Source organism: Rattus norvegicus, chromosome 3 (assembly GCF_036323735.1).
Source record: "Rattus norvegicus strain BN/NHsdMcwi chromosome 3, GRCr8, whole genome shotgun sequence".
NCBI classification, from domain to species: domain Eukaryota; kingdom Metazoa; phylum Chordata; class Mammalia; order Rodentia; family Muridae; genus Rattus; species Rattus norvegicus.
The window spans coordinates 158942327-159086505 of record NC_086021.1 but is presented as its reverse complement, the minus strand read 5'-3'; the positions used below and the strand labels follow the sequence as shown (position 1 = coordinate 159086505).

General features: G+C 41.4%; 3 protein-coding genes, 1 long non-coding RNA gene and 3 pseudogenes across 29 annotated transcripts; 4 read left to right on the top strand and 3 right to left on the bottom strand.

Annotated features, from left to right (window-relative positions):
• Positions 1-437: 437 nt before the first annotated feature.
• LOC102555217 (zinc finger protein 120-like) lies at positions 438-30356 on the bottom strand. 11 transcript variants are annotated; one of them, XM_063282982.1, is made up of 6 exons: positions 30116-30322; positions 29058-29374; positions 4583-4709; positions 4315-4375; positions 2893-3014; positions 438-1916 (listed from the first exon to the last, which is right to left on the bottom strand). In XM_063282982.1, the coding sequence occupies exons 2-6, from the start codon at positions 29058-29060 to the stop codon at positions 1756-1758; spliced, it is 474 nt and encodes a 157-aa protein (XP_063139052.1). In that variant the 5' UTR covers positions 29061-29374; positions 30116-30322; the 3' UTR covers positions 438-1755. The 11 variants fall into 11 exon arrangements, with proteins under 11 accessions (XP_063139052.1, XP_063139053.1, XP_063139049.1 ...); XM_063282983.1 differs by having other exon boundaries at positions 29058-29253; positions 30116-30310; XM_063282979.1 differs by having other exon boundaries at positions 438-3014; positions 29058-29253; positions 30116-30356.
• Rnaset2-ps1 (ribonuclease T2, pseudogene 1) lies at positions 25043-25814 on the top strand (annotated as a pseudogene).
• A 10564-nt stretch (positions 30357-40920) lies between the features above and the next one.
• Tead2-ps1 (TEA domain transcription factor 2, pseudogene 1) lies at positions 40921-42436 on the bottom strand (annotated as a pseudogene).
• Positions 42437-68089: 25653 nt separating this feature from the next.
• ZNF69l (zinc finger protein 69 like) lies at positions 68090-76848 on the top strand. Its single transcript, XM_039106633.2, has 3 exons — positions 68090-68185; positions 76452-76578; positions 76784-76848. The coding sequence occupies exons 1-3, from the start codon at positions 68183-68185 to the stop codon at positions 76846-76848; spliced, it is 195 nt and encodes a 64-aa protein (XP_038962561.1). The 5' UTR covers positions 68090-68182.
• Positions 76849-77276: 428 nt separating this feature from the next.
• On the top strand, positions 77277-80468 carry LOC134486327 (zinc finger protein 239-like; annotated as a pseudogene).
• An 820-nt stretch (positions 80469-81288) lies between these two features.
• On the bottom strand, positions 81289-134562 carry LOC120101738 (uncharacterized). Of its 16 annotated transcripts, none has more exons than XR_010064964.1 (8): positions 134494-134562; positions 131308-131505; positions 130418-130493; positions 126867-129169; positions 125867-125918; positions 91995-92163; positions 82838-82968; positions 81289-81633 (listed from the first exon to the last, which is right to left on the bottom strand). It is a non-coding gene; the product is annotated as an uncharacterized LOC120101738 (long non-coding RNA). The 16 variants fall into 16 exon arrangements; XR_010064971.1 differs by having other exon boundaries at positions 134391-134503; XR_010064976.1 differs by lacking the exon at positions 91995-92163.
• LOC100362296 (protein S100-A11-like) lies at positions 85642-88107 on the top strand. The gene has a single exon (XM_039106634.2). It carries the CDS (start codon positions 87661-87663, stop codon positions 87955-87957), a length of 297 nt encoding a protein of 98 aa, XP_038962562.1. The 5' UTR covers positions 85642-87660; the 3' UTR covers positions 87958-88107.
• Positions 134563-144179: the final 9617 nt, after the last annotated feature.

The following is a 144179-nucleotide window of genomic DNA, read 5'->3' as shown; positions in this document are numbered from 1 at the left end:
AGAATAGAAACTAGTTATAAAGCATCATATATAAGACTAAGACAGTGACTGCAGAACAAGATCTAAACACAAGCAAATAAACACAGACACACAAGGGCACACACGCTAGCACACTCCACAACTCCCATCACAGAACACAACCCCCAAACACTCCCACACACCAAGAGTAGGGAGCCAGGCAAATAGTTCTCTAATGTATTTGAGAAAAGAAAAAAATATTGAGAATAAAATTTCTGAGACATTTGATACAGCTTGGGTATACAGTCTCTAATACCTGATTATGAACAATTCTGAAAGATACCTGGAGAATTTTACAACTATTTTACTTCATCTAAGAGTTTTATAACTGATTCAAAGTTTTAACAACACACTGTATTTAAAGTTGAAAACACAACTTTCAATAATTGCCAAATGTGTCAAAAGAGAATGTACCACTATTGTCATGCAAATTTTTATTTTTTCATAACAATGCAATACTCTCCTGGAAACTCTGGGTGGTAACAGTAATATAGACATCATGTCCTGATTGGATTGGAGGCACTATAGGCAAATAGACCCATCTACCTACAATGTGTACAAGTTAGGTATTACCAAATATAAGTTACTTTCAAGCCAATCTAACACGCTGTGAAGTTCAGGTACATATAAAACTCAAAGAGCCATGCAATGACTACGTGTATTAAAAATAAACAATTGAGTATTTTAGATTTTGATGTATTTAAATCTTTCTCACCTCAGGCATCAATAATGCCTCAGTGCCCACTTGCCAAGTTCAACTCACTGGCACAGGAAACAACTTCCTGAGCACAACATCAGTATCTCAGGAACTTGGATGAACAATTAGTAAATGGGACCTTAGGAAACTGAAAAGTAAGGTGAACGACACCATCGATAAGACAAAGTGGAAGCCCACAGAATGGGAAAACACATGCAAAAGAGGACTCATACCTGAAATACACAGAGAACCCAAGTTAGAGAACAACAAAACAAACAACCCAATTAAAAAGGGAGTACAGAGCTAAACAGATTTTTCTCAAAAGAAGATTCTCTAATGGCTGAGAAGCTATAAATGTTCAACATCCTTCGTCCTCAGGAAAATGCAAATAAAAATGATGGTAAGATTTCACCTTACGCCGTTCAGAATGGTTTAGATGAAAAATTCTAGGGACAGCACATGCAGGCAGGGATGTGGAGCAAATGGAACACTCCTCCATTGCTGGTGGGCGTGCAAGCCTGTGCAATGGCTCTGGAAATTAATTTGGTTATCAGGTTTCTCAGAAAACTTGGAATTCTACTCATGGCACAACCATACAACTCGTGGGTATATACCCAACATATGTTCCAGCATACCACAAGATACCTGTTCCATTCTGTTTATAGGAGCTTTATTTGTAATAGTCAGAAACTGGAAAACTGTCTGGATGTTCCTCAACAGAATGGATAAAGAAAATGTGGTTCATTTATACAAGGGAGACTACTCCGTCATTAAAAACAAGGACAGCAAATGAATGGAACCATAAATTATCATCCCGGGTAAACTAATCCAGACTCTAAAAGGTATGCATGGTATGAACTCTGTTTAAGAGGATTTTAGCCACAATGTACAATGGTACAATCCACAGACCCAAACAGGCTAAATTACAAGGAGGACACAAGGCAGGATGCTTGAAATCCCACTCAGAGGGGGAAGTAAGTCTTCAGAGGCAGATGGAGGGAGGCAACTGTGTTTCTTACCAGTTTGTATCCTTTTATGTCTTAGGCGTTGACTATTCCACACAAAGGTGTTACCACATTGGTCACATTCACAGGGTCCTTCTCCAGTATGTGTTCTTCAATGTATTTGGAGACTATGGTGATGTGGAAAGGCTTTACCACATTGTCTACATTCATAGGGTTAGTCTCCTGTATGTGTTCTTCTATGATACAAGAAAACAGTTAGGCATGAAAAGGCTTTGCCATATTGATTACATTAATAAGGTTTCTCACCAGTAAGTGTTCTCTTATGCACTTGTAGACTACTGTGACTTGCCAAGGGTTTACCACCTTTCTTTCGTTCATAGAGTTTCTCTCTAGTGTGTATTCTTCTATGTGTTAGAAGATGATTGTTCCGTGCAAAGGCTTTACCACATTGGTCACATTCAAAGGGCTTCTCTCCAGTATGTGTTCTTTTATGTGTTTGAAAATGACTGTGATGTATGAAGGCTTTACCGCATTCATTACATTCATATGGTCTCTCTCCAGTATGTGTTCTTTTATGATACAGGAGACCACTTTGACATGCAAAGGCTTTATCACATTGATTGCATTCATAGGGTTTCTCTCCTGTATGAGTTCTTTTATGTATATAGAGACCACTTTGACATGCAAAGCCTTTACCACATTGTTTACATTCATACGGTTTCTCTCCTGTATGAATTCTTTTATGCCTTTGAAGAGAACTGTGTTGTGAAAAGTCTTTACCACATTGGTTACACTCATAGGGTTTCTCACCAGTATGTATTCTTTTATGTCTTAGGAGATGACGATTTCCTGAAAAGGCTTTACCACATTGGCTACATTTAAAGGATTTCTGTCCAGTATGTGTTCTTTTATGTTTTTGAAGATCACTGTGATATACAAAGGCTTCACCACACTGATTGCATTTATAAGGTTTTTCTCCTGTATGTGTTCTTTTATGATATTGTAGACCACTTTGACATCCAAGGGCTTTACCACTTTGACTACACTCATGAGATTTCTCTCCTTTATGAACTCTTTTATGCCTTTGAAGACAACTGTGAGATGCAAAGTCTTTACCACACTGGTTACACTCATAGGGTTTCTCTCTACCAAGTTTTGTTTTATGTATGTGGAGACTACTACGATATGCAAAGGCTTCACAATGTTGGACACCTTCATAGGGTTTCTCTCCAGTATGAATTCTTTCTTGTCTTTGGTTATGACTCTGAAATGTAGAGGTTTTACCACATTGAATAAACTCAGAGAGTTGCTCTTTAGTAAGACTTCTTGTGTGCCTGCAAACACAAATTTGAAAACTTTCATACATTCATTACACACATGAATATTTTCATTTGTATGAATAAGTTACAATTTGGTCTAATTGTAAAGAACAACCTGACTTTAATGTGTTATCCCTTTGTTTACAAGGGGACTTCGTTGTGGGTTCTCTTGCATTTTTGAAGATGCATGGACTGGGAAGAGCACTGATCCATGGCTCATATTTACAATGTCCTTTTTTCTATATGAGTTTGTTCACATATCTGAAGAGAACAGGAAAAACTCGGAGCTTTACCACTGATTGCACTTATAACTTTTGCTATGGTAAGAATAATACTACATTTGCAAAGTGAACCAAGGCAAATAGAATTTCCACATCACTAATACTCATATAGTAATAGTCCACAGTGTGAGTTTGTAGATGTCCCAAATAAGGCTGGAAAACTATTTGTAAACTTGTAGCATATTTAGAAAGTCTACACAAACTAGGGTATACTACATGTGTCTTCTAATTGTGCTGGAAGACAAAGAGGTTTGTTGTTTCTTTCAATATTCCTATTTTCACATGGCTTGTATCCATTGTGACATATGACATCCCTAATAAAAAGGATTAATTCAAAGAAGAGTAGCAAGTAAAAGCATTCCACACTGAATTCACACAGTTTCACTTTCTTTACTCATACAGCTGTGTTACAGGAATTAAGGTTTCTCCACTAGAACATTCTGGACTCTCTAAACTACCCATCTCACTAAATTAGCAATGATTGACACCAGCTTTAGTATGGACTATTTGCTTATTAGAAGGCTTTGGAAATAAACTTATCACCTACTCAGTGTGTGTACCGTGCAATGTGTAAGTGGTAGTAGACTGAGCATTTAGTTCTTCAGTACTTCTATTGGGCTGTGATTCAAATGGTGAGATCTGTTAAAGCACTGTTTCCTTGTCTTTGTACTTAGAGGAATTGCCTGGTAAACACAAATTAGATACTTGACATTGACGTACATGGTTATGTGAGAATTTAATAATCATCCATAACTTAAGTTAAAGTAGTACTTTTTTTTACTAGAGATTGCTCAATTGTTAAGAACCCTGACTGCTCTTCCAGAGGTCCTGAGTTCAATTCCCAGCAACCACATGGTGGCTCACAACCATCTGTAATGGGATCTGATGCCCTCTTCTGGTGTGTCTGAGTACAGCAACAATATATTCAGATATATTAAATAAATAAATAAATAAATAATATTAAAAAAAAACCTGTAGGACCTATTAAAAATTCTTCCAAGGCATATTTTTATCAGTTTGCATGTAAAAATTACCTTCCATATCTTCTAGAACTTTGAAAACGTTCTTCAATATTATGGTCTTCCCAAACGTAGCCTAAAATATAGTATCAGAGACCATATGTTATACTATTGGAAATTAGGCAAAATTTAAGTTACTAAAACTTCAGTGAACTTTAGAACCATGCCTGATTTATTCACCATATTTTACTATTCTCAGCTGAAATTATAAGAACAAATAACAATTAAGAAAGAAACAGTCATCCCTACATGTTAAAAAGTGAAAGGAAATTCACTGTCTTACCTATAGCAGTGAGATTCCTGTAGGTCTCCAGCATCACATCTTTGTAGAGACTCTTCTGAGAAGGATCCAGCAAAGCCCACTCTTCCTGAGTGAAGTGCACATGTACATCATCATAGGTCACTATACCCTAAAAAAATCCCATACATGTGTACATAAGAAAACAGGTAATTACTCACAACATTGTAAATGTATACTTCCTTGAGAATATAGCCATACAATTCTGGTAATTCCTGCACTTAATTTCTGACACAAACACTCTAATGGTATCAAGAAGGAAACTGAATGATTGAGAGTCACCTCTGTCACTTCTGCAGCCCTTGGATAGGATAATGAGTTCAAGAGAAATGATAATTAACAGACATAAAGGCACAGAAGCAAACACATCAATGGTACTGAGCCCACATCAGATAAATTGTATGAACAATTACTAACTAAAAAAAGACGTGCAGGGTGTGTTCACTCCTGTCTTTACTCCCACTAGTGAGGAGGCAGACTCAGGTGTGTGACACTAAATTGGATGGCACCTGCTCTACGCCTTGAATTCCAGGAGTTCAGAAGTTACGTATTAAGACTCTAATTTCCCTGCAAAAATCAAGCAAACAAAAAAGATAGAAAAAACTCAAAGGTCTTCATTGAAGTCTCTACAAAGAATTATACATTCACTCCAAGTCTGTATTCATTTTTCAAAAAAGCTCAAATGACACAGTTTCAACGGTAAAATTAATAAGATCTTAATAAAAGGGAATGCATATTTAAATGTTTATAGAGGGACAAATGAAAACAAGAGCAATATAAATCTTGATCATGAATTAGAAACAAAGGGCAGGAGAGGTGGATCACCAGAGATATTGCCTGTATTGGAGTAAACTGCCAATATTTACATTGTACCGAGTTCAGAAGTTCTGAGAGTATCTTCTGCCTAATGTGAGCATCAGGCACACATGATCTACATATTCCTACATACAGGAAAAATACTCTTAGTCATTAAAAAATTCATAACACACCCGACAGGTAGTAATGATGCCACATACCTGCAATCCAATGGAACATCCATGTAGTATCAATGACATGAATACATGACATTATGAGAAATATAATACACTCTCTGGCAAGTTTCAAAATTCAAGTGTGGATGAATTTCAGCATACCAACATACACTTGCATATGCAAACTCTACATTCCAAGCCCAACAGCTAATACTATAAAAACAGAACAAACCAGGATTTTGCCCCACATCCAATCATAGCATTCTGGACTCACTTCACTAAATAGTGCTGCCTGGTCCGGAAACCTACTTTCAGGCCAGCCAGAGACACACAGGGATACTTTGTCTTCAAGATCAAAAAAGAGAGATGGCTCAGTGGTTAAGAGCACTAACTGCTCTTTCAGAGGTCCTGAGTCCAAACCACAGCAATCACATGGTGGCTCATAACCATCTGTAATGAGATCTGATGCCCTCTTCTGGTGTGTCTGAAGACTACGGTGTACTCATATATAATAAATATATCTTTTAAAAAAGATCAAAAACAAAAAAAAAAAAAAAACAAAACAAAAAATATAAAAATGTCAGTGAAATGCCTTAGCATCGAATCCTCTCATGAAAATATATTTAGGGCATAAAGGTCAGTGTGGGCTCTCCAGACACCGCCCAGACCTGAAGGGACCGGATCAACAGTTCTCTGCACCCAAATCCCGTGGGAGGGAGAGCTAAGCCTTCAGAGGGGCAGACACGCCAGGGAAGCCAGAAGAGCCAAAAACTGCCCACATTTCTGACTCCAGAGGAAAACACGTAATGCCATCTGGGACCCCGATGCTCGGGGGCCCCGGGGAAAAGGCAGCGCAGGCCCTCCTGGTTGCCACCCTCACGGAGAGCTCAACAGCAGCCCCCCACAAGCATCTTGAGCTGCAGGACCACAGGTAAGAACAACTTTTCTGCTCCAAGCGACCTGCCTGGTGGACTCAGGATACAGGCCCACAGGAACAGCTGAAGACCAGTAGACAGGAAAGACGACATGCCCGAAAGCAGGACACTCTGACCACATAACTGGCTGAAAGAAAACAGGAAAACAGGTCTACAGCAGTCCTGACACACAGGCCTATAGGACGGTCTAGTCACTGTCAGAAATAGCAGAACAAGGTAACACCAGAGACAACCTGATGGCGAGAGGCAAGCGCAGGAACCCAAGCAACATGGTTCTTGGAACCCAAACCAAGACTACATGGCATCATCACAGCCCAATACTACCATCAAGCAAAGGCTGAATATCAAAACACACCAGAAAAGTAAGATCTAGATTTAAAATCACATTTGATCATGATTCTGGAGGACTTCAAGAAAGACATGAAGAATTCCCTTAGAGAAACGCAGGAAAACATAAACAAACAAGTAGAAGCCTATAGAGAGGAATCACAAAAATCCCTGAAAGAATTACAGGAAAACACAATCGAACAGTTGAAGGAATTAAAAATGGAAATAGAAGCAATGAAGAAAGAACACAGGGAAACAACCCTGGACATAGAAAACCAAAGGAAGAGACAAGGAGCCACAGATACAAGTATCACCAACAGAATACAAGAGATAGAAGAGAGAATCTCAGGAGCAGAAGATTCCATAGAAATCATCGACACAACTGTCAAAGATAATGTATAACGGAAAAAGCTACAGGTCCAAAACATACAGGAAATCCAGGACTCAATGAAAAGATCAAACCTAAGGATAATAGGTATAGAAGAGAGTGAAGACTCCCAGTTCAAAGGACCACTAAATATCTTCAACAAAATCATAGAAGAAAACTTCCTGGGGTTGGGGATTTAGCTCAGTGGTAGAGCGCTTGCCTAGCAAGCACAAGGCCCTGGGTTTGGTACCCAGCTCTGAGGAAAAAAAAAAAAGGAAGCTTCCCTAACCTAAAGAAAGAGATGCCCATAAATATACAAGAAGCCTACAGAACTCCAAATAGATTGGACCAGAAAAGAAACTCCTCCCGTCACATAATAGTCAAAACACCAAATGCACAAAACAAAGAAAGAATATTGAAAGCAGTAAGGGAAAAAGGTCAAGTAACATATAAAGGCAGACCTATCAGAAATCACACCTGACTTCTCACCAGAGACTATGAAAGCCAGCAGATCCTGGACAGATGTCACACAGACCCTAAGAGAACAAAAACGCCAGCCCAGGTCACTGTATCCACCAAAACTCTCAATTAACATAGATGGAGAAACCAAGATATTCCATGACAAAACCAAATTTACACAATATCTTTCTACAAATCCAGCACTACAAAGGATAATAAATGGTAAAGCCCAACATAAGGAGGCAAGCTACACCCTAGAAAAAGCAAGAAACTAATCGTCTTGGCAAGAAAACAAAGAGAAGAAAAGCACACAAAGATAACCTCACATCCAAATATGAATATAACCGGAAGAAATAATCACTATTCCTTAATATCTCTCAACATCAATGGTCTCAACTCCCCAATAAAAAGACAGATTAACAAACTGGATACGCAATGAGGACCCTGCATTCTGCTGCCTACAGGAAACACACCTCAGAGACAAAGACAGACCCTACTCCGAGTGAATGTCTGGAAAACAACTTTCCAAGCAAATGGTCTGAAGAAGCAAGCTGGAGTAGACATTCTAATATCGAATAAAATCGATTTTCAACTAAAAGTCATCAAAAAACATAAGGAAGGACACTTCATACTCATCAAAGGAAAAATTCACCAAGATGAACTCTCAATCCTAAATATCTATGCTCCAAATACAAGGGCACCTACATACATAAAAGAAAAAAGCTCTAGAACAAAAAGAAGCAAATACACCCAGGAGGAAATAATCAAACTCAGAGCTGAAGTCAACCAAGTAGAAAGAAAAAGGACCATGCAAAGAATGAACAGAACCAAAAGTTGGTTCTTTGAGAAAATCAACAAGATAGATAAACCCTTAGCCAGACTAACGAGAGGACACAGAGAGTGTGTCCAAGTTAACAAAATCAGAAATGAAAAGGGAGACATAACTACAGAGGAAATTCAAAAAAATCATGAGATCCTACTACAAAAGCCTATATTCAACAAAACTTGAAAATCTGCAGGAAATGGACAATTTCCTAGACAGATACCAGGTACCGAAGTTAAATCAGGAACAGATAAACCATTAAAAAAACCCCATAATTCCTAAAGAAATAGATGCAGTCATTAAAGGTCTCCAAACCAAAAAGAGCCCAGGTCCAGATGGGTTCAGTACAGAATTCTATCAGACCATCATAGAAGACCTCATACCAATACTATCCAAACTATTCCACAAAATTGAAACAGATGGAGCACTACCGAATTCCTTCTATGACACCACAATTACGCTTATACCTAAACCACACAAGGACCCAACAAAGAAAGAGAACTTCAGACCAATTTCCCTTATGAATATCGACGCAAAAATACTCAATAAAATTCTTGCAAACCGAATCCAAGAGCACATCAAAGCAATCACGCACCATGATCAAGTAGGCTTCATCCCAGGCATGCAGGGATGGTTTAATATACAGAAAACCATCAACGTGATCCATTATATAAACAAACTGAAAGAACAAAACCACATGATCATTTCATTGGACGCTGAGAAAGCATTTGACAAAATTCAACACCCCTTCATGATAAAAGTCCTGGAAAGAATAGGAATTCAAGGACCATACCTAAACATAGTAAAAGCCATATACAGCAAACCAGTAGCTAACATTAACCTAAATGGAAAGGAACTTGAAGCAATCCCACTAAAATCAGGGACTAGACAACGCTGCCCACTCTCTCCCTACTTATTCAATATAGTTCTTGAAGTTCTAGCCAGAGCAATCAGACAACAAAAGGAGATCAAAGGGATACAGATCGGAAAAGAAGAAGTCAAAATATCACCATTTGCAGATGATATGATAGTATATTTAAGTGATCCCAAAAGTTCCACCAGAGAACTACTAAACCTGATAAACACCTTCAGCAAAGTGGCTGGGTATAAAATTAATTCAAATAAATCAGTAGCCTTCCTCTACACAAAAGAGCAACAAGCCATGAAAGAAATTAGGGAAATGAAACCCTTCATAATAATCCCAAATAATATAAACTACCTCGGTGTGACTTTAACCAAGCAACTGAAAGATCTATATGATGAGAACTTCAAGCCTCTGAAGAAAGAAATTGAAGAAGACCTCAGAAGATGGAAAGATCTCTCATGCTCATGGATTGGCAGGATTAATATAGTAAAAATGGCCATTTTACCAAAATCGATCTACAGATTCAATGCAATCCCCATCAAAATACAAATCCAATTCTTCAGAGAGTTAGACAGAACAATTTGCAAATTCATCTGGAATAACAAAAAACCCAGGATAGCTAAAAATATCCTCAACAATAAAAGGACTTCTTCAGGGATCACTATCCCTGAACTCAAGCAGTATTACAGAGCAATAATGATAAAAACTGCATGGTATTGGTACAGAGAAAGACAGATAGACCAGTGGAAGAGAATTGAAGACCCAGAAATGAACCCACACACCCATGGTCACTGGATTTTTGACAAGGGGCCAAAATCATCCAATGGAAAAAAGTTAGCATTTTCAGCCAATGGTGCTGGTTCAACTGGAGGTCAACATGTAGAAGAATGCAGATCGATCCATCCTTATCATCCTGTACAAAGCTTAAGTCCAAGTGGATCAAGGACCTCCACATCAAACCAGGTACACTCAAACTAATAGAAGAAAAAGTGGGGAAGCATCTCGAACACATGGGCACTGGAGAAAATTTCCTGAACAAAACACCAAGGGCTTATGCTCTAAGATCAAGAATCAACAAATGGGATCTCATAAAACTGCAAAGCTTCTGTAAGGCAAAGGACACTGTGGTTAGGACAAAACAGCAACCAACAAATTGGGAAAAGATCTCTACCAATCCTACAACAGATAGAGGGCTTATATCCAAAATATACAAAGAACTCAAGAAGTCAGACTGCAGGGAGACAAATAACCCTATTAAAAGATGGGGTTCTGTAGAGGGCCGCAATAACATTCGCCACCACTAGATGGCGCTGGCTCCCACTGCGCCCCACGTGGAAGGCCAGGATAGCCTCTGCCATTACAAGATGGCGCTAGCCTTCACCGCGCCAGCCGACTCCCTTTCAGGAAGTTAACTGTGTGTGCATGTGCAAGAGTACCTTCGTGCCAGGTCTTTGCCCACTCCGGGGCATGCCTAATGAGATCATGAGTAAGCAACCAATCAGGCGTGGACACACCACATTAGGGTGTATATAAGCAGCGCCATTCTGGGGCTCGGTCTCTCCTCTTCAAGATGCAATAAACGCTTTGCTGCAGAAGGATCCTTGTGTCCGCACGTCGTTCCTGCTGGAGAGACGTTGGGCGCGCGACATTTGGTGCCGAAACCCGGAACAAATGCCACACCATCGCTGGCGCCGAGGAGAGCCTCCGTTTGCGGAGAGGATCCAGAACTGCAGGTTGAAAGGTAAGCTCTGAGAGGCATGTTTGATCTCTCTCATCTCTCTCCCCCATTAGAAGATACGGTGGAAGCTTTTGTTATTGTTTTGGCAGCGCTCATTCTTTTTCTTTTGGTTTTCGATTTTGCGGCTGCCGCTAGGCACAGTCAGAAGTCGTGCCTAGAAGATGGGAAATGCCGCCCAACAGTAAGAGCAGGACAGGGAGCGCTAGGGGAGTTACAGGACAGCATGTCAGAAACAGAGCGGAATGAAAGATTAAAGAGCTCAAAGAGAAAAGGTGCACCTAAGAAAAGAGGCCCTTCCAAGGACCTTGGATCCGAGGAAGCGAGAGATAAGGGAAAGGACGCCCTGGGAGAGAAAAAGGGAGGAGATAAAAGGAACACAGTATTTTGGGAGAAAAATTTTGTCTTTGTGCTTGTAAAAGGTGTGATTAGGCTCTGGAAACTTCACAGAGTCATACTGATCAGATTTGATAGAGGTAGACTGCCTGAAACATTTATTCAGGAGAATCAAGCAAAAAGATATCTCAATTCTAAACTTTTGTCTTCAGAGTTGTATTTTACAGAGTGTGCGAACTTGTGAGAACATTACAGCCAGTTTACTTACTCCAACTGCCATTTCAAGATAGATTTAGAGGATTGATTTTGAGTTTTCATTCTGTGAGCTTGCTTATAGTTTTGGAGAGCCCATAAAGTGATGTCATTAGGAATGGCTAATGGCCTTGTGTTGTGTAATTTTGTTGCTTCTTCAATGTGAGAGGTTGGAACTTTGAATCTTTCAGTGTATATGTAAATTTTTACTACAAACCTTTGCTCTCAAAATGAGCTTTAATATTTGGGGAGCAGCTGTTGCACTACTCCAGAAAAGGATATTTGAAACTAATTTCAAGCTTCTAAGGATATGTTAATTGGCTAAGTACCTCACCCTACCAGAGGACTTAGGTCTTTGTTATGCACATTGGAGATAAAGCTTCAGCTGTGTTAATACAGAGTTGTGGACTAGAGTCATGGAAGTATTTTAAAAAGAAACCTGATAAAACATATCTTATTCCAAACAACAGTTAATTGGTTATTACAAAATACTGATATTTGGCCTATTACATATACAAATTTTTCAGGCAAAAATTGATAATTTTACTCTTTCCATGCTTTTGTACTTCCTGTATATTTGTGCATACAACCCATAGGAAATGCGCTTACTGTATTTATAGGTGGTTCATCTAATGAAAAGGCTACACGTATGATTAGATCACTTGTTTATTCTCTTGAGTTTCTATTGCTTCAACACAGATTATTAAATTATGTGCTATAGCCACTGTTTTTAAAATGTTAAAAAAATCAAGCTTTCAATTCACATACTAATAGCCAATGTGTGGCTTGTGGTTTACAATTGATTTCAATTACTTAATGCTTTACTAGAGACAGGTTTTCTACTTAAAATCAATGAGTGATTTCAGTGTGAATGTCTGACAACTCACTGTCCTTTCAGTGCTCTGGCTCAGACAACTAAATTAAACCTTAGACTCATACCTAACTTTGAAAATGGTAATAGAGTTGATATGAAAAGAGGAAGACTCCATTTGCTTACTTTAAATTCTCAGCCTCGCCCTGCCAGCTCAGGGATTTCTAGTAAGACTGAAATTGGACAATATTTACAGGATTTGACATTTCTAATTAATGCTTATGTTTAGGTAAATAAAGTTTGTGAGGTGCTAGAGAAATGGCTTAGTGGTTAAGAGCACTAAGTACTGTTCCTTAATAGACCATTTAAGAACTCAAACTGGATTGCCTGGGCTCCTTAACAAGGGAGGACAATGATACCAGACAGATTATAGGCCTTACATAGGAACAATTAGTCAAAAAATCTCATTCTTTATATATCCAAAACAATAATGCTGGAGACAATAATTTGGTATATAAGTCAATTTATAAATACAAGTGCTCAGTGTCCTCAATTTAATCGAGGACTTACCTTAATAAATAATATCGTTACTATATCTTAATAAATAAAAAGAGGGAGTTAAATAATGCTCCTTTTATTTCAATTTTAAAATTTGGATGCCAAAGTTTATGGCACCCTACAACTAGGCATACTTCTGCCTAGGTGAAATAGAAAGATCCACATATTGACATGATCCTGTCCAGATATTTTATATGGGGAAGAGGGAATGTTTGTGTTTTTTCTACAGGATGCTACGAGAGTGTGCCAGCTGCCTGAGTGGTTGCTGAGACTTTGCTGATCCTGGTTGCATGAAGATTCAGCTTTCGTGGTTCGGGTCCCTGGAGTCATTCCTCTGCCCTGAGAGGAAGATGAAAGATTCCCCTTCATCCTTTGTCATCACAGAGATTTTGCCGTTGCTGCAGTCAGTGTTACTGCTGCGTGTGTCCTGTCCCACTATGGCCCGCTCTCTGACCTCCTATGCACTGCTGCTTGCTAGAGAAGACTGGACTCCAGCCGTTGCTGCCCCCTCATTTCCCTGGTGACTCTTGCTGCCTTAACTGGTCATTTTACAGACTGTAGCTTCACAGGAATGCCACCTGCGTAAAGCTGCTGTGGACTGGGGAACTCTGCCCTGGTTGTACAGATTTCAGAAATGGTTCCATTGTCTGCTGGTTGTTCCAGAGAAAAATGACTGATCCTGAACTGTCCTGGAAAAGACCTTGACACTTTCGCTGCTATTGTAGCAGCCATTACTGCTGCAGACATTGTGTCTGCAGTGTCTGGAGTTATCCTCCCCCAATCTATTGTTAGACAAGCACAGTGGGTGAACTTTTTGGAGTAGTTGCTAACAATTGGGAGTTCAAAATTTTATTATAGGAGCGGCTTGACTATGGCCCTTGGTGGTAACAGCTGAAGAGAACCAAATGAGGTGCCCACTACTTATCGGGAGTGGCTCTGTTTGGTGCAGCCCTATGCTGTGGATTAGTGTTCATACTATGGTTGGTTTGCAAACTCAGATCTCAACAGAAACGTGACAAGGCCATTATCACTCAAACACTTGTGGCCATTGAACAAGGGGCCTCCCCTGGAATTTGGTTATCTATGCTCAGGAATTAGTCGGTATCTGAGTTCTCTGCTCTTGCACCCCATGGATCTGTGGATCCATTGCACTGGGATGAGAGAGACTCATTGATCCTTTGATCAGCCCTTCCACATCGCTGAGGTTTCCTCATTGCACGCGATGGTGATCATGACTATTATAAAATAATATAAATTATAAGGGTGAGATGTAGAGGGCTGCAATAACATTCGCCACCACTAGATGGCGCTGGCTTCCACTGCGCCCCATGTGGAAGGCCAGGATAGCCTCTGCCATTACAAGATGGCGCTAGCCTTCGTCGCGCCAGCCGACTCCCTTTCAGGAAGTTAACTGTGTGCGCATGTGCAAGAGTGCCTTTGTGCCAGGTCTTTGCCCACTCCAGGGCGTGCCTTATGAAATCATGGGTAAGCAACCAACCAGGTGTGGATGCGCCACGCTAGGGTGTATATAAGCGCACCATGTTGGCGCGCCGAGGCTTCTCCTTAAGATTAAAATAAAAGTTTGGTCACAGCAAGGATTTCTATGTACCCGCATGTTTGCCAGCGAGAGGTCCAGCGTGGGACAGGGTTCAGAGCTAAACAAAGAATTCAAAGCTGAGGAATATCGAATGGCTGAGAAACACCTAAAGGAATGTTCAACATCTTTAGTCATAAGGGAAATGCAAATCAAAACAACCCTGAGATTTCACCTCACACCAGTGAGAAGGGCTAAGATAAAAAACTCAGGTGACAGCAAATGCTGGCGAGGACGTGGAGAAAGAGGAACACTCCTCCATTGTTGGTGGGATTGCAGACTGGTACAACCATTCTGGAAATCAGTCTGGAGGTTCCTCAGAAAATTGGACATTGAACTACCTGAGGACCCAGCTATACCTCTCTTGGGCATTACCCAAAAGATGCTCCAACATATAACAAAGACACATGCTCCACTATGTTCATAGCAGCCTTATTTATAATAGCCAGAAACTGGAAAGAACCCAGATGCCCTTCAACAGAGGAATGGATACAGAAAATGTGGTACATATACACAATAGGATATTACTCAGCTATCAAAAACAATGCCTTTATGAAATTCATAGGCAAATGGATGGAACTGGAAAATATCATCCTGAGTGAGGTAACCCAATGGTATGCACTCATTGATAAGTGGATATTAGCCTGAATGCTTGAATTACCCTAGATGCACAGAACACATGAAACTCAAGAAGGATCACCAAAATGCGAATGCTTCACTCCTTCTTTAAAAGGGGAACAAGAACACCCTTGGCAGGGGATAGGGAGGCAAAATTTAGAACAGAGGCAGAAGGAACACCCATTCAGAGCCTGCCCCACATGTGGCCCATACATATACAGCTACCCAATTAGATAAGATGGATGAAGCAAAGAAGTGCAGGCTGACAGGAACCGCATGTAGATCTGTCCTGAGAGACACACCTAGAATACAGCAAATAGATAGGCAAATGTCAGCAGCAAACCACTGAACTGAGGAGACAGGACCCCTGTTGAAGGAATCTTAGAAAGGACTGAAAGAGCTTGAAGGGGCTTGAGACCACAAATGAACAACAATGCCAACCAACCAGAGCTTCCAGGGACTAAGCCACTATCCAAAGACTACATGGACTGACCCTGGACTATAACCTCATAGGTAGCAATGAATATCCTAGTAAGAGCACCAGTGGAAGGGGAACCCCTTGGTCCTGCCAAGACTGAACCCCCAGTGAACGTGACTGTTGGGGGGAGGGTGGTAATGGGGGGAGGATTGGGAGGGGTACACCCCCCAGTGAATGTGACTGTTGGGGGGAGGGTGGTAATGGGGGGAGGATTGGGAGGGGTACACCCATAAATTAGGGAAGGGGGAGGGGTTAGGGAGATGTTGGCCTGGAAATTGGGAAGGGGAATAACAATCGAAATGTAAATAAGAAATACTCAAGTTAATAAAGATGAAAAAAATATATTTAGTCTAAATTCAATGATCCTTATTGTCTACAACAGCCCTTTGCAGTGTCCAAAACATCCAAAGACTCCTTGGACACTTAAAGCAATCTTTTGAATGCCACACCTTGCAAAATCAGAAAACAAATTATTTTTTGAATATATAATGGCCAGAAAGAAAGTCAAAACAAAAACTTTCCATTCCAATACAGAAGAATGTGTCCAATGGACCAAGGTAAGAAACCCAGGAGGGCAAACAGGAAATCCTGTAGCTCTGTCTCAGACACTTGGGGCTTCAGGTTCAAAGGCTTACCTGGCTCCGTCCCTGCAACTTCTCATTATCTCTCAGTTCCAGTTCTTCCACTCCCTATGTGCATCTCTCCACGGCAGACTCTCATACCACAGGTCTCTCAACATCTTGTGGTCTCAAAATGCAACTGGGCATCATCCATAGACCTTCATCCAATGAACTCTCACAGAGTCCTCACTGGGGCTCTGACTCTGACAAACACAGAAAGCTACAATACTGCTGAACTGAAACCAAAATGGGAGAATCCATGATGATAATTTCACAACTTCCTTGTTTCCAGAACCAGCACAATTTGGGCGAGTCTGTGAAGTTTGGCTCCTAAATTGTGATGGACCCTACCACACATGGATTACAGCTGCAGTAGGTTTTATATGAAGTTCCTACCTGGGACTAGGATCACCTTGCCCACTTCTTCCATTAATTGAAGGCCTAGCAGGAAGGAGTCTTGCTTATGATACCACCTTAGGCTTCCAATCCAGAGCAATGGCCTCTTTAATGGTGATCATCTCCTTGAAAACTCCTGCCTCTGTGTCAGCACTGACTGCCATCTGAAACTATGTAGTCTCTTTTTCTCTGCAAACCACAGGCTTTGCATTTTTTTTCTACCCCATTTGTTGCTCTTTTTGCCACTATCCTCCTCAATGAGTCAAGGAAATAACCATCCAACAGATCTAATATTACAACTAAGAAATTAGACAATCATCTTTCAATTCTGCCCTACTCAGTTTCCCAGGGCATGGGCAGAGTAAGAAACATTTGTGGCCAAAATACAACACATGACTTCTAGCTATAATTTTCATAGCATCTATTTCCCACTGGATTTCTATGCCATCATGTTCCTCTGTCTGCATTAGTCTCAATACCCCAATCTTCCTAAGTCCTACGTTACAGCAGATGAAGGTACATGTACAGCTTCCTATGCTTTTGGCCATCTCTAACCTTATATTTTCCATATAATGCTAAAAGAAAACATTCATAGGTTTTGTCGAGCATCAAAATCACTTAGTGTATGCCATTCTTTGTTCTGACTTGCTACTCAGGTAATGAACACTTTTTTCTGCATGCTTCTGTCAGATCACACTTCATCATGTTGAGAGCTTAAGACAGAAACTGAAGCTAGAAAATGATGGCAAAAAGTGTGGACCAAATTGTTTCTTCACTTGCTCTCCTGCTTGGTCATTGTCCCATGCTCAGCTAGCTCTCTTATCCAGCCCCGTCCCCCTTTCTCAGGGATATTGCTACCCTCAGTGGAAGTCCCTCCCCATATAAATCATGAATCAACACAATTTCTCAAAGACAAAGCAACCAGCCATTACAATGGGGCACACCCTCAATTGAGCCTTCCTCAGGTGGAGTGAATGCTCTAAGATGTTGAGATCTGAAGCTAATTAGAACAGACTTAATAATAATATATGACAATGTTTTAATAATCCCAAACAAATGTGTTAGCCAACCACTTAAGTAGTAAAAACACAAACATTGATTGCTACAAAAACAGAAAAACATAGATTTGGCAATAAATTAGAAGAGGCGAGTCATTAGAATCAAGAGAAAACTAAAATTTTTTCCAAAGAAAGTCCCCAAACAAAAACTCAAGGAGATTACAATAAATTTTCAACAGACAAAAATGGTGAATGCCAATTATTATGAGATTATATTTAATAAAATCATACAACATATAAGGCACCACTGATTAGAGTAGACACAAAGACCTATCAACACAACCCAGCTCTTTACACAAGAACTATGATACTATGCCATGGGCCACCCCAGGCAGATATGGGGGGCCTTGGGCTGAGAGTCCTTGAAGGCTAGGTAGGTAAGGATTAGGTGGTGACAAACAGAAACAAACACAGAGGCAGTTTGAATCTGAGTGTATTTTTGCAGCTCTCAAGCAAGGATTTTTATACGTAATGAAACAGGTATTAAAATTCTTAGAAGATGTGTTTAGTGAAGCAATCTCTGATAGGACAGATAACGTCATTGTCATTTGGCACAGTAAAGTATAAAGTCATCCAAGGCTAGTGGCATATCTCCAAGAACAGGTTAATACATTTTTATGGTCAGTTATTGTTTAACATCTAATACCTAATTTCTGTGAATCTCCAAGGTGTAAATTTAAACTATTTCAATTCTTTTTTTTTTTTTTTAATTTAAGGCTCTCTTTACCATACACCAAAGCCCACTTCTGATGACACATGGATAGCCATGTGAAATTTTATGGTTGGGAAATTTTTGTCATAATATTATTTTGTAATTTTACAAATGATTTATGAAGTAAAACACTGGTTTTCCCAGAGTTAAGGCCATGGTTAGTGATCCCCCTCTCTCAAGGATGGTTTCTTATCCATTTTTCTCACTTAAAATCTCAGCCTAGGCCATCAGGAACATCTTGTAAATACGGAAAGGGAAGAGAAGATGATAGAACAGATAAATTGCCATGAAGAGTCCACAGCCGGTCCCAGGAGGTCTCCTTCCTTTGAAGTTTCCGCCTCAATCTGTGGAACTTGTCACACCGATTCTACTGGGGTTGTTGTGGCAATACTACAATCAAAATCAAATTCAAAGAAATCAGTGGCCATTACTAACCCTGTGGACTCTGGTACTCTATTCTGCCAATAATAAAACAGATTGGGGAGAAACATAGACTCAGGAAAAAGCATATTCCCAGTGGAGAGATTTGCTTAAAGCATACAAATGTTTCAATATTGGAGAAAATATTGACTACTAAAAGTATCTCCTCAACTTATGATAAAGAAAAGCATGTCTTTTCTTTAAAGTGTCGCCTGGAAATCATTTGTTTCCTATGATTAAATGACTGGATACAAGTCTGCACCAGAGCAAGAAAATGCAATTGAAAGAAGACTTTTTAAAAACAGTGTATGCTTTGTACTGTAAACTTAAACAACCTGTTGTAAGCTAACTGCTTTTATAGGTCATAAGCACTTTTGAAAACATACGCAATCCCATTCATGTGAATGTTTGTGTGTGAGAGAGACAAAATGTCTTCCATGTGTGTACAGGTGACAGATCAGGGAAGATGGCGTTACTCCCTTGGTTCTGGAGTAACGGGTAGGTAAGAGCCTCCCAACTTGGGTTGGGTGTTGGTATCTGAACTCAGGTCAACCCCAGCATGAATAGTAGCTGATTGACCTGCCTACTCACATAGTACTTTTTATCAAAAATAACCAGTCTTTCACAGATGAACACAACGAAAAAACTAAGTAAATATAGAAGCAAATAAATGACCCCCGGGGACCTGATGCCTGTTTATTAAGATGTTGGGTGAGGAACTTGGTAGGATACTGCCAGACCATCCCTACTTTCTACTACCTGAGACCCAATCCTCAAGGATGCCCTTAGGACTGCAGCTTTCTTTCACCTGTCCATGCCTCCTGTAGATACAAAAGGGCATTTCCATCGTCCCTTCTCTTCCTGACTCATCTCTGTGTCTGAAACCCCAACTATGGGCAGACACACTCGTTCAAACAAAGGCCAGGGACTATGCTATCCAAAGACCTATCCCACTATCTGTTACCCTAGACCCAATTCTCATAGTTGCCAAAAGCTCTGCCAGACAGTGTTGGATAAAGCTTCCTCTACCAGTTTCCATGGTTCCGGTAAATACCACAGACCATTCCCAAGTGCTGTGCTTTTCCTGCCACATCTCTGTGTCCCAGCCCCTACTCTGGAAGAAACCCCTTCTCAACCACATGATCAACCGCACTATCTCTCGCCCTAGATGCAATTTTCAGAGTTTTCCCGAGCATTAGACTAGAACACAAGAGGCAGCTTCACCTCTCTTCTGTCAAGTGTCCCGTGGATTAGTAAAATCACCTTTCCCTCGATTCCTTTTCCTCCATCTTCCAAAACCAGCAAACATTCCCTCTTGAACACACCCATCAAACAGATCAGTAGAAGAGGCAACAGTCAGAAAAAACACTCTCTGAAAATCCAGAAAACATAAACCAAGGATCAAAACACCCACCAGAAGAAGACAAACCTAGAAATCAGCACCTAGACCTGAAATCACACTAAATATACAAGCCTGGACAACATCTTAGGAACATAGTAACAGCTAGGAAAATATGTCAGCAAAAGAAGAAAGTTATCCTCCCATAGCAAGGCCTGAATATTACAACATAACTGAAAGCGCAAGAAAAAGACCTTAAAAGCAACTGTATGAAGGTGATAGAGGTCCTTAAAGAGGAGAAAGGTAGGAAAACACAAACAACTGGACAAGAATAAGAAATTCAATAAATAAAGCAAACACTTGAGGAAAACACAACTGTTCATGACAGTAAAATGAAAATAGAAAAGGAAATCGCAAATTAGAGGTTCTCCTGCCCACCCCCCACCCCCACAGCTCCGTGTTTCCATTCGTTCTCCTGGCCCTCTTGGCTTCTCTCCTGTCTTCCTTCACACAGGATCCTGCTCCTCTCCCCCCTCTTCCTCTGCACTCCCCTCTAGGTCCCTCCTTCTCTCCCTCTAACTCTTGTGATTATTGTGTTCCCCTAAGTGGAGTTTAAGTTCCCTTACTTGGGCCTTCCTTCTTAAACTTCCTATTGTCTGTGCATTGTATTGTGGGCATTCTGTAATTTTTGGCTACTATCCACTTATCAGTGAGAACATAACCTGCATGTCCTCCTGGGTCTCTATTAATTTGCTCAGGATTTTTGAATTCCAAGCATTTGCCTGCAAAATTCATGATGTCCTTGTTTTTAATAGCTTAAAGTCCCAGAGACCTGGGATATGAACGGCTCCCAGGACTCAGAGGGGATGACTGTAGCCGAAATGCTCAAAAGTCAAGAGACGGAACCTGAAGGGACCATCTCCAGTAGATAGGGCCCACAGTGGAGAGATGGGGCCACCCACTACCTTCAAAATTTTTGACCCAGAATTATTACTGTCTATAACAAATGCAGGACAAAAATGGAGCAGAGGCTGAAGGAAAGGCCGTTCAGTGAGTGGCCCAACTTGTGATCAAGCCCATAGCCTAGCACAAAACCCTGACACTATTACTGATGCCATGTTGTACTTACAGACATAAGTCTAGCATGGCTGTCCTCTGAGAGGATCTACCAGCAATTTACTGAGACAGATGCCAATACTTACAGCCAACCACTTGGCTCAGGTCAGGAACCACAATGGAAAAGTTAGGGGAAGGACAGAAGCTGAAGGGGATGACAACACCATAGGAAGAACAACCTCATCTACTAACCTCAACCCCTCAAAGCTCCCAGAGACCAAGCCAGCAACCAAAGAGCATACATGGGTTAGTCCATGACCCCAGGCACATATGTAGCAAAGGACTGCCTTGTCTGGCTTCAGTGGGAGAGTATGGGTCTAATCTTGTAGACTTGATGCTCCAGGGAGGGTGGATGCTGGGGAGGATTAGTTGGGGGGTAGGAGGGTGGGCAATAGGGGGGATAGATAGGGGGAGCACCTTTTCAGAGGCAAAGGGGGAGGATGTGAAGAACTCTGGTAGGGGTTACAAGAAAGGAGGCAACATTTGGAATTTAAATAAAATACTTTAATATAAAAAAAAGAAAAAGAAAACACAATCCTGTAAATCAAAATTTTTAGACTGAAAATAGGAACTACAGGGCCAAGGTTCACCCACAGACTAGAGATGGAAGAGAGAATGTCAATCAATAAAAGGAAATGACACAGGCCAAAGAAAATTTAAATCTCAAAATTCTAAAACTTTATAAGAGGATCGTTGGCTCCAATGCTCTATGTTATGTAAGGAAATTCAGAATTCTCAATAGTATTTTGAAGAAATAGTATACACATTGGCACAGTGACTTCTGTACTTACAACAAAGATACAAGGATCAAGAATAGGTACAATACTTGTGAAAAGGTGTGGGGATGGAGAAAAAAAGCCAAAAACAGAAGCCTAAAAATATACTCCAGTTTTCATCAAAGTACCTAAGGAAACTACACTAGGAAAAGTGTGAACTTGATCAATGTTACCTGTGATTGTATGGGTATATGAATTAAATTAACACGGACTTCATGAAGCTTATACAAATTACTCAAAGTGACCCCTAAACTGTTAGGTTTCTGATCCTTCAGCTACTACTGATCCGTCTTCCAAACAGAGGCCTCATGTTCTAAAGCTCTCTGCAAATGGAAGTGATTACAATGGTGGGCTCTGACTGCAGCCTCTCATGACCCCTTGTGATTTCTGGCAAAACTAGCCTCACTGAAGCTCCCACACAAAACGATGTTGAAGAATAATTTAATGTCTGCTTCCTGCTACATGGATTATGTCACAAGATTGGAGATGTATCCTATCCACTTACCTAGTGCCATTGCACATCTGAGAAACTTCAATATTTTAGAAACTCCTTTTACACCCTGTAATTGAATTTCTGTGAATCATGCCATTGTGACTGGAGGTAGTGGAAAGGTGAAGGTTGATCCCCTATTGCCACCTTCCTACTATTTCTAAATGATTTATAATTGCTTTAAATTTATTTTATTTATACTAGTACACTGTAGCTGTCTTCATACACACCAGAAAAGAGTATTAGATCACATTACAGATGGTTGTGAGCCACCATGTGGTTGCTGGGAATTGAACTCAGGACCTCTGGAAGAGCAGTCAGTGCTCTTAACCGCTGAGCCATCTCTCCAGCACCACGACTTATAAAATTTGTCACATAAAATTGAAAGCGGAAGGTTCAGAAATTCTAGGAACCAGACATTCAGTTTCCTACTGCACACCAAAAGCGACGCCTATGTGTGGATAGTGACATTATGAGCAACACAGATTTCCACTAATAGGGCTCACAGAGGGCCTCTGCTCAGATTACTATATGGACTAACAGAACCACGGTCTGACCAATTGCCCATCTCAGTCTCAGCAGATCAGACTTTGATAACTCAGCACACATGCTCCTCCTGGCCTGGGGATGCTGACTCCCACCCTCACCATGGCATGGCCTGTGGTCGTCTTATAGCTTGCCACAGAAGCATCTGAGGAGAGTCCTGGAAAGAACCTACAAGCTAGCTTCCACTGGTGATCCTGACTGCTAGGCCTGCCCAGCGAGGCCTCAGGACAGTAGCAGTCCCTTTACTGAGGGATCAGAGAGCAAATGCCTCAGACAGCTGACGTCTTCCTAGCTCTGCCCTTCCATTCTGGGTACAGAAAGAGCCCTAGTCTGGGAAATTTGTATTGAGTAGACTGTTTTAGTTACCCACAGCATTTCTTTTCCTTTTTCAAGGCACAGGGTTCTTGTTTGCATCTTCCATTACACATGCAATGTTCGGTGCAACCATTTCTACTTCATAATTAGGAAGTCGTGCAGCCAAAGTGCAGTCAAATTCAAACAGTAACGTAGTTAAAAAGAAAAAGTGACTAAGAATTTAAAAGTAAGGAGTGGTTAATGAGAAGTGAATGGGGGGAAAAAAGAAATAAGAAAGGAAAGAACAAGACTGCTCTGGGGTTTCTTATGCATAAAAGTGAGAATATATAGTCAGAGCCAGGAGCGACTGGGAAAGTACAAAGTGGAACCCTGAGCCATGTGGAGAAGCAAGATCCAGACAAAGAGATGAGGATGATTACTGACAGATGAAGACGACCAAGTAACCGTGATGGTTGGGTTACATAAGGAGTGGCAGCCCGGCCCCTGGGCTAAATAAATGGTGAGGTACTCCAGCCATGACATGTAACAGGGAGGTTCTGAGGTCTGCTGAGAGAACCTGACTGGAAGGTTGGCTCTGATTTGTTAAATAGGCCACTCAACACTTTGTCCCAGGGTTTCAGACTTAATATTAGGAAAAAAGAAGAATGAAATGTTTAGTTATACTCTGAAAAATTCTTTTTAAAAGTTTAAGCGGGCTTTAATGGTCCAATATTCTTCAGGGACTAAACGTATGTACTAGAACACACTAAGTACTATTCATGTCTTTTCTCTCACATTGTGTATTTTCTAACATTCCTTTTAGGAACACAACACCACTTTGTCTGAATCTTGTGTTGCTTGAACTAGTATAAATATAGAAATTTGGTTTCTAGAAATAAGTTCAGTTCCTCATCCAGATTCATGATTGCCCTGCTCTGGGAGCCCCCTTAGATCGCCAGTTTGGACTTATACTGATTGTAAATTTAATTACCTGACTACTCATTGCTATTGCCAACGACTGTCAAAGCAGAGAGGCCCTCACCTTCCTTCTGCCCTCTTCTTTTCTGTGCTGTGATTACACTAAATTCAAAGTTGGTCAGAAAACTAAATTCTTACTCATGTACCTCTTTATCTCTAATCCCCTCACCCTGATCCAAGGAAGTTGGAGGACACTCATTCACTGGTCTCTTTTTCTTCTCACTGACCAATCAAAGCCCAGCCTGAAAGAACTTGCAGGACTGCCTTCCAAGTACTGGACAACAGAGGCAGGATTAGGTGTTCATAGCATGTCGTAAGCAGAAGGAAAGGCTGAGCTATAGGAGATGTTGCTCTAAACAGACACAAATACAAAACACCTTTAGAAAAAGGAATGATATTCTTAATGAATAGGAAACAGTGGAGAATAAAAACAAGATCAGAACAGCATTGCATAAAGAGAATGACATTTTAAAAGTAACACCAGGAGGTGAAGAGTCGCTGGTGGTCAGTCTGGTTGCAGAGCAAGCATGTGCAAAGGCCGCTGGGAAGCTGCGGTGCCCGGGAGAGTGCGATGGCGGAGGCTCGCAGCACGTTCCAGGGCTGGGTCTCGGTGCTGGGCTGGGGCCTGGCGCTGCGCTGTCTGTGCGGGGCGGGCCCGCTGTGGAGTGGCAGCCATGATTGGAAAAAACTAATTTTGACCCAGCACTGGCCCCCCACAGTATGCAAGGAAGTTAACAGATGCCGGGACTCTCTGGATTACTGGACAATACATGGACTATGGCCCGACAGAGCAGAAGATTGCAACCAGTCCTGGCACTTTAACTTAGATGAGATTAAGGACCTTTTGAGAGACATGAAGATCTACTGGCCTGATGTGATTCACCCGTCTTCTAATCGCAGCCAATTCTGGAAACATGAATGGGATAAACACGGCACCTGTGCTGCCCAGGTGGACGCCCTCAATTCCGAGAGGAAGTACTTTGGGAAGAGCCTGGATCTATACAAGCAGATTGACCTCAACAGTGTACTACAAAAATTTGAGATCAAGCCATCTATCAACTACTACCAGCTTGCAGATTTCAAAGATGCACTTACAAGAATCTATGGTGTGGTGCCTAAAATCCAGTGCCTTATGCCAGAACAGGGAGAGAATGTACAGACCATTGGGCAGATAGAGCTGTGCTTCACCAAGGAGGACTTCCATTTGCGGAACTGAGCCAGAGGAGCAGCCGTCCTCCGGGCAGGAAGCCTGGCTGGCCAGAGAGGCTTCGACGCATGGGATGATGGTCTGTGAAGACGGCCCGATCTTCTATCCTCCACCCAAGTGATATTCACTTGGGGAATATTTTATGTTCCACAAAGTAAGAGAAGTTCCCAAATCATTGTGCTTTCTAAAAATTCACTAAAAAAGTTTCTGTAAAAAAAAAAAAAGTAACACCAACAATTGACTTTGTAAAAAGATCAATATAATTGGAAGGACACATAGGTATAATGACTTGAAAAAAGAGCACAGTCTTTTCTGGTAGAGGGAATAGCATTAATGTGATAGTGTTTGACCTTGCCCCTGTGTGCAATGTTAGCTGCTAAGATCTCTAACCTGACACACAGGCAATGGCATGTGCTTCAAATCTCTGAGCTGACTTAACTGTGTCAACAAGAATTTTGCATGTGTGTGCATGCGCACATATCCCTGAAATGGAAATTCAATATTCACTCCTTCCAGCTACTGTACCCAAATTGTACCCTCACAAATCTATTCTGTTTTCATTCACATGAGTATTAATGAGGGTTCTCCAGAGTCTCAGAACTTAGGGAATGTCTCTTATACTATAGCAAATTTTTAGAATGATCTACGGTCTGCATTGCAACTAACCAAATGATGGGCAATTTTCAATGGGAAGTTCAAGAATCTAGTAGTTACTCAGTCCCACGACAGTAAATGGTTCAGCTTGTATTTTGTATAAGTTGGAGTGTTGAAGAAGTAGGTTCCAACAGATGGGCTGGCAAGCAAGTGCCAGGAAGTGAAGAAGAATGCCTACCTTTCCCCCTAGTCTTCACGTAGGCCTCCAGCAGAAAGTGTGACCTAGATTAAAGGTATACACCACCAAGCCTGGAAGTGAAACTTCCTTTATCCCAGGCTGGCCTGGAACTCAGAGGCTTATCCCAGGCTTGCCTGTCTGCTGGGATTAAAGGTGTGTAACACCTTGTCTGGGAATAAACTTTACATGGCCACTATGCCTCAATAACTGGATCAATAGCGGCTGTCATCCCTATCAAGATCTGGGTCAGAAACCCATGTCTTCCAGTCTGAAGACCTGGATCACAGGTGTGACCTCCATTTCTGGATTGTAGTTGCTTCCAGATGTAGTTAAGCTGACACCATGCAAAAATTAATACATGCTAGAAAATTATAAAGTCATTCACCCTGTCTGAAGTTGGTCCTTCTTCATAATGGTGACGCCTGCAGCTGACTCTTTTCAGCTTTACTCTGCGGTCTAGCTACTGCCTATCCTGTTTCATCTGACAGTGTACACAGTAAACTGTTCCTCCTGAAGGCAGAAGGCATGCTCCACAGGCAAAATACTTTTCCTCTTACTGAAATGGACAGTTCATTACGTAACTCAAATGAGGAATTTTAAAACACTGTCATGGTACAGTCAGTCCTTTAACTCGAGAATTTAGGAATTTTATCAATAGGAAAGAAAGGTCATTGCCTGGGAAGCCTGAGGCTGGGATCAAAGATATCTGAGTCAATACAGCTTGTCTTAGAAACATTTCTGTAAAAGGGAAAAAAGATGTAGCTATTTTAGAATTCATATACCTTCCCTGGGGAGGAATCACTCCACAAACGATTACATTAGTGAAGAAAAATCTTTTTAATGACACAATCTACTCAGCTCTGGCTAATGCTCAAAGAAAAGACAGCCAAGAACAGATTTTACATTCCAGATATGCTATCAATCCATGTCTCTTTTAGGTTCAGACCCAGGGTTATGTTTTAAATAACAAGTATAGACTGGAGACCGCAAGTCCCACAGTTGGGAGACTTACACAGCAACAATATAACCAGAATTATTTCTTAAGTACACTGGTACCCTGACACGGCAGGTCACTCTTCAGTGACAGGGTCCTGAGATGGAGCCAGGAGATGAGAGACAGGAAAAGTAGGAGGTAGACAGTGTGGGGGCTGGGGTGGGGATGTCTTGGACAACCGCTGTCTTATGCCGAGTAGGCTTCTGAAGAATAGCATCTGGTGTACTTCTTACAGGAGGGGAAAGAAGAAGTGAGAGACTTCTATGAAGTTAGCACAAACTACCATGAAATGGGAAAACACAGGAAGGATCTAATAAAAGAATTTTGTACAAGAGGAACCCTGAACATCTCAAAAACATTACTGACCAAGCCCCCCTGAGAACCATAGCCTCATGTGGTAGAAAGGGCTGGGATCTCAGGATCTGATGCAACCCAAACCCAAAGGCCCTGGTCCGACCACTACCTGATTTCCCAAGCACCTTCCTTGCTTTAGAGAAGGAGCTCTATTTTACTCTCACTACATCAGAACCTTAGGGAAGCTCCTAAGGCCTAAGCCCCAGGCTGTTACTGGCTCTGGAGCGTGAGAAGAGCTATGCCATTCTCCACCCATGAAGGCCTCATAAAAAGCCTTGCTTGGGTTGGGGATTTAGCTCAGCGGTAGAGCTCTTGCCTAGCAAGCGCAAGGCCCTGGGTTCGGTCCCCAGCTCAAAAAAAAAAAAAAAAAAAAAAAAAAAAAAAAGCCTTGCTTGATCAGGCCAGTCCTCAACACAACAGTGTTTTTCCTTTTCAAAGACCTGTCACTCAGTGTAGTCTTGCCCGTGTAGCAAAACTATGCTTTTCTCAAGAAGAAAACTGGTCCTTTAAGGAACTCCAGGCCTTAATGTTGTCTGTTACCCTATATTGCCCCCTTGAGCCACTTGTTAGAGTCCTGTTTTTTGATTGGGCCTTGTTCGTGATTGTAAACCAGAGTTGTCTCCTTAGTTATGGTTTGTAGACAAATGTCTAATCCTGGTAAAGAAACACATGTATTCTAACATTCTATTCTCTAACAGACCTGGTTAGCATACCGTGTATCTGTGGGGCGTTTTAGAGACAGTCCTCCCTCAGCGGCATTATAAGTTTTGATAAATCCTTTACATGATCAATTTTACTCTTCTACACCACAGCTAAATATTGGAGTGCTACCTACTCAACACACGAGATGCTTTTTGCAGCTTCCACAGAATTAACTCAAACAGATCTTACACCTACATATTAAAGAGCTAACTGCTAAGGCCAGAACTTACTGAAGATACCAGAGAAACTAGGGCTCTCCGAGTTTGGCATCCTGAAGCCGGTTCCTCAAAAGCTTTGTGAAAATGCAGCCATCCTACTAAAATTATTCAGAGCCCATCTTCGGTTCCAGGAAGAGAAACATTACCACAAGGAACCTCACAAGTCTCTGCTTCTGTCTGGCTGCTGTTTACCACGGAGCTCCAGAGACTACCCACCACACCAGGTCCCTCTGCTGGTCGCCTGCTCTTCCCTTTTGTGGGAAATGGTCCTGCACTTACCATGTTGGGACTTCAGAGCTTGCCTGAGCTCTCCTCACAGCATCCAGCAGCAGGACACAGAACACGTCAAACGGAATTCTCCTGACTGTTTAGTTTCAGAGAGGAACTTGCAGGAAAGCTCACGAAAAGCTCCCGGAAAGGCCCGGCTTCTCCTCTGATTGGCAGGAACGCGAGATGTTCTGATTGGCTAATGATTCTTGAGTGACATAAGAACCAACCATAGAGCTAAAGTGAGTTGAAGGGATACCGGGGAATAGTTCCCCTGCACAGGCTGCCAATCCTTTTTCCCAGCTGCAGAGCTCTGCATTTCAGTACAACTGAAAGATAAAAGTTTTAAAGTTGCCCCCCCCAGACACAAAGTTTAGAGAAGAAGGAAAAAACAGGTTAGTCCCCAGAGTTGTATGTTCCAGGAAGCCCCTCCTAGGGCTATAGAATAGGTAATTACATTGACCGGTTCTACAGCTTTCTCCCAGGAACTAGCTGACCATGAAGTTAGATTAAAATCTTAGAGAGCAACCTTGAGAAGCAGGAAGCTTCTCCCAGGAGCTAGAGGACCATAAAGTTAAATAATGTTGAGAAACCGGAAGCTCCTCCTTGTGATTTTTCACTGGTATTCTCGACATTTTCCAATGACGCCCTCCCTACCCCCTAGGGTTGTGGTTTCTTCCTTTAAATTCCCCACCTCTTAGCTACTGCCCCTGCGTGGCATATGAGTCTCGACCCCAGTGCACTGGTTCCTATGGATAAACCTCGTGTGATTACAGCAAGGATGTTCTTGTGTGAGTTCTTGGGGGGTCTCCCCGCTCCTGCGGTCTTTCACAACTTGTTTCTGTTTTCCCACACAGGTCTGTGGAGGATCCACAACTCCAGGGAGGATCCACAACTTCTGAATGTTCAGCTACCTGCTTTTTCCCCTGTTGCAGTTTCCTCTCCAACCCGAATCGGCCCGTACAAAGAAAACGCAACTCAATTAATGTGAAAACAATCCAGTGTCTAGATTGGGCAGATCCACCCTACACTGTCCTATTCCTAGCTCCCAAATCCCTCATCCCTTGCACCTTTTATTTGCCAAGTCTCCAGCTTCTTCCTCTCCCAGGATGACTCTCTCCTTGCTTCTTTCCTTTCTCCTCCCCTGACTCCTCTAACTTTTTTCAGTTCCCCATCGTGTGTCTAAACTGTCCCTTTCCCACCTATCTTCATTACTCCTCTCCCCACTCTCTCAACTGTTCAATCCTCTCCCCCCTCCTCAGGTTCTACTGGCTCAACTGTCGCCAACTGTCTTCTCTCACCCTATTCTCTGAATCTAATCCCCCTCTCGCTCCCGACTCCTCCCTCTGCCCAAATCTTGCGCTCTTGCCTTTATTTTACAAATTCAGAGAGAACTCCAAGGCAAACCACAACATTCCCCTTTGTGCTACCTTGTTGCAACTTTGGAGCTGGCCTGAGCTCCAATTGTAGCACTCAGTAGGCTTCTTCCTATTTCCCTTCTTCCTCCTGCAGTCAAGGTGCATAACTTGCATAGCCCACTAATAGTGCAGTTATCAGTCTGTCTCGCAAGTGGAAAGGTGCCCAGAATATTAACAATTAAAGAGATTTTTAGGAAACAAGATTTGTCTTGTGTCTTCTTCAGGGTTCAGGTAAACTTCAAGTACTTTTCACCTAAAAGTTATGAGTCAACCCTCAGAGCCAAGCAGGAACCACATGACAAACACTGTGTGAGTTGTTGCCTGAGACCCCAACATTGAGCTAATTAGGACAGACAAAGAACACATGAAAGTTCATCTAAAGGACAAGCTCAGTGGAAAAAACCCAAAGTTCTAGCTAAGCTTACAGAAGTGTTGATACAAATCTAATGGTCAGCATTGCTTAGTAACAGGCTTGCCAAGTAGAGGCTCCTGACCTTTCGCAAAGAGCTAGTTACAGACCCAGGGCTCGTGACCTTTGCAAAGAGCCAGTTTCCTACAGACTCAGGGCTTGTGACCTTTGCTACAAGCCAACTTCCTACAAGACCTAGGTCAACATCCTGCAGGTGTGAGCCAACTACCTTATTGGCTAGTACATCAAGGTCTCCTGGCCCCCTGAAGATTTCCTACTCCCCCAGCCTTGCGATAGTATACAACTAGAGCTTGCAAGAATTAAAATTGTCGCCTTGATCAGACTCTTGTCTTGGCATCCTTCTTGTCCCCATTCTCTTCCAGGTACCCTCTGGACCCTCGTTGACTGTCCTGCTGGACGGGACAAGCGTGGAGCACTATTGTTAACCAGCGTATCTTCCTCAGTGTGTTGGTAAAAAAAAAAAACAAATAAACAAAGAACAGCAAAACCCACAGCTGTGTTAGTAAAGGCTCTGTAATGGACAGAACGGATAGAATCAATCTCTCTCTCATGTTGGAAATATGTCCTGACCAGAGGGAACGACAGCGGAGACCCTGGAGAAGGGAGTGGAAATGGATGGGACAAGAGGCGGGAGAAATGGACTCAAGACATCAGTCTGATTAAGTCTCATTTAATAAAGCAAAAAGCACTTGCTTATAAGCAGAAAAATCACACACCACAAACTGATTGTCAAGATAACAATAACATATGTCACATCAGAAACCAACGGCATAATTTTCAATTTCTCAAAAACTTCTAACAATAAATTTCAATTTCCCTAACAATAAAGTGAAACTCATTCTAGTGCAGAAGCAAGCTACCAGGAAGTCCCCAGTATTCCTGACTGGTGGTAACCTCCACGTAAGTTAGTTGGAAACAAGGACCCATGAAGTGGAAAACACCTAGGTCAGGCAAAGAAAGGCATAAGCAGGCCAGGCGGCTCTGGACAGAAATAGATCTACTCTTGGTAGCCGCCCGTACCGCGCCCAAAGATGGCGCCGAGTTCCTGTAAGTGAGTCAACAGGGCACAGCTGTTGTCCACCCCGAAGGACGCAGTGCGCATGAGCCAAGCACGTCACAGCCCGCTCTCGGGGCATGCAAATTGGGCATTGGGGCTTGCACCAATCGGGTAGCAACACGAGTCTCCTAAGCATATATAAGCAGTGCCTTTTCCTCCCTCGGGGTACCTGTTCAACAATAAAGGCTTGTTCGCAGAAGAATCCTGTTGCCATGCGTCGTTCTTGCTGGCGAGACATTGGGCGTGCGACAGATCTACTAGAATGGCTCAAGAGCTTTGTTGTCCTAGTAGCCCGACAGTGGTTGTCTACCAGTTATAAGCTGAAAAATCCAGTAGTGGTTTATTCCATGTGGCTGCATGCTTCAGCTGGTCTTCAGTATATATCAGAATTCTGAAAAAAAATGAGCTCTAATTCCAGTTTTTAAAAAATGAATTTGCTAGCCAGAGGCAGGGCAAACAAAGAGAAAGAGATGTATCTATCATCTTTAGTCATATAAATATATATGTGTGTGTGTGTGTGTGTGTGTGTGTGTGTGTGTGTGTGTGTGTGTGTGTAATCTGTGGCTGAGATTAAAGATGGATCTTGTCAACTCAAAATCCAGATTATAAAAGGGTTCTTTCATTTCAAAAGCTGTGATAAAGAAAAATCCCCCACAATATCCAACTATTTGGGTTTTAGCTAATTCCAGATATAGTCCTTTTGACTTCCAAGGTTAGCCAGTACAACTATCTAGACAGGAGAGGTAAGAATGACCCCCCATTGGCAGGCAAGGAGAACATGGGAGCCATCTCCAAAGCAATGATTTTCTTCTAAAAAGGAAGCATTGAGACTTTATTAGGGAATGTGGATACGCTCACACAGAGGTTTGCCTACTCCTCAGCATGCTAAGTTAAGTCTTCTTCTGAACTTGGTCACAAGGTAAAAGCGGAGATTTTTAATGGCATTCTTAGGTCAAAGTCAGGCAGAAACATGTAAAATATTAAAATGATGGACAGAAATGCCTCTGGGATGTTCATCTTGTGCTACAAGGTCTTAGCTGAAAATCAGGGAGATGACACTGTAAAGGTAGATTTCTCAGGTGCCAATGCTACCTGCTAACCATTATCTATGTTCTAACCAATAAATAGTCAATGCTACAAGTCTCACATACAGAAAGAACTGAGTAAACAAATGTCAAGGACCAACCTCCAATAGGTCTGGGTTCCTAAGAGAAGGGGTGTTTGAGAGCAGCAGGGAAACCAGCAACTTGAAGTCAAATCATGGGTCCAAGACTAACAGCTTTGTGGCCTATGTTCTGCTGAGATGACTTTCCAGATGAAATGGCTTCCCAGACTCTCCCACCCTACCCCACCCCCACCCCCAGCCTGCCTTTGAGTATTCTGCTCTGCTCTAGAGAGATTTTACTTGCTAATCTAAAAACTCTCGGGTTCAGACAGGTAGCTTTCTGGTCAAGACTGATCACTCTGCTAGTAAACATTCTAAAAGCTCTTTAGATTTCTCATGCATTTTCTTGGGTGATCAAAATCAGAAAGCAAATTACAAAACAAAAACATTCTAAAAGAACTGTGTTTTCTTCTCTGACAGCCTTCTCTGGATAGCAGCTAGAAAACATTTTTTTAAAAAGATTTATTTATTATATTTGAGTACACTGTCACTGTCCTCAGACACACCAGAAGAGGGCATCAGATCTCATTACAGATGACTGTGAGCCACCATGTGGTTGCTGGGATTTGAACTCAGGACCTCTGGAAGAGCAGTCAGTGCTCTTAACCACTGAGCCATCTCTCCAGCCCCTGGCTAGAAAACATTTTAACAGAACTGTCTCACCTCTTTAAGTAATTCTTGAGGTTTCTGACTAAAGAACCCTTGGGGCTTTTGCCAGCCTTATACCCACCTGCCTCTGGTCAAGGCTAAACCTAGTTCCATTCTTCACCCACAGTTCTCAGAAGGAGCAGGAACATTCTTGAAAAGCAAAATGTACTGATTGATAGTCACCTGACCCTTTGGTCCCAGATAGAGTTTGAATGCATGTCATATGCTTGCTAGCCAATAGTTTCAAAGGTCAATATGCTTAGTCAATAAGCTTAAACTGTAACCTTGATGATGTAACCTGTACCCCTAAAAAGTATAAAAACTGCTTGTTAGAGCCACTCGGGGTTGCCTTCTAGTCACTCGCCATGAGGTTCTGATTGAGGGTTGACCCCGATGCACCAGAAAACTTGCGTTTAAATCGAACTCCATTCTCTAGTCTCACTTGGGGAAGTCTCCTAATAGTTTAGACTCACTTTGAGCCTTACATGGCCTCAGAAATCCCGTAGAAAAGAATACTTGAAGAGCTGTGTTTGCTCTCCAGAAATCTACAGATAACGCAGCTCTTGTTACAGAATTTTTTTTTGTAAAAGTACTGCTATCGTTTATTGCTAGCTCATCTCGTGCAGGCCAAAAATACAGTGTTTTTTTTTTAATTACATAAGAATTTGGTCATTTATTCAAGAGTCCCTTTCGATTATGCTATGAATCAGTAGGCCAAGAGTCCAACCCCTTGATACTTAGGAGGCAGCCTGTATATATATATATATTTTTCTTTTTAACATTGCAAAGAATTCAGAAATCTTGCCTCTTTTGATAAGCACAGATAATAACGTAGCTGGGTGGGAGTGTGCTGGAGAGACACAGCATAACTGAAGGCAGTGGAATGCTTCAACTGGAGCTTGATGGGCTACACTAGTAGCAGTATTGAAGACTTTGTTGTTGATGGTTATTTTAACTATACAGACCTGCTCCAAAAAGTGGAGAACATCCTTATGTGGACTAGAGAATGTTTTGTGGTATTTTGGTGAAGAACATGGCTGGTTTTTGCCCTTGTCTGAAAAGTCTATCAAGGTGACAATTTTATTTTTCTCCAAGGCTGAATTTATACCATAACAGGGGTAACAGAGAGAGGGGGGAAGTGGGAAACATTTACACAGGCCAAGGACACAGTACTCATGTGGTCAGCTGATGACAACAGGATGTTGGTTTTTCAGAAAGATGACAGGTTTGTCATATCACTGGGTGACCTGACCGCCAGATTTGTATTAGTCTTCTGCAGCTGGCTGGGGATTTTCCATGAACCCAGTCATTCTTAACTCTAACTATATTATTAACATCAATAATGTAGGGTTTTAAGGGCATTGTCCCCAACAATGAACTATTATGTCTGCTGAAGATATGGGTTTATGGGTCCAAATTTATGTCTTCAAGATAAAATTGCAAGAACTTTAAACATAGGATTGGTTCCCATCTGAAGTAACCTATAATTTACAATATTTTTCACTCTGTAAGACAATGTGAAATGCATAGAGTATGCTAGTGAATAAAAATATGAATTCTCTTATACCAGGAAGACAAGACTCTTATATCCTGGTAGGAAGTGCTGCTGGTAAGTTCCAGAAGTTACTGAAATTATTTACAAAGAAACATTTGAATGTCATTCTTAGTCTTTTTGTTACAGTGTCTTCATTGAAGAAAGATAGTCAATCATTTACCTCTAATATCAACTCATCTCTCAGCTCAAGATTTGGTTGTGCTTGCAAACTCAAAGTCTACCAAGCTTCATCACTTGAGTAATTCCCCAGGGACTTCACGTGGTAGAAGGAGATGGCTGTTTCCCATACTGTGTCTGAAATAAAATCTCAAACCAATGGGTTTTTTTTAGTTAGCTAACAGGGTTAAGGTTCTATTACATGCTTTAATATTTTTCTCTTAATGCCTCAAGTAGATTGAGTAATGAATGTGGCACTTGTGGTTGTTTGACTAAGATTATCCACTGTAGGTCCATAAATTTAAATGCTTAGTCATTAGAGAGGGGCAGTACTTGAACAGATTAGAAGGATAAGAACTTCTGGCCCGTTGGAATAAGTCAGTCAAAGTGACTGATGGATGGATGCAAAGTGTGAAAGTCCCACAGCAGATCCACGATCTCTCTCTCTCTCTCTTTCTGTCTCTTTGTCTCTTTCTCCCTCCCTCTTTCCCTCCCTCCCTTCCTCCATATAGTTAAAAATGTAGTTTCCTCAGATAATTAATCAGCACTGTCTGTTTCAGCACCACCAGGCTCCACACCATGTTGGTAATGAACTATTTTCTGTAATTGTAAGCATCCACAGTTAAATCCTTTCTTCAATAAGAATTACTTTGGTCGTGGTGTCTATTCACAGCAATAGAGCATTGACTAAGACATCATTTTAAAGTTGGTTTGTGTTTGAGTGTGTATGTATGTGGGTGTATTAAATTTTAACCAAGATCAGTATTAAAATTCATATGTGAAATTCTAATTGGTAGCATATACTTTCCTAGGAAGAGCTACAGCAAAGAAAAGAGGTATCAGATTTATCAGATTTACTTCCCACTTTCCAACATTACTAGAAGCCCCCCGCCTCCCCGCCTCTCTCTCTCTCTCTCTCTCTCTCTCTCTCTCTCTCTCTCTCTCTCTCTGTGTGTGTGTGTGTGTGTGTGTGTGTGTGTGTGTTTTCATTTGATCGTGAAGTCATTAGTTTTCTTTCTAAGTGAATCAAGGAAGATTTTTTAAAAAGTATTTGCTATCAGCAGCATTGAAATAGCATGTGCGAGGTCTGGAGAGGGAAGGCCAGTATCCACAGGATATCCATGTGTGACTCCAGTTTCGTGGGGATTTATTCCCACTTTTCTGGTTTCTACAAGCATCAGGCATGCATTGGATACATACATGAACACGCAGTCAAAACTGCCACATGCCTTCTTATTAAAGCAAGGGGGTTTTATGGGTTTGGGGAATGGGGTGATGGTCTGTGAACTAGGAACTGTGATTATGCCCATATAAGGCTAAAAAAATGAGCCCTTTGGTGGGCACTCCTGGGTGAGTAATGGGAAGGCAGAGACAGGGGGAGATGAAGTGGTAGCCCAGGATATCCTCCTTGAAGGTGGGCTTCGGGAAAGAAAAACAAACAAGGTTTCTTAGCTTGTGCACTGGATAAACAGTGTTTCCAAGCAAAAAAGAACACCGAAGTCCTTTGTAGTCCCGGCAATTGCATCATGATCTCAAGATGCTGGTGAAGAAGCAACAGCTTTGATATTTGCCCTGCTAGAATTTTGGACTTGCTGTGGTCTGATTCCTTGCTATGCTCTGATTCTTCTTTGCGTGATAGAAATGTTTTCCCCTTATGGCATTTTATGAAGAATATAATGTAGATTATAGAATGTAAAACAATAGAATGTAACTACATTGTAATGAAAGACCCTCAGAGAGAATCTTCCTTCAGGAAGTAGATCCCCAAGCCCAATGACCAGGCCGAGACCACCGGATGCAATCAGCAAGAGGGTTTATTGTCCGGATACACAGGTACCTGTAGGCGTCTCAGTCAGCTCGGAAGGACTGGTGCGCCCAGCAAGACCAGGGACGGGTTTTTATATTGTTCTGGGGAGCAGAAGCAGGAGAAGATGCATGGTTACAGGGACTTGATTGGTGGAATTAAATGAGGTGCGGATGCATGGTTATGCAGCAAAAGAGTACGTGCAGGCTGGGGCGTCCGGAATGTCAGGGGCTAGGGGCTTATCCCTTCCTGCCAGATGGCCTATGAGTCAGCACTGATAACTCGGGCTGGTTCCTGCATTCCTTTTTCCTTATCTTTATGGTCTGTTAGTCTTAACGTGCCTGGGCTCACCCGGGCCTGTTTTAGCTCTGAGTCTGTGAATCTTAAGACTTACTTTTTACTTTTATAGTTGTGGACCTTAAGCTCATATAATTTTCCTTTTAAGGGGGGGGGTCTTTCAGTAATTTTTGTACTGCTTGAGAGATTTTCTGGGGGATGTTATGAGAGAAAAAATTTGTTACAGCTTGGCTTTATTCAGTGTGTGTGTGGTGTGTGGTGTGTGCGTGTGTGTGTGTGTGTGTGTGTGTGTGTGTGTGTGTGTGTGTGATTTTTGTTGTTGTTGTTGTCGTTGTTTTAGTTGAGCCCAGAGAACATTTTTCTGGCCCCAGAGAATTGAGTTTTTCTCCCTCAGAGAAAAGTCAGCTGAGTGATTAATTGATGATTCTATGCCTATTCTCATGTGTTGAAGCTGGCTTTTATAGTAGGAATTATTCCAATATTGACTAGTCAAGACTGCTTAGAAGAAGCCACCCAGCTAAAACCATTCTCTTGTACTTCTAACCAGACCAATCTCAAGCACTTGGACGTTCCCTCTTCTGTAGAAGATTATCATGCTAGGAACGATGGCCCAAGGGCACAGGATTAAATATATACCAGTACTTAAAGATTCAATGTGTGTTATCCATTATAGTGCACTTAGTGAACTAAGTCAGCTGGGGTACTAGATGTGAACCTGCCTTAAATAGAGGAAATCAATATCCAATCCTATATTCACTATTTTTTCCTTTTATATTTTTTCTTTCTTCTTCATTTTAACTTTCAGGACTTTTTGAGTTGGGTCTTACTGTGGAAATGACTAGGTAGAAAAAGGTATTCTCAAAATCAAGGGTATTAGCTTACCTTTGCCTCCTACTTTCTAGTCCTCCTATTGATGCCAGACAATGCCATCCACTGTTACATATGTAGGTGGAGCCATGGGTCTCTTCATGTGTAGTCTTTGGTTGGTGGTTTAGTTCCTGAGAGCTCTGGGGATGGGGATCTGGTTGGTTGACATTGTTGTTCTTCCTATGGGGTTGCAAACCCCTTCTGATCCTTCAGTCCTTTCTCTAACCCCTCCACTGGGATCCTCGTACTCAGTCTGAAGGTTAGTTGCAAGGATCCTCATCTGTATCAGTAAGACTCTGGTAGAGCCTCTCAGGAGACATCCATATTAGGCTCCTGTCAGCAAGCACTTCTTTTTATTAGTTTGACTGTTTGTTTGATATATGTGAGTTCACCGTTGCTGCCTTCAGACACACCAGAAGAAGGCATCAGATACCCATTAAAGATGTTTGTGAACCATCATGTGGTTGCTGGGACCTGAACGCAATACCTCTGGAAGGGCCTTCAGTGTTCTTAAGCACTGAGCCATCTCTCCAGCCCCAGCAAGCACTTCTTGGTATCAGCAATAGTGACTGGGTTTGGTGGCTATATATGGGGTGGATCCCCAGGTGGGGCAGTCTCTGGATGACCTTTTCTTCGGTCCCTGCTCCACTCTTTGTTCCTGTATTTCCTCCTATGAGTATTTTGTTCTGCCTTCTAAGAAGGAATGAAGCTTCCACATTTTGGTCTTCCTTCTTGAACTTCATAAGATTTGTGAATTTTTTCTTAGTTATTCCGAGCCTTTGGGTTAATATCCACTTATCAGTGAATGCATACCATGTGTGTTCTTTTGAATTTCATGTACTCATTGTTTTTACTAGCTGAGTAGTATTCCTTTTTCTTTTTTCTTTTTTTTTTTTTTTTTCAGAGCTGGGGACCGAACCCAGGGCCTTGTGCTTTCTAGGCAAGCGCTCTACCACTGAGCTAAATCCCCAACCCCGCTGAGTAGTATTCCATTGTGTAGATATACCACATTATCTGTATCCATTCCTCTGTTGAAGGAACACCTGATTTCTTTTCAGCTCATGGCTATTGTAAACAAGGCTGCTATGAACAAAGTGCAGCATGTTTCCTTGTTACATGATCTCAGTCCTGAGTTTGATTATTTCCTGCCATCCACTCCTTTTGGGTGTATTTGCTTCTTTTTGTTTTAGAGCTTTTAGGTGTGCTGTCAAGCTGCTAGAATATGCTCTCTCCAGTTTCTTTTTGGAGGCACTCAGAGCTATGAGTTTCCCTCTTAGCACTGCTTTCATTGTGCCCATAAGTTTGGGTATGTTGTGCCTTCATTTTCATTAAATTCTAAAAAGTCTTTAATTTCTTTCTTGACCAATTTATCATTGAATTGAGTGTTGCCATTCAGCTTCTATGCGTATGTGGGTTTTTTTTTTTTTATTTTTGTTCTTAATGAAGACCAGCCTTAGTTCATGATGATCTGATAAGATTCATGGGATTGTTTCCATCTTCTTGTATTTGTTGAGGTTTGTTTTGTGACTGATTATATTATCAGTTTTGGAGAAGGTACCATGAGGGGCTGTGAAGAAGGTACATTCTTTTGTTTTAGATTGAAATGTTCTTTAGATATCTCATAATCCATTTGGTTCATAACTTCTGTGAGTTTCACTGTGTCTCTGTTTAGTTTCTGTTTCCCTGATCTGTCCTTTGGAGAGAGTGGGTTGTTGAAACATTCCATTATTATTTTGTGAGGGTCAGTGCATGCTTTAGTAACATTTCTTTTACAAATGTGGGTGTCCTTGCATTTGGGGCATAGATGATCAGAATTAAGAGTTCATCTTGGTAGACTTTTCCTTTGAGTGTGAAGTGTTCATCCTCATCTTTTTTGATAGTGTTTGGTTGGAAGTCAATTTTATTAGATATTAGAATTACTACTCCAGCTTTCTTCTTGGGACCATTCGCTTGCAAAAATTTTCCAGCCTTTTACTCTGATGTAGTGTCTGGGATTTTTTTTTTTTTTGTAAAAATAGTTTTATTCTCCTTCAAACATAAACCATCACTCTTGGGGAAAGGAAGAAGGAAGGTGGCAGGGTGGTCCTCTGCTCACTTGAATGGGGTGGGGAGTGATTAAGAAGTCCCACCCCACTGCCTAGCTGAGATAAGATTACATCCCTTACACTGTGTGTAAATATCTCCTTATATTAAAACAATTTTTCAGGTCCTACTTCATTCTACCCCAAGCTGGGAAAACATTATCTTTGGTTTGTGACGTTACAGATCCCAGAAAAAGGGTGTGGGGGAGAGGCAGACATGAGACCACTGGAAAACAGGAAGGGTATAAGGCAATGATTAACAGGCCCCACATAGCAGAGGGGCCCCTGTAAAGCGGAGAGGCCGTGAACCTGTGCACACGCACTCCTATCCTCAATCCCTGATGCTCAGGAGTGGTGTGTCCTGTCAAAGGTTCTCTGTGAGGTCCTCGGGGATCTAAACTCAAACCCAGCTCACTTCACTGCCAAGCTTCGGGTGCCTTTCTAATAGGAGCCAGCCCCCACTGCTTCTGAGATGAGGCCTTTTTAAAAATCATGGGCCCCTCTCCAAATCTCTCTTACAGGGAGAGCAGAAGGGCCCTTCCTAGGAAGGGGGTATTGGGATAAACAGCTGCAATGGGGCCCCATCACTCTCTGACCAGGTGGTAGATGTGGTGCTGAGTTCTGGTGGAGACTTCAAAGACGTAGGCAGTACACAGCAGTAGTTCCGGAGTGTCCCTGTTTGTCACGACCTGGAGGACAGTGAAGTTCTCCAGGACACTGTTCATCATGTAGCGTTCAGGCAGCAGATGGAGCTTGTGCAGGAAGTTAACCAGGTATTTACACATGGGAGAGCGCAGCAGGCGGTACACAAAGCACCTGCCCTCCAGCTAGGCCCGCTCAGTCTCCACCTTCTCCACCACTTGCTTGCCAAAGGAGCAGACCTTGGAGGAGCAGGTAAGTGTCATGAGCTCCTGGCTCTCCTACTGACTGCTCACTCCATAGAAGCCACCAGCGCCTCCACTGCTCCCTGCCTCCTCGGCACTTGGGGTCCCAGTTCAGGTCTGCCCAGAGCTTGACCAGGAAAAATGCATGTGGTGGCCCCCGGTCATACAGCTCCGGGAGACCGCCCTTTTTCTCAGGGAATTTGTCATAGATCTGCCGCACGTCCACACTCTCCAGAGGTGGGGCTCCAGGGCTGGGGCACTGCTGACTGATGTGGACAAACAGATGACTCTGGAACGAGTCAACTGCATCTGGTGGCTCCACAAACGCTGAGAACTCTACCAGCTGCAGGTGCACAGTGCCCAGGGCCGGAACCTGCCAGACTGGGGGAGAGGAGCAGGTGGGGGCAGGAGTGAGAGGGCTGGGGGCGGCTTGTACCTTGGTAGGTCAGTGGCTGGGGGCGTCAGTGACATGGAGAATGGTGCTTGTGAGAAGGGCTTCATGTCTGGAACATTCCATGTTGGCCCAGAGCTCCCTGACCAGAACTGGAAAAGCTCGGTGGCCTGAGGGCTAGAAGGACCCAGCTTGGCCTGGAGGGAAGGTGCAGAGATGAGTTGTGCCGAAGACATGGTGGCCATCGTCTGGAAGGCCTTGTCCTTGGAGACTTGGTCCTTCAGCTTGGACTGAATTTCTCTCGATTTCCTTCGAGCCAAAACCTGGATGTGACTAGAGACCTGCTTTTGAGTTCTGGTCTTCCCTTCCTCAGCTTGTTGTAATGGGCAATGGGTTCGTTCCAGTCATACATCTTGCCCTCATCTGACAAGATGATCTTGCGACGGCCACAGGGAGGGTAGATTGTCAGGGCCTCCTGAAAACTCTGCTCGATGTCAGGGCTCCACACACCTTCTTCATGGGGGCTCCCATCACCTCCAACACCCTCACTGCCTCCGGTGCCCTCCTCACTGCCTTCCTTACTACCTGTCCAGCCCCCCGCCATCATCCAGGGGGGCCCCAGTCCGGGGATCCTCCATCTGGGCCTCCCGGCCTGAGCTGGAGAGCTGCGCCTTGTTTTGTTTTGTTTTGTTTTGTTTTGTTTTTGTTTTGTTTTGTTTTTTACTGAGGTACATTTCCTGTATGCAGCAAAATGCTGGGCCTGTTTTCATATCCAGTGTGTTAGTCTAAGTCTTTTTATTGAGGAATTGCGTGCATTGATGTTGAAAGATATTAGGGATCAATGATAGTGCTTCCTGTTATTTTTGTTGTTAGGGGTGGAAATATGTTTGTGTGGTTATCTTCTTGTGAAAGAAGATTAACTTCTTGCTTTTTCTTGGGTGTAGCTTCCCTCCTTGTGTTGGAGTTTTCCATACATTATCCTTTGTAAGGCTGGATTTGTGGAAAGATATTTTTTAAATTTGATTTTGTCATGGAAAATCTTTCTTCCTCTGTCTATGGTAATTGATAGTTTTGCTGAGTATACTAGCCTGGGCTGGCATTTGTGTTCTCTTAGGGTCTGTATGACATTTGCCCAGGATCTTCTGGCATTCATAGTCTCTGGTGAGAGGTCTGGTGTAATTCTGATAAGTCTGCCTTTATATGTTACTTGAACTTTTTTCCTTACTGCTTGTAATTAATAGTTTTTCTTTGTTTTGTGCATTTGGTGTTTTGACTATTATATGATGGGAGTAATTTCTTTTCTGGTCCAATCTGTTTGGAGTTCTGTAGGCTTCTTATATGTTTGTGTTCATCTCTTTCTTTAGGTTAGGTGAGTTTTATTCTATAATTTTGTTGATAATGTGAACTGGCCCTTTGAGTTAGGAATGTTTACTCTCTTCTCTACTTATTATTCTTTGTCTTGGTCTTTTTTTCACCATGTACTGGATTTCCTGCATGTTTTGGGTTAGGAGCTTTTTACAGTTTGCATTTTCTTTGACTGTTATGTCAATGTTTTCTATGGTGTCTTCTGCATCTGAGATTCTCTCTTCTATATCTTGTATTCTGTTGGTGATGCTTGTATCTATGTCTCCTGATCTCTTTCTTACATTTTCTATCTCCAGAAGTGTTTTTCTATTTCCATTTTTATATCCTAGATTATTTTGTTTATGTTTTCCTGTATTTCTTTTAGGGATTTATGCATTTTCTCTTTAAGGGCTTCTACCTGTTTACCAGTGTTCTCCTGTATTTCTTTAAGAGAGTTATTTATGTCCTTACTAAAGACCTCTATCATCATCACATGATGTGATTTTATATCAGAATCTTGCTCTTCCGGTATTGGGCTGTCCAGGGCCTGCAGTGGTAAGAGTACTGGGTTCTGATGATGCTAAGTCACCTTGTTTTTGCTGCTTATGCTCTTCCGATTGTCTCTTGGCATCTGGTTATCTCTGGTGTTAGCTGGTCTTGCTGTCTCTGACTGGATCTTATCTCTCCTCTGTGCCTATAAGCCTATATGCCATCCATTTCAGAATCATGAACACAGAGCCAGGCTGCTCACCCTGAGTTCAAGGACAGATTGATCTAAATATTCAATTCTACAGCAAGACACCTCAAAAAACAAACATTAAAGATAAAAATAATCTTACTTTTTGTTTTACACTCTGTCCTCTTGCTGTACAGAGGGCCCATGAACATATAAAATCTTATAAAAAAAGAATCACTATTTTATACTTTTCTGCAGTGTCAGAGTATTTGTCCATTATCATCATGTCAGGGAGCATTGCAACTTGCAAGCAGACATGGTGCTATAGAGTAAGGGACTTCTGATCTAGATCCATAGGCACTAGACAAACAGAGATACTTCATTTATGAAATCTCAAAGCCCATCGCCAGTGACATACATTCTCCAAGAAGGCCATAACTACTAATTCTTTCATATATTGCTACTACTTAAGCATTCAAATATATGAGCCTATGGGGCCCATTCTTATTCAAACTACTATATTCCATTTCCTGGTCCCAGAGACTTGTAGCCATGTTATATGCAAAAATGCATTCAGTCCAACTTCCGAAGTCCCCATGGTCTATAACAATCTCAACATTGTTTAAATCTCTGACTTTCAAAATCTCTCCTGAGGTTAAGCACTATCTTTTATTAGTGACCCCTGTAAAATAAAAAATGTAAAAGCAGATCACATACATCCAACACACAATGGTACAGCATATATATATATATATATAATTTATATATACAAACAGAGATACTTTTGTATATATGTGCAAAATGGTAGTATGTGAGCATAGTCAGGAACCACTCCAAGACCTGAAATCAGCAGGGCAAACTCCAAACTTTGCATCTTCATGTCTGATGTCAAGGGCTCTTTAGATCTACAAATATTTTCAGCTTTCTTGTCTGCAATATACTTCTCTTTCTTGGGTGGATTCCATACTTAGTCTTTAGCTTTCCATGGCAGATATCATATGACTCTGGCATTTCCAACATCTGCAATCTCCCAGGCAATCCAGGCTTTACCTTCACAGCTTCATACAAAAAGTCTCTCTTGGTCTCTATTCGGTGACATTCTTGATAAACAACTGATCTAACGACTTTAGTCACACTGGAAAAATTCCATACCCCTTTCTTGTATCCTTGATTCTAAAGTCAGATCCACATGGTCAAAGCTGCCAAGTTCTATTTTGTGCTGGGGTTACAACATGGCCACCCAGTTCAATAAAAGCTATACCAGATTTCTGTTTCCAATGGTTTCTTCCACTGTGTTAGCTTTTCTTTAATTCCTTTACACAAGTTGGAAAGACCTGCGTGGGGGTCTTTCCCCAAGATCACCACTCTCTTTATTCCATTTAGAATCAGGCTTTTCTTTCATCTGTTTATCAGCTTGAGAATAGTACTTAGCTCCATTATACTACCTGGTGCTCCTCTTCTCCTCAAACTGTACATGTCTTATTTTTCCAAACTTAGCTTGCTCCTTTTCATTGTAGTTCTCCACATATCTGACCATTAACAACCATACAACACAGTCAATTTCAATGGTGGAATTTGCTGGGATCCAGAGAACTTAGGTATTCCTGCTCCTCCAGCTCTGTCATCTGTAACACATAACTTCTCTTTTGGTCAACTACATTCCATGCCTGTGTCTTTCCTCAAAGAATGACCCATGGTCCACCTATCCTTGATCTCTGATCTCCTGTGTATGGTATTCTATTTTACCTTATTAAAACTGTGTTAGAGTGGCTGGAAAGATTGCTTAGTGGTTAAGTACACTGCCTCCTCTTCCAGAGGATTCAGGATTGGTTCCCAGGACCCACATGGGAGCTCACGGTATCTATAACTACAGGTCCATTTGAAGGATAAGGCAAAATGATTGGGTATAAACTAGTATCTGGCATCAATTTGCACTAGTGAGAGACTTCAATTAAATTTGAAAATTAGTCATATAAAACTATACTTCTTTTCCCAAAGGGAATGTGAGGCACTTGTTTTAGTTACTCCCTCTTGACCACAAATAAATACCTGACAGCAGGGGATGTAAGAAATGAGAATTATTTTCTAGTTTATAACTCCAGGGTTAATATTTCATTATGGTGGGAAGACATGGAATAGTGTTGGGCATATAGCTCCAGAGTTGAGTCTAAGAACAATAATTATATAAAATAGAGATTATCAGCATCTATAAAAGTTTGAGAACTTTACCATAACTTATTTCCTCCAAGGAGGCCCCATTTCCTAAAGGTACTACAAACTGCAAAATAGCATCATCAGCTTGGGACCCACTACTTAACACAAAAAACTTGAGAGGATATTTCACATTCAAAGTGTTGTAGAGTTAGTCCTAGAGAAGTAGTTTTCAACTTCCCTATTGCTTTGACAAGTTAATACAGTTTCTCTTGTGTTCTGAAGCCTCTCACTATAAAATTATTTTGTTGCTACTCCATGGCTGTAAGATTTCTATTGTTATAAATTGTAATGTAAATATCTGATAAGAGGGTATTTGGTATACACACCCTTGTGAAATTGTCCTTTGAAACTCAAGAGGGTCCATGACCCACAGTTTGAGAAGCTATGTTAAGAAGCCTACTATGTGTTTTTATTGTCTTGTAACACAGATTAGATTGACTAAAACTCCAAGTGACCATATAATATTCTAATAAACTCTTTTTCCAATCTATAATAGCGGAACAAAGAATATTATGAATCAGGGTATTTAGTGTATATTACTGGAAACACTATGTAAGTGTGTTACATCAAAGTAAGCAAATCTCTGTTAGAAGCGTTAGATAGGAACTCAAATCAATGTTCGTCTATGTGGGGACCACATAGCATGACATGGATGACATTGGAGACCCTAAGAAGCAGGAAACATATCCCTCTAGGGTACCCACCATCAGGAATAAGGAACTGCCTCAGCAGGCCTGAGTTGCTCATTTGTAGAGAGGTTGTTCCCATTTCTCCTGACCTTAGCCCTGGACAATGGGTAGTATAGATCTTATTTGCAAGTGACTGCTCTCCAGTTGGCCTTGGTACACATAATTATTCTATTATATTTGATTTTCCTATTTCTTTCTCCTTTTGCTCTGGTGAATTCTGTGAAATTAGATGTTCCTAGATATAATGATTCTTAACAATCAAAAACTGGGGCATAAATTGGGAATTTACATGTAAGAGGGGAAAATCCTATTAAACCTCATGGCTTGAAAAAAAAAAAACTGGGGCATGTGAGAACAGACAGCACAGTCCTCATGGCCCAGGTGCATGCTGTGAAAGCGGTTCTGGGAATTAACCTAACAACCCCGGTGGCACTCTCATTTTGGGAACAATGTAGTTACTGCACTAATGGTAGTGTCCTATTAACGTTTGATTTACAAACAATATTTGAAGAAATTGTGTTTAGATATAAATTAGAAAATGAAACAGAGTCATGAATGGGCAGTCTTTAATTCAAGGTAGATGGTGGACTCTACCAAGAGGAAAGGACTCCACCAAGAGGAAAGAAATATATATTTTTGAACCTGATATTCTTTTCTTTTTCCTTGATATTTTTTTCTTGGATATTTTTTATTTACATTTCCAATGTTATTCTCTTTCCTGGTTTCCCATCCATAAAGCCCCTATCCCATCCTCCCCACTTCTATAAGGGTGTTCCCCCTCCCCAAATACTGACCCTTCCTGCTTCCCCACCCTGACATTCCCCTACATTAGGGGGTCCAGCTTGGCAGGACCAAGGGCTTCTCTTTCAATTGGTGCCCAACAAGATCATCCTCTGCTGCATATATAGCTGGAGCCATGGGTCTGGCCATGTGTACTCTCTGGGTAGTGAGTTAGTCCCTGGGAGCTCTGGTTGGTTGGCATTGTTGTTCTTATGGTGTTGCAAGTTTCTTCAGCTCCTTCAATCCTTTCTCTAACTCCTCCAATGGAGATCCCCTTCTCAGTTCAATGGTTTGCTGCTAGCATTCACCTCTGTATTTGACATGCTCTGGCTGTGCCTCTCAGGAGACAGCTATATCTGACCCTGATGTTTTTATACCTAGAGAGGGAAGTTGGAGATACAGTCCCTCTGTATTATGACAGTGTTGTTTAAAATATTGGGACACTGAGAAAGGAGAAGGCTATTGAGGTTATAAAATGAGTTGTTCACATTTGAGAGTGCTCCCTAGTCTTCCTTGGAAATGTGTGCATAAACCATGAGCCTGGCTGGGGAAAAGGGAAGTTTGAATCTTTGCAGGTAACAATCTTAATTCTTATTTTTTTAATGGGATATGGTCATTCTTTTGACATTGACATATCTGGTAATGATTACACAATATCTATTTCCCCCTTTGAGTGAGACTAAAAGACTGTGATTAGTCAGAGGCAAAAGTGTAATCTCAAGCCCTAGACAGCCTGGCAGCTTGTACCTGCTAAGAGTTGTCAGTGTGTTATTTACATGCCTTCCAGATATCCCTGCTTCCAATTGAGACCCTGATCCTGTGTTAAGGTTGCACTCTGGCAAGTCTATCTGTGAGTGCGTGGATAAACTCTAAAACATGATAGTTATAAAGACTGGGACCACTATACATATTACATGGCTCTCAGGAATGAATTACCCACGGCAACAGTTTAGAATATCCTGTCCACCTTCTTTGGATAATTTGTAAATAGAAGTTCTTGCTACAAAACTATCTACACTGGTCATATTACAAACATTTGTCTTGTCTTTTAGAAAATGAGTCTAGGTCACGACATCAGCAGAGGGATTCTGCTTGACCAGAGAGAACATTGGCCACTAGAACTTCAGGTAGGAAGGCTGCATGAGGAACCCCCACACTCTTTCAATGCCTCTTACCCTTAACTATCCATTTCTCCTCCTTACCTTGTCCCACCAGAGCAACCCTGCTCTACCAGAGATCATGCCAACCAGAACTCCAGATACGTTGCCCACTTGGGAATCGCTCTCGTTCTTTTCATTTCCCCACAATACAAATTGAGGGAATTCTGGAAATGATAAATCTCCATAAGGAAATGAAAACTATATTCCCAGCTGCCACCAACATAATACAAGAGATGGAAGAGAGAAACGCATGCATTGATGATACAAGGGAAGAAATAGATACACCAGTCAATGTAAATCTAAAAAATAAACAAAAAATGTTTGTTTTTCAAACAGGGTTTCTTTGTGTAGCCCTGGAATTCCCTCTGTATACCAGGCTGGCCTCCAACTCACAAAGATTCTCCTGCCTCTGCCCTATAAGTGCTGAGATTAAAGGCATGAGCCACCACCCCCAGGCTTTCACAAACTTCTTGAAGCACTATAACAAGTTAATTTCTGAGACTGTCAGTCTCATACTTCTTCTGAGTCATCAGGGTGAAGATAAAATGAACTGAGCTGGAGAGATGGCTCAGTGGTTAAGAGCACTGACTACTCTTCCAGAGGTCCTGAGTTCAAATCCCAGCAACCACATGGTGGCTTACAACCATGTGTGGTAAGATCAGATGCCCTCTTCTGGTGTGTCTGAAGACAGTTACAGTGTACTTATATACAATAAATAAATCTTAAAAAAAAGATGAACTGAACTGAGAATCAGACTTTTGCACCTTACTGCTATAAATGGCATGTATATGGAGCTAAATAGATGGCTCAGCTTCTAAGAACACTGGCTTTTCATCCTCAGTGCTTGGCTTTGATTTGCCCCCTCTATAAGGCAGCTCACAACTGTCTGTAACTCCAGTCCTGGAGAATCAGACACCCTTTTCTAACTACTGCTAGGAAGTTGGATGCAATTGGAATACACATTGGCAAAACATATGCATGGAAATTAAATTAATTTTAATGAAAAGTTATTAAATGTACACGAAGAAAGCCTGTCTTACAACATGGAGTCATATATATCATATATATATCTGTCTTTACACCACTTGCATACTGATGTCCAAAGAGGCCAAAAGAGTGCATCATATTTTCTCTACTTGGAATTGTGTTGGGAGCAATGCCCTTGAAACCCTCCATTATTGATGTTAATATTATAGTTAGAGTTAAGAATGACTGGGTTCATGGAAAATTCCCAGCCAGCTGCAGAAGACTAGGACAAATCTGGTGGTCAGGATGAATAATGATTTGATAAAGTTCTAACCTTGCTGAGAAATACATCTGACATCAAGATGCCCAATGTGCTGACTTGTAACCTTTCTGAAAAACCAACATCCTGTTGACATCAGCTGACCACACGAATACTGTGTCCTTGGCCTGAATAAATGTTTCACATTTCGCCCCGCCCCCTCTGTTACCCCTCTTATGGTATAAATTCAGCCTTGGGAAAAATATAATTGTTGCCCTGATCAGACCCTTGTCTTGGCATCTTTCTTCACATCTCTTGTCCCCCATTCTCTTCCAGGTACCCTCTGCACCCTCATTGACAAATGGCGCCCAGAGTGCAGCTGTTTGGAGGTCTCCTGGAGGAGAGCGTCGTCCCCGTGAATAGACAGGCCTGTCTTCCTTCTTTGTCGGAGCCTTTGCTCCCCGCTAGGAGCTTTTGCTCCCCGGCTTCTGGCTACCAGGACCCGACTTTGGTTCAGAAGCTTGGTGTGTTTCTCCCCGGACAACGCAGATCTCAGTGGTGAGTGATGGGACAAGCATTCTACAGTCACCTTTTGTGACAAGACTCAGAGAGACATTCAAGATGTGAGGAATAGGGTTAAGAAAAAAAAATTAAAGAAATACTTAGACTTTGTAGGAAATATTTGACCATGATTCCCCCAGGATGGAACAATTGATACAAAAATATAGTGCAGAATTAGTGATTGTTTCATGGGCCAGCTAACCCTCTATCTGCCCTCTGTAATGAATAAAAGCTGTGTGCTTTTTGGGTTCGAGGTTGCCTCTCCCTGCGTGGATGAGCAACCCCATGTACGTGGATTAAAAAACCTTATACCCGCATGCTATTGCAGCGGTCACTTTGTCAATCTGTGCTCTGTGGGTTGCGCTCCTGAGGTAAGGCCACTATGGGGTCTTACAACATTTTGGTGCATCAGCCGGGAACTGCGCTTTCCCCAAACCACAACTGGCGAGGAGATTGAAGGTAAGCTCCAGCAAATCTGTGTTTTGTGTTCTGTGTTACTTTCTGTTTTGTCTCTGTGTCATGTTGTCTCATCTTTGTTTCATGTTGTCTTGTGTCGTCTGCGTCTGCTGTCTGAAGGGTTCGAGTCCCTTCAGAGGGGGCTTCGAGTTCCCCGTGGAGAGGGGTTAGAGTCCCCTCAGTGGTCGCTGTGGGTTCTGTGAGGGGCTTACGGCTGTGACAGGCAGATGTGCTAGTTGTCACAGGCCACAGTCCCTAGAGGATGTTCTAGGAGGAGAAAGGAATCTAGAGGACACTCTAGAATCCTGTTGGCAGGTGGGATCAGACAGTCCGCCTCATCCCAGAAGCAGCTAAGGTTAAGCTGCAGTTTGGGCCAGGTACTGAAAGGTATCAGGCATCTGTTAGGATGCCTCGTCTTGGTCTTGTTTGTATAATTTGTTTTCTGTTGTATTGTCATGTATGTTTCTTTTGTTTCATTTTTGGACTTGGACTGATGACTGTGTTTGAAATCATGGAACTGTTTGTCTTGTCCGTCAAAGAGTTTTCCTTGGTTCTCTTGGTGCTTAACTTGGAAATAATTTCCTTGAGAGAAATTGCTTTCTGCCAGGGAGTTTTGTCTTTGTCTCTTGAGCCTCCTCTCCAAGGAGAGATGCCCCTCCCTTTGATCCCCTTGACCAGGTTAGCTGCTGTTAACAGTTCATCACACATGGACTCCAGGTTAGTGAGTGACCCTGCCTGAAGCAGGCATTAACAAGAATCTGAAAGCTTTGCCTTGGATCCTGAAGAAAGGATCTCCTGTTGCTTAGACATTCATAGTTTCTAAGGAAGGAACAGCACAGAGTGAGGAATTGTGGGGCTAAGGGTGGCAGGCGAGTGGGCCTGCTAGCAAGCAAGCTGCAGGCTATGCATGGGCAGTGGCGCAGCTCAGGCCAAGTTGGGGTTAGAGGAGTTTCAAGGTGATGAGTCTGGCCAGGGCTGATGCTTTGACAGCCAAAAGATAGTGAGGAGTTAGTGATTATTTTAAAGACTATTATGAGACTTTTGGCCCTTAAAAAATTCAGTTGCTGTCTTCAGTTATTGGTATCTTATTAATGATATCCTTAGGACTATCCCTGCAGCAGCCAGTTCCTCCCCCTGTGGTCAAAATGCCCCAGGTTAGGGGGCAGAGGAGCCCCTAAGGTAGTTTCAGAAAGAGTCTGCAGCAGACTGAGAGGAACTTTGTTTTGCCAGACAGAATTCGGAACAGGCTTTTGCTGTGTTTACTCTAGGATGATAACAGGAGAACGTCTTGGCACCGGCTCTTCAGCTTACTCCAACTGGAGGCTGTGGCCAAGGTCAGGATCAATGTTTCTTTTCCACGGACCTCTAACCCAGTGAGACAGCTTAGTAAGGACTGCTACTGCAGTCCTGGAATTTAGAGGCACGGGGAAGGCTATACTTCTATTAAAGATCAGTACTCCAGTGTTAGCAATCTCTTTATTGGATGTAAGAGACAGGAAGCCCACCTCAACTGTGACTCCTGCCTCAGGAATGGTAGTAGAAAGAGTGCTCATAGCCAGTTATCTCTGACTATAGCTTACTCTCTGATATCCGAGGTTTCAATCGGATCACACACCCCTGGGCGAGCCTCCTTCGATATTCAGATGCTATTTTCTCCTGGTCTTTTGGCTCAAGGTCTCCAAGCATGTCTGACAGCCTGGAAGAAACTTCCCCCCTAAAGAGGATGAGACATACAATTCTTTTCTCAGCCGCTTGGCATCTAACACCCAGGTCCTAACCATCTCTCCATCCTTTTGTTATTAGTTCTTACTGGAAACCCAGTGACGTTTGGAGGCTGAGTCTCTTGAGAGGCAGAGCCACCGAGCTGACACTGAAGGGAGGTACTCCTTAAGGGGGAATCTAAATCCAGAGAGACAGCCGGTAACAGACTCCAGCTGCCCCTCTACTCGCCTTTCTGTTTTACAGGCACAAAGCTTGCACTTGTTTTTGCACTGGCCTTTTCGTCCCAAGAAAGCTTCCTGGTTTAGCTGTGTGACTGAATGCTATTTGTCACCTGATCTGGTTGTTCTGCCAGCTCTCACTGGGCCATCCTCTAGCTTTCTTGCCTGGCCCCTTTCCTCTGTTCTTAAGAACTTTATCACCTAATACACTGCGTTGTTTGACTTATAATACCTCCCGTCCTACTAATATGCATATCCCAGATTCCCATTGTGAAGGTTCTAATTCTAAAGCAAAGGGATGGTACATCTCCCTAAATATTAAATTTACCTCCACTGGTTGAAACCAGGATTGGACACGTGGATATACTCGGGATCTTAGAATGTTTCAATCCGGGGCCAATACAGGGATTTTTATTTACCATAAAATTGTTAAAAGAGCCTGTACATTCCTACTCCCCGGCTTCTGGGCACTCATCCCAAAAAGGAGCCCATGGAGGTGCTGAACACAGAGCAGGGTGCACACGACTTCATCTACAGCCTGCACTCCACCGAGAGGAGCTGCTTGCTCAAAGAACTGCACTGCATTGAGTCCATTGCCATCGCACAAGAAGAACTGGAAGCTCTGCCACCCACTCCAGTACGCTGAGATATGTATTCTTCCACAATGTGATACCTTTCGTAGGGTTTGGCTTTTTGGGTAACTCAATTATGATTGCTGCAGGAACCCAAATTGAATTGTCTATTGGAATTATTTTGGGAATATCAACAATGGCAGTCAACATGTTATCTTTTTTTTCTATGTATCAACATATTATTTAACTTTCAGTCATTGATACTGTACTGTTCTGAGTTTGGGTTTGCTTATTTCTTACATAACATGCACAGGATACATATTTATGTCTTTATTTTTTCCTGATGGTTATAATTCAATGCTGTGGTTTCTCCAAATTATTTAAGATGTTAATATCAGTTAAAATTGTAATTCTCTGCCTGGTAGCATCCCTTCTGTGATATTTCATGGTAATCATTTATAATCATATAAGTTCATTCAATTTTTAAACTTCCACATCTATCCAAAATGGAGCAGTGTTTTAAATGTATCTGACTTTTTAAATTTTGACCCACACTGTCTTTAAGAGTCAGTGGTTAATTAGAAAGAACAATTGTCTGGCCCCCCTTTTACATAAACCATACATGCTAACAAGGGTACTTATTCCTGATTGGCTTTTTACCTTTAATTTCCCAACTTTGAGCAATCACAGTGAATTCTGGTTTGTGAGAGAAAGGCAGCGCTTGGATACTTCCTGTGTCTTAGAATATGGTTAAAGAGAGCATGAAACATGTCAGAAAAGGCTTAGAAAAGAGAAAATGAAGAGAAAAAGCTGAGAGCTGATATCAAAATTGGTTCTTCACTCTCCTTTGTTGTCCACCCTGCTTCCCTCCCTGTTGGGCTCCCTAGTAGGCCTCCTTTTGCTTATATCTTTTGGCCTTTGGACATTTAATCATTTAACCAGCTTTATTAAACAATAGGTAGATAATATAGCAGCAAAACCTATTCAGGTATATTATCATAGGCTAGCTATGGAGGATGCCTTTAATGAGGGCAAAGCTCACCTACACATCTCCTCTCAGCCCAGGCAAGGACATTTTTGTCCTTCAGTCAAACGAGGTCAACATTCTTTTCTGCCTGCTGTCCTGATGCCTTTGCTGAAATATCAACGAATTGTCACTGCTGCATGCTGAGCTGGACAGTCACCGACAGGTACGAGAGTGATATATTCACAAATAAAGGGCCTAAGACATGAGGGATGCCATTAGCTGCTGCATTATCCCATGATGGACCCTGGCCACAAGATTCTCTTGGCCATGTGACAAATATCACTCCAACCTAAGACAGACAGAGTTCCCGAGGGGCTCCAGGACAGCATGGCTATTTGGTCACCTTTTCATTTGACTATAAGGAAGGGTGAGATGTTGGGAGTAATGCTCTTGAAGCCCTCCATTATTGATGCTAATATTATGGTTAGAGTTAAGTATGACTGGGTTCATGGAAAATCCCCAGCCAGCTACAGAGGACTAATACAAATCTGGTGGTCAGGATGAATAATGATTTGATAAAGTTCTGACCTTGCTGAGAAATACATCTGACGTCAAGATGCCCAATGTGATGACCTGTCACCTTTCTGAAAAACCAACATCCTGTTGACATCAGCTGACCACATGAATACTGTGTCCTTGGCATGAATAAATGTTTCACATTTCACCCCCTCCCTCTGTTACCCCTCTTATGGTATAAATTCAGCCTTGGGAAAAATTTAATTGTTGCCTTGATCAGACCCTTGTCTTGTCATCCTTCTTCACATCTCTTGTCCCCCATTCTCTTCCAGGTACCCTCTGCACCCTCGTTGACAGAAGTGCATAAATTTCTGAGCTGTTGGATGTACGTGCTAGGAACCAAACTTTGATAGGCAACAAGGATAGTACTACTTACCCACCTGTCTTACTCACAAATATGTCAGCATAATAATGCAGAAGAGAAGACTGCCCCATTACTCCTGTCTTCTATCACCTGAAGGTGATGAAAGCCTTTGCTCCATGGCATTGATTCAATGGACCTCTAGCCCTATTGAATGGACTCTCCACATTGCCTATTGTCATTGCTAACACATGTCTCTTTATATGACTAGAGACAACATAGGTTTAATAACCAGAGATGTAGGTAGACTAATCATATTGGGTAAGGTTCTGTAATTTGTGATATGTATTTTCGGGGTGGAGTTAAAGTCAGGTTTTTTTCTACATACATATGACTGTCCTGGCACTCAGTATCTGGACCATGTTGGCCTCAAACTCGGAGAGATTCACCTGACTCTGAGGTTACCAGCTTACACCACTGTGCCCTGCTGAGGTGTGTTTTTGAAATGACGTACTTCTGAATCAAAAAATGCAGATAATTTATACAGGAACAGTCTTTGTTTTGATGAACAGTAACTCTTTCCAATATTCTACAATGTATTTAATTTCAACTGGCAAATCATTTCATAAGGTCTCAATATCTTAATTATTTTCTTTGCCTTGTTAATTTTAGCTTTTTTTTCTTTTATTCCATATTTTCTTTATTTACATTTCAAGTGTTATCCCCTTTCCCAGTTTCCCCTCTGGAAACCTCCATCTCCTCCCCTCCCCCTGCTTCTATGAGGGTGCCCCTCCACCCACCCACTCCTTCCTATCTGTCCACCCTGGCATTCCCCTCCACTGGGGCATCAAGCCTTCATAGGAACAAGGGCCTCTCCTTCTATTGATACCCAATGAGGGAATCTTCTACATATGTAACTGAAGACATGAGCGACTCCGTGTGTATTCTTTGGTTGGTTGTTTACTCCCTAGAAACTCTGGGGTGCCTGGCTGGTTGATATTGTTGTTTTACCTGTGGGGTTGCAAGCCCCTTCAGCTCCTTCAGTGCTTTCTCTAACTCCTCCACTGGGGATTCTGTTCACAGTCCAGTGGTGGCTGCGAGCATCCACCGCTATATTTGTCAGGCTCTGGCAGAGCCTCTCAGGAGATAGCTACATCAGGCTCCTGGTAGCATGCATTTCTTGGCATCTACAATAGTGTCTGGGTTTGGTGACTATATATGTGATGGATGCCCATGTGGGGCAGTCTCTGGATGGCCTATCTTCAGTCTTTGCTCCATATTTTGTCTTTGTACTTCCTCACATGAGTATTTTGTTTCCCCTTCTAAGAAGGACTGAAGTATCCACACTTGGTCTTTCTTCTTGAACTTCATGTGGTCTGTAAATTGTATCTGAGCTTTTGGGCTAATATCCACCTATCAAAGAGTGCATGCCATGTGTGTTCTTTTTTGATTGGGTTACCTCACTCAGGATGAAGCGAACTTGTAAGTAATTTTAGCTTTTTAAAATGTTATACGTGGGGTCTGGGGAGATGGCTCAGTGGTTAGATGGTTAGGAGCACTGACTTCCAGAGGTTCTGAGTTCAAATCCCTGCAACCATATGGTGGCTCACATCCATCTGTAATGAGTTCTGTAATCAGATAGCTACAGTGTATTTATATATAATAAATAAATAAATCTTTAAAAATGTTTTGTGTGTATAGTCTTGTGCCACAGTGTGTATCTCTCACTCAGAGGGCAACTTACCGGTGTGAATTATTACTTCCTCTATGTGCATTCTAGAGATCAAAACTAAATAGCGAAGTTTGTCGGAAAGTGACCCTATTGGCCCTTTTTTTTTTTCTGGCTAAAAACTTTGTGTGTGTGTGTGTGTGTGTGTGTGTGTGTGTGTGTGTGTGTGCTCGCATGTGCATGCTATAATCCAGGTGTTGAAGAAACAGAAAATGTAGTAGAGTCATGTGGATCCCCTAGACATTGAACTAGGGTCATCAGGCTTAAGCAGCAATTGACTTTAACCAGTGAGACAGAGTTCTCTGGCATCATTTGTGTGTCTGAGAAAGTGTTCTGAACAAATGTTTAGCCCTCAGAGACAATCCAAAAATAACAACAACAACAAGAGCAGCAGCAGCAGCAGCAACAACAACAACAAAATAAATGGGAACAGGGCACGGTAGTATATTTCTTTTTCCCAGCATTCAAGAGGCAGAGTTAGGTGGATCATTGTGAGTTTGAGGTTGGCCAGGTCTCAAAAAGAGATGCAGGACAGCCAGGGATACCTACAAAAACACTGTCTCAAAAATCTCAAAAGTGTGTGTGCGGGTGCAGTATAAATATCATGTTCATTTGCAAAAATCTTTTTTATTAAACTTTTCCAGTGTTCCTTCTATCCTTAAATGACAATATGCTTGAAAAGATAACTATGTAAGTAGGAGAGAATATTTTACTGAATCAATGTTTCTACAAATCTTATGTGATTGCACTTGAGGTGCCTCATTAGGAAGATAAATGACTGTGGTATGCAATGCTGTTAACCTGACTTTGTCCACCATATAGTGAAGACCAACATGTCCTTACAAAGTTTTCTTCTACGCCACACATATCTGTCATGGAATACAAACCCATGATCACACTACACCACACACACACACACACACACACACACACACACACACACACCAACCTTATGGTTATTTTAAAATAAATCACTTGGCACTTACATGATCTCTCATCTCTAGGCAATTCCCTTAGGATTCAATTCTTCAAGACGGAGGGCTAACTGCATAAGTAATTGGAACATGAAGAAGCAGCATCAAATAACATACACATACCCGTAGCACACCCATCTGTGTGATGAGATATACAGTGGATTGCTGGATATATTACTTTATACATATCTACTAGGTAGATGAAAACGATTTTTTCTATACACACATGAGGTATTCAATGTATGTGACATCATATTCTACGAAGCATTTCAACATTAACATTTTTAAATATGGTTGGTCTCTTGTGTGTAGACATCCAGTTTTCCCAGGATCATTTGTTAAAGACCCTTTTCTTCTCCAGTTCATACTTTTGGCATCTTGATCAGGTGTTAAATAACTGAGGTTACCTGTATGCATATCTCTGTGTTCAATTTACCTCCACTGGATTTCGTGTCTGTTGTTGTGCCAGTGCAACTTTGTTTTTATCTCTGTAATATATGTGGAGCTATAGAACATTAACCTCTACAGAACTGTTCATTTGATTCAGGATTGTTTGCTTCTCTGGGTCTTTTTTGGTTCCACATAAGTTTTAGGATAGAATCTTCTATTTCTGAATGATGTGTGACTCATTAGGGTTACACTAAATAGCTTTATGGAAAATGATTACTTTCATATTACTGAATCCACCAATTAGTGAGCATCAGATGCTCTATCATTGTAGACGTCTTTCACTTCCTTGGTGAGGTTTAAGTATTTAATTATCTATGACAGCATTGCAAATGGTATTGTGTTCATCATGTAATTGTGTATTTGTTGTTTGTGCATAGAAAAGCTGTGGGTTTGTTCAGTCCATTGACTAGAATATTTATCACAAAGCCTTGTTGGATGTTGTCAAAGGCTTTTCATTCCTCTATTGAGATGATAATGTGATTTTTGTCTTTTATTATATTTATTGGCTTGATTAAATGAACCATCCCTGAATCTCAGTGATAAAATCTACTTAATGTCTATTTGGTCTTGGTAGATAGGCTTTGTGATGCACGGCTGTATATTGTCTAAATGGATATTGTTGAGGAATTGGTGGGTAGGGGTTGGCAGAAAGAAAGGTAATAGTGGAAGCAGCATACTTCGATTTTAATTTCAAATGCATGCCATTACAAGCAAAGACAAAATAACACCCTTGTATGGTAAGGACAACATAAAAATATGTCATCCATCAGAATAAAGTTGGAATTGTCTGAAAGATGTGGTGACTCTGTATCGAATGTAAAGCATACAAATCTCTATTAAAAGAAAAATCATGAATCTTTCATTAGGAGTACGAAGGCCTATGACAATTTCCAACATATGTGGATGAAAAAACTCCTGGAAGTAGAGCAGTTGAGGGAGCATAGCACATCATGATGAGGGCTATATGATCATACAAGGTGTGTATCCCACTGTACATGCTCTATGACTGCTAGAATTACAGGTGTCAGTCAGCCAGTGTGCCTGCACCCTGAGTGCTTGCTTTCAGCAATGAGTGACTGTAGCACATCTGTCTGAATGTTTGCTTGTAAGTATGAACTTCTCACAGTACCTGCACAGTCAATGCTCGGATACTGGTTTAAATTTCACATAGTACATTCTCAAGCAGTGCTGTGCTTATGCAGAATCCTCCTGCAGAAATCCTCCAAGCAATTCCATTAAAATCAGCAATGAGACATGGTCATCCACTATCCACTCTGTTTTCTAATTTATTGGTTACAGCACTCACTAAAACAATAAGGCAAGGCAATAAAATTAAAGCAAGTCAACTAGGAAAAACACATTCAGTTTTATGTTGCCTGCTGTAGTGTTGGGAACTAAATTCAGGTCCTCTAAAATGACAGTGTGTACTCTTACTCAGAGTGCCACGTCTCCAGCTTCATTACTGTCTTTCTTATGCAGCTCTGAACAACTTGCCAAGGTGTCACAGAACAGGATCAGCTGAGTCCTCACACATCAGGCATCAATCATCAATCAAGTAAATCCTCCACAGATTAGGCTAAGGACCTCTGTATTTCATTTTTTCAACTGAGGTTCTCTTTTCCAGAAGATTCTAGCTCATATCAAGTTTAAAAAAAATAAAAATAAAATAAAAACCAAACTACAGGCCACAACCCACATATGTACATAGCTGTTAGGTAATGCTATTTAAACTGGAATTTTATTTTGGTTTTCATTTTATTATTTCCTGTTTTGTTTTGTTTCTTTTCTAGGCAGGGTTTCTTTGTGAAACTGAGCCCTGGTTTTCCTGGACATGCCTTGCAGGCGAGTATGCTCTCAAACTCACCGAAATCCTCCTGCCTCTGTGTCATGAGTACTAGGATTAAAGGCATGTGCTGCCATGCCGAGCTCCTGGCATTTTATTTTGAATGCATTATGTTGATCAAATCTCACTACATATATGCTGAAATTTTGTTCAAATGTATTGGAAATGAATTCTTTCCCAAAAGTAGTCTTAAAACAAAAACAATTAAGATTTTTTCAGTAAAAGTGAATCAGATTTGCAGACGAATTTGTATGATTGTCAAAATACTGAAGTTGCTTCCTTTTCACATCAGAATTAGTAAAGATGCAGTAACCACATGTACAACCTCCCACAACGCATGTAAGGTTGCACTGTATATGAAAAATTCAGGTGTTATAATAAGTCTTTTAGAAAGCTAACTATGTAAATACATCAATAAACACATACATACAATGTTGACTGCAGCAAGGCAGAAATAACATCCTCTCACTTATGAATTCTGGACTGAGAAAATTTTTTAACTGATCATGACCTGCATGATCAGATGAGGCAAAAGTGAGACTGTCAGTATTCGGGGATATGATATAATCAGGAAAGGTTGCTCCAAATGAACTGGCAGCAGTGCTTAACAAGTGCTGGAGACTCCAGGGAATACAATGTGTGAATGGGATTCCAAAAAGGACATATGGCAGACTTCACAGAATTGTAAGAGATACTAAATAACCCTAGGGGCTTTTGCCAGCCTTACACCCACTGCCTCAGGTCAAGAATAGGCCAAGTACCAGCTTCCCACCTTGGGTCAAGGCTAGGCCAAGTTCCATTCTCCACCAACAGTTCTTGGGAGGAACAGGGACATTCTTGAAAACCCGCAGAATATACTGACTGATAATAAAGTACATATTTTACATTCCTCTTTAATGAATGTCCTCCCTATTAATATTAATGACTCGATGATAATCAGAGACAACACAAGTCCAGGAGGTAAGGGTGTGGTTAATCTCTTGGCAAAATGGTAAATGCTGGGACCTTTAGGACAGCCCTTAAAGCTGTGGAAAAATCCTATGAAACCAGGGATTCAAAATAACATGATTTCTGAAAAAATAAGAATGGAATATGAATTATGAGGGGCTTCACAAATATAAAGGAACAAAGGTAAGGCTGTGAGCCAAGAAAGATGGTAAAAAAGGAGATAGGAGATAAACAGATTAGGAAGTGGTGACCACAGGAGGTATCACCCAGCTAAGTGGTTTACTTTATGCTTCCAAAGGCAGAGGAATTCCTGAGTTCAGGATCAGCCTGGGACAGAGCAAGGTTAGGCCCACGTATGGTAGAAATGCTAATTTCAGGACTAGGTCCCACCCAGCTAGTTTAACATCGGTGCTTAACAGGCAAGCAGATCTCTGAATGCTTTTGTAAAGAAAATGTGTGCTTGCTGTCTCTTAAGAGTTAAGGGCCTAGGATCGTGGGATGCTGATTCTGATAAGATAATCAAAAGGAAACGTGGAGTAAATGACTGAATTGATATGTAAAATAAAAGACTGGGCTTCTGATCTGCAGGAGATGAGAATTTTTTAGAATACCAAGAGAGAATTTCTTGGAGAAGGGTCTTTAGCAGAACATAGAGAGAGCTGTCTGGAGATCTCCAGAGAAAGCAGAACAGAGAGAAAGCACGCTGGAAAGCTGTCTCCAGCAGAACATAGGCCTCCAGGTTGGACCTAAGATTTGACTGCCAGTCCTTTGTTTTTGATGCACTGGGGAAAAATTCCTGAACAAAACAGCAATGGCTTATGTTCTAGGATCAAAATTGACAAATGGGACCTCATAAAATTGCAAAGCTTCTGTAAGGCAAAGGACACTGTCATTAGGATAAAATGGCAACCAACAGATTGGGAAAAGATCTTTACCAATCTTACATCCATTAGAGGGCTAATATTCAATATATACCAAGAACTCAAGAAGTTAGACTCCAGAGGGCCAAATAACCCAGCCTGATATAGCTGTCTTCTGAGAGGCTCTACCAGAGCATGACAAATACAGATTCGAGTGCTAGCAGAAAACCATTGAACTGAGAATAGGGTCCCCATTGGAGGAGTTAGAGAAAGGATTGAAGGAGCTGAAGGGGTTTGCAACCCCATAAGAACCTCAATGCCAACCAACCAGAGCTCCCATGGACTAAACTATTACCCAAAGAATAAATATGGACAGACCCATGGATCTAGCTGCATATATAGCAGAGGATGGCCTAGTTGGGCACCAATGGAAGGAGAAGCCCTTTGTCCTACCAAGGCTAGACCTCCCCCTTCCCCCGGTGTAGGGTAATGTCAGGGTAGGAAGGGGAAGGGGAACATCCTCATAGACGAAGTGGGAAGGGAGATGGGCTAGGGGCTATGGAGAGGAAACCGGGAAATGTAAAGAACAACAACAACAAAATCCAATAAAAAAATCCTAACGGGGGAATATCTGTCGTGCTAGGTATGGTGGCACAAAAGTGCAGGATTAAATATATACTGCTCTTTATTACAGATTTAGTGTGTAGTGTATATTACAGTTTACTTAGTGAATCAAGGTCAACTGGGATTCTAAATGAGATCTTGTCTCAAAGATAACAAATCAAAATTAGATATATTAAGATCCAGATGACATTTTTCTTCTCATTCCTAATTAATTCTAAAGATAAAATTTGATTAATTTCCATATTGATAACTATGGTGTTTTCCCTAATCATATTCCAAGTTTTTCGATTTGTTTTTCCTCTATAATCTTGAGATTTACACAGTATAAATTGTTTCTATTGTTCATTGTATGATTTTAGAACTGGCAGATGTTTAATTAAATTTATAGCTGCAAAGCAATTCCAGTTTAGTAATCACTAACTATGTATCTTAGCCTCCAGTTTGAATATAAAAAGTTCCTCTTTATTTACTCAGGATTTTTTTCTCAGTCCTAATTCAGAGGAGCCTGCAATATTGGCCTAGAATAAAAATAAAATTTTACTTCACATCATTTTAGATGTTCCCTGGTTCTTGCCAGAACAACCATATCCAACCTTTTTGGAAAAAAAAAGTTTCATTGATAATTGAGATGGGTTATATTATACAAGTGACTATGTAGAACATCGTGGCCTCAAATTCATGGGTAGGAATTTGCCTCTAAAGTGCTGGGACTGATAGTACATGCTATCAGGCTTTGCAATATTCATTTTGCACATGATCTTAGCCAAAAGGCCGAGAAGCGATGCAATATTCATTTTGAAAATGATTGTATGGCACAGGTCCTAAACACTTGAAATGACTTTAAGAGTTATTGAATTGTTCCAATTCTCCAGTGCGCCCTTTATCTATGTTACTCATTTTGTTTTTTCTTTTCGTGTGTGTGTGTGTTTGTGTGTGTGTGTGTGTGTGTGTGTGTGTGTCTGTGTCTGTGTCTGTGTGTTTGTGTGTGGTTTTGAGGGATTTTCTATCCTAAGTTTTCTATTCTTTGCAATGTTTGCTCTCCAAGGCATTCTAAGTCACTCTAGGGTCTAACTTCTGTTGAGAGGATCCCTGCAGCTATCAGATAGGAAAGCAAACCATGGTAAGAGATGAGAATGGAAACCCAGTGCGGATGGACTTTGTCAACTAGATCTGACCTGGAGGGATCTAACACCAGGGGAATCTTTGCCAGCATCTTTAGAACACGGGACAATTTAGGAAAGATTTAAAGGCAGCAATCAGTCTAATCATTCTACTTCCAGGTATACAATGAATCTGAAGGTGTGACTATATAGAAACCATGACAAGGAACATGTGGCGAAGGGAATGGTTTCTATAGCTAAAAGACCTAGAATTTATTGTGTCCTCTGACTAATACCATAAAGGTCACCTAACCATAAAACACCGTGACATCTCCCCTAATGATGGGTAGGAGTCTGAGGAAGCAAGAGTCTGGGATAATCATTCTGGGTAATTTGGGTCAGTTAGGTCTATCTCTATAGCAAAGGGTAGGTGAGGTCAGCCTCCAAGGATGGCAAAGGGTCCCAGTTCTTTGATAAAAGCCACTCTCAGTCTTTTGCATTGAAAGTAGGTATTTTATCATAGTGAAGAGGACCCTGCCTGTTTAACATTCCTGCTTTCCCTAGTGACCTGTGTTTGAAAGGACCTTTATGGCCCCACCATCCCATCCTGTTGCTCATTAAAGAGTAGAACTCTCCTGCAAGTGGGACAATTAGCTTCAGGAAAAGATGAGCTCCCCTCTATGGTATTCAAAACAACCAGTAGAATGTGGTCAGTTTTGCAACCATATGCACACAAACAACAGAAATGAACTCAGCATGCTTTATGCATATATTTGAGCATACATTTTTGTTTTCTTTCTTTTTTCTTTTTTTAAATATAAATTTTATGTATGTGAGTACACTGTTGCTGTCTTCAGACACACCAGAAGAGGGTGCCAGATCCCATTACAGATGGTTGTGAGCCACCATGTGGTTGCTGGGAATTGAACTCAGGACCTCTGGAAGAGCAGTCAGTGCTCTCAATCACTGAGCCATCTCTCCAGCCCCTATTTGAGAATACTTACTCACTCATACTTAAGTAGGAAGAAATTAACTGCAAACAATTTGGGGAGTGATGCAGCCAGAAACAGAAGGGGTAAGTGAACTAATACATTATAATTAAAAGGCAAAAAATAAAGAAAGAACTGCCTAGAGAGATAGCTGAGAAGGTAAGATGTTGCTAAAAAGAATTCAGGTTTCACCCTAGAATATGCTTTTGCTCTAATTCCATTCCCAGCCATTTCCTGCAATTTTTTGGCCTCTGTGGATGCAGATACCTGCACACACACACACACACACACACACACACACACACACACACACAGACACACACACACACACACACACACACACAGAGCTTTGCTAGAAACTTGGCAGGAATTTGACATTGAGCCAAGACATGAAAGTAAGCTCAGGCAGGAATTTTTTGCCTTGTTTATTGCCTTGTGTGTCCTTTAACCTAAAACTGACCTTACTTGCATTACTTAAAATGGTATAAAAACAAATGGTATAAAAAAACCTGTCTAAAAATAATTTTATATTAAGTTTTATTTATACAAGTACACTGTAGTTGTCTTCAGACACACCAGAAGAGGGCATCAGATCCCATTATAGATGGTTGTAAGCCACCATGTGGTTCCTGGGAATTGAACTTAGGACCGCTGGAAGAGCAGCCAGTGAGTGCTCTCAACTGCTGAGCCATCTCTCCAGCCCTGTCTTTTTCCTTTTTAATCATTGCTTCCTCCCTGGAGAACCCGTTAACTGTCTACTCAACTGGCTTTGCTCTGTGTGTATGTGTGTGTGTGTGTGTGTGTGTGTGTGTGTGTGTACATATATGTGTGTGTGAATATATATTTGTGTATATATATATGTGATCGTACATAATCATGACTTTTTTAAAGTACAAATTCAGTCATTTTATTTTGAATATATTAAGCTTGTAGTTGCTTGACTCTGTGGATGTGAAGCCTGACTGTACATACAGAATACCAGGGACAGAGCCTGGCAGGTGAAGGCTCACTGGATCGATGGGTCAGTTCACACTGTCCCACTGTGTGCTGAGTACTGGGTCTGGACCTACTAATCCTTTCTCCACTGCACCATGGGTCTGAGATGTGGTCTGATGATGCTATGTTTTTATTCAGGGCCTTGGTTGTTGTTAGGACTGGTACCCAAGCTAGGAGTGAAAGGAAGTTTGCCTTCAGCAATCCTCCCTTCGGAGCATCTTCTCTGCCAGCATTTGATGGTTGTCTTCTTCTCCTGGTCCCATTTGCTCAATGTCTTTCTGATCTTGGTCCTGAATGTAGATGGGTCCACTCCTATCAGAGCTACCCCATGAGGATTCCCAAGTTTTCATTATGTTTGAGCTAGTTGAGACCCATCTATCCACACAGCAAACATCTGCCTATGTGCTGGGCAATGGATGTGCACTTGTTTGTGTCTTTGGTGCTATGATAGAAACGCTGACTAAAATCATCTTGACTACAAGGGTTTGAAAAGGGTTTGTTTGGCTTACACTTCTAATCCATCACCAGAGGAAGTCAAGATAGGACCTCAAGGCAGGAACTGAAGCAGAGACCATGAGGGAGCACTGCTTATTGGCTTGCTCCCCATGGCTTGCTTGCTCAGCCCACTTTCTTATACAATCCAGAATCCTGTGCCCAGAAATGGCTTCACCTAGTATAGCATGGGCCTTCCAGCATTAACAAATTAAAAAACATGCAAATGAATCATAGTCTTGGGGTTGTTTGAATGAGAATGTTGCCTATTGGTATTCAGTTGATGAAACGTTTTGAAGGATTAGAATGTGTGGCTTTGATAGAGGAAATGTGTCAGTTGGGGTAAGGTTTCAAAAGCCCTCAGCAGTTCTAGCCTCTCTCTCTGTCTCTGTCTCTGTCTCTCTGTCTGTCTCTATCTCTCTCTGTCTCTCTGTCTCTCTCTTCCCCCCACCCCCGCTACCTACAGCTGTAACACACTCAACTTCTGTTACAGCCCCATGCCTGTCTGCTTCCTATCATGGAAATTGTAAATAAATTGTAAGTAACTTTCTGAAATTGTAAGTAAATCCCCAATTGAGTGCTTTATTTCATAAGACTGACTTTGGTTGTGTTGTCATGGAAATATAACAGTGGATACAAGTTTGGTTCCCAGTGCCCATGTGGGGCAGCTCCCAGCAGCCTCTAACTCCAGCTCTAAGGTATCCATCACTCTCTTCTGGACTATGTGGGTATCTGTACACACACACACACACACACACACACACACACACACACACAGAGAGAGAGAGAGAGAGAGAGAGAGAGAGAGAGAGAGAGAGAGAGAGAGGTTAAGAAAGACACAGCACATGTTCTGGGCATCTGAAGACTGGGAATGTGCACTGTTCCAAGATCTGAGCTGTTTGAAAGGCAGTGTAAAGGGAGTGAGCAGTAAGAAAGAGTTAGAACGGTGCTCCACAGACACTGCAGGCAGAACCTGCAGACCTTTCCTGAAGGCTGCTGGTCGCTGTGCACAGCGACCCTGGTGCCCATCAGAAGAGTAATGATCCAATCCTTTAGTTGTGGCCACAAGACACCTGGTGCTATTGCTAAAGCTGAAGAGAGTGACAAGGACATTGTCCAACTACCCCTACTGAATCAGTCTCCTGGGGCACCCAATGCTGATGTTGCTACTGGCCAGTTGTTAGAAAACCTCAGTGGTTGTGTCCAATGCTACTTGGTCATTCTTGAGGCCATTTACACTTGAGATTGCTGATTCAGGTCCATTTCTCCAGGCTTTTCTGCTTCTCAATACTTCTAGCCACACTTCATTTTGTCCAGTGCTCATGACTTCCGAGCACGCAGCCTGGATTCTCCCAAGTCGCTCTCTATGTTTTCATTCAAAATTGCCTCTTCCCAGTGTTTTGTGGCTCCCACTCATATGCTTCTTGATTAAATGCTTCTTGGTACTTATTGATCATAATTTTATGGCTGCATTATATTTTATATTATGTATTTTAAGACACTTTCTCATAGCTTAGCCTGCCCTCAATCTGTAGTGAAGATAACCTTGAACTCCTGATCTTTCTGTATCATTCCAAGGGCTGGGATTGCAGGTGTCTACCACTACGCCTGGCTTTCCAACATTAGTACTACTGAAATGCAAATCTGTTGGAGGAGAACTGGTCGCAGCTGGAACCACTAAGTACTTCCTCTAGAGTAAGCTAGAGTTCTAAGGGTGGTGGTCATGTCCCTCAAGACTCACTAGCCAATCAGAACCTCCAACCGGGTCTGCCAGTCAGAAGAGGAGGCGGCTCTTCCTGGCACCAAGCCTGCAAGTTCCTGTCTGATCCTTAGCTGGCTCAAACGTTTCTGCGTGTTATGTTCTGAGTTCCTCTGCTGGGTGCTGTGAGGGAGTTCAGACAAGCTCGAAACTCCAGACATGGTAAGGGAAGGGTCATCCGCCACAAAGGGGAGGAGCAAGCGGCTTAGTAAGGGGTGTGTGTGTCTTCCCAGCAGCTGGACTGTAAGCAGCGACCAGACAGATATGGCCACCTGTGAGGTGCTTTGTGGTTCCACTTTGTGGTTTCTTGGACCCAGCGGTGGCCTCTGAATAAATTTATTATGGGGTGCATCTCCACAAAGCATTTGGGGTAGGGGGGTTGCGTGCACAAAAATACTTGACAGGATGTCAAATCTGAGAACCCTAGTTTCTCTATTATCTTCTCTAAGTTCTGCCTGTAGCATTTGGAAGTAATTTTATGGAGGCTGTACGAGGCATCTCATATGTTGGGTAGCACTCCCAATATTAAGCTGCGATGTAGATGAGAATTTACCAATTCCTTTTAAAAAAGATTTATTTTATATATATGAATACACTGTTGCTCTCTTCAGACAGGCTAGAAGAGGGTGTTGGATTCCATTACAGTTGGTTGTGAGCCACCATATGGTTGCTGGGAATTGAATTCATGGCCTTTGGAAGAGCAGTCAGTACTCTTAACCATGGAACCATCTCTCTAGCCTCCAATTCTTCTTCTTCTTTTTTTTTAATCTTTATTAACTTGAGTATTTCTTATTTACATTTTGATTGTTATTGCCCTTCCCAGTTTCCGGGCCAACGTCCCCTAAACCCCTCCCCCTCCCCTTCTATATGGGCTTCTCCTTCCCATCCTCTCCCCATTACCACCCTCCCCCCAACAGTCACGTTCACTAGGGGTTCAGTCTTGGCAGGACCAAGGGCTTCCCCTTCCACTGGTGCTCTTACTAGACTATTCATTGCTACCTATGAGGTTGGAGGCCAGGGTCAGTCAAGAATTGGGTAGTTAGCCCCCAATTCTTATAGTGACACCAAGTAGGGTGTAGCTGAGGGAAGACTGCCTCAACAGTAAGCCACAGGTATAAAGTATGCTACCAGGGCCTGTTAGAGAACAGTATGCATGTGTTTGTTTACCAGGATTGTCCAGACATTTGTCTCCAAACCAGAACAAATGAGACAACTCTGGTTTACAGTCAGGCACTGGGCTGCTCATGAGATAGCAAAGAACAGGCCCTTAACAAGGTGCTCAAGGTAGCTTTATAAGGTGACAAGCAACATTAAGGCATGGTGTTGATTGTACTCTGACACTTGAGTGAGAAGAGATAGAGACTAGTGAATAAGTGTCCTCCAACCTCCTTGGATTGGGGTCAGGGGATTACAAATAAAGAGGGACCTGTGTGAGAATCGAGTTCACTGGGCTGGAGAGATGGCTCAATGGTTAAGAACACTGACTGTTCTCCCAGAGGTCCTGAGTTCGAAACCCAGCAACCACATGGTGGCTCACAACCATCTGTAATGAGATCTGATGCCCTCTTCTGGTGTGTCTGAAGACAGCTACAGTGTGTTACATATAATAAAAATGAATAAATCTTTAAAAAAATTCATCTCACTGACCAACTTTGAAGCTGGTATAATCACAGCACAGAATGGAGGGGGCAAAGGGAAGGTGCGGGCTTTTTTGCTCTGACAGTAGTTGGCAACAGCAATGAGTAGTCAACTAATCAATTTCAGGAAATCAGTAAAATTCCAAACTGGCCATCTTTGGGGTGGGGGGTTTCACAGAACAGGGCAATCAGGAATCTGGATGAAGGACTGAACTCATTTCTAGAAACCAAATCTCTATATTTACAGTAGTTCAAGCAACACACGATCTAGACAAACGAGTGCTGTGTTCCTAAAAGGAATGTTATTTTCCCTGTTAGAAAATACCCAATGTGAGAGAAAAGACAGGATTAACACTGGGTGTGCCCTAGTACATATGTTTAGTATCTGAATAATACTGGACCATAAAGTGTTTCAAGTTTTTTAAATAGTTTTCGAAAGTATAATTAAATCGTTTCTTTCTTTTTTCTCCCTACTGTTAACTCAGAAACCTTGGAACAAATGGTTGAGGAGCGGATTTAGGAAATCAAACACAGCTGGCTATCAGCTTCTCTCAGCAGACCTCAGTCCCTACCTATTATGTCACATGGCTGACGTACCTCACTCTCTAGCCCAAGGCAGGGCTCCCCTTCTCCCAGCCGCCATTCTGTTTGTAATCCAACCATCACGGTTACGTGGTCATTTTCATCTGTCATCCTCATCTCTTTGTCTGGATCTTGCTTCTCCCTTCCTCCCTCTCTCCTCATGGCTCAGCTTCACATCTGTTCTGTATCTTCCAGATGTTCCTAGCTCTTGTTCTGTTCTCTTTTACATAAAATAATCTTTCTACTCCATCATCCCTGGGAGTGGTCATATCCTTTTTTTTTCATTCACTTCTCATTAACTGCTCCTTGCTATAAGATTCATAGACACTTTCTTTTTAATTAGGTCTGTGTGGTGATCTCAGCAGAGGTCCTCGGCCTCTGACCCTTACTGAGTCTGGATTACAATCAGAGCGGGACACTCTAGTACACTGACTGTGGAAATCTGTGGTGCTTATAATGTATAATGTCATTATCCAGGCTGTACATACAAGCATTGTTTTTGATGTGTAGTAGGAAGACATATTAGAAGTCTGAAGGTCTGGTTTCTCAAATTTCTGACCCTTCCACATTCAGTGCTGGGGGACAAATAGTTTAGGAATCAGTAGAAAGGAGGTGATAGGGATTATCCTTCAGTAATATTTGGTTAGAATCCTTCTACCTTTCTACTACCTCCACTCACAGTGGCATGATGCACCAAAATTTAATTCCAGAGTTCAAAAGGAGTCTCTAAGGTGCAGAATTTCTCAGGTGTCCATGGTGTTGGGTATGTGGATAAGACAGATTGCACTTCAGTGGGGCTACTTTTGCCTGAAGTCATAAGGGGTCATGAGGGATTGCAGAGTCATAGCCCACCTTCCTGATCACCTTCATGTACAGAGAGAACTCTAGAACATGGGAAGTTGGAAAGACAGATCTGCAGTCACTGGAGGAATAGAAGTATAACAGTTTGGAGGTGACTTTGGGTTATTTTTATCGGGATCATGAAGTCTGTGTTTATTTAATTTCTTTACACATACAATCACAAGGAACATTGGCCAAGTTCAACTTTTTCCTGGTGTAGTTTCCTTAGGTATTGATGAAAACTTGAATACATTTTTATATGTTTGAATATATTTTTGGCCTTTTCTCTCCTTCCCCACATTCTTTCACAAATGTTGTATGCATTCTTGATTATTGTATCTCTGTTGTAAATACAGAAATCACACTGTCAATGTGTATACTATTTCCTCAAAATACTATTAAGAATTGTGAGTTTTCTCACATGACATATAGCCTTGAAATCAACTTCCCTGTTATAAATTTTTAGATGTAATGTTTTCTTTGTCCTTGTGTCCATTCCTTCTAATGTACCTTCCGTGTCTGAGATTCTCTCTTCCGTCTGTGTTCTGTGGGTAAACCTTGACCCTGTAGTTCCTCTTTGCAGTCCTAAAATTTGGCTTACAGGATTCCCTCAGTTTGTGCTTTTTTAAAATTTTTATTATTCTTTTTCTTATTAATTTTTTTATTCATTTACATTCTAAATGTTGCGTTTTTTCCTGGTTCCCCTGTCTAGAGTTCTTCATCCCATCCCACTCCTTAGCCACTCTGAAGGTGCTTCCCCACTCAAACGTCTACCCACCCCCATTGCCTACACCCATAAAGTTTTACACCGGGATGAGTAATTTCATGTAATTGAAGAGTATTGTATTTGGAAGTACAAACCAAATTAAGAGGGGTATCATATCATAATGTTTGAATACATTGTTGAGATGTATCATTTTCTTCTCTAGGAAAACTACTTTTCCCCTCTTTTATTAAATTATTTTTTCATTTACATTCCAAATATTGACACCCTTAATGGTCCTCCCTCCCAGAGTTCTTCACCCCTTTCCCCTTACTCTTTTCATCTGAGAGGATGCTCCCCTACTCACACACACCCTTTGTACCCACCCACCCCGACCTTACCCTCCTAGCACGGAGTGGTCTTTTCAGGTTAACTATCCCCACTGTTGTGCATTTGAGTCCTGAAAGCCTGTCATATCACAGGTCTCTGGAGCTTTCAACTATTAAAAACAAGCACATCATGAATTTCGTAGGCCAATGGATGGAACTAGAAAATGTCATCCTGAGATAGTTAACCCAGACCCAAAAGGACATGCATGTTATATACTCACTGATAAATGGATCTTAGCCATACTTTTCAGATATTCATGATAAAACTCACAGAAAGTATGTAGTTTAACAAGAAGGAAGGCCCACGTGAGGATGCTTCAATCCCACTTAGAAAGGAGAACAAAATAATCATGCGAGGCAGAGGGAGGGAGAGACCAGGGTGGGAGAGAAGGAGAGAGGAAAAGGGGATCAGGATCAGTTATGGGAGAAAGATAGGAAAGAAGCCCAGAGGCCCAGGAGAATGAATGGAGATGAGCAACCACGTGGTATGGGTGTGGGCAGAACCTCTATTTTATGCTTTCTTTATATTTCTATTTCCATTTTACCATCACAAACAGTTACATTTTCTTCAACTGTTTGCCTGTTTTTATTTCTATATTGATGGAATTTCTTGGTATTGTCTGTTGTTTGATGACCTTTCCTGCATTTATCTATTTCCTCTTGAGGGCCTCTATCACATCCATACGTTTAAGGTCTTTCCCTTGTATTTTCATTTTTGTTGGGATATTCAGGATTATTCGTGGGAGGATAGCTTTGCTCCCTTGGTGACATATTTTCCTGGCTGTCATTGGTTATGTTCCTAAGCTGCTATGTAGGCATCTAGGTTTGGTGTCATTATAGGTCTAGGTTCTGGTTTCTGGGTTTGTCTTCTTTTGGTGGGATTTTCGATCCTCGGTTTCTGTTGGCTCTCTGGATTTTGAGAGAGTTTATTGGCTGAGTGTTGCTTCATTTACTGCTCTGTTTTTGACTGTGCTCATGGCGGAAAGCTTGCTGGTTTTGGAGGTTGGGGGATGAAGACTCAAGGGAAAGATGATCTTAGTAATCCACAGGACACTGAACAGAAGAGAGGGGAAGCTGCCTTTTGTGTTCCTGTCCAGTGCTGTAAACGTAGTGTCGAGGGTGACAGATCGTGTGTTAGATCTAAGGACAGCCTCAGTGGTCTTCTGGCAAGCATGGCACATGGTTGAGAAGGTGCATCTTGCTGAGCAGGAGCTGGGACACAGAGACAGATAGGGCAGGAAAAGAAGGGCACTTGGGGATTGTCTGTGGCATTTATTGGCACCGTGGTAACTGGGACAGGAAGCTTTCCCTGATCCTGTGCTGCAGTGCTTCAGCAGCTATGAGAACTGGGTCTGGGGTAACGTAGTGGATAGGTCTTTGGACAGAATGTCTAGTCTTCTGGCAGTCATGGCCTGTTTCAGCAGGGAGTTTCTGCCTATAATCGAGGGCTCAGACACAGAGATGGCACGAGAAGAGAAGAGAAGATGGAATGCTCTTTTGTATCTACAGGAAGCATGGACATGTGAGAGGAAGCTGCAGTCCTAAGGGCAACCTTTAGTATTGGGTTTCAGGCGGCAGAACATGGGGACGGTCTGGTGGCATCTTACCTAGTTTCTTACTAACGCTTAATACTCAGGCGTCAGGTTCCCAGGGCTCATTTATTTGCTTCTATATTTACTTAGGTTTTTGTTGTTTATCTATGAAAGACTGTTTGCTTGTTTTTGATAAAATGTACTATGTGCATGGTCAGTCAGCAACTGTTCAGTTTGGGGTTGACCTGAGGTCAGATGCCAACAGCCAACCCAAACTGGGAGGCTCTTACCTACCCGCTCTACAGATCTAATGGTCTGACACCCTATTCCCTTGTGTATCATTTGTGCACACATGGAAGGCATTTTTTCTCTCTTATTCACAAACATGCACGTAAAATGGTAATAGATATAATTTCAAAACTGCTATGACTTATACAGCAGTTAGCTTAAAACAAGTTGTTTAGGTCTATAGTACAAAGCATAATCTGTTTTTTTTTTAAATCTATGTACTTGCACTTGGTTTTAAAAGTTAGCATTTTCTCACATTGGTACAGACTTGTATCCAGTCATTAGTCACTGAAAACAAATGATTTCTAAGTGATCCCAAAGCACATGCTTTTCTTTATCATAAGCGAAGGAGATACTTTTAGCAGTCAATATTTTCTCCAGTGTTGCACCATTCTCATGCTTTAAGCAGTAGCCCAGCCGCCCAAAGAGGATGCACATAGGGAGTGAAAGACCTGGAACTGAGAGGTGCGTGAGGAGTTGCAGGGACAGAGCCAGATGAGCACTTTGAACCTGAAGCCCCATGTGTCTGAGACAGAGCTGCAGGAATTAGTATTTGCCCTGTTAGGTTTCTTGTCTTGGTCCAATGTATAATCTTCCTCCATGTTGGAATGGAAAAGGTTTTATCGTGCCAGTAAATATTTGAAAGACATCATTTGTTGTCTGATTTTACAAGATGTGGCAATCAGAAGATGGCCTTGAATGTCAAAGGATTCTTTGGAAGTTTGAACAGTTCGGAGGCTTTTGTAAACATTGAAAAAAAATATATATGATTTATTTATTATATATAAGTACACTGTAGCTGTCTTCAGACTCACCAGAAGAGGGCAGCAGATCTCATTACAGATGATTGTGAGCCACCATGTGGTTGCTGGGAATTGAACTCAGGACCTCTGGAAGAGCAGTCAGTGCTCGTCACCACTGAGCCATACCTCCAGCCTGATATATAGCTTCATGAGAGGAAGACCATGAACCTAGAGTGACCAGAGTCACAATATACTCAACACACTCGACCCACTTCCTGTTTTTTAAGTCTACTGTGTCGTGGTTGAAACTTAGCAGTCAGCTTCTTTCTTCTGCTCTCATGTCCTCATCATTACAGACTCTGTCCCTAGGTCACATAAGATGCAATAGAAGCGACTGTTATTCAGAGCTAAGACATTCCTTTCCCTAGCCTGACATTTTTATGTTTTGAGTTGTGTTTATGATTCTGATTTTGAAGACAAAAGTATTTCTGTGTGGCCTTGATTGTCCTGAAAGTAGGTTTGCTGAACAGGCAGATGATAATGATCCGTCTGCCTCTCTCTCCAGAGTGCTGGAATTAGATGTGGGGCAAAATGCCTAGTTTGTTTTGTTTTTATGTTAGCTGTTTGGGTTGGAATGTAGATTTTGTATGAGCAAGCATATGCGCATGTGCTGAACTTCAGGTACACTTGAACTGTGAAACTCGCAGACAGTATATTATATTTCACAGGATGTCAGGCATTCATGTCATTAGTACTATGTGGATGTTCATTGGATTACAGGTGTGTGTCATCATTTCTACCTGTGGGTTTTGTTCCGAATTTTTTGAATGAATGTATTTTCCCTGTACGCATGCGTAAGTTCATCCTTTGTGCCTGATGCTCACAGCAGGCAGAAGATATCTTTATAACTCCTGAACTTGGTCTAATGGATATTTGTGTGCCTCCATGCAAATATTGGGAACTTCCCCCAATTATTTGCAAGACAGGGAATACCTCTGGTGAGCCACATCTCTGCCCTATGTTGTTCATTCATGATCAAGATTTATATAGCTAATATTTTCTTCTCTCCATTTGTAACTTTTTAAACATACATTCACTTTTATTAAGAACTTATTAATTTTACTGTTAAAACTGGGTTACTTAAGGTTTTTGGAAGATGACTACAGACCTGTAGTGAATGTACAATTCTCTGTAGGTACTTCAGAATAGACCTCTGGGTTTTTTCTATTTTTCTTTTTGTTTCTTTTATTGATTGATTATTGCAGGGGAATTAGCATGTTAGTATGTACCTGTTGATGTCCTGGAACTTAAGGCACAGACCAGGTTGCCATGCCATGGGTCTGCCACTGATGACTGGGATTAAAGGCCGGAGTGAATGCACCAGCTTTCTCATCACTTCCTTATTAGTAATTATCATCACAATTGGTTAGATATGTGCTCAGTACTGTTGAACTATTTTCTTGTTTGTCTTTATGTCTGTTAGTTCCCATTTCTCTTGCAAGACTTTATTCTATTCAAGGGGTGCAGAAATGACAGAGGTAAACCCTAATTATTATTAAGTTTTCTTCTAAAATGACTTGATTTCATTAGAGCATTTGTCTCAGGAATTAAGAGGAGTAATCCCCAAAATTAAGACTATATTCTCAATGAAGTATACATTTACAATGTTCTCAGTAATATGTTTTCTTATGTACATATGTATGGGATATTTTAGGGTATAGTGACCTATGATGATGTGCATGTCAACTTCACTCAGGAAGAGTGGGCTTTGCTGGATCCTTCTCAGAAGAGTCTCTACAAAGATGTGATGCTGGAGACCTATAGGAATCTTGCTGCTATAGGTAAGAATGAATTTCCTTTCACTTTTTAAAATGTAGGGACAAGTATTTCTTTGTTATTGTTACTTGTTCTTGTAATATCAGCTGAGAATAGTAAAAATGTGGTGAATAAATCAGGCATGGTTCTAAAATTCACAGAAGTTTTAGTAACTTAAATTTTGCCTAATTTCTAATAGAGTAACATACATTCTCTGGTACTATATTTTAGGCTACATTTGGGAAGATCTTAATATTGAAGAACATTTTCAAAGTTCTAGAAGATATGGAAGGTAATTTTCATGTGTAAACTGATAAAAATATTGCTTGGAAGAAATTTTAGTATGTTTTGCAAATTTTAAAGACAAGCAACATGGTAAAAAATGCACTACTTTAAGTTATGGATGATTATTAATTAATGACAAACCACATATGTCCATGCCAGATATCCATTTTGTGTTTTCACGCCATTCCTCTAAGTACAAAACAATTTGTTAACAGATCTTACAATTTAAATCATAGCGAAATAGAGCTATGCTGTAAACTGCCAGTGTGTTTAATCTCCTACAACTTAGATATTTCAAGGATATACATATTGACTAGGTGATAAGTATATGTCCAAAATCTTCTAATAAGCAAATAGTCCACACTAAAGCTGGTGTCAATAATATACTTGTAACAGTGTTGCTAAGTTTAGGAAGATGGACGGTTTATGACAGTCAAGAATGCTGCTGTGGAGGGACTTTATTGGTATTTAAAAGGGATGTTATATGTTACAATGTTACACGCCATGTGAAAATAGGAATATATTGAAAGAAGCAGCAATGCTCTCTCTCTTTCAGCACAATTAGAATATAACGTAGTACTCCCCACTTTGAGTAGGCTTTCTACATGTGCTACAAGTTTACAAATAAGTGCACCTCCAACAAACTTGCTGGGGACTATTGCTATGAGTATTAGGGACATGAAAAATTTTCTGTTTGCCTTGGTTCACTTTGCAAATGTCGTGTTACTGTCACCATAGCAAAAGTTATGAGTGCAATCATTGTGGGAAAGCTCCAAGTTCTTCCTGTTCACTTCAGATATGTGAACAAATTCATATAGAAAAAGGATGCTATAAATGTCAGCTATGCAGTCAATGCTCTTCCCAGTCCATGTATCTTCATCAATGCAAGAGAACACACAATGAAGGGAACTCCATACTCCATACGTGTAAACAAAGTGATAATACATTACTATCAGGTTGTTCTTTACAATTAGACAAATTGTAGGTGAAAAGATTCATCAATGTAATGATGTGAGAAAGCTTTCATATTTGCCAATTGTCTTTGCAGACATGAGAGAAGTCATACTGAAGAGCAGTCTTCTCAGTTTATTCCATGCGGTGAAGCCTTGGTACTTCACCGTTATCTTCAAATACATAAAAGGACACACACTGGACAGAAATCCTTTGAATGTAACCAATGTGGTAGAGCCTTTTCAGGAAATCATCATCTCCTAAGACATAAAAGAATACATACTGGTGAGAAGCCCTATGAGTGTAACCTATGTGGTAAAGACTTCACACGACACTGTTCTCTTCAAACACATAAAAGAATTCATACAGGAGAGAAACCTTATGAATGTAATCAGTGTGGTAAAGGCTTTGTATGTCACAGTAGTCTCAAAAAACATAAAAGAACACATACAGGAGAGAAGCCCTATAAATGTAGTCAGTGTGATAAAGCCTTTTCAAGTCCAAGTGGTCTCCTGTATCATAAAAGAACACATAATGGAGAGAGACCATATGAATGTAATGAATGCGGTAAAGCCTTTAATCATAATGGTCATCTTCATATACATAAAAGAACACACACTGGAGAGAAGCCCTTTGAATGTGACCAATGTGGTAAAACCTTTGCACGAAACAATCATCTCCTACAACATAAGAGAGTACACAGTGGAGAGAAACCCTATGAATGCAAGCATTGTGGTAAAGCCTTTGCATATTATAATAGTCTCCAAGTGCATAACCGAACACATACAGGAGAGAAACCCTATGAGTGTAATCAATGTGGTAAAGCCTTTTCATGTACAAGTGGTCTCCTGCATCATAAACAAATACATAACACACACAGGGGAGAAACCTTTTGAATATAATCAATGTGTTAAAGCCTTTCCAAACCAACCTAGTCTGCAAATACATAAAACAACACATACTGGAGAGAAACTGTTTGAATGCAACCAGTGCGGTAAAGCCATTGCATATTCATGGTCTTCTCTGAATACATGAAAGAATATCTACTGGAGATATATATTATGAGTGCAAGCAATGAAGCCTTTGCACAAATCTGTAGTCATCATCTTGGAAGAATCCATACTGGATAGAAACTCTGAATGTATTTAATATGGTGAAGCCTTTTCAAATTCCACAAGTCTTCATAATCATCAAAGAGAAACCCTATAAATGTATTTAATATGGTGAAACCTTTGCACATTTCTACAGTTTTCATCATCATGAAAGTACTCACACTGTAGAGAAAGTCTGTGAGTGTAGCAATGTGGAAAAGCCTATATGTAATATGGTCCTCTGTGATCCAACACAACTCAAAACTCATGCAATGAAAATGACTAGAATTTATAGTAGTGAAGCTGCTGCTGCTGGATCAAGGCCAGAGAACATACTTGAAGGCTGAACTGTGACCCTCCCAATTCACCTCCTCACACTGAGCCACAGTGAAAACCAGAAAGGTCTGTGCCAAGTTACAGCTACATTTCCCCACCAAACAGGATTTAGTGATAGGGGCTTTGTTCATGGAGTTTACTATGTCATCTGATACAGAACGTAGGTGTTACAATCTAATCAATCATATCCACTGTTCTATTGTGGTTAGGAACAGGCATTATGTTTTGAAGAGTAACAGATGAATAGAACAAGAAATTATTAGGGGCACTCATTATGTTTTCAGGAACAAAAGATGCTCAATGGAAGCTGGTCTACTATTTGGAAGTCTCCAGCTGCCCTAGGGCCTGGGAATTTGAACTTAGTTTCACCTTATGATTACAAAGAAGTTGATAACAAAAAGGCAATACTTAGGACATATTTCTTTTGCTTGTTCCCAACATTTATATATCACAGTCATTTTGAATACATAAAAAAACCACATTGGAGAGAAACCATGCAAATGTAATCAATGTGATAAAGACTTTTCACAACACAGCTCTTTGCAAATACATAAAGGAACATATACTGGATAGGAATCTTATGAATATACAGTTGATTAATTAGTTGCATGTAGTAGTGTGAAAAGTCATGAAAAAATGTTATACTGCAAAGAAAGTCATCATTGTAATCAGTGGGGTATTATTTTGTACTTCATGGTATCTTCATACAAGAGTAAAGCATTTAATGTATAATCCATCTTTTAAAGCCTTTCCATATTACAGTCGTCTTTGAGGACCTAACCAGCTTTTATTGAAGGGAGACTATGACTATAAAGGATTTGGTAATATCTATAGCTGACACACTTACATTAAGTTACACAAGATTTTTCTGGAATTCCTTATATATTTTGTATATTACTTGTCTATTGGATACAGGGTTAGTGAAGAAATTTCCCCAATCTGTAGGTTGCTGTTTTGTCCTATTGACAGTGTCCTTGCCCTCCAGAAGCTTTTCAGTTTTATAAGGCCCCATTTGTCTAGTTTTGATCTTAGAGCCTTAGTCATTGGTTTTGTTTAGAAAATTTTCTCCTGTGCCAACGAGTTTGAGGCTATATCCAATATCTCTGCTTTTAGACTCCGTGTATCTGGCTTTATGTTGAGCTCTCCAAAACACGTTACCCCATTAAAAAATGGGGACAGAGCTAAACAGAATTCTCAGCAGACGGATCTTGAATGGCCGAGAAGCAAAGAGTTGTTCAACATCCTTAGTCATCAGGGAAATGCAAGTCAAAATGATCGAGATTTTACCTTACACCCATCAGAATGGCAAAGATCAAAAACTTAAGTGACAGCACATGCTGGTGAGGAAGTGGAGGAAGAGGAACACTCCCCCACTGCTGGTACAATTGCAAACTGGTGTAAACACTCTGGAAATCATTCTGGCAGTTACTCAGGAAATTGGAAATTGATCTACCTAAAGACCCAGCTGTACCACTCATGGCCATATACCCAAAAGAGATGGGCCCACCCATCCATCTTCAAAAATGTAACCCAGAATTGTTCCTGTATAAAGGAAGTGCATGGATAAAAATGGAGCAGAGACTGAAGGAAAGGCCATCGAGTGACCTGCCGCATCCCATGGGCCTGCATCAGACACTGACACTATTACTGATGCCATGCTGTGCTTGCAAATAGAAGTCTAGCCTGACCGTCCTCTGAGAGGCTCTACCAGAAACTAAGACTGATGTACATACTTATAGCCAACCATTAGAGGTCAGGGACAGTAATGGAAGAGTTAGTGGGAAGATTGAAGAAGCTGGAGGTGACAACCCCATAGGAAGAACAATAGTATCAACTAACCTGGACCTTCAGAGCCCCTAGAGACTAAGACCCCGACCAACGAGCATACATGGGCATGTCCTTGGACCCAGACACATATATAGCAAAGGACTGCCTGGTCTGGTTTCTGGGAGTCTGATCCTGTAGAGACTTGCTGCCCCATGGAACTGGGATGCTGGGGGGAGGGTGAGGTTGTGGGGATTGGGTGCAGGGAATGCTTGTGGGTGGGGGAAAAGAACACAAATGTGGGCAACATTTGGAATGTAAATAAATATAATATTTTAATAAAAAGGCAAATTTTTTCTGAAGAATAAAATGTGACAAGTCCCAACAATTTATTCAAGCATTATGATATGATGCCCCTCTTTATTTTGTTTGCACTTGCTGATGCAATGCTCTTCCATTACATGAGTTACTCGTTCAGGTGTAAAACTTTATGGGTGTGTATTAGTGCCTTTTCTGTCGCTGTGATAAAACACAGTGTCTAAGGCACTTCATAAAAGATTTTAATTTTGCTTACAGTTTCAGAGGAGGATGGGATCACCATCAAAGTGGCAACACTATTGTCACAAACTCTCTTCAGATGTGCTGTTATCTAACCTGAAATGGATGTCAATCATTAGTCAAGGCTACATTTTAACTCCTGATTCTCATGTGTCAGCCTCCTGAATACAAGATAAAATATAGAATATGTACCCTAATGTGTGCTCCATTATCAACACATTTTAACAGTTCTAATGTTAAAATGTTCAATAGAAGGGAATATAGCAAACATTGTATTCTTCATATGTATTCAAAATAGTTTTTCATCTATCTGCCAGAGATATAATGAAGTAAGATGATTCGCCATCAGCTGTATATCCCACAGCATAGCTTCCCTGTTGTGGATGTGCACATAGCATTTGATGCCTCTTCATGTTCCCATTGTTACCATTGGGCACTTCAACTTGAAGTGTGCCTTCCAGGGGGATTAGAGATGCTAGATAATGAAATAGCACCAAGAGTTATTTTTAATAAAGCATTTCCCCCCCCTCTCTCTCCTCTCTCTCTCTCTCTCTCTCTCTCTCTCTTACCCCCTCTCCCCCTCTCTCCCTCTCTCCCTCTCTCCCTGTCTCCCTCTCCCTCTCCTTGTGCCAGTGTGTGTACATGTATGTATGTGTATATATATATATATATATATATATATATATATATATATATATATATATATATAATGTGATTATGGGTTTTTAAGCCATGACAGGTCTGTGGAGACTGGGTAACACCATTATCTATTTTGGTCATCATTATATGATTATCAAGGTCAGGTTGCCAGCATTGTATATCTTAGACATTTCCTACTGAGCCATCTTGTTGATGTGCAAATAATATTAGCTGTAACATTACAACATTACAGCAGTAAAATATTGTCTTCTTTTTCAGACTGTAAAGAGGAAGTCATTTTTTGCTTTTGTCATTTCCATAAGAATAAGCAGCCTAGTTTTGGGACTAGTATCCACAGGCAGGCAACAGAGTCAGGCACTCTCCCTGCTCTAGTTCTTGAGGATCTTGCTTGAATATCAAGCTGCACATATGCTACACAATACAAGCCCATGAGTGCTCTTTGATTGGTGGTTCAGTCTCTGGGGACACCCAAGTGTCCAGGTCAGTTGACTCTGTTGTTCTACTGTGGAGTTCTTATGCACTCTGGGTTTCCCAATCCCCCATGCAAATCCTCCACAAGACTGTTGGAGCTCTCTCTAATGTTTGGGGGTTAGATTCAACTTATACAGTTGCTGTCTGGAGCCTGTAAGAAGACACTTACGTTAGGTTCTGGTCTATAAGCATGACCATATCGTTGACAGTGTCAGGGATTGCTTCTTGTCCATGGGATGGGTGTGAAGTCATTGGTAGGTTATGCCCTCAGGCTCTCCTCCTTCATTGTTTATGCACCGCCTGTAGGCAAAAGGTTTTGTAAGTGAGTTGGTATCAACATTTCTTCACTAGGGGTTTTGTTTGACTACAGGAGGTGGTCACCTCAGGCTCCATATCACCCAGTGCTAGGAGTGAGTCTCAGCTACAGTCATCCTCCTGGACTCCCTACAGCCTTCCCCCATTCCACATCTCTGCCACATCCTAGAGATGTCCTCCATCAGCCTGCAGCTGCAGCTCTCCACCTCTTCCCCCTGCAATGTTCCCCCAGCCTTCCCCTCACGTCCCCTCTCCCACACAGTTGCCCCTCTCCATTCACAACTAAAGACTGCTATTTCCCCCTCTGAGTGAGAGTCAAGCATTGTTCCTTTTACCCTTGTAATTTAGCTTCTTTGTGTCTGTGGATTGTACCATGGCGATCCTATAATTTGTGGCTAAAATCCACTCATAAGTGAGTACAATTGAGGTATGTCCCTTTGAGTCTAGGTTATCTCACTAGGTTGTCTGATTTTTTTATAGTTTAATCCATTATTTTTCCTTGTTTTAATATCTGAATAGCAGTCTATTGTACAAATTACATTTTTTTAACTGTTCTGTTGAAGGACATCTGGATGGTTTCTACATTCTGACTATTACAAATAAAGCTATTATGCACAGAATGGAGCATGGATCCTATGGTATGGTGGAACATATTTTGGGTGTATGCTCAGGAGTTGTATGGCTGGGTCATGAGTAGAATTATTCCTAGTTTTCTGAGAAACCACCAGATTAATTCGCAGAGTGGTTGTACAATTTTGTACTCCCACCAGCATGGAGAAGTGTCCTCTTCGCTATACACCCTCACCAGCATGTGCTGTCCCTTGAGTTTATCTTGGCCATTCTGATGGGTATAAAGATAAATATTAGTGTTATTTTTATTTGCATTTCCCTGATGACTAAGGACATTGAACATTTAAGTGTTTCTCAGCCATTAGGGAGTCCTCTTTTGAGAATTCTCCATTTAGCTCTGTACCCCATTGTAAATTGGGTTATTGGATTTGTTGGTGTCTAACTTCTTGCACTCCCTATGTATTTTGGATTTTAGCCCTCTTTTGGATGTCAGTTGCCATTCTGTAGTCTTCTACTTTGTCCTATTGTTGGTGTCCTTTTCCTTTTCAGTTTCTTGTGGTTTTCTTTATTTATTGATCTTAGTGACTGAAACATTGATGTTCTGCTCACAAAGTTTTTTCCTATACCAGAATGGATGCCTATGCTCAATTTTCTATTCTATTAGAATCAGTGTATCGTGATTTATGTTGAGGTCTTTGATCCATTAGACTGGATTTTTGTGCAGTGACAAATAGGCATTTAATTGCATTGTTCTACACACAAAAATCCAAAAAGATCAGCCTCAGCTGTTGAAGATACTTTCCTTTTTAAAAAAAACATTTATTTTATGTATACAATTATCAGACACAGCAGAAGAGGGCATTGAATTCCATTACAGATGGCTCTGAGCCACCATGTGGTTGCTGGGTATTCTCAGGAGTTTACAGCAGCTCCTTGTAAAAAAGGACACTGTCTGAGATCCTGAGAAGCAGGAGACACATCCCTCCAGGTGACCTGTAATTTGGAATAAGGGACTGTGTGCAGTAGGCCAGGATGTCTATTTTATTAGACATTAGATATTAGAATGTCTATTCCAGCTTGTTTCTTGGGTCACTTGCATAGAAAACCTTTTTCCAGCCCTTTTTATACTGAGGTTGTGTCTACTGTTGGTGCTGAGGAGTGTTTCCTTATATGTAGCGAAGTGAAAGATCTTGTTTATACATATACTTTGTTAACCTGCGTCTTTATATTGGGGGAGTTGAGTCCATTGGTGTTGAGAGATATACATGGCTAAGGATTGTTAGTTCCTGTTATTTTGACATTAGTGATAATACTATGTGTGTATGCATATATCTCTATCTATCTATCTATCTATCTATCTATCTATCTATCTATCTATCTATGTATTTATCTATATGTGTGTGTGTGTGTGTGTGTATCCCACAGACACAGTGATTCTACCACCACGCTTTCACTTTCAGACAAGCACAGCCTTTTCTTGGGAGGGGTAAAAACTGACAGGAAGTTTTTCAACACAAAGTTATTCTCTTCTCTCTCGGCTCTCTTTCCTTCTCACTTGATCACAGCTCGAGGCTGCACATACTCTGCATTCTTTTGTACACTCTGCTTTATCCTGTGTGCTCTTTCTCTTTTTTTTCTCAAAATTTCACACGCCTACACACCTCTACTCAATTCTCTTTCACTCCCACACACTCTTCATAACACCTCACACACCACTCACATATATACTTCTTCACACACACCTCACACTCTCTCTTCAGTCACTTTTCACATGCTCTTTTCATTCTCTCTCTCTCTCTCTCTCTCTCTCTCTCTCTCTCTCACACACACACACACACACACACACACACACACACACACATACACACCCCTCACTCTCTACTTGCTCTCCAATTGCTCTTCATATGCTCACACATGCTCTCCACATTCACCTCACTCACTATCTCTCTAGCCTTTCTCTTGCCCCAGTCTTTTATTGACTCCAAAACCAGGTAAAAAAGACATTGTATAATCATTGCCAAATCAAATTTAGAAGAATAACCACATCCTACAAAGAATTAAGAATTACAATTGTTCCCCAAAGTTGCAAGCTTCCCCTAGTCCCAGGCCTGTAGCCAAACTAATAATAATTGCAAAGTTATCATTATTTAAACGTTACCTTTTGACTTACTGTACTTCAGAGCTCAAAGCTCTGAGGTCAGCTACTTGCATTTTCCTGTCAAGCTCTAATGATATATGACAGGACCAAAGCTGCCAGGCAATGGCCAGAAAGAATCAAGTTAACTCTTTACTCAGAAGTTCCACTAGCTTTCTGCTCCTGCCCATTGCACACAATGATTCTCTTCAGAGTCCCAGTGTTTTGACTTAGCTGTGCTAGCATAAGATTTTACATATTCTATACTTTCTTATCCAGGAACCACTCTCAAATGTTGTGCAAAACTTACTTCATAACTTGAATAGTTTTTTTCCCTTTTTCGGGGATCCCAATGTTTGCTTTAATTCATTTTCTAATAATTTCTTCACACGTTCTTTGCAAGTCAAGCATTAACCTGTAACTACCATTGTGCAATTATTAGATTGTTTCCAAGATGAGAACACATAGCATTCACCTAGGCCATTAGGACTGTGCTGTGCTATACCCCTAAGCCTCAATTTTTAATTGTTTAAGAATCATTACATCAGGGAACATTTAGTTTCATAGAATTCACCAGAGCAGAAGGAAAAAGAAATAGGAAAGCCAGATATAATAGGATAATTATGCACACCAAGGCCCACTGTAAAGAAGTCACACACAAATGAAATCTATAAAGTCGTAGTCCAGGGCTTTGATTAGGAGAAATGGAAACAACTGTTTTTTACAAAGAGCTGTCCTGGAGACTGAGATGTCTCTTTCCTGGCCTACTGCAGGCAGTCCCTTATTTCAGATGGTGGATCCCCTGGAGGGATGTGTTGCCTGCTTCTCAGGATCCTAGACAGTCAGCACTTTTTTTTTAAACAAGGAGCCTGTTGATTGTCTTCCAGCTCTAGGCATGGGCAGGAATCAGAAGGGTCCTGTCCCTGATTGTTCCTAGGTCCTTGCACCCAGAAGGCACAGTTGGTACTAGGTGATTCCCTCTTGGGTCTGGAATGTGGGAAGAGGGTTGTCTCCTCTGATTTCTCAGGAGTGTCTGCACTTCTGAGGATCCAGCTCTCTCTCCCACAGGATTTGGGTGCAGGGAGTTCTTTGGCCGGTTCAGTTCAGTCCTTCGGGCAGACCAGAACCGCAGGTACCGGGGACTGACTGGTTCCTGTTTTCCTGTGTCCAGAAGCACTGTGCAGTTTCCCATTGGACCAGGGATGTGGGCAGGAGTATGCAGAAGTGGCAGTCTGTCCTACAGTCTCAGGGTGTCTGACCTCAGGTTTTTTTATTCTATGGATTTTTGTGGTGTCCTTGACCCCTCTTGAGAAATACAAAATAGAAAACTAGTCCCTAGAACTTTTGCCAGTCTGATATTTAACGTGTCCTGGGAGTGTTGTCTGATGACCGACTCATTGATGGGTCCAGGAAGCAAACTCTAATGAGAATGATGAGTCAGGGACTGGGTTCCATCTTTTTTCACAGCCATCAGGATGAACAGGATCATGAAGAGGGCTCGTTTTCACGGTGTGCCCTGGGAACTTCTTTTGTGATCTAGCATTCAGCCTGTAAAGTGGGACAATGGATGTCATATCACTCCTCTGTATCTGTTTCCTGCCAACCTTAGGATGGGCAAAGGGATACTGGAAGGCTGAGATGCTAGTCAATGGGGGATTTATCAGACGCTGGTACTGATGAAAGAGAAGGAACTATCACACCAGCTGGACTGGTTAACATCAGCTTTTAGCATTTCCAGAGTTCAGCAGTCCCACAGGTGATCCCTGGATCCCTGGATGGAGTCTGTCAGCCAGGTGAAAGAGTGCTGAGATGAGTGCAGACTCGCAACAGAAATTGAAATTGTCTAGTAGTTGAGGAAGGTAAGAAATCCCAACACCAAGAGGAAAATCCCATTTTTAAGAATAAACAGGGGTTTTGTCCCAGTCACCATCAACCTCAGTTGCAGCTGTGCCTTGCTCCTCAACTTGGCACTAATGCCTACAGAGACAGAGAGATGCATTGAGTCCCTGATTGCTCTTTTCCAAAAGTACAATGGGAAGGATAAAAATAGCTGTCAACTCTCCAAAACTGAGTTCCTTTCCTTCATGAACACAGAGCTGGCCACCATTAGGAAGAACCAGAAAGACCCCAGTGTCTTTGACTGCATGATGAATAAGCTGGACCTCAACAGTGATGGGCACCTAGATTCCCAAGAGTTTCCCAACCTTATTGGTGGCTTAGCTATAGCATGCCATGAGTCTTTCCTTCAGACTTCCAAGAAGAATATCTAACCCTGTCCATTCACTTCCTGCCAGCAAGTCATCACCTTCTGCACCCCCACACCCCATCCACACCTGGGCTAAGCCTACCACACATACCACACATGCAGCCCACACCTGATTGGGAAAATAAAACAATGTCATTTTTTAATGTAAAAAAAATTAAGCAGGGATGCTGATCTGGAGTCCATTTAATCTGTGGTAGGCAGATCCACGTCTGTGGTTTCTTGATTTCCTGAAGTTTGTGCTAACTTTTGCTTACTAAAGGATAAACATAATTTCTTGCCATTGTATTGAAATCCATGTTTTAGAAACAGTAAGTAACTTGTGTTTGTTATAAACTAGAAGTAAACTCATGCCTCTAAGACCTAGTAAAAGATATAGGCTTAAAAGCCACAGAACATGGGTTTGATCCCCAGCTCCGAAAAAAAAGAACCAAAAAAAAAAAAAAAAAAAGCCACAGAACATTTTCTTGTCCTGACAGAAAGCCACATACGAAGCTTGAACAGAGAAGTTTTTAGCAGAAGTAGAAGCATCTTTTTGTTTGTTTATATTCAAAACACAACCAAATTGAAATGAACATCTTGAGCTTGTGGCTGAAATGAAAACTGCCAGCGTTCCATTATCTTATCAGAACTCCATTGTTCAATGATACTTTTTTTCTTTTTTTTTTTTTTTTTTTTTGGAGCTGGGGACCGAACCCAGGGCCTTGCACTTGCTAGGCAAGCGCTCTACCACTGAGCTAAATCCCCAACCCATTGTTCAATGATAAAATTTGGAATTTGAAATAGCAATAGTATGCAGTGGAAATATGAACCCTTTCCCATTTTTTATACCTTTCTTATATCTCTATAACTTCATATGCCTTAAAATAATGTTTTAGAACCTAAAATAATTATAACTTTCATTTACCAACTTTAAACATCTTTCATCTGAAGCATTTTTATTTTTAAATCACCGATTCAAGTTGCTTTACATCCTCTAATTTTCATTACTTGCATTTATCAATCTCAAACATTTTCCATAAATGTTTTTCTAAGACATTAAGTGAGTTCAAATTTTATATTTTTTCCCACCAATAATTTAGTATGAGGTGTGGGTGGTTGGGTGGAAGAACATCCTCATACAAGAAGCGGGGGGTAGGGGATTTATGGATGGGAAACCGGGAAATGGGGATAACATTTGTACTGTAAATAAAAAATATCCAATGAAAAGAGAAATCAGCTCACAAGGGACCCATTCCTCAGTCAAGATGGCCCCGGTTTCAGAGTTAAAAATCTACTACTATTGCCAGATGCAGAGGAAAGTGGGCCAGAGAGGTCTTTCCTTGGTATTCAAGGCTTCAATGAAAAGTGATTTACTTTCCTGTCCACAGTCCTGCATTATATCCTTTCCGTCTTAGAATCTCAGAGTAAGCACAGCAGCATACAAGACTCAAGATTAGCCACGCGTCCTCCACGGAAACAGATTCCAAGAAGTGCATGCTCACAGGAGCTTGATATAGCTGTCTCCTCAGAGGCTCTGCCAGAGTGTGACAAATTCAGAGGGCAATGCTAGCAGCAAACCATTAAACCGAGAACAGGGTTCCCATTGGAGGAATTAGAAAATGGATTGAGGAGCTGAAGGAACTTGCAACCCCATAAGACCAACAATACCAACCAACCACAGCTCCCAGGGACAAAATCACAACCAAAGACTACACATGGGCAGACCCATGACTCTAGCTGCATATATAGCAGAGGATGGCCATGTTGGGCACCAATGGGAGAAGAAGCTTTTGGTCCTGCCAAGGCTGGACCTCCCCAGAGTAGGGGAATGTCAGGGTGGGGAGGCAGGAAAGGGATGTGGTTGTGGAAGGGGAACACTCTTATAAAAGAAGGGGAAGGGGATGGGATAGGGGGCTTATGGCCAGGAAATTGGAAAAGAGAATAACATTTGAAATGTAAATAAAAAAATCCAATATAAAGAAAAGGAAAAGAAAATGAAATACAGCCAATATTGAGACCCCAAGAAAGGGAAAATTATTGAAGTTAGGATATAAGTTTTTCATAACATTTGAGAGTGGTTCCTGGATAAGGAAGTTTCTAGTAAAACTAAGTCAAAATACTTCAACTCTGGCAAGAGTCATTGTGTGCAATGTAAAGGAACAGAAAGGTAGTGGAGCTACTGAGTTAAGGATTAACTGTTTCTTTCTAGTCACTGCCTGGCAGCTTTGCCCATGTCATTTATCATTAGGCTTCCCAGGAGAATGAAAGCAGCTGACCTTGGAGCTCTGAGCTCTGAAGTATAATAAGTCAAAAGTTAAAGTTTCAATAATGATAAGTTTACAATCATTATTTTGGCCACAGGCCTGGGAATAGGGGACGCTTGAGACTTTGGGGAACAATTGTAATTCTTAATCTTTTGTGGGATGTGGTTATTCTTTTGAATTTGATTTTGCAATGATTATGCAATGTCTTTTTGCTCCCTGCTTTTGGAGCATCAGTGAAAGACTGGGGCAAGAGAAAGGCTAGAGAGCGAATACGAGAGCGAGTGAGGGAGCAAGTGAGGGAGAGAATGAGAGCATGTATGAGCATGTGCAAGCATGTAAGGAACACGTGGGAGTGAGTAGAGAGAGAATGATGTGTACATGAGATTGTGTGTGTGTGTGTGTATGTGTGTGTGTGTGTGTGTGAGAGAGAGAGAGAGAGAGAGAAAGAGAGAGAGAGAGAGAGAGAGAGAGAGAGAGAGAGAGAAGAGCATGTGAGGAGTGAGTGAAGAGAGAATGTGAGGTGTGTGTGTGTGTGAAGATTGTGTGACAGTAAAAGGAGAGACGTGTAAGGTCTGTATGAAGGGTGTGTGTGAGAGTGAAAGAGTAATGAGCAGAGGGGTGTGTGAGTGTGGAAGTTTGAGAAAAGAAAAGCACAAAGGACAAAAGCAGAGTGCACAAGGGATTGCAGAGTGTGCAGCCCCAAGCTGCAGATGAGTGAGAGAGAAAGAGAGCAGAGAGTGAGAGGGCGCGGGGAGTAACTTTAAACCTTGAAAAATTGCCTGTCAGTTTGTACCCAAAACAAACAAACAAAAACAAAAAACCAAAAACAAAAAACCAGTTTTATTTAATAAAAGTGGGAAATATCCACTGTATTGAGAGGTACAAACAATCCTACTGAGCATTTTGGGGTTCTTTCACATTAGTTTTACATTTGCATAAATTCCTACTAACTCTATTCTTTTTCTACTCTGCGAATCTCTAACAGATTTCTTATGTAACTGTATAGAATTCTTACTAATCATTCTAATTGGCTCTTCCTTGTGTTATTGATATATGTGTATTCATGAATGTAACAAATAATTTCCTTAACCATAAAAATATAGAAAAGAGTAGAATCAGGGAAAGAAGAGAGAGAGAATAAGAAAGCGAGGAGGGGTTCAAACAGCCCCTTTCATAGTAAGCCATACCTAACTGGCTAACGCCAGGTAACTGCTAGGAGGAGCCTAGAAAGAATGTTAACAAGCTCTGTGTCAATGGTGGAGATAGGCCCAGTCCAGTTCTTCCTCAGATCTGTGTGGCTCCACTGATCTTAGAAAGACACTAGCATCTGTGGGCCAGGATACTCTTGCTCTCTGCCTTCCCTTCCTCCCCAAAGTCACTCATGCTGCTCATCTTAGAGTGGGTACTGCTCTATAGGTTGGATTGATCCCAAATCCTGACCCATTAGGCCCTTTTCTCCAGTGGACCCAGAATGTCTCCATTAGCAACTGGGTCTTGTACTTAGCTGAGTCCTGGGCCCACCTCATATCCTTCCCACTGCATGAAGTTGGGAGGAAGAGGAACCCTCAGACATCTGCCACCCTCAGACAACTGTCTGCACTGGGTTTAGCATGGGCCTAAAGCTCTGCTAGTCCGTAGAGCAATGGTTCTCAACCTTCTTGATGATGCTTCAACTTTTGAATACACTTCCTCATGTTGTGGTGACCCCCCCAACTGTAAAATTATTTTGTTGCTACTTCATTACTTTAATTTTGCTAATGTTATGAATAGTAATGTGAATATCTGATATGCAGGATACCTGATATGCGACTCCCAAATAGAGAATCACTGTCTTAGAGGATCTGCCCGCCATGCTGAACCTGGTGTGGGCTGAGCTGCCTGGCAAAGGGCCTCTGGACCATGGATGTGAGCACAGTACAGGAGTCTTCTCCATGAAGGCAGCTGAGGTTTGACATTCTACAGAGAATCTAAGAGGAGAGAGTGGAATCTGATCAGTCCCAGAAAGCAGACCCTGTTGTACCCCACACTCTTCTCAATACTTAGTCTTCTGGCTCCCCTCCTGCCTATGGCCTCCATATCTATCCTTCCCACCAATCTTTCTCACCTTCTCTCTCTCACACCCCAAATAATTAAATATTCTGTGTATGTCATTCCCAGATCCTGCAGAATGAATCTGACATTCCAGGACAGGGAGTGAGTTACTTACTTTTCAGTTTACTATAACCAAATGCTGATATTAAGCAACTTAAGGGCAGAGGGCAAATTTTCACTTATAATCTGAGGGTAGGGATCAGCACAATAGCAGTGATGTGAGGTCACAATGTGTCTCATTAGGAAGCAGAAAGCAGACAGAAAATGGAAATTGTCATAGCTTTTAGTATTAATTTATTTATTCATTCCCTTTACATCCTGATCACAGCACACACACACACACACACACACACACACACACACACACACACACACACACTCCTCTCCCAGGTCCCTTCTCATGTAACTGTAATATCTCCAGTTTCACCACCAGGGACTCATTTCCTCAACTGGGCAGCACTTCTAACAGTGCTCCCAACTGGGGACCATCTGAGCCTGAGGGACATCTGACATTCAAGCCACTGCAGGGAGGGGAGAAGCAGTGTAAGTGCTTACCAGGTCTCTCTCTGGTGAGTTAGGGATGCCCAGGTCTGAATGTTTTGTTCCTCAAAGCTGTATGTTGAGACTCTGCCCCAGAGTGATGGTCTCAACAGATAGTACCCTTGTGTGCCATTAGATCATGAGTTCAGAGCTTCCTCCCTGGGGTTTACTCCACTTATGTAAGCTGCCCCATGGGGTTGGGGAGAGAGCTTAGTCAGTAAAGCACTCGCTGCACAAGCATAAGGTCCTGAGTTCAATTCTCAGCAAGCACATAGAAGCCAAGTGTAGTAGCTGTATGTAGCACCTATGATTTCACACTGGGGTATGGAATATGAATGAAAACAGCTCCCATAGACTCAAAGGGAGTGACAATATTGGAGATGAGGTCTTGCTGGAGTACATGTGGCCTTGTTGGAGGAAGTGTGTCATGGGATTGCACTTTGTGGTTTTAGACACTCAAGTCAGACCCAGTTTCATTCTCTTTTCCTGCTACCTGCTGATCCAGATGTAGACCCAGCTCCTTCCCCAGCATCACGTCAGTCTGTGTGTCACCTTACACGCCACCACGGTGACAACGGACTAAACCTTTGAACTCTATGCTAGCACTAATTGAATGTTTTCCTTAAAAAAAAAGAGCATATTATTTAAATGACTAATTAATAACATGACTATTTAAATTCTTTCATTTTGTATTTTTGACCTAACAGAGCCTGCTCTGTTTACTGGAATTTGTTAGTTACCTGGATGTGAAAGCAGAATGCCAAGAGATTTCCCCTGGTTTCTACCAAATCTATATGTAGCAGATGTGCAGCTCAGTCTACCTGTGGGACCCCCAAACACTAAAGTGGGGGCTGTCCTTAAAGCTGTTGCCTCTTTGTGGATCCAGTTCCCCTAACAAGAAGCCCTTCATTGGCCTCTTTAGAGGAGGATGTGCTAAGACCTGCAGAGTCTTGATGTGCCAGTCTAAGGAGATGGGAGGGGGAGGTGGGCTCTACTTTGTCACAATAGAAGTGTAGGGGACCTGTGTGAGGGAGGTTTCAAAGGGGGACATCGATAAGGATGTAAAGTGAATATAAAATTAGTGACTAAAGAAAAAAACAAAGCTTGTTCAGCAAAACAACTTGACACACATATGAACTCTCAGACACCACATGCATGCACATATCAGGACCACATGGTGTCTCAGGGCTGTGAGGAGAAATAGACAGAAACCTCTATGCATGACCCAGAAACTATCTCCCATTGATAACAGTTTACATAGGAAAAAGATTAGTTCTCTCCAAATAAGTGTCAGTGGGTTTACGAAGCATGTTTAAGGGTAGATCCAATGCCCAAAACTAGGCAAACAATGCAAAATAAATTCAGTGCTTCTTAGGAATTGCTGCTTGCTTGCTTGCCTGCTTGTTTCACAAGGCTTTGGTTTAGGTTTTTGCTTTAGTTGTTTGTTTTTCTTTTAGTCTTTTTAACTTGTGGGACTATTGCTTACATACACAGGATTTTGATTCTGTGTTTGGGTGGGTGGTTGTTTGTGCATACAAATGTGTGTGTTTCTGTATCTGTATGTGTTTCTTAAGTTTTTTCTTTAGCTTCTTTTTTATCCATTTGTTTTGTCCTACTGTGATGTTTTAATTTTACTTGCTTTTTTTTTTTTTTTCCCGGAGCTGGGGGCCAAACACAGGGCCTTGCGCTTGCTAGGCAAGCGCTCTACCACTGAGCTAAATCCCCAACCTCCTTTGCCTTGCTTTTTTATAATCATCTTATTTCTTTTTAGATGGCTGCTCGTTTTGTGAAGATATAGGGATAGGGTATGGATTTGGATAAGTGGGAAGGTTGGGAGGATCTGGGATGAATTGCAGGATGTTCAACCATAATCAAATCACAATGAATAAAATAATCTATTTTATGTTGCATATTCATACTAATTTGACCTCAATCCTGTATTTTATCTAGGATTACAAATCCACCCTTGGCAAGTATCTTATATGTGAAGAATGACTTTCAAGGCCAAAGACAAGGGATTTTAGAAAGAACACTGTTGTAGGACTGGAGTAAGACACTCAGGAGGGGAAGCAAGCAAGGCTGTCTGCCAGGAGCCATTGCCAAGATGTGGTGCACTGTGCTCAGTGGTGCTGCTCTAGGGCCTGTTAGGGCTTTCCTGACAAGACCATGGCAGGTATGTTGGTCAGCACATCTGTCCACTCAAGATTTATTCAAGTCCAAGAAGAGCAGTACTTCTCTGATCTCTTCATATGAAGATGCTCTAAAGCCTGTCAGAGGGAACAAGAGTGCAATCAACTATGTGCTGCCTCTAAGAAAGGCACCTAGAAAGGTGTCGGGTCTAGAGTTTCAGTCTCACCCTCACATGTATCTTCCATAATGCTGTGGTCATTCCTGTGTAAAGGGTCGGAAAGAGGATCAGAAATCAGAGCCTGAGTTCCTAAACACTATTTGCACTTCAGCCTTACAGCCAGGACAGAATTGCTGGACAATCCCAACTTCTGAATGATGAAAAAGTATAGAACTACTATTTTAAGGTGTCTGCCTGTCACCTGCCTGACCAGATTCTTTCTCCTGGTCACAGCAAAATCATGTTTAATATCAATTAAGCACATCTTGCTTGCTCAGCAGTTGCTGCTATAGCTTGCAAAGCACAATTTGTTGTTGTTGTTGTTGTTGTTGTTGTTATTGTTATTATTAATCATTCCACTTCTTTACATCTTAGATGTTATCCTACTTCCGGGTTACCCTCCACAAACACTTCCTCCAGTATCTGCCCTCTCCTCTGTCCCCTTCCCTATGTGAGTGTACTACCCCACAAACCATCCTCTCCAGCCCTGTTGCTCCAGCTTCCCCCCGATGCTGGGGCACCAAAATCCCACAGGACCAAGGGTCTCCCCTCCCATTGATATGAGACAAGGCAATCCTCTGCTACCTATGATCTGCAGCCTGGAATCCCTTGCAGTATGCTCCATGGTTGGTGGTCTAGTCCCTGGGAGCTCTGGGTTGTCCAGCCAGTTGATGTTCTTTCTACAAGGTTGTAATCCTCCTCAGCCCCTCCAGACCTTCTGCCAGCCCCCCACCAGATCCCTGACCTCAGTCTGATGGATAGCTCCAAGGGACTATATCTGCATTGGCCAGTTGCTAAGTGCCTCTTGGCAACAGCAACAGTTTTGGGGTTTGGTGTCTGCATACAGGATAAATCCCCTGTGGGGTGGTCCTGTGATGGCCCTTCCTTCAATCTGTGTTCTAGTTTTTTGTCCCTGTCATTCCTTTGGACAGGAACATTCCTGGGTTAAAAACTTTGAGATGGGTGGGTGGCCCTATCCCTTGACTGGGGGAGACAATACCTAGAGGTATTCTCTACAGGTTCTGTCTCCTGTTCCCTGAGCATTTTGGCTAATGTCAGCCTCTTGGGGTCCAGGGAGCCTTCTCCTTCCCTGGTATCTGGGAGCCTCCAGTCACTACCCCCTTTTTCTCATCCTCTACTGCTACATATTTTTATTTGATTTCCTGACCCTCTGTACCTCTCTCAGATCCCCTCAGTACCAGATACTGCCCCCTTATATCTTCCCCCTCATCTCCCACTCATCTGCCTCTCCCAGTTCCCTTCTCCCTCCACCTCTCCTGACTGTCCTGTGTCCCCAATGTAGGACTGAAGCATCAAAGCACAATTCAAAACAATAGACGTCTTTTCCTACAGCTCTCTTTCTTCTAGGTAGGACAGAGTTGGATCTTATTCTTCTCCATTCTGACAATCTTTCACCTGAAGTTTTTGATCTGTCTTTATATCACATTATCATTGATATAATTGATGACTATGATCAAGAGCAGGAAATGGAGGCATAAAATCTGCTAGAGCTGAAAATGTGCGTGTAAGATCTGACTCTCCCAAATTTAACTTTCAGTATACTACTGCCCAGTGGAAGCTATGCTGGTGATATAAACGTGAGTGAGTAGGTTATCTTGAGTTGCATATATTACAACAGGTATAAGATATGGTGTAGGTCCCTGTTTACAAAGAAGGTCAGTTAACTGGTGAGACCATCTGCTCTGAGATGTGAGTATTCTCTGTAACTCCTAGATATGCCTGATTCTTGAGATCACCAGATAACAACAAATGACTAAAGTAAGTTCAGCCGTTTATTTGTGTGACCAATTCACACTTATTTATATTTGTTTTTGTCATAGAATGTTGTCCGCAGCAGCCTGAATGTGATAGGACATGTGGTTTCATAATTTTATTATGTAGAATCAATTTGTGTTTATTGGTAGTAAGTACTACAATGGGCCTGACAGTACAGTGTGTATTATCTGTTGAGGACATATCCTTTTCCTATTACTGTTTACATATTTTTGCTCCATGATTTCCAACTGTGTTATAAGCATCTAATTTCTGAGCCTTGCAGGGAATCTATGTTAATAAAGATCCTTGGTGCTCAGTCTGGTGAGAGAAATTTGATCTTTTGAAACCATGTAAAGGTAAAAGAAAAAACAAATTCTATAAAATTATCCTATGATTTTAGGGATCTGTCATGGACTATTTACACCCTTGAATGTACTTTCCAACCACACAGTATGCACACCCAACTAGAGAAGGATGTGTACACACACACACAGACACACACATGCACACACACACACACACACACAACAAAAAGCACAAGCACCTGAATACACAGAAACAAAAACAGAGAGAGAGAGAGAGAGAGAGACAGAGACAGAGACAGAGACAGAGACAGAGAGACAAAGTGGGTGGGATGAAGAGAAATAAAATCAAGGCTTCTGGTGATGACTCCACAGATAAAGGCCCCTGCCTCTAATCTAGATGACCTCTCTTCAGTTGTGCTTTCACTGCACATACACAAAATCCATGCTGTATATGACCATCACACACAGATAATGCTATTATAAAGCATGTATACATGCATAAGTGATTAACAAATATGTTCTATTGCCGAAGGGAAAGAAAACAAAATGATGTGAGACTATTACACCATGACACAGGCCAGTTGTTTACTGCTCAGAAGCAAAAAGGTTTTTGTGTCATCAGCTGGAATGATTTTTCCCTTTGTGCATCTCTGCAAGGTAGTTTCCTTGGGAAAGTAGACCCTTTCTGTCTCTAGTCTCTGTAAACATTCCACATGGGGATACAGTACTGTTGTGATGGACAAGGTATGGAGAAAGGGCTCAGGGACCCAAAGAACTGAAGGGGCTTGCATCCCATAATAAAAACAATGCCAACCAACCAGAGCTCCCAGGGACTAAACCACTGCCCCAAGACTATACATGGACTGACCCAGGGCTCCAGCTGCATAAGTAGCAGAGGATGGCCTTGTTGGGCACCAAAGGAAGGAGAAGTCCTGGATCCTGCCAAGGTTGGACCTCCAGTGTAAGGGAATTTGGGGGAGGTGTTGGGAGCGATACCCTTGAAGCCCTCCATTGTTGATGTTATTATTATGGTTAGAATTAAGCATGACTGGGTTCATGGAAAATCCCCAGCCAGCTGCAGAAGACTAATACAAATCTGGTGGTCAAAATGAATAATAATATGATTCGTCAAGATACCCAATGTGATGACCTGTAACCTTTCTGAAAAACCAACATCCTGCTGACTAATAGATATGACAAACCTGTGACCTTTCTGACATCCTGTCAACATCAGCCTATTCCCTGACCACACGAATATTGGGTCCTTGGCCTGCGTAAATGTTTCTTACTTCTCCCCTCCCTCTGTTACCCATGTTATGGTATAAATTCAGCCTTGGGGAAAAATAAAATTGTCGCCTTGATCAAACTCTTGTCTTGGTGTCCTTCTTTGAGTCTCTTGTCCCTCATTCTCGTCCAGGTACTCTGCAGCCCGTCATTGATGTGGGGGGGGGGCAGGAAAGGGGGATGGGGATGGGGAACACCCTTATAGAAGAAGGGGAGAGGGAGGGGATAGGAGGCTTATGTACAGGAAACTGGGAAATGGAATAACATTTGAAATGTAATTAAAGAAATATCCAAGAAAAAGAAGACGATGATGATGACCTGGAATCAACACCTGAAACACACATACAGATCACAACACTCTATAATGTCAGTTTCAATGAGCATTGCCATTTTCTAGCCTTGCAAGCATGGGTTAGTCAAGGCAGCACACATGTAAACATGCAAAGAACACATGCACATGAAACAAAAAGAAATGTTTGAAAAAGATCTGTAGGGTTCATTCTGTATAGGAACTTACTTCTGCTGAGCTCTGTACTTTGGTCCCTATCTACATGGAGTTGATAAGAATCCCAACTGTATAATAAATTCAGGAAATATTGAAGATTTCTTCACTTTCCTTTTCTTGTGTGGTCATCTAAGAAACTTATGTTTCCTAAAGTCCTGTGTCTAGGGTATTTTCTTTCATTGTTTCTTTTTGTGATTGACACAGGGTGCCACTTCACAGAAAAGACTGACATGGAACTGGGTATAAAATTCAGACTGACCCAAGTTTATTAAATGGCTTGTTCTGTCCCTCAGTGAGACAGATACAGGCCAGATTAGGGCAGATTAGTAGTAGATAAAAACATATAAAAACACCGGCTGTCCGAGATCTCACAGGGGAAAAAGAGGGAACTCATGCTTCTAGGCTAAAGCAAGACAAGGGAGGGCTCTTATGGGTCTTGGGGTGGTGGTGACTTGGAAGGTAAGAGCTGGGATTATGTCCAAATGTGGTAAAAAACTGAACCCCTGTGTACACACTCCTGGGTGGTTTGCTGGAAACTAAAGAGATTAGGCTTGATGATATGTTGGTCCAGAGTTTGCTGCAACTGGCAGGGAGTTTTCTCTGTGGAATCAGGTTTGGGGAAGAAGTGCAAATGTGGTTTTCCAGCTTGTGCAGGAAATGGGCAGGTGTTCTAGCCTAACATGTATGATCCTCCTCCTTCCTCTTACTACATACTGGCATTAAAGATGCAATACACCTGACTAAGTCCTTTAAAATGTGCCATATTTTGTGCTGTGCCTTACCATACATATAGTGGAACTGAAATGGAGTTAGAGTGAGGCATATCTTTTGAGACACAACTCAAATGACTATTTATCCCAGATATGGAGCACAGGACAGAACAAAGAATAGATAGGAACAAATGCCATCTTGGTGAACAATGAGTTTTATTGGGGTTACTTACAGAATTCTAGGGGAAAAATTACTTACAGAAGTAGAAATTATTCAAATACAGAGTCATCATCAAGCAGGACAAAGCATAGGTGAGATCTCACAAAAGCTGGGAAGTGGCAGTACACTGCACAGCCTACAGATATCACAACTGGGAGAGTGTTCTGTGAGGAAGTTCAGCATATACTATAAAGTGACTCAGTTCATCTGTACCTCTTGTAGCTAGTTCAGCTACTTTGTTTCTGCAAGGCACCTGATCTGATCTGAGAGTCTTTAGAGCTTGCTTTGACTGCAAGTCTTCTTAGAAGCCTTGCATCATTGAAGAAACTCCCAGTAACCAATAGTGTTTACTCTGGAGAGGGGTGTCCTAGTGAGTCTGTTCATTTCAGGGACTTTCTGAAGCTAATTTGTTGATTACCTTCTGGATAAGGAGCATCCCTGTAGGGTGTAATTGTTCAAACACCCAGGAAGCAGCAATATAGCACTCTATCCCCATCCTACAGCTCTCACATTCTTTCTGCCACCTCTTCTGCAATGGTCCCTGAGCCTTGGAAGGAAGGTCACAGTTATCTACTTATGGCTAAGAATTAGGCCACTGTATCACAGAAACAGTCCCTTGATCTCAAGAGCTTCACTGATGGTTGAGTTGATGCTGACAATTTGACAATGTATGGCATTAAAAGCCCTCTTGTTTAGAAGGCAATATGGCAGCAACATCTAATCCATCTAATAAAAGAACAGAAACTGTTCCCCATTTTGACCTGTGACCAGCACATCTAAAGGTTTATGTCCAGACTTACAGTATCAGATAAACCCCCTCTTATTGAGTGGGCCTTTATTCCAATCAGAAGACATTTGGACTTCTTCATGTTAACCCAGCCACTACAGAATGAGAGGAACATCCTGTTTGGCTTGTCACTAATTTAACAGCACGGTACATAGGGAAACAGGAATGCTGGTGACAGATCTCTACCAACAACCTGCATGGCACCCTCTTTCACTATGATTACCTACCAGATCAGTCCCAGCTTCATTCCTATGTCGTATAGTCAACAAATTGTCTTCAGCAAACTGTCTTTCTATTTACTTCTGGCATATAACCTGCATTAGTAGCAATAGAATGTATGCTTTGTGGGCCCTCAAGGGTTTCCATGGCCATCAACTCTCAGGTGTGTTGCTGATCCGTTGCACTGGGTTTACATTTAGTTACCACATGCCTTCTGGGAGTATCATTTTTTATACAGGTAAGATACCATTTGTACTTTTAACTTTCAATTAACCGAGCCCCACTAGGACTGTGAGGTAGACAGAATTACCCATGTACTTGGGTGGCTCTCCAATAGCTTGCAAAACACTCAAAGATTACCCTTGTGTCATTCATGTAAGAGAATGTTTTCCAGAGGATGGGCAGGAGAAGGCCATGAACCAGCATCCCCTACCAAACCGAGGGATTAAAAAATGACCTTATTGAAGCACTCAAACTGTCTCTTTCATCTATTCTAAGCACGGGACCATGAATCTCAGAAGTTCACAACCTAGAAGATACTAAAGTTGAACATAAGCAAAGTCTAACTCACTATGGAAACGTTTTATCCAGTTGTATCAGTATCACTTCCTCCACAGATTAAAGTAGGTATAAAACAATGACATTAGCCGCTAACTGACTTAGCTCCCTGTAATGCTCAGTCATTTCTCTGAGCTGTTAGATTACTAGATCCTGGAGCTCTTTCATAGAGCCATCTACATATCTCCATCCATCGTTAGCTCAGTAGGTCTGACTTAATGGGATCGACCTACTCAGGAACAAAGGGACAGCTGACTGTGCTCTTGCCTGCTGTACCCGCTAGGTTCATATGTGTGTGGAGTGCTTGGTTAGCACTGTAGCTGTCTCATATAGCTTTAGCTTCCCCCATTCCACAAATGTCACTCTTTCAGAGTTTATACCTGAGCAAATCATCCCCACGCCTATCCTGAACCTTTCCAAGAAGGAAATACACACTGCTTATTCGTTGGGAATGTTTGCCTCTGACCTGATAATCTTCACCTAAATATTCTCTCACAGATGCCATCAGCCTACTGTTCCTTGGAATTTTAAGCAATCCAGAAGCCCTTTAGCACAAAATTTGCCATTCCAGGAGTGAGTATTTTTGTTGTTGCTGTTGAGGGATAGAATGCCTACTTCATACAAATCATTCTACTTTTTCTTTAAGGAGCCCAGACAGACCTCTTCCTCTACTTTTCCATAGTCTTAGCTCATCAAGGGCGCCCTCTCATTTTCCAGACAGTTTCCTTCTTCCTCTAACACATTCAGATCAGCAAAACCTTTGACTATTTTTAAAGGGGCAGCAAGGTTGTTAACATTTTATAATACACTGGATCAGTCCACTGGATAAACCTTTTCTTTTAGGAGTCAAATGAATACAATTTCATTGTCCTAGTAAAAGAGCCAAACACAGTCTCTTCTGATTTTTCACAGAAGATTTTGTCCCTCTCTTTCGGTCTTCCATTCCCTGATATTTAGGGCATGCCATGGAGTTAACCATATGATTCTAATGGATTTGACTTGTCAAACCAGTAATGAGTTGTTTCCCTCACACAGTCTCGGGTTACTTTTTTTTTTGCCTTAAGGAATGGTGGAAAGTTACATTACTCAGCTTTCCCAGCACTCACACTGATTATATTTAATTCCTATCTTTTCCTGTAGCACCATGAGTTAGGTGGCACCAAGCTCTTTTGTTCCTTGTTTAAAAGCCTCTTTTATTCCAGCAGTTCAAAAGCTGAGAACTTTCTGATGACCATAAGTTCTTGTAAGAGACCAATGTTAGGGACCTTACTGCATGTTGGATTATAGATTTTTCTCTCTTTTCCTACTATAGCTTGGACTTGAAGTGCACCTTTCATTGCTCTTCCTACCACTCTCCCATCTGCTCTTTGACCCACTTTCCTGGCCAAACCAGAAGTTCAGATGGAGGACACTAGTCACGTCTCCCTTTTCATGTTTCATTAGTTTCTTTATAAGATTATCTCTCCTTTGCTGCCGTCTCAACAAATCCAAGTTGTGAGCCTTAGGAACTCTCAGAACCTAGGCACAAGCTTATCCTCCTAGGGAGGCTCAATTGTATTTTGCAGCAAGAAACTTCAGGATGAGAGACCAGTTATAGAAGCCTTAGAAAATGTCAGCCCATGCTCATGGAAACACACACTCATGATGACATCTGATGACTGTGCCAGGGTGTTTGTTATACTGAATAATATTCAATAGAGGTGTCCAGAGGCACACAGTATAAAGTTCTTTCCACTGATATTGCAAAGCTCACTGTCATCCTGTATTTTTTTTTACTGTATGACTTCTGCTTAAAATCACAAGGAACCCAAAAATTGAATGGCAATTTTTGTTCAAAGTTTCAATTCTCCCTATCTTGTCTACAAGTTGGAGGACATTTTAACTAATCAGCTATGAATATTTGAATCCACAAAATGTCCCATAGTCATATAAGCCATAAGAAATGTGAATGTGCTAGGAAAAAACAAAAACAGAAGCAATAAAAACACAACAAAAATCCATCATCCTCAAAAGCAATTCTGAGAGAGGACTTTCAGAATCACACTAGAATATTTTTAATTGAATACTAAATCCAGGATATAAAAGGTGCTCCATACATATACAGCCACCCAATTAGACAAGATGGATGAAGCAAAGAAGTGCAGACCGACAGGAGCCGGATGTAGATCGCTCCTGAGAGACACAGCCAGAATACAGCAAATATAGAGGCGAATGCCAGCAGCAAACCACTGAACTGAGAATAGGTCCCCTATTGAAGGAATCAGAGAAAGAACTGGAAGAGCTTGAAGGGGCTCGAGACCCCAAAAGTACAACAATGCCAAGCAACCAGAGCTTCCAGGGACTAAGCCACTACCTAAAGACTATACATGGACTGACCCTGGACTCTGACCCCATAGGTAGCAATGAATATCCTAGTAAGAGCACCAGTGGAAGGGGAAGCCCTGGGTCCTGCTAAGACTGAACCCCCAGTGAACTAGTCTATGGGGGGAGGGCGGTAATGGGGGGAGGGTTGGGAGGGGAACACCCATAAGGAAGGGGAGGGGGGAGGGGGATGTTTGCCCGGAAACCGGGAAAGGGAATAACACTCGAAATGTATATAAGAAATACTCAAGTTAATAAAAAAAAAAAAAGGTGCTTCAAAGCACTTTGAATATGAGCATGTAAAGGGAATATATTTAATCACGAATATGAAGTCAGTCTGGCAGATCAAATCTGAGTACTGTATAGGATAGGACTCTACATATGTTGTACAATAAAACAGACACAATTTCTCAACTCGCCTCTGCCTCTAAGGGACTGAACCATTACCCCTACCTTTCTCATTTTGTCCTCTTGAAGAGGAGCTTCCCTTACATAACCTATCCCACCATGTACATGAGCCTCCTTTCAGGAACACAACTTGAGGAAAGACTTAGAGCATCATGAATTCTGAGGATTTATTGTCAACAAGAAAATCTCCACAGACATAAAACAGGAAAAATCCCAGATGTCATCACTGATAGCACTGAGAACCTAGACATAAGCACATCCTCCTAGCAAGTATCAAGTGTCTCTGGGTGAGCGCGCAAGCTGAGAAGCCTCAGCATCTTCTCATACAGGGAAACAGACGCTCAGGAGCACCTGTGCTAGGAGTACCAGAGCGAGCCCTGGAGTGCGTATTGTGCGCTGGGGATTTAGTAGCACAAAGCATGAAACGATTCCTATTGCAATGTCCATCCCTGGGGTGATCGGTGCTGAGCCATGTCCCATTCAGGATGTCGAAGAATTCCAAGAACAATTGGCAGAATTTATCCTGAATCTTGCATTCTGAATCACCTCTTATAAAAATCTATTAAATCTATTACTGACTTCGAATGACACAAAGAGGGTCCACTGTTATTAAGGTCATAGCATACCCATGGCTAAGCCATGAAGAAGACACATCACCAATGTCTTCACAATGAGTAACAAAGGAAAAAATTCCCAACCACTCAGTAGGATGCTTTTTGATGAGATAATAAAACAGGAAATAAGGCATGCCTTAAGAAACAAATTTAAGAGCATGTAATGGCAACATGTTTGATCAGAAAACATTCACTCTGTGCCTGTCAATTGACCTATGTGGTTGCCAGTTAACAGAAACTTAGTACTCAATAGCAGAGCACAAAAACAGGAGTCTATCAGGAAACACCCTTTATTGAGGTAAACTCAGGAAAAATCAGATGCAAGTATTTCTGGTGCATATAGATAACTTTTCAGGATGGACTGAGATTTTCCCCCACCAAATACTAGAATGTGCAGATGCTTATATAAAATACTAAAATAAATTCTTGCAATATATGGTTTTTCTAAGCTTGTAGGGTCAAATAATCGACCTATATTTTTGTCGCAGTTAAATTAGAGATTAGCTAATATTCTGGTGATTAAATGGAAACTTCATTGTGCTTACAGACCCCAGAGTTCAGGAGAGGTAGAGAAGATAAAATAAACACTGTTGGAGACCTTAGCTAAATTAATCTTAAAGACTAACAGTAACTGGGTGACTCTTCTTCTCTTAATTATCTATAGAGTACAGAACTCCCCATACTAGATGGGGCTCACACATTTTAAAGTTATGTTCAGTTCACCTACTTACAGAAGTTGTAACAGAAGCAGATGAGTACTAATTATTATATGGTTTCGAGGGTATCCAGTGGGTACACAAATATGTTTGGCTTAAACTTTGTGCTTTCCATAAAATACGCCAACTGTCTAGTTGGAGCTCCACCACCTATAACCTGGAGATTGGGCCATAGTCAACACACACTGCCAGGAGTCACTAGAGTCACTGAAAGGGTTCATGTGCTACAGAGTTACAGTGTGGATGCACTGCACATCCATTTGCAGTTGGAAATAGCCTGGCTAGCAGGAGGAGAATTGAACCTCAGAACTCCCTGCTGTCTCCCACTGATGAGCTCCTGCCCATGCTCCAGTGACAGCACAAAACGTAGCCCTGTAACTGTTCTCATAAAAGCCCATGGTTGGGCCTTCTAGTCATAAGGGAAATGGGGGGCAGGAGAGGCCAAATCTTTTAAATTCAGATGTCCTTTTGGAGGATCTGACTTAAGTTTGAACTCAGGTAAACTAAAAGGATGATACCTGGCATTAGTTTCCAAGTTACCATCCCTGAAGAAAACCTGAGCCTAGCTTCAGACTGTAGGCTAACTAGCCACAAGACCTGTGGCTCCAGGTTTAAACCCCAACAAGCCCAGTGTCTCCAGATTATTCTCCCAAGAAATACACACCCCCAGATTACAAGCACAGCCCCTGTCTAAGGAACAACAATGCAGGGAAAGCAGGAATTAAGTTTAAGATATGATCCCGAGCACCAGCCAATTATGTTAAAGGCCAGGGTAGCTGTCCAATTCAATGCTTGCACACTCACAACCCACCCCGCTTGCAGTTTATTATAAAGCCTTGACCAGTAGACATTCAGGGCTCCTTTCTACATGCAAAACCTCCCTGTCAGTTAGTAGTAAGCTGAGGGGCCCGAGCTAGCTCATATAAAATAAAGGCCCTGCTGTGAGAACTGCACCAGAACAGCTCCTGTCTTTTATTTGGTGGATATGGGGGTATCACTAGCAGTTCCCTAGCACTACAGTTCATTTAGGTATCTCTGATGTGTAGTGTTAGGATTTGTAAATAAAATCATTCCTAGAACAGATTTATTCCAGGAAGACATCATTTATCTATATATTTATTCACTTGTATACCTTATCACTTCTACCAAGAGAAGGAAATAGTGAAAATATGAAATGAGTTTAAGGCCAGTTCCTTTGAAGAAAACATCTCCCAAAAATTATGTCATGGGCACTGTTTCAGGGACCTTTGGCTTTCTATCTTAGGACTAAGACCTTGTGTTCATCCAAATTCTTAGAGAAGGCAAATATAGACTCCCTGATCATGTCCGATACTGAGGTCCTGAAATCACTACATCATTCTCATATCAAACAACTGATGCAGGTCATCGAGACAAGGATGAAAATCCTACCTGGATGTGGAAGAGGAAGCAAAGTTAACCTTCTGATATGTGGCACTAAATATGGGTGTCTGGAGGAAGAGGAGGAGGCTGCAATATGCTACGTAGGGGACACTTGTGGATATGTCTATCCTTCACATATCCACCATATATTTAAGTGAGTTATTAAGCAAGAAAACATCTCAGTAGCTTATAAAGAGCCCCTTAAATTTAGTGACTTAGGTGTGAGGAGAAAACTCAGCTCTCCAGTGGAACCTCTGCATTTTGATCTCCTGCGGTGTTCAAAATACAGTGGGTTATCTATGAAAATACAGGACTTGTTTTGATCCTCTACGTTTTAGAGACTGGATACCTCTCAACCGTAGATGCAGAAAATTCAAAGGTCCTTAGAAGAATTCTAAAAGTAACCCTGATCCCATTAGAATCTTTTAAAAGGGTTACTGAACCCAGGAAGTCCAAAATTCTTTAAAGCAACAACAATATGTCCCTGTAATGGCAAACAATGAATTAAAAGTTAGGAGGTCACTGAGCAGTGCAAATTGAAGTGGGCAGAGTTGTAGACAATCACACATACAACCTCCCAACTTCCCATTGACTCTGAGGGGGAAGTGTCCTTTCCTTCAAACCTTCTTTTCACCTGGTCTACCAGAGCTGCCTGGAGATGGGAGGAAATGGCATGAGGAAACACTGTGATGTCTACACCTTCTTTCTTTAACAGAATGTATAAGGCAAAAGCTTCCCACAGCATGGATATTGTCCTTTTCTGAGGAACAGGAGAACCCAAGAGACAGAGAACAGCAGCAGCAACAGCTCTAAGGATTCACTGATACTGAGAAGGTTACAGAGTATTCATCTTCACAAACATCAAATATGAAAAATCCCAAGATGTGACTACTCATAGCTCAGAACCTAGACACAAGCATGTCCCCCTTTAGAGGAGGATCGCTTCATTTTCTAGGGAAATAGACTAGAGTAAGAGCACAAGCATAAAAGCCTCCAATGTTAGCAGCCCATCCTCCAAGTAACACACCCTCTGGATCACATACAGGATTAGAACCAGGGTTTGTATTAGACTGAATATTGTATTCCAGAAAGGCTGTGTTGCACATATTTGGATGTAATTACCACTGACATCTGGAGTTTAGGTGTATAGTACTGGGAACTAATTGGGTATCTCCCATTCACATTGACAGAAAATTCAAATAATAAATGGTAGATTTCATGCTGAAATCTTGTACCCCCACTTCAACTATTATCACATCACCAAATAGAGTTTCACGATGAATTTCATCAGTTCAAGACAGAAGATGTCAAAAAGAGAATTGTAATAATGGAAGGCCTGGCACACCTGTAGATACACCAAGCTGAAGACAATTAGAAAGGATTCTAGAAGAAATCCAGAGGGAGCCAGAATCCAAGTCTGAATTATAAATAATTAATATGGAGTGAGTGTGAAATACAGGATATAAAATATGGTTTAAAACAATAAAATTATGATCCTAGGATCATTATTTACTCCTGTTTGGCCTTGATTTGCTCTTATATTCCCAAGCCCTTCAGTTGTATTTTCACTACTTCTTTAGGTATGTCTAACTTTTAATTTTATACACATGACAATATCTCAGTAGATTAGAAAGGGCTCTCCTCTACAAATCGAAAGGTCCCAAGCTTCATGCCATCACTAGATATGGTTTTCCCAAGGTGTTCTGGCACACAGAGTATGAAGGGCTTCCCTTGACAGGCTGTGGCCTGTATTGATACTATACTACTTAGTTATATGATATCTCCCATGTCAGAGAAAGAATTCAAAACTCAAAAAGCCAGGTTTACCAAATGCAAACTTCTCTGCCTGATCACCTCTCCCAAGAGTTTAAAAATCTACTACATCAACAATTAAAGAGAAAATCACATACTGTCCTGTGATTCTGAACATTATGGCACACCCATGGCTGATCCATAATGAACACAACAAAGATTTCCTCAGAAGAAATCCAAAGGGATACCAGACACCTACCTGGCATTAGAAAAACTTAATGGGTTGCTAAATAAAGTAAGTCAGAGGTACTTTAAAGCAACCAAAGTCCAACCGTGTTTCAGAAAATATTTCATTATGAAGAATTTCACCAGGCAGTGTCAATGTGACCACAGTAGACAGTAGAGTTGTACAATGACCCCATGCACAATTTCCAATTCCCCACTGCATTTCAGGAGAGTACAAGTGACCCTCCACTCACACTTTTATGCCAACCACTCTAGTTAAACTGCCCGGAGCTGAAAAGTAAAAACATGAGGGCACCTCTTGGTCTCTTGCTCTTTTTCTCCTCTCTTGCTCTCTTTCTCTTATCCTCTTGCCCCTTTGTCCCTTCTCTCTCCACCTTCCATCTCTCCATGTGCTCATCGCCGGCCTCTACTCTTCTCTTTCTCTACTTCTCTACATTTCTCTTCTCTCTTTCTCTGTCTCTTTGTTTTTCTCTCTGTCTCTGTCTCTGTCTCTCCCTCCAGCTCTCTCTGCCTTTCTCTGCCCTACCCTCTTAACTCCCTCCCTATGCCCTGAATAAACTCTATTCTATGCTTTAAAAAAAGACATGAAGGCAGAGTGTGCCTTCTACTGTATCTTCCCTGAAGACCTTCACAATTAAAGCTTCCCAACAACATGGACACTATCCTCACCTCAGAGATAGTATTCGTGAAATATTGAGAGCAGCATCCCCTTTAATCTTTCTCTGCGATTAAGAATGCTTTCAGAGGCAAAATTCCTCTAGGACCAGACACTTCCGGATTTTAGCGGGATTCCCAAACCCACGGATCCCTGCCCACAGCAGATCACTGCTCCCAAACCCCTTGGGAGAGAGAGCTCACAGTCCGGACAGGTGGGCATTCCTGAGACTGCAGAGCGGAAGAGACCACCATCACTGCCCACCCCTGCCCACATCCCTGGCCCAAGAGGAAACTGGATATGGCCTCTGGGTTCCTGGAGATAAGGGCACAGGAGCAGTAGGTCCCCTGCGTCTGAGACACTGCCTGAACCTGAAGGGACCGACCAGATAAACAGTTCTCTGCACAAAATCCTGTGGGAGGGAGAGCTAAACCTTCAGAGAGGCAGACACGCCTGGGAAACCAGAAGAGACTACACTATGCCCACATTACTGATTCCAGAGGAAAACACCAAACGCCATCTGGAACCCTGGTGCACGAAAGCTCCTGGAAAGGGCGGCGCAGATGTTCCTGGTTGCTGCGGCCACGGAGAGCTCATAAGCAACACCCCACGAGCAAACTTGAGCCTCAGGACCACAGGTAAGACAAACCTTCCTGGTCCAAGCAACCGGCCTGGTAAACACAAGACACAGGCCCACAGGAACAGCTGAAGACCTATAGATAGGAAAAACTACACGCCCGAAAGCAGAACTCTCTTTTCCCATAACTGGCTGAAAGAAAAGAGTAAAACAGGTCTACAACAATCCTGTCACACAGACTTATAGGACAGTCTAGCCACTATCAGAAATAGCAGAACAAAGTAACACCAGAGATAATTGATGGCGAGGGGCAAGCGCAGGAACCCAAGCAACAGAAACCAAGACTACATGTCATCATCAGAGCCCAATTCTCCCACCAAAGCAAACACGGAATATCCAAACACACCAGAAAAGCAAGATCTAGTTTCAAAATCATATTTGATCATGATGCTGGAGGACTTCAAGAAAGACATGAAGAACTCCCTTAGAGAAACACAGGAAAACATAAGTAAACAAGTAGAAGCCTCAGAGAGGAATCACAGAAATCCCTGAAAGAATTCCAGGAAAACACAATCAAATAGTTGAAGGAATTAAAAATGGAAATAGAAGCTATCAAGAAAGAACACATGGAAACAACCCCGTATATAGAAAACCAAAAGAAGAGACAAGGAGCCATAGATACAAGCTTCACCAACAGAATACAAGAGATAGAAGAGAGAATCTCAGGAGCAGAAGATTTCATAGAAATCATCGACTCAACTGTCAAAGATAATGTAAAGCAGAAAAAGCTACTGGTCCAAAACATACAGGAAATCCAGGACTCAATGAGAAGATCAAACTTAAGGATAATAGGTATAGAAGAGAGTGAAGACTCCCAGCTCAAAGGACCAGTAAATATCTTCAACAAAATCATAGAAGAAAACTTCCCTAACCTAAAAAAAGAGATACCCATAGGCATACAAGAAGCCTACAGAACTCCAAATAGATTGGACCAGAAAAGAAACACCTCCCGTCACATAATAGTCAAAACACCAAACGCACAAAATAAAGAAAGAATATTAAAAGCAGTAAGGGAAAAAGGTCAAGTAACATATAAAGGCAGACCTATCAGAATCACACCAGACTTTTCGCCAGAAACTATGAAAGCCAGAAGATCCTGGAAAGATGTCATACAGACCCTAAGAGAACAAAAATGCCAGCCCAGGTTACTGTATCCTGCAAAACTCTCAATTAACATAGATGGAGAAACCAAGATATTCCATGACAAAACCAAATTTACACAATATCTTTCTACAAATCCAGCACTCCAAAGGATAATAAAGGGTAAAGCCCAACATAAGGAGGCAAGCTACACCCTAGAAAAAGCAAGAGACTAATCATCTTGGCAACAAAACAAAGAGAAGAAAAGCACACAAAGATAACCTCACATCCAAATATGAATATAACAGGAAGCAATAATCACTATTCCTTAATATCTCTCAACATCAATGGCCTCAACTTCCCAATAAAAAGACATAGATTAACAAACTGGATACGCAACGAGGAACCTGCATTCTGCTGCCTACAGGAAACATACCTCAGAGACAAAGAAAGACAATACCTCAGAGTGAAAGGCTGGAAAACAACTTTCGAAGCAAATGGTCGGAAGAAGCAAGCTGGAGTAACCATTCTAATATCAAATAAAATCAATTTTAAACTAAAAGTCATCAAAAAAGATAAGGAAGGACACTTCATATTCATCAAAGGAAAGATCCACCAAGAAGAATTCTCAATCCTAGATATCTATGCCCCAAATACAAGGGCACCTACATACGTAAAAGAAATCTTGCTAAAGCTCAAAACACACATTGCACCTCATACAATAATAGTAGGAGATTCAACACCCCATTCTCAACAATGGACAGATCATGGAAACAGAAATTAAACAGAGACGTAGACAGACTAAGAGAAGTCACGAACCAAATGGACTTAACAGATATTTATAGAACATTCTATCCTAAAGCAAAAGGAGATACATTCTTCTCAGCTCCTCATGGTACTTTCTCCAAAATTGACCATATAATTGGTCAAAAAACGGGCCTCAACGGGTACAGAAAGATAGAAATAATCCCATGCGTGCTATTAGACCACCACGGCCTAAAGCTGGTACTCAATAACAATAAGGGAAGAACGCCCACATATATGTGGAAGTTGAACAATGCTCTACTCAACGCCAACCTGGTCAAGGAAGAAATAAAAAAGGAAATTAAAGACTTTGTAGAATTTAATGAAAATGAAGGTACAACATACCCAAACTTATGGGACACAATGAAAGCTTGCTAAGAGGAAAACTCATAGCGCTGAGTGCCTGCAGAAAGAAACAGGAGAGAGCATATGTCAGCAGCTTGACAGCACACCTAAAAGCTCTAGAACAAAAAGAAGCAAATACACCCAGGAGGAGTAGAAGGCAGGAAATAATCAAACTCAGAGCCTAAATGAACCAAGTAGAAACAAAAAGGACCATAGAAAGAATCAACAGAACCAAAAGTTGGTTCTTTGAGAAAATCAACAAGATAGATAAACACTTAGCCAGACTAACGAGAGGACACAGAGAGTGTGTCCAAATTAACAAAATCAGAAATGAAAAGGGAGACATAACTACAGAATCAGAGGAAATTCAAAAAATCATCAGATCTTACTATAAAAGCCTATATTCAACAAAACTTGAAAATCTGCAGGAAATGGACAATTTCCTAGACAGATACCAGGTACCGAAGTTAAATCAGGAACAGATAAACCAGTTCAACAACCCCATAACTCCTAAGGAAATAGAAGCAGTCATTAAAGGTCTCCCAACCAAAAAGATCCCAGGTCCAGATGGGTTTAGTGCAGAATTCTATCAGACCTTCATAGAAGACCTCATACCAATACTATCCAAACTATTCCACAATATTGAAACAGAAGGAGCACTACCGAATTACTTCTATGAAGCCACAATTATACTTATACCTAAACCACACAAAGACCCAACAAAGAAAGACAACTTCAGACCAATTTCCCTTATGAATATCGACGCAAAAATACTCAATAAAATTCTGGCAAACCGAATCCGAGAGCACATCAAAACAATCATCCACCATGATCAAGTAGGCTTCATCCCAGGCATGCAGGGATGGTTTAATATACGGAAAACCATCAACGTGATCCATTATATAAACAAACTGAAAGAACAAAACCACATGATCATTTCATTAGGTGCTGAGAAAGCATTTGACAAAATTCAACACCCCTTCATGATAAAAGTCCTGGAAAGAATAGGAATTCAAGGCCCATACCTGAACATAGTAAAAGCCATATACAGCAAACCAGTTGCTAACATTAAACTAAATGGAGAGTCTCAAGATTACGTTCTTGTTTTCTCACCATCCCACTTGAGATGCTTGTTAGTAACTGTTACAGGTCTTCTTTACCACTGAGGAAAGACAGAATCCTACTAGAGGCCAGAAAGAATGTTCCAGACATGGATGGAAGGCCCTCACTTCTGCCTGTTGACTTCAATACCCCTAAAGGTAGGGAGTGCTCCGGGTCTGCCCCCAGGCTCCAAGGGTGGGTCTCCGGGGGGCTGGAAAATGCCCCACCAATCTGGCTAAGATAAGGAAAAGATATGAAGAGAAAGTTACAGAAACTTGAAGGGTTAAGCTAAGTTGCTGAGAGTTAGTATAAGTTAGAAAGAGAAAAGAAGGTAAAAAGAGCAGGAAGCTAGGGAAGAAAAGAGACAAAAAGAAGAGGAAGCTAGAGAGCTAAAGAGAGATAAAAGACAGGAGAGGAACATATACTGGCCACAGTAGTTAGGGAGCCTAGGAAGATAGTACCTGGCAACAGAAGAGAATTCCTGGCTAAAGATCAGTGTGCCTAATGCAAAGAAAAAGGACACTGGATCAGGGACTGCCCAAGAGAGAACAAGAGGGGCCACTGGAGAGCTTCTTGGTCCTAGAGTGCTGGCTATGCACAGAGATAGAAGAGAAGTGTGGATACAGGGACCCAGTGCTCTGTATTCCTATGCCCCCCCCCCCAGTGGCCCAGTATCCAAAGACCTTGAGTACAGGGGGCTACTGGTAACGAACAATACTTATGGACTGCCCGAAGAACAGTGGACCTTGGCATGGGCTGGGTAACCCACTAATTCATGGTCATCCCTGACTGCCCCCATCCCTTGCTCATGAGAAATTTGCTTTCCAAAATGACTTGCGTGGGCTGAAGGGTGAGGCCATGTGTATGCATATCTGCAGACTGTGTACGTGGGGCTTAAGACCTGTCTCAGTGCACCAGTACCTGATGCTGGGAGATGTATGGCTTAGTGCCGGTCTGCCTGGAACACACCGTTCCTGCCAGCCAGGCACTGACAATTATCACCCAATCCAGGACTTAAACTGTGATAGAGTGGCTGATATTTTGCCTTTGAATAGAATGTCCCAAAAGATGGGACCACTGGTCAGCTGCGATGGACTAGATTCTCCACTGGTTGGGGACAATCTGGTCACCTTGCTGCCCAATCCTGACCTGGAGCCTCTGCAACATGAGTGTCAAGCACTGGCAGAAGCCCATGGGTGGAGGAAAGACCTCTGTGACTGGTTGATTGACCCCTGCTGAAAGCCGAGGACCTTGTCCACAGACGGGAACAGTTCTCTTCATGAAGGTCAGAGATAAGTGGGTGCTGCCATGGTGGGCAACACAATGTCATCTGGGATGGCTGAACCTCAACCCCCCAGCACATCAGTGCTGCAGATGTCTTTGCCATCTCTTGGATGCCCTGGTGAAGCCAACAACTGTGAGTACTATTCATTGCTCAGGATATCAGGAGGGAAGAGATTCAGTGGCATGGGGCAGTAACAAAGCAGATAAAGTGGCTCGGGAAATGGCTATGCAGGAGCCTATCCTGGTTACAGGCCTGCAAGAGACAGCCACTGGGAACTGGGATTGGACTAAGGGATTGCCTCACTTAGAATGTACAACAGAAGAAAAGGCCCAAATTGCTTAAATGAAAAAAAGACAATGGCACTCTTGAGGGAAAACGATATTCCTCAGAGAACAAACAAAAGACTCACTTTGCCAAATACAGAAATGGACTCATTTAGGAGATAAAAAGTTTGTCCAAATAGTTAAGTGTATGTAATAGATTTTAAGATTTTAGCCAGAGAGGCAGTAAAAAGTATAAGGTATGTCAAAGCAGTAAAAAGTATAAGGTATGTCAATAAGTGAATGCTTAGCAAGCAAACAGGGCAAAGAGACCTAGAGAGTTTAGTGAAAAGTCGAAGTGAACTTCACTGAGATAAAACCAGGAAAATATGATCACAAGTATCTCCTAGTGCTTGTAGATACTTTTTCAGGAATAGATAGAAGCTTTCCTCACCAAACGAGAGATGGCCTCTGCAATCATCAAGAAGATACTGGAAGAAATCTTCCCCAGGTCTGGAATGCCCAAGGTAATCTGGTCAGACAATGGCCCTACTTTCGTTGCCAAGGTAAGCCAGGGTATGGCCAAGTATTTAGAGGTCGATTGGAAATTACATTGTATTTACAGACCTCAAAGTTCAGGACAGGTAAATAAATAAAACTCTAAGAGAGACCCTGACCAAATTAAATTGACCATGGAGACTGGCACAGACTGGGTGGCACTCCTTCCCTCTTGCTCTCTTCAGAGCAAGAAATACCCCTTCCAGATTCAGCCTTACCCCCTTTGAGATCTTATATGGGGCCTCAGCTCCTCTGACTGTATTAGATGATGTTGCTGAACCAACATGTCATAGTAATAATGATTTGTATGCCAGGCTAAAAGACCTACAGGTGATATAGAAAGAAGTCTGCTCAGAGCTGGCAGCAGCCTATGCCCTGGGGACCCCCGAGACATCTCATCAGTTCCAGGTCGGAGACTCGGCTACATACGATGGCACCAAACCCAGATACTCGAGCCTCACTGGAAAGGACAGTACCTGGTGCTGCTGACCACCCTGACAGCCATCAATTCTCAGCCCTCACCAGCCGAGTACTAGCTGTTGGGGCTGAGAGCTGGGACCTAGAGGGACACTCAGATCTTCAAAAAGCTCCCTAGACTTAATTTCATGTTTGCCCTGGGTTCTATCGAGATAGCTGTGGGGATAGGCTTGATTTCTATTACAAATGATGTAACATTGCATATGTTAGTACTCCTAACACTTCTTGGGACTGTGCCTCAGGGATCACAATCTGTATAAGTTTAGAAGTTCTAAAAGCTAGTCATGACCTTGGTGTGTAGGTTTAGATAGTGTCCAGATTGGAATCCTGATGCTAAAGACTTAGAAAAAAAAAGAGTTGAGAATTACTTAAGGCTATCTGGGTGCTGCAAGGGCAGCACAAGGACATCTGCCATTGCCCTGCAATGCAAGGCTTATAGAGAATTCAGAACTGCCATTGACTCAGATATAAAAAGAGTGAAAGACTTTTTAGCTGACCTCCAAGAATACCTAACCTCCCTCTCAGAGGTACTCCTTCAGAATAGGAGAAGATTAGACCTGATATTCCTTAAAGGAGTCTGTGTGCTATACTGAAAGAAGAATGTTGCTTCTATGCAGACCATTCAGGAGTAATTAAAGACTCCATGAATAAACTTAGAGAAAGGTTAGACAAAAGTCAGAGCGCATCAGGGATGGTTCAAGATCTGGTTTAGTAGATCTCCTTGGATGACTACTCTGATATCTTCCCTTATGGGACCCTTCTTAGTTTTGCTTCTGCTTCTGATTATAGGTCCATGTGTGTTAAAGAAACTAGTTAATAGGTTTGACTCCTACAAAAAGATAGAGATGCTCAACAAGGTTGGTTTGAGTCTTGGTTCACTCGGTCTTCCTGGATGACTACCCTACTTTCTGCTATATAGCTGGGCCATTACTAGTAATTTTCTTGGTTTTAGTTTTTGGACCCTGCGTGACATACAGGTTAATTGCTTTTGTTAAAAATCGAGTGGGTGCTGTGCGGTTGATGGTTCTGAGACAACAGTACCAGTCAGTTAGGACAACTGGTGAGACCAAATACGAGACTTGATATCAAAATTCTAAGATTAGAATTACTTAGTAGAAGAAGAGGGGAATGAAAGGAAAATTATACAGATTTAAGGTTTAAAAATACGAAGTTAAAAGAATAAGTTTCAAAATTCAGACTCAGAACTAAACACTGTGAAAAGCAAGTCCAGGCAGCCCCGCCCTGCCGCTAGGACTAACAGACCATGAAGATAAAGAAAAGGAATGCAGGAACCAGCCCGAGTTATCAGGACTGACCCAAACCATCTGGCAGAAGGGCACCTCCCCCAGCTTACTCAGAGTCACACCTTAACCAGATGTCCTTCAAACCCTGATACGCCCCTAGCTCCTAAAATCCTGTATGCTCCAGTCAATACGTACTCTCCTGCTGTGTTGTAATCTCACTGCCATGTTTAAATGAGCCAATCACTTGTAGCCACGCCAGAAATTAGCCAATTGTGTGTAACCGCGCCAAACCCCCTAGCCTTCCCTATATAAACCCCTGACTTTTGAGCTTCGGGGTCGACACCTCTGTCTCCTGCGCAGGATACGTGTCGACCCGGAGATCCCTGTAATAGATCTCCATAATAAACCTCGCCTTTGCTTATTAAAAAAAAAAAAAACTAAATGGAGAGAAACTTGAAGCAATCCCAGTAAAATCAGGAACTAGACAAGGATGCCCACTCTCTCCCTACTTATTCAATATAGTTCTTGAAGTTCTAGCCAGAGCAATCAGACAACAAAAGGATCTCAAGGGGATACAGATCGGAAAAGAAGAGGTCAAAACATCACTATTTGCAGATGATATGGTAGTATGTTTAAGTGATCCCAAAAGTTCCACCAGAGAATTACTAAAGCTGATAAACAACTTCAGCAAAGTGGCTGGGTATAAAATTAACTCAAATAAATCAGTAGCCTTCCTCTACACAAAAGAGAAACAAGCCGAGAAAGAAGTTAGGGAAACGACACCCTTCATAATAGACCCAAATAATATAAAGTACCTCGGTGTGACTTTAATCAAGCAAGTAAAATATCTGTACAATAAGAACTTCAAGACTCTAAAGAAAGAAATTGAAGAAGACCTCAGAAGACGGGAAGATCTCCCATGCTCATAGATTGGCAGGATTAATATAGTAAAAATGGCCATTATACCAAAAGCGATCTACAAGATTCAGTGCAATCCCCATCAAAATACCAATCCATTTCTTCAAAGAGTTAGACAGAACAATTTGCAAATTCATCTGGAATAACAAAAAACCCAGGATAGCTAAAACTATCCTCAACAATAAAAGGATTTCCGGGGGAATCACTATCCCTGAACTCAAGCAGTATTACAGAGCAATAGTGATAAAAACTGCATGGTATTGGTACAGAGACAGACAGATAGACCAATGGAACAGAATTGAAGACCCAGAAATGAACCCACACACCTATGGGCACTTGATTTTTGACAAAGGAGCCAAAACCATCCAATGGAAAAAGATAGCATTTTCAGCAAATGGTGCTGGTTCAACTGGAGGGCAACATGTAGAAGAATGCAGATCGATCCATGCTTATCACCTTGTACAAAGCTTAAGTCCAAGTGGATCAAGGACCTCCACATCAAACCAGACACACTCAAACTAATAGAAGAAAAACTAGGGCAGCATCTCGAACCCATGGTCACTGGAGAAAATTTTGTGAACAAAACACCAATGGCTTATGCTCTAAGATCAAGAATCGACAAATGGGATCTCATAAAACTGCAAAGCTTCTGTAAGGCAAAGGACACTGTGGTTAGGACAAAATGGCACCCAACAGATTGGGAAAAGATCTTTACCAATCCTACAACAGATATAGGCCTTATATCCAAAATATACAAAGAACTCAAGAAGTTAGACCGTAGGGAGACAAATAACCCTATTAAAAATGGGGTTCAGAGCTAAACAAAGAATTCACAGCTGAGGAATGCCGAATGGCTGAGAAACACCTAAAGAAATGTTCAACATCTTTAGTCATAAGGGAAATGCAAACCAAAACAATCCTGAGATTTTACCTCTCACCAGTGAGAATGGCTAAGGTCAAAAACTCAGGTGACAGCAAACGCTGGCGAGGATGTGGAGAAAAAGGAACACTCCTCCATTGTTGGTGGGATTGCAGACTGGTACAACCATTCTGGAAATCAGTCTGGAGATTCCTCAGAAAATTGGACTTTGAACTCCCTGAGGATCCAGCTATACCTCTCTTGGGCATATACCCAAAAGATGCCCCAATATATAAAAAAGACACGTGCTCCACTATGTTCATAGCAGCCTTATTTATAATAGCCAGAAGCTGGAAAGAACCCAGATGCCCTTCAACAAAGGAATGGATACAGAAAATGTGGTACATCTACACAATGGAATATTACTCAGCTACCACAAACAATGACTTTATGAAATTCATAGGCAAATGGATGGAACTGGAAAATATCATCCTGAGTGAGGTAACCCAATCACAGAAAAACACGCATGGTATGCACTCATTGGTAAGTGGCTATTAGCCCAAATGCTTGAATTATCCTAGATGCCTAGAACACATGAAACTCAAGACGGATGATCAAAATGTGAATGCTTCACTCCCTCTTTAAAAGGGGAACAAGAATACCCTTGGCAGGGAATAGAGAGGCAAAGATTAAAACAGAGACAGAAGGAACACCCATTCAGAGCCTGCCCCACATCTGGCCCATACATATACAGCCACCCAATTAGACAAGATGGATGAAGCAAAGAAGTGCAGGCAGACAGTAGCTGGATGTAGATCTCTCCTGAGAGACACAGCCAGAATACAGCAAATACATAGGCGAATGCCAGCAGCAAACCACTGAACTGAGAATAGGACCCCTGTTGAAGGAATCAGAGAAAGAACTGAAAGAGCTTGAAGGGGCTCAAGACCCCATATGAACAACAATGCCAAGCAACCAGAGCTTCCAGAGACTAAGCCAGTACCTAAAGTCTATACATGGACTGACCCTGGACTCTGACCTCATAGGTAGCATTGAATATCGTAGTAAGATCACCAGTGTAAGGGGAAGCCCTGGGTCCTGCTAAGACTGAACCCCCAGTGAACGTGATTGTTGGGGGGAGGGCGGCAATGGGGGGAGGGTGGGGAGGGGAACACCCATAAAGTAGGGGAGGAGGTGGGGTTGGGGGATGTTGGTCCGGAAACCGGGAAAGGGAATAACACTCGAAATGTAAATAAGAAATACTCAAGTTAATAAAGAAAAAAAAAGAATGCTTTCAGAGTTTTCTTTCCACTACAAAAAACCCCAATATGTGACCACTCTCCACTCAAAACCTAGAGAAAATCACATCCTCCTTCACAGGGGCATTGGGTCCTTATCCAGGGAAGATTCCCATAGGAAGAAAACAAGCATAAATCCTTCAAATGTTAGAAGCCTGTCCTCCAGTGAAACATGCCCTCTCTAGCACTTCCATGGTTAAATCATGGTTTGTATTAAACTGAATATTGTGTCCCTCAGGTGCTCAGAAGCACAAATGCTGGAACTCTATACATGTCCCATACATAGAGACAGAATTCAATGGCTGAAGGGTAGATATGTTCATGAAACTTCTACCCCACATCATCTATCCCCAGAGCTTGAAGACCTACACAATCAGTAAATTGCAGAGGATGCCAGAACAGGTTCATAATACTGGAAGTCCTGGCATGCCTGTAGCTACACCAGGCTGAAGACATATGAAGAAGGGCCACAGAAAAAAACCTGAAAGGAAACCTGCAATAATAATTATATTAAATGCGGTGCGAAATACAGGGTATCAAGTAGACCCTCAAGCAACAAAATACATTGAACCACATTTAATCCTACATAATTATTTGATTTGCCAATGAATATTTGAACACAATAGACAGAGGGAACAAAGTCCCAGGTAAAACCTCCTGAGCTCCCTCTGCTTCTCAAGAGGGGAGCCAGTGTGTCTACACTTGCCACTGCTACTACCCTAAACATGGTAAAGAGGACACTACCAGAAAAAGACTGACCTTATCACTTAAGACTTGTCACAAAACAGGACTCGCAGAGAGACTGGGTGGATCCTGAGATCTAAGGGATTATTATCAACAAGCACACATTTACCGACTTCAAACTATGATCACTGATAGCACAAAGAACCTAGGCCAACCACAGGCTCCTCTGTGCATTGAGGCCCTTTCTAGTGAAGACGTCCAGAGTAAGAACACAAGCGTAGAATGCTTACAGACAGCACCCATCCTCCAGTGAAACAGATCATGAGTAGCAACTTTGATGGCTGTGCAATGGTGTGAATAAGGCAAATACTGTGCTGCATGGGTGGTCAGGAGCATTATCTGAAGGGCTTCCCACTGATACCTTGGGCCTTTCGGTCGTCCTCTGCTTTTTAGTGACAATGCATTTACATTCACAGTGACAGGAAATTCAAATAACAGGTATTGTTCATGAACAATATATATTGTTTTTTTTAAATATACTCACACAGTAAACTCTCTTAAGAGCTGGAAGATCCACTTAATGAAATACCAACAATGAGGCTACAAGGAGAGCAACAATCATCATATCACGACACACCTGTGCATGCCCAGTCATGTAAAATCATCAATGATTCTTTTAAGAGAAAATCCATAGGGACATTGCTCAAAGGCAGCATTAGAAATGTTCTTAATGTGATAGGGAATACAAAAGATCAAGGCCTTTTTGAGCAACAAAACCACGAAAAGAAAACCTGCTTAATCCTGGAAAAGATGACCTTATTGGCAGCACAAATTTGAACACCATAAAAGTCAGGGATGAACCCTGACGGATTCATGACCTCTCCAACCTTCTCTGCTTCTAAGGAGCAGAATTAGATCACATTTACAAGTTGAGCCTTGGAGTGGTCCTCTAAGAATTAGTAAGCATTCACACCCCTATCAGAAAGACAGAATTTGGGGTTCCCAATCTCAGACTTCTTCCTGAAATATGAGTCCTGGATTGTTTTGCATAACACATACATTTATACTACATCAAATACTAATAGCAGTGAGTGTCATGAAGTGCCTACATTCATATGTGTATTGGACACCCTTGCTTGTTCTTTGATGGACACACGTCAAAGATTTTGTCAGTCAAAATCCTAAGGGAACCAGATCTCAATGTTGCCTTCAAAATGTTTTTCATGGGGTACAAAAAGTATCCCATCATTATACAAAAGAAGTCCACCTGTCAGTGAAAAGGTAATTACAATAGAGGCTAGGGTTGTCTAATATCCCCTGAATAAGCTCCGAACCTTCCTCTGCATTAAAAGAAGGATGAGGGACCCTCCCTTCACACCTTCTCTTGGACCAGCTACCTGATCTGTCTGGAGAGAAAAGACTGAAGAAAACGTAATGTACTCCCCCCACTTTCTTTACTGAAGAGGACCTTTCCCGAAGAGGAAATTTACCAGGCAAATTGCACACTAGAATGTCCATATGCTTCACTTCAGGAAGAGAACTTGGAGAGGGACTGAGATTAGTGTCTGCTCTGGTGTATAATCATTAAGTATGTCTTCACAAATCATGATTATTACCAGACTGCATGGATAACACTCAGAATCTAGACCCAAGCCCATGTTCCTTGTGTTTCTTTTCCAGCAAGAAAGCCCATGGTGGGAACCCAGCTTAAATTGCTCAGAGGACAGCCGCCCATCCTCCTGGGAAACAGACCCTCAGGAGCATATCAAATATCAGTGTGTCATGTTCAACTTTGGTCTTGCCCTGAGAAAGCAGGAAAAAGGGTACCATCAATAGTAATTTAAAATGCCTCCACGCATAAAACAAAATAAAACAAAACAATCAAAATCCTAACAACTATTGAGCGAATTAAAATCATGGCAGCAAATGAGGGAGGTCACAGAGAAACCAGCTAACACATGTAGGTAATATGGTAATGAAACCCTTTTCTACTTAGTCATGTATGCTTTGAATACTGGATTCTTTTTTGAATCCTATATTCGTGACATAAATATAGGTGTTGATAATGTATCAGCAAGATTCATTCATTGATATAGCCCAGATAGAAAACCCATCCTGTCCTTACTCCTAACAGGAGTCCTAAAATATTTGAACGAGATGTAGAAAGCAGAGGATGGTAGCCCTAGAGTTGTGGAGGATGGAGGTAAATATAGTGAAGGAAAGAGTGGAACACTCAGGAGGAATTAGAGACTCAAACCCAGCTCAGAGCCAGCACAGCCAGAGCTTAAGTCCTGCACATTTCTATTAAGAGACCCTTCCATGTGTCTGTGTCAAGTGTTGTAGGAGGTGCTGTGGTCCCTGGAGCTCATACCACAGAGTGGAGAGCAACTTGCTGAGGATGCAGACAGTCACAGGAGACAACAGAGGGGTGGGGAATTATAGGTGGGAAAACAGCAAGGTCCCCTCTTATGACTAGGTGGTTTACTGCTGGTAGGACATAGTGATTTGTCATACTTCCAGCAAATGAAAAGACACAGATACATTCAAGTATATCTAGCTGGAAATGGAGTTTTCTGCCTCCTGGGACATATGTGTAGAACAACTATTTTTTTTATATTTGCATAGGTACCACAAAGGATCTTGCAATTACAATGTCCTTGCTCCTGATGCTGCTCCTGGTGCTGTGACTGTTACTGCTATATTGTTCTTTTTATTGTACTATGAATAAACAGATACTTTTGTTACACAAATATGAACTTTCCAAAAGTCCATGCTAGAGATACTGAAAATCATCAACAACAACACACAGCATTGCCAAAGCCTGAGACCAGCCTCATAAACAAGGCCAGAGATACAGCTAACTCTTTGAATGATACACCCTGAGTGGAAGAGAGGCACTCAGGTGTTGCTCCCTGGCTCAGGCCAATAGAAATCGGTGGCCTACTACACAGAATGGACAACAGAACACTTTGTACTTTTTACTGTAAACCCATGTTTTCAGGTCTCTTTGAATGAAGAGGCTACTACATCCTCACCTAGAAGGAAGGCCAGATCCAGATGCTCACGAGTCCATGAACTAAGCAACACAAGAAAAATAAAAATGGCTGTTGGTTCCTGGAACATCCAGCCCTTGACTCTGCCCCCTTGTTGTAGAAGGACACTGTCTCTGGAAGTTTGCAGACCTTCCTCACTGAGGGCGATGCATCTCTGCCCTGGCAGGAGCCAAGTCCGTGTAGGGTGATGCTCAAGTCCCCTCTCTCTACCCCCTCACCTGCTGTGTACATGGGCACTGAGAATTTACGGGTTTTACTCTAACAGTAGACCTGGGAAGCGACGCCAAGTTCTCTATAAGATGATGCGAAAAAGTTATAAACTGACAGGGACAATCATACATGAAACTAACAGTGACCACAGTGCTATTTTATATGAGTGTGCTATGGAGCAGTGACTTTAATCAATAAATGAAGAACTGAACCATGATGCAGAGGAAGATGGAGCTCTGTGACTTGAGGGAATCCTGGTTTATAGAACAAACTCCAGTCTAAACAAAGATAAAGATGGCTACATGATGAAATACTGTAATTATAATTGCAAAACTATACTGTGATGGTTTCTATGTGCTTGGCCCTGGGACTGGCACTGTTGGGAGGCATGGCCTTGCTGACGTAGGTGTGTCACTCTGGGTTTGGGAATTAAGACCCTCATCCTGGCTGCCAGGAAGCTAGTATTCTGTTATCAGCCTTCAGATGAACATGGAGAACTCTCAGCTCAGCCTGTGCCATCCCTATCTGGATGCTGTCATGCTCCTGCCCTGATGACAATGGACTGAACCTCTGAACCTGTAAGACAACCCCAATTGAATATTGTCCTTATAGGAGTTACCATGGCCATGGTGTCTGTTCACAGAAGTCAAAGCCTAACTAAGACAATAATAGAACTAATTTTTGTTAAAATTAACGCCGAAAGTAAGCGTCCCATAACAAGTGCTGCAACTCCTCCAGAGTCACTGTCATCCCAACATGCAGATTAAGGGCAGGGACAAATACAGCATTGTGACCTAACAATAAAAATGTTTACATTTGCCGTCACCCAATGTAAAATTATGAATTGATAGTGCAGCCCTAGTACCATTAATATTGAAAATATAATACCTGTGTGTTTTCAAGGAGCTCAATACTAAAATACGATGTAACCTTAAGTTCCTCCTGCCTCTGGGCTTTGTTTCCCCAGTTTATTCACACCTGTCTGCCAGTGCTCTACAGGCAGTGGGACCTAGGAGAATGGACCCCAACATAACGTGTATTAAAGGCTTATACTAAAGCCATTTTCTTTCAAAGCCTCAGATATTGGAATCACTCTCAAGTTCAATATATAATTCTCCTGAGTTCAAGCTGTGTACAATCACAAGAACTAGCTACAAGTTGCCAAATTATGTTTTTCCATAAAGGCATATAAAGGGTAGTTTAAACACTTAGTTAAATTTCAACAGGAAGCAATAATGAGAAATGTGAAGTAAACTCATTCCAAAACACCAGGAAGGAGCATGAAAACATGGTCCATGGACAATTTGGGATCTTGAAGAAACTTTGGTCACAAGGCCATCGGACCCTTAGAAATATTCTCACAAGCACTCAGAAGTCTTCTCACAGGACTCCATTCCTGGACCATGTCTCATACCTGTCAAAATAATAGAGGCGTTACAGAGACAGAAAAAGAATTAATGGTCTCTTCATTGGTGCGGAGTACAAAATATTCAATCTAGCTCATATTTTGGTCCAAGACACTCAACTAACCTCAAACCTTGAGGGCTCCCAGAGATTGAACCATTAACCAAACAATATACATGGACTGGACGTAGCCCTTCCAAGTCATAAGTAACAGATTACACCTTGGTCTTCATGAAGGCGCTTCAAAAAATGGAGCAGGGAGTTGTCACTGACTTGTGAGATGAGATTGGGAAGAAAGGGGTGCTGTGGTACAAATGTAAAGGTGAAGATAGATAGATAGATAGATAGATGATAGATAGATAGATAGATAAATACACAAATAAATACATAAATGGAAAGTTTTTCTTCCTGTTTGCACCCTGGGGTGAGGTGTCCTGAAACCGCACACTTCCATCTAATGTCCAGGTACTGAATCTCTCACAATGGTAGCTATGACTACAAGTGAATCTATCAGTAATCATTAAATTAGATTGTAAATGTAGATGTCATCGGGTATCATAGTTTGGAGATACCATTTATCAGCTAATCCTCTGAGTAGACTTGAATACAGACAGTTTGGGAAACAGCCAGGTAATGGGATACCAGAGAAGACATGTCTAGGACATCAGACAAGAACATATTAGGAAGAGAGTAGGAAAACAGACACCTAGAGGGATAGATGGATGGAATGGGTTAAGAGTTTTGCTAGATAAAGAAGGCATAGACTAAATGAAAGTGTTGCGTTCCCCAATCCTTCATGTAGAGCACTGCATGTAGAGTGTCCTTGGTCTGCCAGTGCCTGTGCTTTTAGAACTACAGCCTGCAGACCACTATGACATGGGATCCTGAGTACTCGACCTGCATTAGACATCACCATGCTATGGGACCCTCTATTGCCAAGGAGGTACAGGAGGCGTACCTGTTGTAGCAGCTACCAGTCCTCCCTGATGTCAGCATGGGATTGGTGTCCCATGAACCAGACAACAATGGAGCAGCATGCCATTGGGCTGCTAAGTATTGCGTTTCTTCTATTGGGCCTTATTCCAGTGGCATCCTGGCTACCAGTTCATTCAGAGCATTGTGAGGTCAACCTAAAACTTACTTCTTCTAGACCCATGGCAACTGGGCTTGTGCTGTAAACTCACATCTTACCCTATTTCTTATATTGGGCTTCTTGATAACAGGCCTAGCACCTGATGGAATGTGTTAGCCATTTCTAAGTTAATGGTATGTTCTTGGGGGCATCATGCACGCATGTAGTGATGTCTGTGTTATGACTGCACTAAAAAAAGCATGCACATTGTATGCTTGGGGTATTAGTATTGTGGCTCAGGTGTCCAAGCCATTCTCCACAGAGTGTCTCATCTGTCGTGGCCTGACCCTTAGCTCCTTAGGACACAGTGCAATATCACAAGAGCCTAAAGCTCTGCCCATGCCCTTCTCAGTGATCTCACAGACATGGTACATAAACTGTTCTGTGTTAGCTACCATGAGCAAGTCAGCAAAGTGATAAAATACTGCAAACACCAAAACATAAAACAAAGAAACAACACCGTTACAGAGAGATATTTCCTCATAAAATCTGTAACTGCTATTTTAGAAGCCAAAAGACATCTATTAAAGTATTGGCACTTGATGTCAACCCCTCCTTTGGATGATAGATCTCTGTGAATCCAAGCCAGCCTTGTCCACATAGTAAAAGTTGCAGGATGGAGAAAGCTATGTAGTGAGAGTCTGATTCAGAAAACAAAACAAAGATCAAAACAAAACAAAAAACAAAAACAAACCAAACAAAAAACAAAAACAAACAAAACAAAAAAAGCGTTACCCTCCTAAAGGATATTGTTTCCTTTCTTTCTAAACATGGATTTCCCTCTAGAATTGTGTCTTCTGTGAACATTTATAGATTTTTTCCCTTCCATGTGATTCTCTGTGTGTTTCCTCTGATCCTTCTCATCCTTTTCACTTTCTCCAAATCTCACTCTTTTGTGAATTTCTCACTATGTTTGGCCTATTTGAAATTTCAAAATATTATAGTCATGAGGATTATACCAAGTGCCCTTATCTGCCTAACACAGAGAACTCTATCTTCTCATCTTTTAACTTTCCTGAACATTGTAGGCCACTTTAATTCCCCCTAGTATAAATTTAAAGATTTGTCACATCCTCTACCCAGGTTCCTGATACTCTAGTTCCTTCTAGAATCAAAAATGGAAGATCCCTCATTTGTCCTCCACAGATCTTGTTGTTACTAGGCAGTATGGATTGGTAGTTGGTTACTACATCCTATTTGTATGACATTTCCTTCCCCCAGGAGCCATGGTGGCACTTATTACCATCTGATACTATAAACACAAAAGAAAATACTCAAAACTGACATCAAATGGGGAAAGATACAGAATTGATAGAACTGGCGTAGAAAGAATTCATTTCATTGACCTCTGACTTTTATGGCTATTCTATCTGAGACTTGAGTTCCCTAATAAAATTTATTTATTTATTTATTTATTTATTTATTTATTTATTTCAATAATAGTGCTTGTATATTTGTGACCCAGTGACTCTGACAGGATGCTCACCTCAAGTTTATTTTCAGTAATCCACAGTAAAATTGGACCTTTTCAAATTCAGTTTTGTGAATCAAAACAAATAGAATTGTATGAAAACTGCTGTGATCAAGAGAAAGAATAGTGCCATTGTCTCAAATAATTCATGCGATGCTCCTTACAGTCACTCCTTATTTGACCCTTCCTCTTTAATTGCCCCACCTTAGTTACTTGCCCCTCCCACTGGTCACCATTCATTTGACAACCTTTTAGCTCTCTTTTTAAGAACACCAGGGTAGAATATCACAGTGTGTAAAAGTTTTACACCTCCTTATTTCTTAATTATCAGAATGCCTTTGAGATTGAATAATTTGTGAATGTTAATGTAGCAATGATGCAGTTGCATGTGAAGGCCAGCGGACAACTTCAAGGCTCTATTTGCCTTTTTTCTTTATAATATCATTAATAATAATGAAGATTATTATTAAGATTTTTATTTATTCACATTGCAAAAGTTGCCCACCTTTTCTGTCCCCTCTCCACAGGTTCTTCATCCATATCCAGCTACCAGATTGTCAATGCGCCAGACTGCAGAATGCCAAGAGTGGTCACCTCACATGTTTATAGAAGACATGACCTCCCAGCATGCCAGAACACACACAGAGAGTGGTAAGGCCTAGGAAACAGACAAGGGAGTACAACCCTGAGACCGTTAAAAATAAAAGCATCCTTAATTTGTGCATGCATGTTTTTAAGATGCAAAAGTTCTGGCTTCCATCAGCTCCCCAAGTTGCCCAAATAGTTTCACAGTAAATCACACTGTGACTCAAAGACACTCGGCAGCAGATTGGAGATCTTGTGTGAATGGTCATACTCAGACAGTCAACTTGATGGTTCTCCATCAACCAATAGGGCTAGAATGGAGTTCCCATTTTGAGGGATGCTGGTGATTCTGCTATTGGTCACGCTGAGTCACTTGGGAGGGATCTGATATTGGGTTTTGTGGTCCCACCAATGCCTAAAGGCTTCTGAAATGTCTCTCTGACTAGAATGCTGGAGAAGGGTGGAATGATTTCTCACACCTTCCCTTTCTCCATTACATGGGTGATTGTTGTATTTTATGCAAAGGAAATTGGTGACAACAATAAACATATTATTGATTATTGAATCATAATGATATTGAGAAATGATTAAAGTGCTGGAAGTATTCAACCATTGTGTGCCCAGCCTTAAGCAGAACATGAATAGCTATCCTTCAATGCTAAGAAGACACCATGGAAAGAGGGAAGAAAGAATATGAGTTACAGGTGATGGGACTAATTGCTGTGAAGCACTGACTTTATGAGAGAATGTGGCCATTAGACTTATCAATCCACCTACATGAGAATAAGGGGTTATTTGTCAGGTTCTATACTGAAAAGTCTTTAACATTCAATGATTGCCACATTCAATGCTGTGCTCTTTCCGAGGGACATGTTTATGTCCTAGTGAATAACCTCCAACCCCAGTCACATAGCAACCCTATTTAAAACTAGTTCATCAAACACACAAAACAAAGAAAGATCTGAAAAGGGGAAGGCTATTCATTGAGAAGAATTGTAGGTTTACCAGGTATTAGAAGCAGTATTAGAAACAATGGGGGAGGGGTGCATGACCAAAATACACCTGTACATATATAAAGGAATACTGATGCCATAATCATATAAAATTGATAGTTATTAAATCAGAATAAAATTACAGATATGTCTTCAGGAAAACAGGGTGGAACAACCAGCATGCTACTTCTGTGGAACCTAAGACAATGGGGTTTATGGTTGGAAATTCATTCTTCTATTATATGGACTCCTGGGCTTTCATAAAAGTTTTCATTTTAATTTCTCTACATCCCTGTTTTACATACTTACAGATACAGGTTAGGACTTACCAATCCAAGTTTACTCCTGAAGTTTTCTATTTCCATTGCTACATCCTGAGTATTCTTTTTGAGCAGAAGAAATAATCTATATAAAAAGACAAAGCAAATAATGTATGTAAATATTTTAAAAATAAAATTTAAAAAAATTAATCTCTACAGGTAAAACCAATGTCTGTGACATTTTAGTCGTGGGAATGGCTCTTGCTATTGATAAAAACTAATTTTCATCCTTGACCCATCACCAGAACCAAGACAGAAAGATCATGAACAATCCTTGACCTTCTCTCCTAGCAATGAAGACATCTTCTGAGACTCTACCATTTCCCTTGTAGGAGTCCTTTCTTTCCTACCAGTAGATGATTCCCAGAGATTGAACTCAAATCATCAGCCTTGGAAACAAGTGTCTTTTCCAGTTCAGCCTTTGAGCAGCCATCTAGCTAAATTTATATACAAAATCTTTCTGTTGTTCTGATACTTTTGCAACTAGTTCAGAATATGTCAAGCAACTTTTGGGTTCACTAATTCCATAAAGAAAACAATAAAAATTCTACTTAGTTATTTAAATTACAATCAATCTCTGTAATATTAAAAAGATTGTGGGGCTGGAGAGATAGAGATTTTTCAGTGGTTAAGAGCAGTGACTTTTCTTCCAGAGGTCCTGAGTTCAATTCCCAGCAACCACATGGTGGCTCACAACCATCTGTAATGGGATCCAATGCCTTCTTCTGGTGTGTCTGAAGACAGCTACAGTATACTCATATGCCTGAAATAAATAAAAAATTTTATAAAAAATATTGTGTCTTAATTATTTGAATAAAATTAGCACCACAATGAAAAGAATGCCAATGTTCATGAAAATCATCAAAAGAATTGCACAGAATTTCCATCAAAATCATCACCTCAGACAGGAGTCTCAGCAAGCCGGACTCAGAAGTAGCCACTGGGACATGAGGTAAAGTCTAGAATGAATCACCAGGAGCAGCTGAACACAGCATCACAGAAGACGCAGTGATGCACTGTGCTAACACTAGGACAGGCCGGTTAGTGCCAAGGGCCGACCACTGTATTTGGGTGTGGGGCAACAGGCTTTCTGTGACCTGAAAGACAGTGAGAATTTCATTAAAGTGAGAGAGATGAACGTGCACTTGCTCTGAATTCCAAACAAAATCAATCAAAGCGCCAGACTCAGTATGAGCACTAGACCCTGAGACTGTCTCCTACAAAAGTAAAAAAGAAGAGTCAGAAGAAGCTGTGTGATAAGGAGAGATTGTATTGGTTTGTGTGTGTTCATGAGCATGTAGGTTTCAGTGCATACATGTGTGTTTCCATGTTGAGAGCTCAGTGGTAAAACTTAGTTGTCATTCCTCACAGACCGTCTACCTTCCTGTGTTCATTTTGTTTTTTGACAATTTCCTAATCAGGGACTGAGGATCACTGATGGAATTAAACTGTCTGTGTGGACATCCGTTTGGAAAAGCTAATGAAACAGTCTACAACATGGAAGCTGTAAGGACCTCACTCCACAGGCAATAACTCACCGAGAGATCACTGAAAGCACGAGAACACAATTTGACTCTGAGTTCCGGCTGTGTGTTTAACCCAGTTTAAACGAACCGTCTAAAAGTCAACCCTCTTTACCAGAACAATTAACACTCAAGCTTCCTTGCATCCATGTAGACAACTTTTATACCCTATGCCAATACATCACTGAAATCTTAAATTGTACGTTGTTCCAAGATCTGCAATAAACTATGTGTGCTGTTTGGGAAATCAGAAAATACCAGCGTTGAAAATACTCTAAAATCTCTCACACGTTTTGAATTCAGTATTTGGTTATTGGTTGATAAATATTGATATTTGCATTACTGCTTTTGGTCTTGGCCAGTTGAAGCCAAGAATTTAATCACATTTTAAACCTCTGTTAAATATTTCAGTAAAGTTTCCCATCATTTTTCATGTGATATTTCTGCGCAGTTCCATTAAAAAAACAAACAGATGCCCTTTTAGTAGAATCAGAGACAAAGAAAGCATAAAAGACAGAAGTCACAACTGAACTCACTCTTGCTTATATATCTCCAAGGGAAAGGACTTTAATTCTGCGTCCTAATGCCACAAGGATGCATTCTAGGTTACTAGGACTTAGTCTCTAAGGTAGTGATGAGTGCAAGATCCATTGTACAGTGATAAGATTACAGGCATTAATCATAACATCACTCTCCTCCTCAAAGCTTACAGGAATTAATGTCAGGCTTCCATGGTTGCGAGGAAAGCACAGTTCCAACTGAACTTTCAACTGGGTTTTCAGAGGAATTATTTCTGTCCAGGAAAAAACAGTAAGCTGTATGCTGCTGTAGATTAAATAGTGCTCTCCTAAAAAAATTCATTGGTGCCCTACCTCCAAAAGCTAGGATTATGACCTTCCTTGAAATTAGATTTGTCTTAGTTACTTCATCATTCATGAAATAAAATGCCTGGCACAACAAAATTAAGAAATCATTTATTTTAACTAACTTTCACAGGGTTTATTCAATATAGGTGGGCCCTTTGTACTTGAGGAGAATGTCTTTCCATTGCAGGAGAGTGTGGGAAGAGGACAGAGGTTCAGAGTACAAAAAAAGAGGACTAACAGTGTCCTCTCCCCCAAAACAATCTCAAATCAAAAACAGCCAAGATCCGTCTCCCACTGAGCAACTCATTGGATTGAGGCTTCACATTTCAAAGTTTCCTTAGTCTCTTCAGACAGCAATACTAGCTAGGGAAGGGACTACTGAGAATTGAAACATGAGTCTGTGGAGACATTTAAGTCTAACAAAAGTAAAGGTCTTAGAAGGCTTAATCATCTTGAGGTCATATGTCTGCAGACACTAAACAATTGATGTTCATGGGAGAAGCAATATTTGCAACAGGAAGAGCAGAAAGGGAGTAAGGGGAAATCAGAAGTAAAGAAAATGCATGCAAAGAGAGAATTGGAAACAATGACTCTACAAACCAAAAGACTGTGGATGGCCATCCAACAGCTGAAGGTAAGTGGTAGCAACCTAGTTTCTAAGAGCATTCTGGCTGAACAACCCAGGCAACTGTTAGGTTTCAAACCCTGAAACATATAACTAAAGTGTCTATTTAAAAGATCAAACTGGCAGCCAGGTTTTCTCTACATCCCTCAGTCATTTGGTCTCTCCTGGCTGGCATGCCTCAGCCCACACCCTAAATTTCCCCAGCCCCAGGGGTTTGTCTTTTCTTCCCTATAAAATAGAAATATGATGTTGGTTAATTGCTTTTTGAAACTTTGTGTCTCCTCATTGCTTCAACTTGTTCCCCTCTTTCCTTCTTCCTCTCCTCAGATGGCTCAGACAGTCTTCTCATGTCTCTTCTAGATTTTTTTCCAGAAGGCACTCCATCTTGGCTATGGTCAACCACATCACTATAATAATTTTTTTCCTCAACATTATTTAGCAGTAGTCATGTTCCTTTTTTCCCCTCAGCTCTTTGATGCTAGACAATAAATTTCTATTTCAAGCCACTGATTTCCTTACTATGCGATGGCAGACTTGGCTACCCACACTTATGGAGACTGGAAACCAACAGGACTGATTGACATTAAGATATGGCAATATCCTTTAGTAAACAACATCTATAAAACATAGGTAACCTACTTCAAAGAGTTCCAAATTATTTGTAAGAAGCAGGAGAACAAAGCTTTGGCTACTTGAAGGGGTAAGCACAGGAGACAGCACTCACTTCACCTGACTAACAGGAAAGTGCCCTGTTGCAGTTAGAGGCAGAAGAAACAAATGAACCTCATCTAATTACAATGTGTACATGTGAGAAATTACTGAAGATAGATTATTTTAAACCAAGTAATCATAGACCCAAAGTTTTGGTATATACAAAGCTGAAAGACCCAGGCAATGGTACTTGTATTATAGTGTACCATTATATAATTGACTATTTCTAATCTTTGTTGTACTTAACCCCTTCTTACCTTTGGCAAGAAGCCCACAGAGCGCAAGGCATGAGATGCCCCCAAAGATCTCCATGGCCAAGAAACAGAAACACCTCCCAAATGTTTTACTCAGAGGCCTTACCTGAACAACTGCTTCACCCGGAGGCGTTCGCTTCCTCGTGCCACTCCCAGTTAACTGCTCCACCCAGAGGCCTTTGCGCCCACGTCCTCGTGCTATCCCCTGATAAATGCTTCACCAGAGACCTTGCACCCTTGGTAGCAGCACAAACAGAAGAGTTCCCGGGACACATTTCTACCAGTCGCCATTGTACTGGAGGCAGTAGCAAAGACTTCTTCCATCAGGACTGACAGAAACACACTCTAGGTGGGCAAAGGGAGCCTTCGTTTTCCCAGCAGAAGATGGGCATTAAGAAAGTGAATTTCTGTAGACCTAAAGTGAGTTAAAATGAATTTCATGTCCTATGAGAAAGGTGTGAGTTTTAAGGTACTGCCGTGAACGAGGTGTGATTGCAGCCCCGGACTTGCAGAAAGGTGCCTTGATATGAAGCTTATGCCGCATCAGAAGCAGCTTTGTATTCCAAGGTCTGGCAGAAGTCCAAGTGTATCAATTGTACAGTGGTTTGGATTCTAGGGAAGAGGGGATTTTTTTCTGTATGATTGAAAGTGAAATACTGGTAATCAAGCAGAGAAAACAAAGTATAAACCTCTTAAGTGTCGCTTAGTAAGTGCAGAGGTAGAGTTAAGTTCCTAAACTCTTGAATTCTGTACAGTCAACACTTTCTTCTGGCATTACCCTGTGGGATTCAGGTTTGAAAGACTCAGCATATTGTTATGGATTACCACCCTAAGCTGACAGATTTGGAATCCTCAGCTATGGTTGGCCTACAAGCACTTGGATAAAGACTGCTGTCACAGCATATTTCCAAAGGCTATGGATTCAGAATCTTGGGCTGACATTGAGGGCTGTCCAGAGAGCATTATATGGGCATGACCACGGGAACTGGCTTGTCCTGCCTGGTTCTCCTTATACACATAAACATAACCTACCTCCAATGAGATTACCACATGCACAGAGCTTTGAGTAAGGCCTTACACCTCCATGGCAGGACCTGGGAAAGCTTACTCATTTGTTTTAGTCTCTCTTATAACCACCAGGCTAGGCTGGCCTCCAGTATCAAAGGTTGGCCTCTCTGATAAGCACTCAGGTCCTAATATCCATTTAGAATTTAATGGCAAGGAGAGCTTATTCTTACGGACATGACAAGGTTACAAAAAGTTCTTGCTGTTTTTCTCTGCATGCAGTAAAACAAATACTGTTTTCCTTTCCCTCAAAGGATAGCAACTTTGGTAAAATTGTCATGATAATATCAGTGGCATTTTCTCTTTTCATGTTATTCTTTTCTTTCAGAGTTGAATGTCCTTATAGGAAAAAGAATCTCTTACATGTCCAATAATCCTTATGATTAGGAGCAAGCATTGGCAAATGTATAGCTTTATGTAAAGGGCTGTGGAGTGGCATGTATTCTTAATGTTTTCGTCATTTAATGTGTGGGGAAGTTTTTATTTTGGTCTCCGAAATATGAACAGCACACAAGTTATGTACCACAGAATTAAAGTATAAACTCTTGTGTTAAATAATATACTTTGGAACATTGGTACTGATGTATTATTTAAAAAGGACAGGGAGCTTCAATGGATTTGAAAAAGGCAAGAAAAAGTAGTAGAAGTGTTGTTACAGTCAAATTTCAGTATACACACAGATGGATTTATCATGATTAACACTCACTCACTTTGTATAATTAGCATAGGCAAGCAAAACCATAAGTTAAAGCTGTATCATTCTCAGTAAAACAATGCTGCTAGGGAGATGGCCCAGTGCCTCCTGATCTTATGAAAATCCTTGTTTGGGTCTCAGCAAAGCCCTGCTGGCTCACAAACACCTGCAACACAACTTTGAGGAATGAGACGTTTTCCTCAGGACTCCCTGAAATCCAGCCAACACACTTGTTGCATGTAAACCTCATATAAGCATGCACACACACACACACATACACACACACACATCTATATATACATACATACACACATAGAAAAATGAACAAAGTATATAGTTTTAGTACTATAATAACAATGAGTGTGTTTGTAAAAATGACATGTGAAAGGTGGGGGATCTTTTCACATGTAGAGGCATTTGCTTGACAGAGTTGGTTAATAAATGATGGCAATAGGTCAAGGATTCTTGTTTATAAAAACCAAGGATACAGGAATCAAGATATAGGTAGGCTCATGCTTTGGTGATAGTACTAGTGATATCAGAGTTTCTTTGTTCAGGTTTTAGTTTTGTGAATGACTTAATATTGTAAATCTTTTGATAGAAGCTCATGAACAGTTTTATTTAAGTATTGTGAGAAAAACATGAAAGGATAGCCAGAAATATTAGGACCTGCCAAAAGACTGAGTGAAGAGCATAGCAGAAAGCCTTTCCCCTTGCAGTGGAGGTCACCAAGCAGCCATGTGTAGAAGTATGTGCAAAGGCTAAAGATAGTGTGTGAAAACACAGAGTATAGAAAAATGCAGGAATGCATTCATAATCTTTGGCTGCTACTAGAAATATGGGAGGAAGAGTAGGAAGAGCAGGAGGAGGAAGAAGAAAAAGAAAAATTACTCATTTTCTAAAACAAGACTGTGGTGGTTTCAATAATAATGGCACCATAGGTTCATAGGGAGTAGCACTATTAAGTGGTGTGCCTTCGTTGGAGCATAAATGGACATGGTGGAGGTTGTGTGAGTGGGGATGGGACATGAGGTTTCAAATGCTCAGCCCAGGCCCAATGTCCCTCTCTCTTCCTGCTGCCTCCCAATCCAGATGTAGAATTCTCAGTTAACACTCCAGTACCATGTAGGCCTCTATGCCACCATGTTTCCTGTCACAATAATAATGGACTGCACCTTTGAATATAACCCAGCATCAATTAAATGTTTTCCATTTGAAGAGTTGCCATGGTTAAGGTTCATCTACAAACTGAGATATTGCCATGATAGGACAGACCATGTTTTCATTTCGAGGAAATAAGGAACAATTTGGGGCTTTGAGCAAAATGAGTAAATGGACAATTCAAGCAGGTTTAATGGGTCATAGTTGTATGATCATGGAAGACAGTGATGTTTGAAGTTATTTAAATGTTGAGGGCCTGGCTCCAGAGGATTCAGAGGAGAATATTAGTATGGGGCCTAGAAAATAATCTTATGATATTTTAGCTTAAGAGCATTGCTGCTTTCTGCCATTGTGTTAAAAATCAACCTGAAGCCAAATTCAAATATTATATCTTTAAAAGTTTTGTCAGAGGACAATTAAGGCAGCCAAGCATTGATTGTGTCATGTGGTTCCTGCTGGCCTGTCTTATAAAGTTCTCTAATGAAAAGGAGCAAGCTGAGCTAGGAACAAAACTAAATTTACAGTTGAGAAAGAGAGCACCAGGGAGTTTAATGCAATTAAATCCTCTGTCTGTGGACATTGAAAAATGGTAATGCTTGATTCTAAATGGAAATTAAGGAATGGTTGACATCAAGTTAAAATGCTACCCAGACAAACTCCCAACTCGTGAAATGGAATTTGAGTTCAGCTTAGGGCCTTGCATATATCTTAATACTAGCACTAGGGATGCAGAGACAAGCAGATTTCAGAGTTCAAGGCCACCCTAGTTTTCATAGCATTTTCCATGATATCCAACCCTAGTCATTGAAGAAACTCATTGAAAACAAAAAGCTGGTTATAATGTGTTTGAAAAAGAGGGCAATGTATTTTCATAAGGGGCCATGTTCCAGTCCAACAAGTAATGGAAGTTGGCAGCGTTGGCCTTGTGGTTTGGGGTTCAGAGTCAAGGTTCCAAGAAAGAGATTGTAGAATCTCTGTCCATGGAGAAGGAAAGTTCAGAGGTCAGACACATGTTAGGGGTTTCCTTGCATAGAGACCATTGCATGAATCTGTGGCAATGAAGACTGGATGGCCTTAAAGCCCCAAAGATGTTGGGGATGCCATAGCCTGGGGATATTTCTTGAACAAACCTGTGAACAATGGGTTGAATCAGCCCAAGAAAAAGAAATGTGTTGTAGTGAACAAGGCTGAAAGGAGTTGGAGATTTGAAGAGTATTTTGGCATGAGACATGAAGTTGCAGAGTTGGGAGTATGTCTAGCTGGTATTCAGTCTTTCTTTGTACCTCATTTCTTCACTATGTTTTTCTTATATCATTTGGGAATGGTAATGAATATTCCCTGTCATTGTTTTTTTGAAGAATGTGACTTGCTTCTTTCTTCTTTGTGATTTTACAGGGGATTTCATTTAAGAGATTGCATATGTCTCAGAAGAAACTTTGAAATTAATACTTTCAAATGGTGCTGTGCTAGTATAGACATTCAGAGAAAGACTGAATGGTTTTTGCATGATAGGTCTATAAGACTATGGACACAATGGAGTAGAATGTAGTAGTTTGAGTGAAAATGCCCTTGATAGTTTCATAGGGAGTGAGTGACACTTTTAGGAAACATGGCCTCCTTGGACTAAGTGTGAGATAGTGTGACTGGGGATGGGCCTAGAATTTCCAAATGCTGAGGCTAGTTCCTTGTCATTGTCCACAGCTTGTCAATCCAGATATAGAACTTTTAGCTATGTCTTCAACACTATGTCTATCTGCATTCCACCATGATTCCCAACATGATGACAATGGACTACTGCTCTGAACTCTACGAAAGCTCCAAAGTTTCAGAAGACATGCTGAGTTCCTGACTGCCTTCCTAGAGGTCATTCATTGAAGGACCATGGACCCTAGATATTACCCCATCTCATGCCCAACATTTCCACTTAAACTAGACCAATATCCCCAAAGGGCACACGATCTCTGGGTTCCATATTCTGGTTCACAATTATGTAAGCCTCTCATGCCATGAGAACACTAGGGACCACAGGCAATATATGGTACCCTGCATACTAACTTCCCATAGTGTATACCCAACAGCACTGAAGTACACCCCATTTCCTGGGCACAATATTAAACACCACAACTTTGGTAGACCATCTCTGCTTTCCCAAAGGCAATGCAAGTTCTTGGGATACCAGAGGTATTGTTGGTTCCCAAAATCCCAGATGTCATTTAGGCCTTGAAATCCCAGTAAAGAGGCCCTACTTGACATGACGTCTGGCTGATAATGAAAACTGTATGCTACCCAGTCCAGAAGATCAGAAAAGAAACAAAATTCAAGCGGGAAAAACACCCATCCAGTTCACAAAGTAAACTAAGAAATCAGAACCTTAACCTATAATAAACCTACCCCTTGTAATCAGACACGAGTGGAAGAGTAAAGTAAAATACATCCAGGACAATAAAACCCCACTAGAGGCAATGGATCTTACTACAGCAAGCCTTGGACAAGCCAACACAGCCAAAACACATGAAAATATCCTTAAATCAAATTTGTTGAAGATGGTAGAGGAGGCCTTTAAAGAGAAGATGAATAGATGGTTAACACTGGAAAACAAAAACAAGAGAAGAAAATGAATAAACTGTTCAAGACTAAAAATAGATATAGAAAATAAAGAAAACACAAAGTGAGGGAATCCTGGAGATGGAAAATCTAAGCAAACAGAAAGTACAGACATAATTATAACCAATAAAATACAGGACATAAAAGAGAGAGTTTCAGGTGTAGAAGAAACATGAGAACTTCATGAATCACCAAGAATATGTTTGTAGAAGTTACTCACACAGACACACATGGTGTCTCAGAGACTCTGAAAGCACCAAACCTCAGAATAACAGCTACATGAAAAGAAAATCCCCAGGTCAAAGGACCAGTAAATAATGTCAACAAAATTGAAGAGGAGAGTTTCCCTAAGCTAAAAACATCTCTATAAATGTCCATGTAGCTTATAAAACACCACATATATTGAGCCAGAAAAGAAAGACCTCCGACTATATGATAATGAAAACACTAAATATATAGAAAAGGAATTTTAAACTGAAAGGGAAAGGAAAAAGTAACATATAAAGGCAGACCCTTTTAAATTTCCACAGAATTTTGGATGGATACTTTAAAACCCAGAAAGAACTAAAAAGCTGACTTACAACTCTCAGACACCAGAGATGCAATTCCAGACTATGATACCCAGCAAACTTCTCAATCAACACAGTTGAAGAAAATACAATGTTCTGTGGGAAAAATATGGTTAAACTATATCTATCAACAAATTGAGCCCTGCAGAAGGTACTGGAAGGAAAACTCCAATCTGACCAGGTTAACTACACTGAAGGAAATACAGAAAATAAAAATTGCACAGGAGAGAAAAACAAAGGAAGGTACACAAACAAGTGCACACCCTACAAGCACACAGAAACACACACACACACACACACACACACACACACACACACACACACACACACCAGGTCTCCAGTACAGAAGAATATAATTTACATACAGCTCCACAATCAAGCACAGTGACTAGGGGATGGGCAACAGCTGGCTGGAAGTAAGGCCAAGATGTCAGTGGCCCAACCACATGCTGGCCTAGAGGAAGTCTTCAGACCCAGGTTTACTGAATGCTAGTACTAGGGCAAAGCTATTATCTAGGACACAATAGGAAAGCACAGGACAGACCCAACACCTAGGGTCTTAGTAAATGCCACATATACACAGCTACTTGCTATCCTCAAGGTTGAATGCACACTTAACCTCAGGACCAATCCAAGTCCCTACTGATCAGCTCACATGCTGCTCTCCACTGCAGAACCAAAACTCATGGGGTAGAGGCCATATATTGCACCAGGATTCATCAAGTAGCCTCGAGGATCAACAAATGACAACTTTGTAATATCAATAACTGAAAAGACATGCAATGACCTCTTTTTTTTTCAAGTAAGCTTCATCCCAGGCATTAAGGGATGGTTTATTTTATTTTTTCATCTTTATTAACTTGAGTATTTTTTTTTTTATATTTCAATTGTTATTCCCTTTCCCAGTTTCCGGGCCAACATCCCCCTAATCTCTCCCCCTCTCCTTCTACATGGGTGTTCCCCTCCCCATCCTCCCCCCATTACCGCCCTCCCCCCAACAACCACATTCACTGGGGGTTCAGTCTTGGCAGGACCAAGGGCTTCCCCTTCCACTGGTGCTCTTACTAGGCTATTCATTGCTACGTACGAAGTTGGAGTCCAGGGTCAGTTCATGTATAGTCTTTGGGTAGGGGCTTAGTCCCTGGAACCTCTGGTTGGTTGGCATTGTTGTTCATATGGGGTCTCAAGCCCCTTCAAGCTCTTTTAGTTCTTTCTAAGATTCCTTCAACGGAGGTCCTATTCTCAGTTCAGTGGTTTAATGATGGCATTCGCCTATGTATTTGCTGTATTCTGGCTGTGTCTCTTAAGAGAGATCTACACCCGGTTCTTTCAGCCTGCACTTCTTTGCTTCATCCATCTTATCTAGTTTGGTGGCTGTATATGTATGGGCCACATGTGGGGCAGGCTCTGAATGGGGTGTTCCTTCTGCCTCTGTTCTAAACTTTGCTTCCCTATTCCCTCCCAAGGGTATTCTTGTTCCCCTTTTAAAGAAGGAGTGAAGCATTCACATTTTGGTCATCTTTCTTGAGTTTCAGGTGTAATTCAAGGTTCTAGGGTAATTCAAGGTTTCGGGCTAATATCAACTTATCAATGAGTTCATACCATGTGTGTTTTTCTGTGATTGGGGTAACTCACTCAAGATGATATTTTCCAGTTCCATCCATTTGCCTATGAATTTCATAAACTCGTTGTTTTTGATAGCTGAGTAATATTCCATTGTGTAGATGTACCACATTTTCTGTATCCATTCCTCTGTTTAAGGGCACCTGGGTACTTTCCAGCTTCTGGCTATTATAAATAAGGCTGCTATGAACATAGTGGAACACGTGTCTTTGTTATATGTTGGGGCATCTTTTGGGTATATGCCCAAGAGAGGTATATCTGTGTCCTCAGGTAGTTCAATGTCCAATTTTCTGAGGAACCTCCAGACTGATTTCCAGAATGGTTGTACCAGTCTGCAATCCCACCAACAATGGAGGAGTGTTCTTTCTCCACATCCTTGCCAGCATCTGCTGTCACGTGAGTTTTTGATCTTAGCCATTCTCACTGGTGTGAGGTGAAATCTCAGGGTTGTTTTGATTTGTATTTCCCTTATGACTAAAGATGTTGAACATTTCTTTAGGTGTTTCTCAGCCATTAGGCATTCTTCAGCTGTGAATTCTTTGTTTAGCTCTGAACCCCATATTTTTTCCAGGAGCTGAGGACTGAACCCAGGGACTTGTGCTTGCTAGGCAAGTGCTCTACCACTGAGCTAAATCCCCAACCCCAAACCCCATTTTTAATAGGGTTATTTGTCTCCCTGCAGTCTAAATCCTGGAGTTCTTTGTATATTTTGGATATAAGCCCTCTATCAGTTGGAGGATTGGTTAAGAACTTTTCCCAATCTGATGGTTGCATTTTGTCATAACAACAGTGTCACTTGCCTTACAGAAGCTTCGCAGTTTTATGAGATCCCATTCGTCGATTCTTGAACTTAGAGCATAAGCCATTGGTGTTTTTTTCAGGAAATTTTCTCCAGTGCCCATGTGTTTGAGATGCTTCCCCAGTTTTTCTTCTATTAGTTTGAGTGTGTCTGGTTTGATGTGGAGGTCCTTGATCCACTTGGACTTAAGCTTTGTACAGGGTGATAAGCACGGATCGATCTGCATTCTTCTACATGTTGACCTCCAGTTGAACCAGCACCATTTGCTGAAAATGCTATCTTTTTTCCCATTGGATGGTTTTGGTTCCTTTGTCAAAAATCAAGTGACCATAGGTGTGTACATTCATTTTTGGGTTTTCAATTCTATTCCACTGGTCTATCTGTCTGTCTCTGTACCAATACCATGCAGTTTTTATCACTATTGCTCTGTAATACTGCTTGAATTCAGGGATAGTGATTCCCCAGGAAGTCCTTTTATTGTTGAGGATAGTTTTAGCTCTCCTGGGTTTTTTGTTATTCCAGATGAATTTGCAAATTGTTCTGTCTAACTCTTTGAAGAATTGGATTGGTATTTTGATGGGGATTGCATTGAATCTGTAGATCGATTTTGGTAAAATGGCCATTTTTACTATATTAATCTTGCCAATCCATGAGCATGGGAGATCTTTCCATCTTCTGAGATTTTCTTCAATTTCTTTCTTCAGAGGCTTGAAGTTCTTATCATATAGATCTTTCACTTGCTTGCTAAAGTTACACCAAGTTATTTTATATTATTTGGGACTATTATGAATGGTGTCATTTCCCTAATTTCTTTTTTGGCTTGTTTCTTGTTTGTGTAGAGGAAGGGTACTGATTTATTTGAGTTAATTTTATACCCAGTCACTTTGATGAAGGTGTTTATCAGGTTTAGTAATTCTCTGGTGGAACTTTTGGGATCACTTAAGTATACTATCATATCATCTGCAAATAGTGATATTTTGACTTCTCCTTTTCCGATCTGTATCCCTTTGATCTCCTTTTGTTGTCTGATTGCTCTGGCTAGAACTTCACGAACTATATTGAATAAGTAGGGACAGAGTGGGCAACCTTTTCTTTTCCCTGATTTTAGTGGGATTGCTTCAAGTTTCTCTCCATTTAGTTTAATGTTAGCTACTGGTGTGCTGAATATGGATTTTACTATGTTTAGGTATGGACCTTGAATTCCTATTCTTTCCAGGACTTTTATCATGAAGTGGTGTTCAATTTTGTCAAAGGCTTTCTCAGGATCTAATGAAATG

Excerpts from the sequence above, each read along its gene's own strand:
- ZNF69l (XM_039106633.2), top strand. Across the intron at positions 76,579-76,783 it reads TAGGAATCTTGCTGCTATAG|GCTACATTTGGGAAGATCTT; the intron begins GTAAGAATGAAT and ends ACTATATTTTAG.
- LOC102555217 (XM_063282978.1), bottom strand. The coding sequence starts at position 10,828 with ATGATCTCATTAGGCATGCCCCGGAGTGGGCAAAGACCTGGCACGAAG. Across the intron at positions 4,710-10,780 it reads GGCAAAGACCTGGCACGAAG|GGTATAGTGACCTATGATGA; the intron begins GTACTCTTGCAC and ends GGATTTTTTTAG. Across the intron at positions 4,376-4,582 it reads CAGGAATCTCACTGCTATAG|GCTACGTTTGGGAAGACCAT; the intron begins GTAAGACAGTGA and ends ACTATATTTTAG.
- LOC100362296 (XM_039106634.2), top strand. The coding sequence starts at position 87,661 with ATGCCTACAGAGACAGAGAGATGCATTGAGTCCCTGATTGCTCTTTTC.